This window comes from Indicator indicator, chromosome 14, assembly GCF_027791375.1.
Source record: "Indicator indicator isolate 239-I01 chromosome 14, UM_Iind_1.1, whole genome shotgun sequence".
Lineage (NCBI taxonomy): Eukaryota > Metazoa > Chordata > Aves > Piciformes > Indicatoridae > Indicator > Indicator indicator.
Window position 1 is genome coordinate 5204587 of NC_072023.1, and position 139376 is coordinate 5343962.

The 139376-nt window shown below is 47.2% G+C and overlaps 8 protein-coding genes across 8 annotated transcripts; 3 read left to right on the forward strand and 5 right to left on the reverse strand.

The window, feature by feature from the left end:
* Window positions 1–1976: 1976 nt before the first annotated feature.
* On the reverse strand, window positions 1977–6874 carry LOC128971278 (sushi domain-containing protein 3-like). The gene is made up of 5 exons (XM_054386775.1): window positions 6697–6874; window positions 4475–4663; window positions 4087–4222; window positions 2873–3046; window positions 1977–2211 (listed from the first exon to the last, which is right to left on the reverse strand). Exons 1-5 carry the CDS (start codon window positions 6872–6874, stop codon window positions 1977–1979), a joined length of 912 nt encoding a protein of 303 aa, XP_054242750.1.
* An 8171-nt stretch (window positions 6875–15045) lies between these two features.
* LOC128971279 (solute carrier family 23 member 1-like) lies at window positions 15046–42998 on the forward strand. Its single transcript, XM_054386776.1, has 12 exons — window positions 15046–15099; window positions 18577–18726; window positions 21239–21396; window positions 25632–25791; window positions 27287–27468; window positions 30737–30857; window positions 31146–31302; window positions 31634–31887; window positions 37041–37205; window positions 37943–38051; window positions 39661–39756; window positions 42769–42998. Exons 1-12 carry the CDS (start codon window positions 15046–15048, stop codon window positions 42996–42998), a joined length of 1836 nt encoding a protein of 611 aa, XP_054242751.1.
* Window positions 42999–45560: 2562 nt separating this feature from the next.
* Window positions 45561–57913, reverse strand: STRA8 (stimulated by retinoic acid 8). Its single transcript, XM_054387043.1, has 8 exons — window positions 57722–57913; window positions 56022–56097; window positions 54738–54822; window positions 54178–54330; window positions 50531–50792; window positions 48712–48788; window positions 46737–46848; window positions 45561–45635 (listed from the first exon to the last, which is right to left on the reverse strand). The coding sequence occupies exons 1-8, from the start codon at window positions 57911–57913 to the stop codon at window positions 45561–45563; spliced, it is 1032 nt and encodes a 343-aa protein (XP_054243018.1).
* A 1454-nt stretch (window positions 57914–59367) lies between these two features.
* On the forward strand, window positions 59368–79653 carry WDR91 (WD repeat domain 91). Its single transcript, XM_054386777.1, has 15 exons — window positions 59368–59490; window positions 61306–61485; window positions 63182–63389; window positions 64674–64756; window positions 66729–66853; window positions 68897–68993; window positions 69284–69442; window positions 72408–72601; window positions 73421–73571; window positions 74784–74878; window positions 75163–75331; window positions 76112–76220; window positions 77283–77395; window positions 78284–78481; window positions 79366–79653. The coding sequence occupies exons 1-15, from the start codon at window positions 59368–59370 to the stop codon at window positions 79528–79530; spliced, it is 2169 nt and encodes a 722-aa protein (XP_054242752.1). The 3' UTR covers window positions 79531–79653.
* Window positions 79654–87366: 7713 nt separating this feature from the next.
* Window positions 87367–88567, forward strand: CYREN (cell cycle regulator of NHEJ). The gene is made up of 3 exons (XM_054386778.1): window positions 87367–87541; window positions 87612–87706; window positions 88089–88567. The coding sequence occupies exons 1-3, from the start codon at window positions 87367–87369 to the stop codon at window positions 88308–88310; spliced, it is 492 nt and encodes a 163-aa protein (XP_054242753.1). The 3' UTR covers window positions 88311–88567.
* A 1442-nt stretch (window positions 88568–90009) lies between these two features.
* Window positions 90010–93697, reverse strand: TMEM140 (transmembrane protein 140). Its single transcript, XM_054386781.1, is given in 4 exon segments — window positions 90010–90202; window positions 90238–90647; window positions 90649–90685; window positions 93565–93697. Coding segments are annotated over 4 exon segments (768 nt in total). The 3' UTR covers window positions 90010–90014.
* Window positions 93698–97948: 4251 nt separating this feature from the next.
* On the reverse strand, window positions 97949–112577 carry AGBL3 (AGBL carboxypeptidase 3). The gene is made up of 12 exons (XM_054386783.1): window positions 112553–112577; window positions 111397–111504; window positions 110277–110382; window positions 108442–109221; window positions 106550–106712; window positions 105425–105551; window positions 104815–104912; window positions 104595–104674; window positions 103139–103205; window positions 100526–100594; window positions 99725–99782; window positions 97949–98103 (listed from the first exon to the last, which is right to left on the reverse strand). The coding sequence occupies exons 1-12, from the start codon at window positions 112575–112577 to the stop codon at window positions 97949–97951; spliced, it is 1836 nt and encodes a 611-aa protein (XP_054242758.1).
* A 23435-nt stretch (window positions 112578–136012) lies between these two features.
* On the reverse strand, window positions 136013–137430 carry PDE6H (phosphodiesterase 6H). Its single transcript, XM_054386902.1, has 3 exons — window positions 137288–137430; window positions 136980–137020; window positions 136013–136089 (listed from the first exon to the last, which is right to left on the reverse strand). Exons 1-3 carry the CDS (start codon window positions 137428–137430, stop codon window positions 136013–136015), a joined length of 261 nt encoding a protein of 86 aa, XP_054242877.1.
* Between the last annotated feature and the right edge of the window lie 1946 nt (window positions 137431–139376).

Sequence of the window (139376 nt, forward strand, 5' to 3'; positions counted from 1 at the left end):
GCAGGTGGGGAAGGCAGCACTCCATGTGCTGCTCTGATGAATAAAGTTTGGGTAGTTGGTGGCTCCAGCAGGAACTGAGTGATGTGGAAGGACCACGTGGCAATAGGCTTATGAGAGGTTTCTTCCATACTTTTTTCTCCATCTTCTTTTGGCAAATGCCAGTGGTGCTGCTTCTTGTCTTACTGATGGTGCCTTCCCAGGGTGAAGCTCAGTGTGGCTCTTTACAACCTTAACTTGCCTCCTTGGTATGCTGGTCCAAAGTGAGAAGGGACTGAGGCAAAGACTAAGGGCTTGGTAGAGAAACTCCTGGTAGAGTTGGGCTTCCTGCCCTTAACCCATCTTTCTTGTTAGTTTCAGTCTCTTGCAAGCTTGAGATGACTTTTAAGACCTGGCTGTGCTTTCTCCATGCTGGAGGAACTCGGCTAAATCTGCCAAGGTTTTGGGATCAAATTTTTGTGGTAGAAAGCTTAACTTTGCACACGCACAAAAGAAAAACGGCCAGGAAAATGTTACCCCAAGGAAACTTTTCCATTTTGTAAAGTATTTTTTTTTTTAAATGTCAGTTGTATAAAATGTTTGTTTCAAGTTGACAATTTTCTCTATACGAAGGTTTTCATTGAAAATGTTGACTTTCTGTTGTGACACTTCAAAATCAGTAGCTTTCTGGGCACATTTGGCAGAAGATTTTTATATCTAAACCGTGTCATTTCAGTTTGCAGTGAAAGCCAGTGTCAGGCTCTAATCTTATGGGGATGGGGGGAAAAAAAAAAAATCCCTCTTCTAGTTTTAAAGCCTCACTCAAGATCCAAGCAACAGCAAACTGTGTCCCAAATGTAGGGGTCTTGAACAAAACTGTCCATGGAGAGAGGAGAAATTGTAGTGAGGTTTTATTTATTCCTTAAAACCTGACAAAGTAGAGGAATAGAGTAGGCAATTAATAGAAGTCTTATTCCCATCCTTTTCAGTTTTCTTTGGGTTTGTTTTTTTTCTGATTTCATCTCTTAACAGGACAACCCCTACCTGTGTGAACAAGAAACTGGGCAGTGCAGTTCCCAGAGTAGATCCTGGGCTGAATTCCTGTCATACAATCATGGAATGAATGGTAGGGGTGGGAAGGGACCTCTGGAGATCGAATTCAAGCCCCACTGCTAAAGCAGGATCACCTAGGGCAGGAAGAAATTCTTTACAGTGTGGATGGTGAGACAGTGGAACAGGTTGCCCACAGGGAAGCTGTGGATGCCCCTTCCCTGGGGGTGTTCAAGGCCAGGTTGGACAGGGCCTTGAGCAACCTGGGCTAGTTGCTCCCACCTGGGCAACCTAGTGCAAGGCGTGCTTGCCCATGGCATGGGGTTTGGAACCAGATGATCTTTAAGATCCCTTCCAACCCCAACCATTCAATGATTCAAATGTGCTTGGTCCTTTGTATTAAAAAAATTCATGTCTGCCTCCTAACTCTGGCCATCTTTGCACACTTGTCACTGCATCTTGCAAGTCCAAGGCCTTTGAAACTCAGTCTACATCCAAGTGTGATGTATTGTGAATGCTTCCAAATGTCCAATGACAGAGATTCCTTGTTCCTGGTAACTGGTTGCCATCACCTTCAGTCTTTTTTAGAGAGTCCTGAACAGAAAATCAGACTCTTGCATTTCAAACCTTAAAGTCTGCACATGCTGAGCTTATAGGTTAAGCTGGAACTGCTCAGGGTTGGGTTTATGCATTTCACCAAAATGATAAATTAAGAAGCTTGTAACCCAGGAACTCCTATTTGAAGTGTGCACTTCTGGACATGGAAGGGGAAATAAAAGGATTATATCAAACAAGCTTTCAACAGGAAGTGTCAAATTTTCTCCATTTGAAGACCCAGGTGCAGTAATTGGCTCTTGTGAAGTTCTTCCCTGAGCTCTGCAGGGTTTCAAGGAATTGATGGTGTTAAAAGAATAAAAGGGGAGGGAAATGTTAAATGGCAGTTTAAATTTTCAGACTGGGCTCCCAAACTTGTTGAAGACCTTGTGTTCCTCATAGCTTCTGTAGTAGAGGTGGGGTGGGTGTCTGGGAAAGTCAGCATGGTAGGGCACAGCAGGTAGCAGGATGTTGCGGGGTGGCCGGCAGGACAAGGCGGTGATGGGTGGTGTGCCAGGCTGTAACACCAGCTGGGGCAAGGCCTGGGGGTGCCAGCTCTGCAGGGGCAGCTTTGGCAGGTTTTCAGGGCTCCTGGTAAAAGCAAGAGAGAGAAGTAGTAGGAAGAGAGGGCTGCAGTGCTGATGGGATCCACAGCCCACCCAGGAGATGCTGATGCTCTTTACAACTCCCTGAAAGGAGGCTGTAGTGATGTGAGGGTCAGTCTCTTCTCACTAGTATCAGGTGATAGAGGAAAGGAAAGGGCCTCAAATTGTGCCAGAGGATGTTTAGATTGGATATGAGGAAAAAAAACTTTATGGAAAGAGTGGTGAGGCATTGGAACAGGCTGCCCAGGGAGGTGGTGGAGTCACCATCCCCGGAGGTGTTCAAGAAATGTGTGGACATGGCACTTTGGGATGTGGTTTAATGACCAAAGTGGTGTTAGGTTAATGGTTGGTGATCTGAGAGGGCTTTTCCAGTAGAAACAATACCATTAGTCTGTGATTCTATGAAAGGGGAGCCCTGGTCCTCTGGCTCACCTCTCTCTTGGAAAAGAGCTGGGACAAGGGTTTCATTGGTGTCTGGCACTAGGTAGGAGGCAGGTAAGAGGGTGAGGCAGGGGACTGAATGCCCAGGTGAGGTGGGCTTTTACATCTGGCTGCCCCTGCCTCCAGGAGGTCTGGGTGTGGTTTTTGCCTCTGCCTGAGGAACTGGAGGGGAGGGGTGCAGTGCCAGCACCAGGGCTGAGAGGTACCTTTGGAAAGCCAGGTTATTGCAGCCTGCAAATGCCCCTGGGAACACGGAGCTGGAAAGGGCTGAGAGATGGTAATCACGTCGGTGATAGTGCCTCAGCCTCCCAAAAGCATTCCTGCCCCTCTCAGGGGTGGAGGGGTCACGTACCCATCTGGCTTTCCTCCTGTGCTGCTGCCTGCAAATTGGAGAGAGAGAGAGAGAGAGAGAGGAAAAGGGGTGCTGCTGAGACTGGACCAGTGAGGCACCAGCCAGTGTCATGGAAGAACAGGACATCAGGGTGAAGTCTGAATGATGCCTGCTAAAAACCTGAGTTATTTTCCCTTGGAGTTGTGAGGGGTAGTGTTGTTTTGGTTATTCTTTTTGGTTGGTTGGGTTTCTTTTGGTTATTGTTTTGGTTTGGTTAGTTGGTTGGTGGGTTTTGGGGTGGTTTTTTGTTTGGGTTTTATTTTGGGTGGGGAGGAAGGGTATTTTGTTTGTTTTGGTTGTTGGGGGTTTTTGTTTTGTTTTGTTTTTTTTTCCCCCCACTCCTTGTGCTTGTGGACTTCTCACAGTAAGGAGTTAGGCTCTTGGTTAAATCTACATCCTAGGTAGGCTCCTGCATGGCCCCTGTCACTGCAATCCCTTGTTCAGGGAACCATTACTGCCAAAACCAGAGAGGTCCTGATGGATTGTAGGCTAGGAAAACAGGGAGGTGTTGCTGAAGGGATGCTGCTGGTGACACCTCTGTTTACCCAGCCCTGTTCCCTACCACAGCTTCTCTCTCGGTTCTTCCCAGAGGAGGATGCTTCTCCTTTCTTCATGCTATGCTGTGCACACACTGTTCTCCTGAGCTCCATTATGGAGGAGTTTTAGTAAATCTCCAAGCTAACAGCTCTGCGTGTGCCATGGGTTGCCTTCTAGGAACCTTCTGTGTGATCCCCAGCAGCATCCTCCTGGCCCGGCCCCCTTGCAAAGCCCCAGTATCCTCACTGGGACCAAACACCTTCTCTTTGGAGCAGGGTCTGCCTTCACACCAAGCTGCAGGTGTGTATCAGATGTGTGAACAGAGAGGGTGGTGCAGGGGCAGAAGTGAGCCTCAAGGCGCCTTGTCCCGAGTGGGCACGACCCACGCTGCTGCATGTCTCAGCAGATGGCAGCAGCGGTTCTCCTTAGGCTCCGGCGGCTCCTTACCCGCCTCCCTACGCCCACCCCGCCGTTCCCCATCGCCATACTCACCCCTCGCGGCTCTTTCTCGCCCTGTCCCGCCAGCAGCAGACGGCGAAGGCGACGGAGAGCACCAGGATCACGGCGCCGCTCAGCAGCGAAGCGGCCACGGCTGCGCGGGAGCCGGCGATTGAGGGCTGCGAGGCGGCTGCGGGCAGAGCGGGACCGGTGAGCGGTGATGACCACTCACCGGATCAAGCTCGACCTTTGCTGTCCTCTTTTGGGGTCGCTAGGGCACCCCGCTTGCCCTCTCCGGCTTGGCCACAGTGAGGAAACCCCCATGTGAGGGCTGGTGGCTGAGCCTCCCATCCCAAGTTAGCTATCAGGTGGCGACTGCCTGCATCCCACTGCTACCCTGGAAGTGGGAGCAGGGGCTGCGGCACGCCAGTGGGATCCTTACCCTGGCAGAGGGGCGGGGGGTGGCTCCAGGACGAACCGCTCTCCCTGCGGAGGCAAGAGAGCCTCTCGCTGCCCACCAGCTGGTATCCCTCCTGGCACCAGTACACGAGGACCGAGCCCAAGGAAACGCCCGAGCCTCTGTCCACATAGTAGAATCCGTAGCGTGGTGGGGCGAGAGCCGTGCACGGGGCTGGGGAGAAGGGGAGACGTTAAGTGCAGGTGGTGAGAAAGCCCCCACTGGTGATGCTTTTGAAAAGACTGCCTAGTCCCTGATGTCGCTCCTGCAGGTCCTGCAAGTCTCTGAGTCTTTTTTGGGGGGGAGTAATCCTAAAGAATTGCAGGGAAGTCTAGTAGCTTTATCTGGAAACTAAGTCATCTGATTGCAGACTCTGCAATGTGAGCAGCTACTGAAGAGCAGGAGAGAGTCTGGAAAGGTACAGGATGGGAACAGTGTTCAGAGAGCAACCCAGAGGAGGAGAAGGAAGAGGACAGAGGAGGTTTTTAATACCCCAGTATTCTGGGAGGATATTATTGGCTGGAACTCAAAGCAATAAGGATACTGCTCTGTGCTGTAGAGAGATCCATTTTCCATCCCAGCCTTTAATTTTTTTCTTTAATTTGTTACCCACAACTATTCAGAGGTACTCAGTTATCCTGCTTAGGGTCTACCCTGCACTGCACCCTTTGCATCTTTAGTGCTGTCCTCCTTCCAGCTTGCTAGTACCTGGTAAGGGCCAGTCTGTGTGTGCTTGCAAAAAACACTAGATAAGCTAGGACAAAAAAATGTGGATGACTAGGCTTATGTTGTAGGTATCACAGGTACCAATATCCTGAATTAAAGGAAAATACTTTGATCAATTCTTTAAGCCAAGCTTAAACCCCACAGGCAAAAATGTGCTTTCTTTGTCTTAGGGGGAACTTCTGGGGGAAATTGAGTGCAGAAGCAAAGCTAATCCAAGAGAGAGGTTTGGTTTACCTCTGCTTCTGCTCAGATGACATAGGCTTCTTCCCCAGAGAGGCTGACAAGAAACAAATTGGGCTGAGCAAGATCAGACTTTCTCCAAGTCCCACAGTACTGTGAACAGGTAGTGGAGATTTTGATATGAGTCAATTCAGCAGTGCCAGGACTGGATCTGTGGTACTGTTGTCCAGTGCTGGCTGGCACTTTACCCAACAATCCTTTGCTGTGATTTGGAGATAAGGTGGCCCAGGGGCTCTTTCAAACAGGCATTTTGGAAACAACATAAAGTTCACAAAGGCATGGGAAGGTGAAGAGTTCACTAGTATGGTGTGAGCTGCTCTGTGCAGGCTGCCTTCACTGGCTGAGTGTTGACCCCACACAACCCTGAAGCCCTGTCCTGCTTGCTGACCAACAGCATGTGCTAGGCTCTAGAAAGTTGTTTACAAAAAAAAAAAAAATATATAGCCCTCAGCTTCTGGAGATTACAGAATCACAGAATGTTAGAGGTTGGAAAGGACCTGGAGATCATTGAGTCCACCCCCCCTGCCAAAGCAGGATCACTGAGGGTAGTATGCACAGGAATGCATCCAGGCAGGTTTTGAAAGGCTCCAGAGAAGGAGACTCCACAACCTCTCTGGGCAGCCTGTTCCAGTGCTCTGTCACCCTCACTGTAAAGAAGTTTTTCCTCATGCTGAGGTGAAGCCTTCTATGTTCAAGCTTGTACCCACTGTTCCTTGTCTTATTAATGTGCACCACCAAAAGGAGATTGGCCCCATCCACTTGACACCCACCCCTCAGGTAATTGATCAGATCCCCTCTCAGTCTTCTCCAGACTAAACAGCCCCAGGTCTCTCAGTCTCTCTCCATAGGGGAGCTGCTTAAGTCTCTTAATCATCCTCATGGCTTATGCTTTTACAAAAAATCTCCATCCTCATTTCTTCCAAAGGATCCCAACTTGTCCCTTGGGCACAGGGGGTATGTTCAGTGTCCCCATAGCCTGGACAAGGAGCTGGTCCATCAGGCTATGCAAAGAGGTTAACATGGACAAGAACTTTACTTTCATAGGAGGAGAGTCAAGTGCTACGTTTCCTCCCTTTGCTTCTGGTAAGACATGTCTCCCAGGTCACAGAAGCTGCTGTGACACTGAGGACCATAAAAAGCCCTGTGGCCCCTACGAAGCACCATCATGCCATTAGCAACACCTCCCACACACCCTTCTCCTTGTGTGCCTGCATGGTGGGGCCCCAGGCTCGCTGCAGTACCTGAGATGTTGCTGTGCATGTAGGTCCCGTTGGCAGCGTCTCTGGGCAGCTGCTTCCTGCCGTGTCCTGCCCCAGGCAAGGTGGTCTTGGGCCCAGCAGCCTCACTCCAGGCAAAGCTCAGGCAGCTCCAAGGCAAGAGGCAAAGGACGATGCATTTCCCAAGCCTCTGTCCTGTCATGGTTTGGGGAAACACAGCATTGTTGGGTGTCTGGCTGGCCAGAGTGCCTGCCTTTTCCCTTTGCTTCTGAGCAGCAGTCAGCTGGGCTCTTAGGGCATTAAGCCTTGAGCAGCAAAGCTAGCAGCTGCTCTTCCCCCAGGGCTCTCCTCTGCGTCAGCACAAACCCCAGGTCCCTGCTCCCAGCACTGCCAGCCCTGCTCTGGCCACTTGGCTGAGTGGCTCTGAAGCCCCTCAGAGAAACCAGGCATGGGAAAGGGACTGAGAAGCAGCAGCAAGCACTTAGGATCCATCTTTTCAGCTCCCTCCTGGAAGGACTGACTGTAATCATCTCTTCGGGTGCTGAAACTGCACATCAAGCACCCTCATTCTCCTTCTCTATCTGCCAAAATCCATACTCAAGCTCACTGCTGAGCTGCAGACCCTCCTGTGCTCATCTCTTCCCTCCTGCCAGAGCCTACTGCTGATTCTGTGAGCAGAAGCAGAGTGGGACATGAGCCACAGAAATCAAAAGGTTTTGATAGCAGCAACTCCACCAGTTTTGCTGTTGCAGGAACCACGGAGAAATCTGTTTTGCCTTTGCCTTGGGGTTCCTTCTGCACAGCTTCCCTTTGCCTGTCCCTTCAGGTCCTGATGGTTGATGATGTTTTATAGCTGGAGAGCCTGAGGTAGTGATCAGCTCTTGTTTCCTGGGACACAGGTTGCTTTTACCTTGCTCCTACCCACTTGTTCCCTTGTGTGCAGCCAGGAAGAGGCAAAGTGCCCCACGTTACCTGGGCTCTTGAGAATAAGGTGTTCTGAGCAGGCAATGCCTTTATGCTGAGGCTGTCCCCAGTGGCCAGCACACCAGCAGGGCTTTGTGGTAGTTTTTGGAGCATCCTCTGCTGTGGCTATCTTCTACCCTGCTTGAATCCCCTGGAGCTTCCTTTGCTTTACCTCTCCTGCATCCTTGTCTGCCCTGAGGTAACCTGGGACTTCCTGCAGATATCAGGCTTGAAGCCCAGGATTCGACCGAGCATGACTGCTCAAGTGGGTTGGGGGTTGGGGGGGAGGCAAAATCTTGCTTTGGATGTGTGGGCAGTTCCTGTTTGTAGACCCAAACAGTGATCTTAGTGTGATTTAGCACACAAAGTGCAAATGAAAATGTCAGATGAAAGTGTCCCTGCCCATGGCAGGGGGGTTGGAACTAGATGATCCTTGTGGTCCCTTCCAACCCTGACTGATTCTATGATTCTAAATAAAACTCCTGTTCCTTCCCATCTCAGACATGCAGCCAAGGGGGTCTGCAGCAAGGAGGGGAGCTGCAAGGCCAGGCAGTGGCTGAATTTTGATTATGGTCCCTCCCTGGTACTGGGACCCTTCTTGCTCACATCCAGTGAGCTGAGCAGTGCTCCAGCCCTCCTTGCACTTGCAGAGGTTTCTTGTCACATCTGTGAGCCTATGGACCTCGGAACACCTTAATCCTACCCTGTCCGTCCATCTACCTCTCAGATATTTTGGCTGTGCTGGTACCTCTCTGGGCTTCTCTCCAAGGGATTTACTTGCTTTCTCAGGAAAACCTGTTTCAACCTCGCATGACTCATAATGATCTTGCTCAAAACTGACTTTAGTTTCTTCTTCCTCCCGCTTAATCCTTCTTAAATAGTGAGCTTTCCTTGGCTCTCCTTGGAAAGTGGGCTGAGGAGGGGGTGTCCTCCCCAGCTCAGTGAATGTTGCTGATTTCTTGGTTTGGTTTGGTTGGTCCCTTTAGACTGCAGGGATTTAGCTGTTTGTGCAACAAAGGCAAGCTCTGAAGCAGGCTGGGCTAAGAGCATAGCACTGACAGCAGACCAGCCTCGGGGCATACCCTGGGTGAAAACACAGTCATGGAATCAGAGAATCACAGAATTGTTTTGGTTGGAAAGCTCTCTAAGACCATCAAGTCAAAATCAGCTTAAGACCAGCGTGGCCATTAAACCATGCCCCAGAGTGCCATGTCCACATGTTTCTTGAACACCTCCAGGGAAGGTGACTCTACCACCTCCCTGGGCAGCCTCCTCCAGTGCCTGACCACTCTTTCAGGCAAGAAATCTTTCCTAATACCCAAGCTAAACTTCCCCTGGCACAATCTCAGGCCCTTTCCTCTCATTCTATCACCTGATAGTAGAGAGAAGAGACTACCCCCCACCTCACTCCAGCCTCCTTTCAGGGAGTTGTAGAGAGCAATGTAGAGAACCTCCTCAGCTCCAGGCTAAACCACCCCAGTTCCCTCAGCTGCTCCTCATCAGTTCCCTAGACCCTTCTCCAGTTTTGTGACCCTTCTCTGGACATGCTTCAGCACCTCAGCATCCTTCTTGTAGTGAGGGGCCCAAAAGTGAACACAGCATTTGAGGTGCAGCCTCACCAGTGCTGAGTACAGGGGCAAGACCACTCCTTGGCAGCCAGGAGCTGGGGTGCAGGCAACCCTGTGGGCACTGGGGATGCACCCATCCAGGCAGATGGGACCAACCCTGAACTGGCTTCTCTGCTGAGCCTGAGCTCAGGTTCCATGTACCCTTTTCCTGCCAGGGCTTATGAGCTGGCTCTACCACAGTGGGCAGAGCTGAAGACAGTGCCCTCTGTCCCCCTCCTTGCTGCTGGCTGTGTCCCAGCGCTGGGCCTTCCCGATGGGGCCAGCGGCTCTGAGTCCAGTCACATGTGCTGGGGAATGAGCAGGCTCAGCCAAACCCCAGGGACACAACAGCCACGCTTGAGCATGTGCTCCGAACGCTGAGGAGATGATGTGGATTATGCCAGTGCTAATGCTCTTAAGAGCTATTCCTGGGGTGGGGAGAGATAAAGGGGCTTATTAACGCCAGTCCAATATCCTCCTGGCATGGGATTTCAACACCATTCCCCACTCCCTGCTTTCTGCTGCCTCCTGGCTGGGCAGAGCTGAGGGGCCAGGCACCAGGCTGTGCATGCAGTGGTGACCCTGGGCTCAGGAGAGGAGCATGTCTGTGCCCTGGCTCAGTGAGCCCTTTCCTTGCGGGGAAGGCAAGAAGGAACAGGGACCTCGCAGGGGAGCTAGAGAGGCCAAGGTGCTGCAGCTCTTCCAGCTCCAGAGTCTTGGCCTGGGGCTTCCAACTTCCCAGCAGTCCACCTCTGGGTCATGTCCTTCGAGGGCTGCTCCTCTACAACAGCAGCTTACAAGGCAGGGCTCAGCTGATGGTTTTCAAAGCACACTCAAAGCTCTCCTGCACCTGCACTCAGATCTCCCTGATGGCTCCCTGGGGTATCCACTTAGGCATGAAGCTTTGCTGTGCCATGGTGGCATTTCCCCCTACTTTCTTCTGTGTCCCTTTGAACCTTTTAAATAACCCTTCTGCAAAAGTGCTCCTCTCACACACACCCCTGCATGAGTGTCACCTTGGACTGGACAATTTTCTCCTTCAGCCCTTGCTCTGCAGTTTCAAAGTTGGCACACTGGCTCTCCTGTCTTCTCTCCTACAGCCTCATCAGACCAGGATGCCCCTGGCCTTTGGGATAGTACCACCTTGTCCCATCCCTGTGCTGGTGTGCCTGGCCTTAGAAAGCAGCATGTCCCATGCAGACTGCCAAGCAGAGGTGTGTTGGCATCAACATGACACTTGGGAGGTTTCTCCTTTAATCTTCTGTAGGTGTTTTTTCCATCCTGGTAGGGCCCACACCCTCATAGCATCCTGCAGGTTTTGGCATAGCCCCTGTCAGCCCTGCAGTTTGTCATTGTGCTCTTTTGACACCAAAAATCACCAGCCCTGGAGAAGAACAAGTGCTTGCCTTCCACCTTGTAATGTGAGGATGTCCACAGAAGGGTTCCTGGAGAAGCACAGGTAGATGAACTGCAAGGGTAACCAGAAAAGGCTATGTGGTGCTCTGCCTTGTGGGGTTTTGGTCACAGTGCCTGCACAAGGGCTGGGCACAGTGGGCAGGAGCAGCCTTGCATGAGAAGCCCTCATCCCCTGGGGTTGATGTACTGCCCTGGCAGTGATGGGATCCCAGGGCAGGGCTGTGGTGCAGCTGGATGAACACTGACAGGAGGGAAGAAGGGGGGACTGGGTCAGGGGAAACTCCCTGAGATTGCTGAACAACTACTGCAGGGGTCTTGCCACAACCCAGCCAGGTGCCCGTTGCTGTCTGACTGCAGCCTCTGTGGCTTCCCTAGGACAACTTTTGCTTAGGTGAGGAACTGGCAACCAGAATGTAGCTGTGTGCCTCAGGGCTTTTTGGTTGTCTTCATATGGCAGGTCCTGTGGAGGAGGAAAGGTGACTGAAGTGGGAGGGGGATGGTGAAGCACACAGGTTAATTGTCTAGGACTCTGCACTTTGGTCTTGCTGTGCTGTAGAGATCCTGGTGCAAAAATAGAAAGCAAGGATTCCGGACTGTTTAAGGGAATTTATTTTCTTTTTACTGTTACTGTTTCATTTTTAGTTTGTTTTCCCAACCCCTAAGTCTCTCTCCCTTACTCTCTTTCGCTTCCCTTTCTGGGAAGGGAGAAGGTTAACAAGAGAGCAGCTGTCACTTGTTTAATGGCCAGCCCAGCCTTAATCCCTGACAACTTCAGTGGTGCTTATTTCCCTGTTGTGTTTTAATCAAACATTCTTGCAGGTAAACTTTGTTGCATACCCCAAGTACCTTGCAGTGTTCTGCCTTGGTTGCACCTAAGTGATGAGCTCCTATTTCTCATGAAAAACAGTGTGTGTCCACTTGGGTGGGCCAAGACTAAAAGCCCTGGGCTCACTCAGGTCCACCAGTGAGCACTGTAGAACTTTTCTGCAGAATCTGAGTTTCCACTATGGAACACACTGGTACTAATTGCAAGTCAGTGACCATGGGTGATCCTCTTTGCCTGTAGAAGGTTCTACAGACAGAAGGATGTAGTGGTATTTTTTGACTAAATTACTCATTGCAAGTCATTGTTTGGCTCTCTTGCTAGTCCATCCTTCATATAAACCAACCAGGGCTAGATCTGTGCAAGAACAAACTGTCCTCTGGAAAGATGATGGCAGGTTTCTTTGGTGCAAGGTCTCCATGTCATGTTTCTTCTATACCACACTGCTTTTATCTCATAGCCCTGAGTTACCTCTAAACCCAACATTTTTCCAGCTCCAGTAGCTTTGGGTCAGTGCCACAGGTTTGTGAGAGCACTGTGGATCAAGCTGCCCTCCCGGCAAAGGGCTCCCTGAGTCTGCACCTCCCTGGGTTACATGTGCACAGCCCCACATGGAGGGACTCCTCTCACTCAGCTTTAGACACCTTCATCTGTGACAGTCACTCTTGGTTGTTTCTTAGTTTGGGAGAGAATGAGAGCTTCCTTTATGTATCCCATTTGGGACTTCTCTTTTAAGATGCACTTGAAGTTTTAGAGGTATGTGCTGAATGCAAAGCCACCTCATGTATCAGTGGCTGCATTGCAGATGTCACTGGGAGGACTTTCAGACACCAAACCTGCCTGTAGCCACTGGTAGTGGATGGATCTGACAAAAATTTCAGATTTATCACTCCCTGATTTTGGGGGGAATTGCATGTGTCAGGCATTTGCCACTTCTGTATCAAATAGCTCAGCCTTGGCTGTTGCTGTGCTGGTGTTACCTGATCTGCAATTAGGAGGGGACATCTAAGAAATGCAGGAAGCTCCTTGGAGTCCTTGTCAGGAACACATCAGGTTTGTATCTCAGTGTGCCTGTGTAAGCTGATCCATTATGAAACATGCCCTGGGAAAGACTTTGAGTTACAGGGAGGAATGTAGCATGAGAGAAAATGACCCTGTCAGGAGGGTCAGAGTACAGATGGTCCAAGTTCTCCTCGTGGGTATAGGAGCCTTAGGTTTGAGCCTGGAGAGTTGAACTTGGTCTGCCATGTCTCCAAACTTTGATTACCTGCTTTTAACAGTCAGTTGGCTGCTCCTGCCCCCAGGAGCATAAACCAAGACAGCCTTTAGTGATGTGAGCAGCTGGCCAGGTAGCTTGACTGATAGCAGAAGTCTAAGGGGAATCCATATTACATATTGTTTTGTTTCTCTTTCCTAACACATCATGAATAACTTGAACAGGTGGATACTCACCCTTTTATTCCTAAAAGCCATTCACACAAGCAGTAGGGCTGTCACCAATAACCAGTATGTCAGTGACATTACCCCTTGAGCATGCATCTTTGCCAGCTGAATAATTCCTTGTCCTGAAAAACCTCACCATTCAGTAATTTGTTGCTTAGCTTCTTATCTCTACCCAAATATCCTCATGGACAAGCACAGAAGATGCACACAGACATTTGCATACACACAGGGACTTCCTACTTGCTTTGCTTATTTCCAAGGGCAGGGTATGCCAGGCCAGAGCATTTCACATGGACTCCATAAATTTCTCATTTGACTTGTACATTGTACTATTTCATAACCTTCCTCTAGATTCCAGATTCCAGCATTAACCTTTTGCTGGCCAGAGGCTGGCACTGTTAAATTCTTAATTCCTAACAGGCCTACTCTGATGTCCTGGCTTTTGGCTAGGGAGGACTTATTTCCTCTAAAAGTGGAATTTTTTTGTTTGTTTGCTTTGCAGAGTTTCCCAGAACTGCAAAATTGATTTCTGCCCAGGTTTTTTGTTTGGGTTTTTTTTTTTTTTTTTGAGAAAGAGGATTGTTGTTGTTGTTACTGATGGGGTTTTAATTATTAATATGCTTTTTGTTCTTCTTTTTCTGTTCACTGGTACATCCTTACTGGGCTTGCATCCTCACTGGGATTGCTTAACAGATGCTGCTGATGTATCCAATGATACCATCAATATGAAATGAACCAAACCCATACAGTGTGCTGGATAACAAGAGATGAGTAAATCTCTGCAACAGGGAGGTTTTGTGCTGCTCCCTCTGTGCTGGGAATGGGAATTGGTAAGGTTGAGGATGAGAATGTCCAGGGTAGTCTGGCCAGGAAAAGAATTTTCATTTGCATCTTGCAGGAAAGATGAAATGATGTTGTGCCAAGATCAGTGGGGCTGGAAATGTGTCTCCTGCAGACAAAAACACACTGAGCTGAGGCTTCACAGAGGAGATCTGGGAAAACTGTGAACATCTGATGATTTTGATGCCTTAAGATGTTGCTGTCCAGCAGCTCATGTGTTCACTGGTGGTGTTTAGGATGAAGTTGTCTCATCCTGTAACGTAGTCATAGTCTGAAGAGAAGTTGTGAGAACACCAAAGCTCCACAGGAGAAATAGAGCTCAGAGTTTCAGTTACACTGCTTGCTGTGTGAAAGCCAGGAGATGTTCCCAATGGGCAGTCACTGAGTGTGGGAGACAGCAGTTCCCCTTCACAGGAGCTCTTTGCAGCTGGTCTGGGAAGTTCACTGCCTCGGGAAATCATTAAATTAAATAGATATTTAATCTGGGAAGGGTGAGGTGGCTGCAATTGTTTGATGGAATATTAACACCATTTGCTACTTATTAAGTAGCTTTGGGCCACCCTATGATCACCTGGGATCCTTAGCTGAATGGAGATAATCAAATCACCTCAGGTGGTACTTTTTCAATCTTATGCCTTTTATACCTCTATGTCACGTTTTGATGTCTTGATTGTTGGTTGCTGCCATAAATACTTTCCCAGTAAAATCCTTGTTCTTTTCATGTTGTAATAAGATTAACAGACAGGATGGCAATGTTTGTACCCAAGCCAAAATGCTCAGAACTTTACATGCAGAATAAGTGAAAGCACCTAGAAACTGAATTTTCTTAAGGATCAGCACAAAGACCTTCAATCAGGCCCAACCCACATGGAAAATGCAAGCTGCTGTTGAATCAATAATGAAGCAACAGGTTTCAAGGTTGTGCCAGAACAACAGGAGAATGTCCTGCCTCTCCCTTGCATCCTTACCTATGGAAGAAGTTTTTTTTCTGCCATCAGTTACTGATTCACTCAGTCCAGGAAGGGCTGCTTTCCAGTTTGGTTTGAATGCCGGTCCTCTAATCAGCTGGAGAAAAGGAGTCACTTACATAAGCCAAGGGAAAGGAACTGCTCTGTGATACAGCTCACATGAATAGCTAGGACTGAGTGCTGCTTGACTCCCAAAGTCCAACTTCTGCATCTTCTCAGCCTGTCTTTTTAGGCAGAAGTGGCAATTTGTGAGGCTTTCCTCTTCTCACTGGTCTTTCTTTTTCAAGGCAGTCGGTGAAGCCAAGTGGAAAGCATGACCCTCTCCTCAGATAAAGAGCTCAACGGGCTAGACAACCCCAGCTTCATGGTGAGTCTGCTCATCTCTGAGGGGTAATTCTTGCAGAAACAGCTGTGAGCCCTGCAAAGGGAGGAGGAAGGGAAAGCCAGAGGGCTCAGGCAGGCTGCAAGCATGCTGGTGTGTGGTAAACCTCTGTGTCGGCTCCTTTATCAACAGGAATTGGAGGAATTATTTCCTCAGTGCAGCCTGCTACTGCTGAAGACTCAGCATACCTTCTACCTCTGCTGCCCTTTTAACTTCTTTTCTCTCCATTACTTCTGAAAAGGTAGTGTAGATGAATGGCAAATGTATCTATACTGAAGAGCAAGTCAGCTTGTGGCTCCTTGTGGCTGAGTCCCCAAAGATGAGCATTTTATGTCTTGATTAGTAAAATTACAGTAGAAATCTAGCCTAGTGAAGAATGTGCTGCTTTGTCTTCTGGATCTGTTTCTGCTGGGATGGATTGTCAGAGAGGTGGACAAAAATGTGATTTTGATAGTCAGCAGGGAAGGATAACCTGTAGAGTTACAGCAGGGTAGAGAAAGCTGTAAATGACTTGTCAGTCAGGGTGTGCAGTGCACTGGAGATGCTGTGGGTTATAGAAGCCATAAGGGCAAGGGGTTGGGATGTGGCAGCCCTCTCCTTATCTCACAGCAGCAGCCACCTCCATTAGAAACTGAGCTGCTTATGTTCTGACAGCAGGTGTGAAGGAGTGGGGTCCCTTAGTCATCTTCCTGCCTTGGTTCAACCTCCCTGCCTGGGGACCTCAGGGGAGGCATTTAACCTCTTGGTGTGCAAGTCTCCCATCCCTTGGATAACTCTTGGTGATCTTGCTGTGGGCAATGGAGTTGGGGGTGCTGTGGCAGCTGTGGGCAGAGCCTCAGGGAGGTACTCAAAGTGAGTCAGAGGCTTTCTTTGCTGCTGTTAACTGGGTCTCTGCTTCTATTTGTTCTGCCATAACACAGATCAGGCTTGTGACTTCCTCTGGTTTGAATCACCCCGAAGAAGGTAGATGACAGATGTCTTTTCAAAGCACAGTTTCTGACTGCCTTCTTGAAGTGCTTGTTTAAGATGCTGTTGAGTGTGCTGATGCCGTGCCTGGAGCCTGAGGCACATGGAGGGGCAGTGACCTGCTCCTCTGCGTTCATGAGAACAGCTGGGCTCAGGAACCACTTCATCCCTGCTCCTGCCTTGTCCTCCTGTCAGCATCTCAGCATCACAGAGTGGCTGAGTTTGGAAGGGACCTCTGGTGGTCAGCTTCTCCAACCTCTCTGCTCAAGCAGGGTCAACTAGAGCTGGTCACTTAGGACTCTGTCTAGACAGCTTTTAAAATATCTCTAAGGATGGAGACTCTACAACCTCTCTGGGCTACCTGTGCAGTACTTGGTCACCCTTACAATTAAAGAGTGTTTCCTGGCATTAAGAGAGGATCTCCTGTGTTTCAGTTTGAGCCCATTGCCTCTGGTCCTATCTCATCTTGCTATCTCCATCCTTCTCCTGCTGAGCCCTGCTTGCTCTCTCCCCTCCAGCTTCTGGGAAGAGTCATGTGATGCTCATATGGGGCTGTTCCTGGCACAGGCTGGAATATGCCTCCTGGTTAATGGGAAAAGTTGCAGTGCAAGGAAAGGAGCTTACTGGAGTCTGCCTGGCTTAGGATTCATCTACCCATGGTGTTATTCAGAAGTAGCTGTCCCCAAATAACTCTGTGCATGGGCAGCCTTAAGTACCTTGCTGCACATTTGTTAATCCACAGCTCAGGCTCTCTTGTTCTCAAATGAAAATGTCTCCATGGGGAGCTATTCAGGAACAACTTTAGCTGTTGGAATCCATGCTTGACTTCAGTTTGAATTAACTCTGCCTTCACCTGTCTGTTTTGAAGTATTTCTAATGCTAGCTGCCTGCTTAGGCTGGGCAAATGCCCTCTGTATAAAAGCTATGTTCCACGGCACGGTCTCAGATGGGACTTTGGAGGCACAGGCGTGAGAATGGCAGCCTGGGGGATTCAGGCAGTTGAAGAAATCCTTCAGGATTAATCTGCTGCACCTGCAAAATGTACAACTGAGCACAATGTTAGCTTTACATCCTTTACTTTTTACATGGCCTACCCACCTCCATCAGCATGTAGACCATGAACATTACTGCAGCTACCTTGCTTTGCTGGGCAGTTTGGTGTCTTCAGGTTCCAGCAGGACTTGGAGGATATAAGAACCCCCATGAAGTCTGGTGTTGACAGATTGGTTGAGCTTCTCCTGACAGCAGGTTTCTGTGCCTTCTTGACAGAGCAGGGCATCCCAGCTCAGAAAAGCCCTCTGCTGCCAGCGTGGCAAGGACTTGTTGGCTGGAGAAAGGGTGATGAAAGAAATGGTTTAAGATTAGCATTTGCATTAGCATTTGCATCTGGCTGGAAACACTGTGGCTTCCCAGGCAGCCTCCCTCTGCCACGTGTGTGTGTGTGTGTGTGTCTGTGTGTGCACATGGGGTGTCTCTGTACCCAGGACATGTGTGTGGCACATGTTTGTGCACATGGGTAAGGATGGGTTGGAAGGGGGAGCAGACAGCCTGGGGCGTTTACTTGGCTTAAAAGTTGTGGCAACAGAAGCAAAGCAAAAGGCACCTTTGTATAAATAAACTCTGCAAAGTTGTACAACTCCCTGAGGAGCCCTAGGGCTTTTGGCTGCCTGTGAGAGATCCAAGCCATCCTAGGGAGCTATTTCAGATTCCACCATCTTCTCAGAGGCCCCACATCCCCGGGGTGTTTCCTGGTTTCCAGTGCTGCCTCTGCCCTGGGGCATCCCTCTGGGTGCTGTTCCCCACAGCGGGCAGCCAAGCTAGGGCAGCACCCTGGTAGTCCTGCTTTGAGTCAGCTCCTTTGAAATGAAGGCTGGGGACTTCCTATCCACTGGCATCCCTGTGTTTGCGTTGGTTCCTTCAGAGGAGTGAGGTTTGCTGCTTAATAAAGTCCAGGTGTGCTTAGCAAGGCAGAACATTTGTAAGGGTGAAGGTAAGGAGATAAGGAAGAGAAGGTTTAAGAGAAGAAAATGGAATCTAACCCACATTTCTGCTCTATAATAGTGGTGGTCAGGTTGTTTTAGGATATTTTACCAAAAGCACTGTTTGGGTGGGACAGAGACCAGATGGTAGTGCAGCTTTCCTGGGTTAACCCACTGCATACCCTTTCTTGCTTCTGCTTGCAGCTTCTCCATCCTTAGCTAGACATCAATGACACCAATGTGCTTTGTCCAGATGTCCCTTTGAGGCTGAGACATTGCCTAATGTTCGTTCTGGTCTAGACATACACATGCATATAAAGCATTTCCATAGGTGTTTTGACCTCTGTTTTAATTGCCCCCTCCCTGCCTGCCCTTGCTCTTCTTTTTAATCCTGGCCTTGTTGAAAGCTACATGTGAAGTGCTCCCACAAGACATGGAGCATGGCTGCAAGAGAGGTGGCTGCTGGGCACCTGTGGGGCCAGACTGTGGCTCATGAAGGCTGTCTCCTGTTTGCCAGGGTGAAGATGGGAGCCAGTACTGTTCATCACAGGGCTGTGCTGCCCGAAGCCCAGATGAAGGCAGAGACAAAGGCCATGGCAGCAGCAAACTTGCCTACACTGTCACAGACATGCCCCCCTGGTACCTGTGCATCCTGCTGGGCATTCAGGTGTGCTGGGGAAATGCTGGAGGCTGGGGGTGCATGGGTGTTCAGCTGCTTAATGGGTGTGAAACATCATTTGGGGAGTGCTTTACCTTCACTGGTGTGGGGGTCATTAAGGCTCTGTGTCTGGTGTGGCACTGGTGGTATTGGGTCATTTAACACCTCTGGGCATGGGCACTTATCACAGTCTCACAGGATATCAGAGGTTGGAAGGGACCTCAAGAGATCATCAGGTCCAGCCCCCCTGCCAGAGCAGGATCACTTAGGGCAGTCTGCACAGGAATGCATCCAGGTGGGTTTGGAAAGTCTCCAGAGAAGGAGACTCCACAACCCCCCTGGGCAGCCTGCTCCAGGGCTCTGTCACCCTCACTGTAAGGAAGTTTCTCCTCATATTGAGGTGAAATCTTCTATGTTCTAGTTTGAACCCATTGTTTCTTGTCTTATCACTGTGAACCACCCAAAAGAGCCTGGCCCCCTCCACTTGACACCCACCCCTCAGGTATTTACAGACATTGATCAGATGTCTATGTTAAATGCCAGGCCAATGGGATTATTTAGACCCTCTCATTATTTTTCTTTTTACATCCAATAGTAATTTATTTATGTTCTACCACGTTCTGCTCAAGATCTGTGGGAAATTTTCTAGGCACAGCCTAAAACTATCACAACTGGGCATGACTGGAACTGTGGGGCTGGCTTCTCAGTCACTTTGAGTCCTTCCCACCTGAGCACCAGCTGTTATTCTTGTGCCCACAGCTACACTGTGCCCCTTGAAGTCTAAATGGAAAGGCAGAGTCCCAGAGCTGGGGCCAGAGAGTTGATAAGAACAGGCTGGGTAACTTGGCTGCTTAAGCTAAATGTCTAAGGACTTAGAATCATAGAATTGTTAGGGTTGGAAGGGACCTCAAGGATCATCTAGTTCTGCCTTCTATGCCAGTAAAAGCTAAGCAGAAGTGACCATGCTGCTTCGACTGGTGCCCATGCCCAGGTGTCTTAAATGACACAAACCCTACAAGGAGAGGCTGAGGGAGCTGGGACTGTTTAGCCTGGAGAAGAGGAGGCTCAGGGGAGACCTCATTGCTCTCTACGACTACCTGAGGGGAGGTTGTAGCCAGGTGGGGGGTGGACTCTTCTCCCAGGCAACCAGCAGCAGAATGAGGGGACACAGTCTCAAGTTGTGCCAGGGGAGGTACAGGCTGGATGTTAGGAGGAAGTTCTTCACAGAGAGGGTGATTGCCCATTGGGATGGGCTGCCCAGGAGGTGGTGGAGTCACCATCCCTGGAGATGTTCAAGAAAAGCCTGGATGAGGCACTTAGTGCCATGGTCTGGTTGACTGGATAAGGCTGGGTGATGGGTTGGACTGGGCGATCTTGGAGGTCTCTTCCAACCTGGTTGGTTCTATGATTCTATGATTTGATACCACCAGAGCCACACCAGGTACAGAGCCTTAGGGAAGAGAATCCTCCGAGTGATGCAGGTGTAAGGGACTGTGCTTGAAGCTCGATGGGCATTTTGAACTTTGTCTCCTTAAACAGCCATCTTAGGTGTAGAGTGTGTTAAGACAAGGTTTTCTGAACACATCTGCATCATAATTTTAATAAAACATGCCTTTAATGAGCACAGTGAATTTCTGAGTGCCACCAGTTCCACCACTGCTCTCAGGTGAGGACTGGGAAGTGGTACCAACAGAAAGAATCTTGCCTGGCTCATTGCTCACCACAATGAAGTTTAATACTGGAAGCAAAAAAAAAAAAGAAAAAAGGTTTGAAAACATTAATTTCACAATTAGTAACTCACTGCCAGTCATTCTAGTGACTCTTCAGAAAAATGTGATCATAGAATTGTGAGGGTTTGAGGGGACCTCAAGGATCATCCAGTTCCAACCCCCCTGCCATGGGCAGGGACACCTCACACTAGATCAGGTTCCTCAGAGCCACATCCAGCCTGGCCTTAAAAACCTCCAGGGATGAGGCTTCCACCACCTCCCTGGGCAACCTGTTCCAGTGTCTCACCACCCTCATGGTGAAGAACTTCTTCCTAACATCCAATCTGAATCTACCCATTTCTAGTTTTGTTCCATTCCCCCTAGTCCTATCATTACCTGACACCCTGAAAAGTCCCTCCCCAGCTTTCTTGTAGATGCTCACTTTATGCAGTTTTTAGGGTTATCCATAAATACACTCCTGGAAGAGTAGTCCCAGAAGCTTTGTCTGCAAGTGCTGGGGATAGATTTGTGGCTGACAGTGAGCTGGGAAGCCCAGAGCTCTAGAAAAGGTCTTTGGGCATAGAAAGCAGAATTTTGTGGGGGTGCATTGCAGTTCTTTGTAGGTGCTTTGGAACAGCCCCTAAGAGAGCATTAAAGCTGCCAAAAAAAAAAAAAAAAGACCAAAAAAAAGAGAATGGGTAATACAAGTATCATGCAAACACAGATCTGTGAGTTACTTTTAGATTTCCCTCAACAACATGGGAATAACTCTCTGTGCCCTCCTTCACCAAGTCTTTCTCTGTGGCTCCTAGCATTTCCTGACAGCCATGGGAGGTCTCGTCGCCGTCCCACTGATCCTCTCCAAAGAGATCTGCCTCCAGCACGACCTCCTCACCCAGAGCCATCTGATCAGCACCATGTTCTTTGTCTCAGGGATTTGCACCCTGCTGCAAGTCCTCTTTGGAGTCAGGTAGGCCAAACATGGGAAATGGGACCTGTGACCCAACAGTTTTTAAGATGCAATTGCTATGTGCTGGGTCTCCACTCTGCTGTAGAGTTTATCTGTCAGTCAGGGTCAGGGACAAGGGGCAGTGGATACAAACTACAGCACAGGAGGTTCCACCTCAACATGAGGAGGAACTTCTTCACTGTGAGGGTCACAGAGCACTGGAACAGGCTGCCCAGAGAGGTTGTGGAGTCTCCTTCTCTGGAGACTCTCAAGACCCCTCTGTATGTGTTCCTGTGTGACCTGTGCTGGATTCTGTGGTCCTGCTCTGGCAGAGGGGGTTAGACTGGATGATCTCTGGAGGTGCCTTCCAACCCCTAACATCCTTTGATCTTGTGAGGGTCATTTGCTGCCCTTGGTCAATCAGGACACAGGCCAAAGCATCCTGAAAATTGCTGTCCGTGAGGGCTTCCAGGGCTGTTCTGACTTTTGCATCTCCTTGTACCTGATGCACCTTTGTCTGGGCTTGTAAGGAATCTGTCCTACCAAACAATAAAGCATTGAAAGATGCAGTAAGCAATATCTGATTGCTCCTTATCCCAGGGATCCTCCTGCTGAGGCAGGACCCTTCTGATCAAGGGTCCACAGAGCCCGTGGGATAGTCTGGGGCAGAGGATAACTGGGAGAAATTGGAGCCTATCTGCCACACTTTAGGGACTCAGAGATGAACTCTGCAGTGGTACCACTTCCCATGCTCAAGTATTCATGGCACAGTCTGAACGTAAGCAGTTTGCTGCTGAGCTGTTGGTGGTGATTATGGAGCTGCAATTCACTACCCAGAAAATGAAGTACTTAATAAGAGGCAGGACTGCAAGCACTCTCCCTTGCAACAAACACCTTGTATCTTTGGTGTCTCTGTAAAATTTCTTTTGTTTCTTTTGTCTGGGCTGCCTCTCTCTTTCCACAGGCTGTTTTAACTTCCAGTGTGGTGTGAACCTGTGTTTCTTGCTTCAAAGGCAAAAATCACAGATTCTTTGGCTTCCAAATCTAAGAGAGTTGGTTAAATCTCTTCTACCATCAAATTGCTGCTCAGTTGCCAGCTCCACAAAATGTTTTTGCTCCATCTTGTTTGTCTTTTTTTTGCCCAGTGCAACTTTTACATCTCTGCCCTTCTGAAGAAGTGAGTGTAGGCAAACCTCTGCCCAGAGGAGCTCCCTTTCTCCTGCACTGCTGTAGGATGAGTGTAGGAGGGGGTCACCCTGGCCATGAAAAAGAGAGAGTCTGGTTCCTCTCACTTTGGTTGAATTCAGGTCAGGGTAACCACACATGTGGCTGCTGGTGTGAATCAGACCCATAGAATTGTTCCAGTTGGAAAAGACCTCTAAGATCATTGAGTCCAACCATCAGCCTAAGACCACTATGGCCATTAAACCATGTCCTGAAGTTCCAGGCTGGAGTCTTCCCAGGCACCTCTAAATGCTTCTGTGAATACTTAAGAGCTGCGACGTTTCCTGCTCACTGTTAGATGAGGATGAAGGAGTAGCAGGGAGCCTCTTCTGTGGTTGAGTAGCTAAAGATGGAGCTCAAATTAAGTTAGGTGAGGAGTTGTTCCTGTAGGCTAAGCTTCAATGACTTTTGCTGTGCTGGAGAAACAATTGCCTTGTTGCTGGCCATAAATATAATGCATGAAGACATTCCTGCTGGAGAGGTGAAATTCACCCTGTGGTGTGACCAGAGGCAAACCAAGCCTGAGGAAATAGCTGAAAGCAGATTTCATTTTGGTTTTTGTTTCCTTTTACTGTTTTCTGAAACCCTGTAGTAGTTGATAACTGTAAGGCACCAACAAGACAGCCAGGAGAGTGGTAAATACAAGTTGGAGGGGCTGCTTGTTTCCTGGGGAGCACTCAGCAGAGTTCCCAGTGTCTGTGTGTTTAAGAAAGACTAATACAGAGGAGAAGTATGGAGATGATCTGTCAGTGTGGCAAGGAGAAGGGAGACTGTTTATCTTATACAGGTTGACCTCACTAGCCTGGCAAAAAGAGAGAAAAATGGGGAGGGCTAGATGACCTCATTGCTGTCTACAACTACCTGAAGGGAGGTAGTAGCCAGGAGGGGGTTGGTCTCTTCTCCCAGGCAACCAGCACCAGAACAAGAGGACACAGTCTCAAGCTGTGCCAGGGGAGGTTTAGGCTGGAGGTGAGGAGAAAGTTCTTCACAGAGAGAGTGGTTGGTCTTTGGGATGTGCTGCCCAGGGAGGTGGTGGAGTCACCATCCCTAGAGGTGTTCAAGAGGGGATTGGACGTGGCACTTGGTGCCATGGTTTAGATAGTCATGAGGTGTAGGGTGACAGGTTGGACTCGATGATCTTTGAGGTCTCTTCCAGCCTTCTTGATTCTATGATTCTATGATCTTTGGAGGTCCTTTCCGGCCCCTAACATGCTGTGATTCTGTGATCATGCAGAGAGGAACCATTTCAGACAAACACCAGTGTTGGTGCATCAATGAATGGGTGGGAACTGGCCATGGAGACAGAGAGGTTTTCAACAGGAGCAAATGTGGTTTGGGAGCAGCCTTCCAGAAGCAGTAGCCAAGGGGAAAGCCTGACTCTGCAATCTGCAGCGTGGTTGTGTTACACAGCAGGAAAAAGCAGTGACAGGTCCCAGATGGCCACTGGACAGGCTATCCAAGAGGCTTCTGAGCAGAGACACAGATCACTTGCCCCCCACCCCTCAGCAGATGCCTGGGCATGTGTAGAGCATAGAATTTCCTTCTCTAAACATGCAGCATTCCCTGGAAAGAGCTCCTCATGCCCCATATGTATCACCTAGCAGTCCAGTTTGCTCTGAGCCCACCCATGCCAGTACTGGCTGTGAAATAACTTGAGGGCCAACACAGCAGGAGCTATGAATCTATTGTTGATTCAGCACTGGTGGCACTGGGCCCTCTCTTTTCCTTTTTACTTGGGTTGTTTTGTCTTAGCCAGCAAAATCCTTTGAAGGCTGCAACATGTTTGGCTGAATACTGTAAATAAGAGACTCCGTGAGTGACTGCCATACAGATACAGCTTTAGTGGCAAAGCACCAAGAGTGCTTCAGTTGTGCATGGCCTGAGTCACTGCAGTGGTCTAAAGATCAGGTATAGGTGGTCCTGTTCTAGCTGTGCTGTCTCTTATTTTCTAGTGCTTTCCAGAGAATGGTGGAAATGCCTTTAAATGTTCTAGGAAAATCTGTGCCCTGTCAAAGCACTCCCCTGGCTTGCTGCCCTGCTTCTTTTCTCACCAGGCACCATGAGAGCTCCTGGTGAAAGGAGAAGTTGCTTTCTGAAAAGTGGAAGCCAAGGCTCCTTGGAGGTTTCCCTCAGTTTATTCAGAGCTCTAGTGCCAGCCTGCACCCTGCAAAGGCAGCTTTGGGCCAGTCAAGCACATCAGAGGAGCAACCAAAACAACTTGCACTGCAATTGGCGCTTAATGCCTATGGTGGCTCCTGTGTCTCCATTTTCCCTTGTGTGGAAGAAGAGACTGGTGTAGCTCACAGGAGCACCTGCTCTGCTCTGTATGAGGCCAGTGCTGAGCACCTTGCTAGCCTGAGGCTGGTAACTCTCCAGAGTGAGAGCCAGAAGTCATGGCAGCATGAGGGGAGGGATGAGGTCTCGTTCAGCCCTGCCTATGCAGGTCTCCTCTCCAATGTAGGTGGAAACAGGGCAGAGCCATTAACTTACAAACCCCCCTTTACTACAAGCCAAGTCACATTTTCCACTGCCCTCAGTCTGAAGATGGTTGTCCTTGGAGAGTAACCAGGGTATGTCTTTGTGTTCATGAGCAAGTCCTGAGGCAGGTGGAGGGGAGAGAAGAAGCAGCTGGACGTGGCAAGATTTTGGCATAGCTCCATGCCAAGCTTTTCTTCTTTCTTCCTCAGTCTTCTCTGCTCCTCCAGCTTTTTCCTTTGGTTGTTGTTTTATGCTGTGCACCTTAGGAGTTACACTTTCTCCTTGATGTGGGGTAGCAGAGTTTGACTCCAGCACAGCTATGCCCCTCTATTGCCAGTGCTGGAATCTGAGCTCTCCCCACCTGGGACGTTGCTTTTGAGTGCAATGGGCTTGTGGTTAGTGATGAAGACCTGCCAGAACATTTCAAAAGATACTGCCAGAGGCCATGGGTAGACTAATCTGAAAATTTATTTGACTTCCCTTTCTTTCACCCCTGCAGAACTGGGTTTTTTTCTGGCAGTCTCACTCATCTTTTGCCTCTCCTCTCCTTCCAGGCTGCCTATTATTCAAGGAGGGACTTTTGCATTCCTTACCCCCACCCTTGCCATGCTGTCTCTCCCCCAGTGGAAGTGCCCTGCTTGGACACAGAATGCCACCCTGGTGAATGCTTCTTCTCCAGAGTTCCTCGAGGTGTGGCAGACGCGGATGCGAGAGGTACCTTACGTTTGCAGTGTCAGCTGTTCTGTATCTGTATTTGCTCTTAGCAAAGCACCTGACCATGGCAAGGCCATTACTGCTGGACAACCCTCCACCCCCAATGGACCTTGGCCCTCACCCTGCTGCAGCTTCCTGTGCATATCACCACCTCAGGGTAATGAGACACTGGAACAGGTTGCCCAGGGAGATTACGAATGTCCCCTCCCTGGAGGTGGTCAAAGGCAGACTGGACAAGGTCTTGAGCAACCTGTGCTAGTGGGGGGTGTCCATGATCATGGTGAGGGGCTTGGAACTAGACGATCTTTAAGGTCCTTTCCAACCTAAACCATTCCACGATTCTATGATCTGGTGCTTGGCTGCTGCTGAACAGGGGACATGCAAGTCTCAGGTGATTTATGGTGCCTGCAAATCTCCTCTGGTCCAACCAGACCCCTTCTCCATGAAGCATGGCTAGTCTTGAGGAGGAAAGGGAGGGAAGGTGTTTCCAGGGAAAGTTCCCTCTCTAAGCACAGGAAACCCAGTAAAAAGAAATGCAAGGACAGAATTTAATGTAATTATTAGGGAAAAGTGCATTCTTAGATAGTGAGGAGAGAAGGAAAGGTCATGGATCTCACTGCCTTGTCCCACATCTACTGCCTTGTCAGAGTAGTTAGCTAAATTTGCCTCTGACAGCCCATATGTTGGGGTGCTTTGCAAAGTGCTCAGGAAGGAATTGCTGTGCAGCACAGACTGCCCTCCCTACTGACACATATACATCTGTCACCAGGGCACTGCTGCCTTCTCCCTTTGGGCTGGGTGCTTCACGCCGGCCCCTGTGTTTCTCTTCCCTTTGGAGATGAAGGATGGATTGTCCTGAGCTCCACAGAGCACCCAGTTTGTGTTTATCACCAAATCTGTGAAGGCAGAGAGCAGCCCCACCCCTGAGTCCTCTCCCTGGAGCAGCTACCAGCATTTCGTCACTGCCTAGCAGTGATTGTCAAACCCAGACATGTCAGAGTGACAAACGTGTCCCCAGAGGGAAAGTGATACTCAGAAATAAACAGAGGCTGTAATGGCTCATCTGCTCTACCAGTGTGCTGAAGTGCCCCAAGCTCTCCCCAGGCAGGAGAGGAGTGGAGACTATGGCCCTGCTCCCATTCTGGGGGCAGGAACTTTGTCTCCTGCATTTTGCAGGAGTGGGAAGAGAGAGTGCAGGGAAGCTGATGGATGCTTGGGTGGCCCAAGAGGACAAGGAGGAGGGGGTGTCTAGAACACAATTAGTCCTAGTGAGGACTAAATCCATCAGCCAGGGAGGGAGTTGATGTGTTGGTACTTTGGTGGTCCTTCTCCACACAATACTCAGCCAGGCATTACTGTAGTCAGCAGGAGACCCCTGTGCTGGTCTGCCACTGAGGTCTGGGCTTGGCTCTCACACCAGTTTTGCACTGACTTATGAAGAAACAGCTCAACAGCTGGAACTCCTTTCAGCCTCCATCTCCTTCCATTTTTCCAGGTACAAGGAGCTATCATTGTAGCTTCCTGCTTTCAAATCTTCGTTGGATTTTCTGGCCTGATTGGATTTCTGATGAGGTTCATTGGCCCCCTAACAATTGCCCCCACCATCACTTTGGTTGCCCTGCCTCTCTTTGAATCAGCTGGGGAGGAAGCTGGGTATCACTGGGGCATCGCATTCATGTAAGTCTCACTTCCCTGGGGGAAAGCTAAATGGGCACAAACTGCCCATCTCTAACAGGAGACCACTTCTTGTTGCAGTCTGTAGCAGGACTCCCCTGCCTTTGAGGTTATTTGGAGTACTGTGTACAGCTGTGGAGCCCTCCACACAGAAAGGGCATGGACCTGCTGGAGGCCAGAGGAGGGCCACAAAGATGATCAGAGGGCTGGAACACCTCTTCTATGAGGACAGGCTGAGAGTTGGGGCTGTTCAGCCTGGAGAAGAGAAGGCTCTGAGGAGACCTTACAGCTGCTTTTCAATATCCGAAGGGACCCTACAGGAAGGCTGGGGAAGGACTGTTTAGAAGGGCTTGGAGTGGTAGGACAAGGAGCAATGGTTTGAAACTGGAGCCTTGGTCACCTTTTCTGTCCTATCTTCTACCCAGGCTAATCCCACTTCTTTCTTTCATGATTCAGATGCCTTAGCCCCAGTCTGATCATTGTGCTCTGAACTGCCTGAGTTTGTGTCCCCTTTGCTGCCTCCTTCCTGCCCTATGGGTGCCATTAGAGAAAGGGAGAAAGGGATGATGAAGGAGGAGGAAGACATGAGTCCAACCTGCTGTCTGGCCCCATCATATCCTAGAGCCCCCCTGATGTGAAATACCTGCTGTTACCTGAAGAAAATGGTCTAGTGCATGCTCACTTGCTCCCTGCTGATGGTGCATACAGAGGGCATCACTGGGCAAAGCCTGGACCTACTCAGGAAGCTCAGAACCCTTATGGGCTGCAAATGCTAAACCCTGAGATGTTTCTGCTGACTGCTTGGAACCTGGGGTGAATGAGTAGTGCTGTGGACTGCTCATAGCTGAGCAGGTTCTTGTGAAAAAGAGCAATATCCCTCACCCCAAAGAGGAAGTTCTACTAAATCTCAAATTTCTGCCCCAGGTCATAAGCAGACCCTGTTGCTGCTTAGGGCAAAATGACCTTCTCAATCCAGGCTCTACACTCTGTCTATTCCCTGAACATCACTCTTTGAAATAGGTTTAGGATATATTTTTCCCCAAACGTTTGGCTTGAGGCAGATGTTTTCCATGGAAACTTTCATCCTGAATGGGTAAAATCAGGCAGAATTATAGGCAGCTGAAAATAGCATTTGTTAATGGAATGTGTCAGGCAGCTTGAATAATAAGCAGTGACACCCACTCGAGGTAGGCAAGGGCTCTACAGTGATTCATGAGGCTGCTGAGCACCTTTCTTAAGGCAAATGCACAAAATGTGCACTGACAGAGGCCTGTCTGAGCTCTGCAGCTTTAGAAAGCACAAACGGAAACCAGTTCCTCCTCAGGCTTGACTTTCTACCTCCAGTTTTTCAGTACTTTGAATCCTGGGAAGGAATAATAAACTGCACCAGTACAGGTTAGGAGGTACTAGAGAGCAGCCCTGTGGAGAAGGACCTGGGAGTCCTGGTGGGTACCAAGTTATCCATGGGCCAGCAATGTGCCCTTGTGGCCAAGAGAGCCAATGGGATCCTGGAGTGCATTAAGAGAAGTGTGTCCAGCAGATTGAGGGAAGTTCTCCTCCCCCTCTACTCTGCCCTGGTGAGGCCACACCTGGACTATTGCATCCAGTTTTGGGCTCCCCAGATCAAGAGGGACAGGGATCTACTCAAGAGAGTCCAACAGAGAGCTACCAGGATGATTGAGGGTCTGAAGCACTGCCCTGTGAGGAGAGGCTGAGAGCCCTGGGGCTTTGTAGTCTGGAGAAGGGAAGACTGAGAGGGGATTTAATAAATGTCTATAAATATCTGAGGGCTGGGGTTCAAGAGGGAGGGGACAGGCTCTGCCTAGTTGTGCCCTGTGATAGGACAAGGGGTAATGGATATAAACTACAGCACAGGAGGTTCCACCTCAACATGAGAAGGAACTTCTTCACTGCGAGGGTCACAGAGCACTGGAACAGGCTGCCCAGAGGGCTTGTGGAGTCTCCTTCTCTGGAGACTTTCCAGACCCATCTGAATGTGTTCCTGTGTGACCTGTGCTGGATTCTATGGTCCTGCTCTGGCAGGGGGTTGGACTGGATGATCTCTGGAGGTGCCTTCCAACCACTAACATCCTGTGATCCTGTGAATCGTGATTGATGGATAAGCTTTGGCTGTCTGTTGTGGTGTGTCTGTAGAGAGAGGTGAGGTTAACGTTTGCTCTGCACTGCTGGTGTTCTGCCTGCCTGTGAGTGCTGCAGCTATTGCTCATCACCATTTCACAGGCTGTGTTCCATGTGCTGTCAGTGCACTTCAGCTTGGTGCAACTGATTTCTCACCAAATCCTACCCAGATCAGTTCACTCCAGGTATACAATTTAGACTTGTGATAAAAAAAAAAAAATGAGGAGCCCTTCAGAAGCCTGGTTAACATATCAGAAAAATGTCCAAGGTCTTCTACCAGCTCAGCCATCAAGATGGGGTGCCCAGCCTCTGCCCCCTCACCACATGGCATCCTCCAGCTTCCTATGGTTTCCCTTTCTGGGGGGCAGGCAAGGCTAGCTATAAGCACAGCCAGCTGTGCTGCCATTCACAGGAGATGTGTCCTACACAAGGGGTGAAAGAAGGAGCTGCATCTCTTGTTTTCTCCCACCAGAATGAGCCCAGAATTCTGACAGGGGCTCATGTGAGAGCCCCTGCTATGCAGCCCTTGCAGACCATGCTCTCCCCTTCTTGGCTGGCTGGGGTGGCTCTGTGGGTGCTACCTGCAGCTCCACAGTCCCACTGCATTTCTTTTTTTCTTTCAAAACACAGACTCACAGAGTCAAATCAAATCCTCTTTCCTTCCTCCACGCAGCATAGGAGCTTTTTGCCACTTGCAGAGCAGCATAGATAAGCCTGAAACCAGGAAAGCAATAAATCCTACATTTCCACTGTATCTGAATTACACAAATGTTCAGGGACAGTTTCCTACAGAAACTCTCAGGTTTCTCTTTTACTCAAGTGTCATTTTTCAAGCTCTGGCAACTGTGCCATACTCAGTGGCACAGCATCTGGGGGTTCAGTTTTGAAACAAAAAAAGGGGGGCGGGGGGAGGAAATTTACAAATGCAACAGAGCTGTAGGTAGAGTGTGGTGGAAAGCTTGTTCCACCTCAGGCTTGTCAGAGTGGGAAGCCACCCTCGGGTCCTGAAATTTGGTGCTGAAACTGGTACTGATCAATGAGGGACTGCTGGGGTCTTGTGTCCTTGGGTAGCAGGTCTTCAGTTAATACAGGCAGCTCAGCACACACTTGGTCTGATTTTCCCTCCTCCTAGGACTATTGCCTTCATAGTTCTGTTCTCTCAGTACCTGAAAGATGTCCCTGTGCCACTGCCATCTTACCAGAGAGGCAAGAAGTGTCACTTCTCTGCTGTCTACCTCTTCCAGATCTTTCCGGTATGTTGGGGTTCCTGGAGACCCATGCAGATGGATTGGCTTCTCCCACCCCTGGGCCACTCAAGTCCAGTAGAGTTAGTGCTTCCCATCCCATCTGTGCAGTGAGGAGGCAGGGGGCAAGGTCCCCATGGCCCTGCATGTGTGGAGGGAAGGAGGGAGAGCCACCAAGACCCCCTGCCAACCCTCTGCCTCCACCCCATGTGCAGGGGAAAGATCCTTGTGCCCTGCAATTGTGACAGAGGTGACAAGGTCGTGTCCTAACTGGGCTCCACTGCGTGTGATGGGCAGGTGCTGCTGGGGCTCTCCCTGAGCTGGCTTCTCTGCTACCTGCTGACGGTGACCGACGTCCTCCCCGGGGACCCTGCAGCCTACGGCCACCTGGCCAGGACGGACACCCGTGGCAATGTTTTGTCCCAGGCTCCTTGGTTTCGACTGCCCTACCCAGGTACCGCTGCCCCTCTTTCCCCACCCCCCGCGCTGCTCCCTCCTCGGCTTGTACCTCCTCTCGTGGCTGTCAGGGGAACTGAAAAGCCAAGAGGCAGGCAGACACCCACACTTAGAATCATAGAATAGAATCATAGAATCAAGAAGGTTGGAAGAGACCTCAAAGATCATCGAGTCCAACCTGTAACCCTAAACCTCATGACTATCTAAACCATGGCACCAAGTGCCACGTCCAATCCCCTCTTGAACTTGCACCCTTGCTGTTCTTCTCCCCGAAGCAGGTTGCGGGACAAACTTGTCCCACCAACCTCAGCCGAGCTCTTTCCTTGCAGGCCAATGGGGAGTACCCACCGTCAGCCCAGCGGGGATATTTGGCATCCTAGCTGGGGTGATTTCCTCCATGCTGGAGTCTGTGGGCGATTACTACGCCTGTGCTCGCCTGTCCGGGGCGCCGCCGCCGCCGAAGCATGCCGTGAGCCGCGGCATCGGCGTGGAGGGCATCGGCTGCCTCCTCGCCGGCGCCTGGGGGACAGGGAATGGCACCACCTCCTTCAGCGAGAATGTGGGGGCCCTGGGCATCACCAAGGTGAGCTGTGCTGAGGGGTGGGGAGGGGAGGGGAGAAGGATGCGAGAAGGAGGGGAGAGGAGTGGAGGAGGAGAGGAGCGGAGAAGGAGGGGAGAGTGGAAGAGAGGAGTGGAGAAGGAGAGGAGAGTGGAGGAGAGGAGAAGGAGGAGAGAAGAGAGGAGGAGGAGAGGAGTGGAGAAGGAGGGGAGAGGAGAGGAGAAGGAGGCGAGGGGAGAGAAGAAGAGAAGGAGGGGAGGGGAGAAGAGAGGAGAAGGAGGGGAAAAGGAGAGGAGAGAGGAGAGGAGGAGAGAAGGAGGGGGGAGGGAGAGGAGAGGAGAGGAAAATACTTCACAGGTCTTCAAATTCCACAATTTTTATAACCCAAGGATGGCCGTCATATGCAAGGTAGACTTTTTTTTTTAGGATTATAAAATGTGATGGGTGAAGTTTTATGTTTTTACCTCCCTGTGAAGGTTTGTGAATCCCTTGAGTATCATACTCAATTAGAGAAAGAATCACAGGAATGCCAGGTTGGAAGGGACCCCCAGGATCATCTGGTCTGACCTGTCTAGGTGATAGTGTAGTCGAAATGAGATGGCCCCAGCAACCTGTCAGGCTGAGTCTTAAAAATTACCAATGCAGAGGAATCCAGCACTTCCCTTGGGAGAGGATTCCAATGTCTAACTGTTCTCATGGTGAAAAATTTTCTTCTGGATTCCAATGGGAATCTCTCCAGGGGTAACTTGTACCCATATTACCCTTTGTCTTTTCCATTGAACTCCTTGAGAAAGAAATTCCCAGGGGTGAGCTTGACAATCAGATCATAGATTTTCACTAAGCTGTACAGCCAGAGGATGGTTACAACCAGCAGCCAACTGGAAAACATGTTTCAGTCGTTGTCAAATACCCTGTCAACACAGCTGTGAGTCACTGAATAGATGCAGAATTTGACTTATGGCTCCCACTCTAGAATATTGCTTATTTCACTGGATTTTACAAACCTCACCCACAACTACCATTTTTTTTTTCACAGACTGAGCATTACTGTTTAGGTGAGGTGGCAGCAAGGACTGTCTGGATGTGTGCATGCAGTCCAGTTTAGCTTGTCACCAGATGTACCTTGTCACTATGAAATCATAGAATCATAGAATATGTTGGGTCCAAAGGTCTTCTAGTCCAACCTCTCTGCAGTCAGCAAGGACACCCTCTACTAGATCAGGTTGTTCAGAGGCTCATAGAGCGTGGCCTTGAATATCTCCAGGGATGGGGCCCAAACGACCTCCCTGGGCAACCTGTTCCAGTGTTACACCACTCTCATGCTAAAAAACTTGTTTGTAACATCCAATCTAAAACTACTCTTCTCTGATTTCAAACCATTGCTCCTTGTTCTGTCACTGCAAGCCTTTGTAAACAGTCCCTCTGCAGCCTTCTTGTAGTCCCTTCAGGTGCTACAAGGTCACTATTAGGTCTCCCTGAAGCCTTCTCTTCTCCAGGCTGAACAACCCCAGCTCCCTCATCCTGTCCTCACAAGAGAGGTGTTCCAGCCCCCTAATGATTTTTGTGGTCCTCCTCTGGACCTGCTCCATGAGGTCCATGTTCTTCCTCTGTTGAAGGCTCCAGAGCTGGGTGTAGTACTCCAGGTGAGGTCTCATCAGAGCAGAGCAAAGTAGCAGAATCACCTCTGAGCCCATTCTTTCCTGATAAGCTGTATGTGTTGTGTGTATGGGAGGTAGTGTGGTGCAGAAGTGCCCAGACTCATAAATAATCAGATTATAGCTTGTGTTCTCCCTGTGATAAGTGATTCAGGTGGACATGCCATCCTTGCTGATTCAGGAGAGGTGATCCCTTGGATCCTACTTCTGCTTACCTTGTTCACAGAATGCTAAGTTGAAAGGGACTCCAAGGATCATCTGGTCCAACCTTTGCTCTCTTAAGTGTACACTTAAGAGAGTGTGAACTCTCCCCCCTTCTCCCCCCTTCTCCCCCCTTCTCCCCCCTTCTCCCCCCTTCTCCCCCCTTCTCCCCCCTTCTCCCCCCTTCTCCCCCCTTCTCCCCCCTTCTCCCCCCTTCTCCCCCCTTCTCCCCCCTTCTCCCCCCTTCTCCCCCCTTCTCCCCCCTCTCTCCCCTCCACATTTTCCCATAACAAATGGAAATGCAAAGGGCTTGTTTCCTCTGCTTAAACAGAGGTGTCCGGCACATCTTTGGAAACCTCAGACATCTACAGGGGCTGTCAAATAAGGCAAAAGAGAAGCTGCCAAGATGCAACATCTTAAATGGCAGCAGGCACCTATGTTTAAGCTGTTTGATCAAGCCCAGTATGCTGATACTGAGGTTTCCTCTCCAAGAGAAGAGGATTTTAAGGAGAGGTGAAGAGCTTAGACTCACCATATTCAGAGCAGGACGCTATGCAGTTACTTTGACCTTAAAAAGGAAGAGAATTGATTTTCTTGTCTTCCTGACATAATTGAAACAAACTCAAAACTAGAGGCTTTAGCAGGACATGCTCTTAGTTGTCCTATCAGTGGATTAATTGGTTTGCCTTTAGGGCCACTCCATGTACTGGGTAATTTGACATTTTGGGCAAATGAAGAATCTGAAGCTTTATTCTAATCCTGGAACAAGTAGATCTGGTGGCTTTTATTAAATTACACCTGTGATGGTAATGGTGTCCCAAGGTTTTAAGCCAAGGACTGTAAAAAGCCCACCTGAAGGCAAGGCATGATTTTATTTTTCATTTATTTCACAATCAAGCAAGACATAAAATATTTGACAGGGACATGTTTAAGAAACACCTAAGACAAGACCCTACCAGTTACTATGAATGTTTTTTAGTTGAAAGCCTTCACTAAAAAAGCCTTTCCTGTAAATATGGCATTCTTCAGGTAGTTAAAGGGAGGGATTAAAATATTTGACTGACTTATAAAATGTTTCCAAAGGATTACAGAGCTGCCTTGCCTAAGACACAAACATTATAAATCTTAGCATGATTCTTTAAGCTGGCCAAGTTTTGGTGTGGCAAGGCATAGCTTTAACAAAAGTCTCATAAATTAGTCTTTTGTTTTCTTCTTAGTTTCCACAGTCTGTAAATGTCTCTTTCATCCCTTTGTTTGGCAGATACTTTGTCTTGTCTTTATTTTTTTCTTTCCTATTCATACTCTCTCAACAGATCTGAATGAAAGACTTGGCTTGGTGCTGCATCCTATCTTTGTTGTAGTGTTCAACCAAGGAAAAGTCACCCTAGCTCTTCCTAGGGAAAATGAGAGGAGAATGGTTTTACTGGAACTAGATGGGTGATGAAAGATAGAGGCAGACCCAAGAGGCTTCCTTGATTCTTATTAGCCATTTGTTGACCATGAAAAGGATGTACCAGAGCTCAGATCTTGGGACTGCAGCAGCCAGCCAGCTCTGCCCTCCCAAATTTTGGTCTTCAGGGAATGGTGTGGGACACCTAGTTCACAGGTTCACAGATTGAGTTGGAAGGGACCCTCAAAGGTCACCTTGTGCAAGCCCTCTGCGGTGAGCAGGGACACCTCCAACCAGATCAGGCTGTCCAGGGCCACATGGAGCCTGATGCTGAATGCCTTCAGAGATGGAGCCTCAACCACATCCTTGGGCAACCTGTTCCTTTGCTGGTGTGACAGATTAAAAGAGAGCACAACTAATCCACTGGTCACTTCTAGCTCTTCTATTAGACTATATTTACCCAATTAATGAACAGCAGAACACCACAGCAGCAGGCTTTATGTTAGTTATCAGACCAATGAGATTATTTGGACTTTATCATTATTTTTCTATTGCATCCAACAGTAATTTATTTACATTCTGTAGGAAGATAGCAAACCTACTGCTACAATTGTAACATTCTACCACTTTCTACTCAAGATCTGTGGAAAATTTCCTAGGCAGCAGCCTAAAACTGTCACACCCCCCAACCATAACAAAGACCCTGCAGCCCTCTGTTCTGTACAACTGCCTATTTATGAAGCAGGAATCTGTTTCATGAAAGCATTTCAGTTGAAAGCCATTTTTAGATGGCAATCCAAACCCTGGTGGAAGGACTGTCCAGTGAATTGACTGGGTGGTTACAGTGCCAGCATGTGTGTCTGCCAAGACATTTCTAGGCTGGAACGAGAGCAAAGCTGTCTGTGGGGATTACTGTGCTCTTAATTTATTATTAATAAGCTTTTTGTTTAACAGCAAACTGTTTATGTCCTGACAACAGCAGGTAAGAGGATAGCATCAAGTAGATCATAGGATCTTAGGGACTGGAAGGGAACTTTGAAGATCATCCAGTCCAATCCCCCTGCCAGAGCAGGACCATAGAATCCAGCACAGGTCACACAGGAACACATCCAGATGGGTCTTGAGAGTCTCCAGAGAAGGAGACTCCACAACCTCTCTGGGCAGCCTGTTCCAGTGCTCTGTGACCCTCACAGTGAAGAAGTTCCTCCTCATGTTGAGGTGGAACCTCCTGTGTTGTCATTTATATCCATTGCCCCTTGTCCTATCCCAGGGTGCAACTGAGCAGAGCCTGTCCCCTCCCTCTTGAACCCCAGCCCTCAGATATTTATAGACATTTAATAAATCCCTTCTCAGTCTTCCCTTCTCCAGACTACAAAGCCCCAGGGCTCTCAGCCTCTCCTCACAGGGCAGTGCTCCAGTCCCTCAATCATCCTGGTAGCTCTCCATTGCACTCTCTCCAACAGATCCCTGTCCCTCTTGAACTGGGGAGCCCAAAACTGGATGCAATATTCCAGGTGTGGTCTCACCAGGGCAGAGTAGAGGGGGAGAAGAACCTCCCTGGATCTGCTGGACACACTTCTCTTAATGCACCCCAGGACTAGATGGCTGTGGATCCATGCTTGCTCTCCTTTCATGACAAATGTTTACCAGTGTGCACGTGCTGATGTTTCACAGAATCACAGAACTGTCAGGGTTGGAAGGGACCTCAAAGATCAACCAGTTCCAACCCCCTCTGCTGCAAGCAGGGACACCTCACCCCAGCCCAGGTTTCCCATGCAGGATGACCATCCCAGCTCACCAGCAGCTGAACCTGCTACTGAATGTGCTGCCATTGAGTGCTTTGGCCAGAGGTGCAAGCCCTGCCTGGCAGGTTGGTGTCAGAGCCTGCGTGCATGGTGCATAACTGCCTCCTCCTCTTCCTCTTGCCCCAGGTAGGGAGTCGAGTGGTGATCGTTACCGGTGCCTGCACCATGCTCTTGAGTGGCATCTTCGGGAAGGTCGGGGCCATGCTTGCCAGCATCCCCACCCCTGTGATTGGAGGAATGTTCTTTGTGATGTTTGGAGTGATCACAGCAGTGGGAGTCTCCAATTTGCAGGTAACAGCTGTCCCAGCACTATTTCATTCCTAGGGAAGGGACGTTGGTTTCGAGTCAGGTTCTAACCAGGCTGGATCAGACGGAACTGTGCTGCAGTGGAGTTGGCTCAGCCTGGAGAAGGCTTCAGGGAGACCTTATTGCAGCCTTCCAGGACCTGAAGGGGGGCCTACAGGAAAGCTGGAGAGGGACTATTTACAAAGGCATGTAGCAATAGGACAAGGGGCAATGGTTTAGACTAGAGAAAGATAGAGTAGATTGGACATCAGGAAGAATTTCTTTGTTATAAGGGTGGTGGAACACTGGAATAGGTTGCCAAGGGAGATGGTGGAGGCCCCATTCCTGGAGACATTCCAGGTCAGGACTGGTGGCGTTCTGAGCAACCTGATGTAGTCAGGCACATCCCTGCTTTCTGCAGGGGTGTTGGGCTAGATGACCCCTACTGGTCCGCTCCAGCCCAGTACATTCTATGATAATTCTATGAAAACGCAAACACTTGTGTTGGCAGATCCTTGGGTGAAGATGAGGGGATGCACCCAGAGGGGCTAAATCACTCCCAGGTCAGGGCAGGGTTTGCTGGCACCGAGGGCAACAGGATCACTGACACTCCAGCAGCACCAGTGCTGCTGCCTGGGTCCACTCCTGCATGAGGTGTTTCCATCCAAGGGTGCTTTGTGAGCACAGCAGCAATCCACAGGCTTTGGTAACTCCAGCCATGGTTGTACCATTTCTCTGTGCAGTACACAGATATGAACTCCTCCAGAAACATCTTCATCTTTGGATTTTCTGTGTTTGCTGGCCTCGCCATTCCCAACTGGGCAAAGCAAAATAGTGCACTGCTGCAAACAGGTAAGAAGTGGCAACCAAGCATTTTCTGCAGCATAAAGCTGAGACAAAGGCTGATCCAGAGAAATCCTTTAGAATGCAGTTCTTCCTGATAACCTCCCTGAAAGTTCTGCTTCGACTGTTGCCTCTTTCTTTCTGGAAGGGCTGTTCTTGCCCTGTGCTCTGACACATAGCTCTGCTGCAGAAATCTCTGCTCTTGAACAGTGACTGCACCTTGCCAGATTCTTGTTGGGCTGAGGGTGGCAGAGCACTTCCCTGGGACACATTCCTAGGATCACAGGATGTTAGGGATTGGAAGGGACCTCTGAAGATCATCGAGTCCAACCCCCCTGCCAGAGCAGGACCACAGAATCCAGCACAGGTCACACAGGAACACATCCAGATGGGTCTGGAAAGTCTCCAGAAAAAGACTCCACAACTCCTCTGGGCAGCCTGTTCCAGTGCTCTGTGACCCTCACAGTGAAGAATTTCCTCCTCATGTTGAGGTGAAACCTCCTGTGTTGTAGTTTATATCCATTGCCCCTTGTCATACCCCAGGGTGCAACTGAGCAGAGCCTGTCCCCTCCCTCTTGACCCCCAGCCCTCAGATATGTATAGACATTTATTAAATCCCCTCTCAGTCTTCTCCTCTCCAGACTACAAAGCCCCAGGGCTCTCAAGCCTCTCCTCACAGGGCAGTGCCCTGGTCCCTCAGTCATCCTTGTAGCCCTCTGTTGGACTTTATCAAGTAGATCCCTGTCCCTCTTGAACTGGGGAGCCCAAAACTGGATGCAATAGTCCAGGTGTGGTCTCACCAGGGCAGAGTAGAGGAGGAGGAGAACCTCCCTGGATCTGATGGACACACTCCTGGATGGGGCAAGAGACTACTCCAGGGCTGAATCTTCATCAAGAGCTCAGTGAATGAGGCTTCTTTATGTGTTCATAAAACTGTGCATCCAAACTGCAAGAGCAGACTCCTCTACTAAATCCCATCGAGTTCACTCTATTAACATTTCCAGTCCTCCAACAATTACCCCTTCACTGTGCCTAATGTGTTCATCTTAAAAGCCATAATGCCCTCTTTGAGGGTGTATATGGCATGCTGGGTGAGCTGTTGAAGGAGCTGGGCCCACAGATGGTCTCTCAGATGCTCAGTGCCACTGGGCTTTACCCAGGTCTATTAGCCCTCACAGAAAACCATCACACCTTGATTAAGTGATGCTGGTGAAATCTCATGCTAACTATACCTGCATTTCATTGGGAACTAAAGTTTGTGCATTTGTAAGGAATTGCTTGATGTTAAAGTATGGAGGTGCAGAAGGAGTCTGAAGCAGAAAGCCTTTTTCTGGGACAGCCCTGGGGCTTGCACCGTTAATAGGCTCTTAATGTATTTATGAGTCATCTCCTGCCCACCAGCAGCTGGGGCAGTGAATAATTATGCAGAATCAAGCTGTAGGTCTGAAACTGGCAGTGAGATCAATCTGTCTTGTGCTGCCAAATCTTAAGCTCTGCTTTGGGATTTGCACATCTTGTCTAAAGCAGTGTGCAGCTTGCAGCCTTTTGGCACTGGGCATGCTGCTGCTCCAACACCCATCTCCCTGCACCATTAACCAAAGCTTTGTTTGTCTCCTAGGAATCATCCAGCTGGACCAGGTGATCCAGGTGCTTCTCACCACTGGCATGTTTGTGGGAGGACTCCTGGGGTTTTTCCTTGATAACACAATTCCAGGTAGGATTTGCTGAAATGAGCTAAGTTAATAGTTTGTGCCTGCCCAAGGGTTTGTTTCCTGCTATTTCTTGTCTTCGTGACTACTTCTTTATGGGTAGGAGTTGGGCCAGCAACCATGAAACACCATGTGACTGATTTTTCTCCCTGAGAGGGTTGAGGAACAGGAAACATCACTGAAATGGTCTCTGGTTGGAAAGAAGCAGCAGCAGCTTATCAAAAAGTACCTCATTGCTAAAGAAAAATCCAGTCTGACAATAAGATTTGTTTGAGAAAAACATCTTGTAGGGAAAATGGTAGCCTAAGGCCACGCTGCTGTTGGAAAGGAGAGAGAAAAGCAACAGCAGGATGTGGAAGGAGCCAACACAGGCCTCCTGTCTGACCTTCCTTAGGTGAACCTCCCTTGGCAGGGGGCTGGACTCAGTGATCTCCAGAGGTCCCTTCTAATCCCTACCATCTGTGAGTCTGTGATTCTGTGAGAGCTGCTAAAACTGAGGCTGTACTGGTGCCACACCAATGGGAAGCAGCAGGGAAGGATGACCAAGGATAAACTACAGCACCTGCAGCTGGTGCTCACAGGCAGCCAAGAGCCTCTGCTTTTCCTTGAGCCTGGGGAGGGAGGGGAGGACACTCTCCTGGGAACTACAGGCCTGTCAGCCTGACCCCTGGGAACTACAGGCCTGTCAGCCTGACCTCAGTGCCAGGGAAAATCATGGAGCAGATTGTCTTGGAGGCAATCACTGCATACCTGAAGGATAGCCAAGGAATCAGGCCCAGCCAGCATGAATTTAGGAAGGGCAGGTCCTGCCTCACCAACCTGATCTCCTTCTATGATCAGGTGATTGCCTGGTGGACGTGGGAAAGGCTGTGGATGTAGTCTGCCTGGACTTCAGCAAGGCCTTTGACACTGTCCCCCACAGCAAACTCCTGGCCAAGCTGGCAGCCTGTGGCTTGGACAGCAGCACTGTGCTGGGTTAGGAACTGGCTGGAGGGCCGAGCCCAGAGAGTGGTGGTGAATGGTGCCACATCCAGCTGGCAGCCTGTCACTAGTGGTGTCCCCCAGGGATCAGTGCTGGGCCCCATCCTGTTCAATATCTTTATTGATGATCTGGATGAGGGGATTGAGTCCATCATCAGTAAATTTGCAGATGACACCAAGCTGGGAGCAGGTGTTGATCTGTTAGAAGGTAGAAGGGCTCTGCAGAGGGACCTTGACAGGCTGGACAGATGGGCAGAGTCCAACAGGATGGCATTCAACAAATCCAAGTGCTGGGTGCTGCACTTTGGCCACAACAACCCCATGCAGAGCTACAGGCTGGGGTCAGAGTGGCTGGAGAGCAGCCAGGTGGAAAGGGACCTGGGGGTACTGGTTGACAGCAGCTGAACATGAGCCAGCAGTGTGCCCAGGTGGCCAAGAGAGCCAATGGCATCCTGGCCTGCATCAGGCATAGTGTGGCCAGCAGGAGCAGGGAGGTCATTGTACCCCTGTACACAGCACTGGTTAGGCCACACCGTGAGTACTGTGTCCAGTTCTGGGCCCCTCAGTTTAGGAAAGATGTTGAATTGCTGGAGCATGTCCAGAGAAGGGCAACGAGGCTGGGGAGAGGCCTTGAGCACAAGCCCTATGAGGAGAGGCTGAGGGAGCTGGGACTGTTTAGCCTGGAGAAGAGGAGGCTCAGGGGAGACCTCATTGCTGTCTACAACTACCTGAAGGGAGGCTGTAGCCAGGAGGAGGTTGGTCTCTTCTCCCAGGCAATCAGCACCAGAACAAGAGGACACAGTCTCAAGCTGTGCCAGGGGAGGTTTAGGCTGGAGGTGAGGAGAAAGTTCTTCACAGAGAGAGTGGTTGGCCATTGGGATGTGCTGCCCAGGGAGGTGGTGGAGTCACCATCCCTGGAGGTGTTCAAGAGGGGATTGGACGTGGCACTTGGTGCCATGGTTTAGATAGGCATGAGGTGTAGGGTGACAGGTTGGACTCGATCCTTGAGGTCTCTTCCAACCTTCTTGATTCTATCTTCTATCTTCTATCTTTTCTGCTGCTTAAAAAAGAGCAAGAAGGACACTGTTAACCAGATGCATTTAGCATCTCAAGCTTCTTGGAATGCCAGTCTCATTTTTAGCTCCTTCTTTTTCTTCTGGCCCTTAATCTTTAGCTCCTCTGGGCAGAATTTATAGGTGTACTGAATCCCTTTCCCAAGAGGGACTCAGCTGCTGCAACACTGACAGGCACTTAGCAATTCCCTGGTGAGGGTAAATGCCTGTGACTGTACAGCACTTGCTAGGTAAATATTATTTCCCCACTCTGCAGTATCTGGGCAGCTGACATCCAGCCTTGCTTCCCGAGCGCTGGATAGAATCATAGAATTGCTTCACTTGGAAAAGACCTCCAAGATTGAATCCAGCCACAGACCTAACACCACCATGGCCATTAAACCATGTCCCAAAGTGCCATGTCCACAACTTTCTTGAACACCTCCAGGGATGGTGACTCCACCACCTCCTTGCGCAACCTGTTCCAGTGCCTGACCGCTCTTGCAGTGATGATATTTTCCCTAATACCCAATCTAAACCTGCCCTGGCACCATTTCAGACCATTTGCTCTTGTTCTATCACTTGATACTAGGGAGAAGAGACCACCCCCACTTCAGGGAGTTGTGGAGAGCAATGAGGTCTCCCCTCAGCCTCCTCTTCTCCAGACTCAATAATCCCAGTTTTGAGCAGTTCTTGGATGCTCCATGGCTTGTGAAAACCTATCTTGGCATGCTTGATTCCTGTGGAAAACAGTGGAGAAGCCTGCTTCTCTGCAAGCTATTGCAGGAAGATGAATATTGTCTAGAAGCTCTTTAGTGACTTATCCTGAAGAGCTTTAGAGCTAGAAGGGTTTAAGTGCAAGGGATCTGTACATTGTGCAGGAGCTGCTGGGATTTGAGAAGTGTGTGTGAGGCACACAAGGCAGCCCTGTGTTCAGAACAGCCACTGTTCCAAACACACCAACCTCATTTTTTGCTGTTGCAGGAACACAAGAGGAGAGGGGGCTCCTGGCATGGAAGAACAACCACAAGGGAGAGGCAGACAACTCCCAGCTCCTTTCCAAGGTCTATGATCTTCCATTTGGAATAGGCACCAAGCACTGTGCTGTCTCTTGGTTTCAGTATCTCCCTGCTTGCCCCAAAAGGCTACCTGTCAGCAGTGTTAAAGCAAGCTCAGAAAGAGAGTCTGAGCTAGGTGCCAATACATGGATATAAGTGCTTGGCCTGCAGGAGAACTCATCTCAGGAACAGAGGACTGAAAACTCTGTCTGCAGTCCCCATCACCTGGACATGAGGTGACAGTTGTTAGAGGCTGGAGCAGGAGAATGGTAATGCCTTTCTCTTCCCAGCTCTGCTCCCTGCACCAGTGGTGAACTTGAGGGAGTCAACTTCCCCCTCTGCTCCTGCCTGCCCACTCTTGTGAAGAACATCATTCCCTCTGTGGAGAACACCAAAGCCCAAGAAATGCATGGCAGAGATACTGGCTTTCCTTCCTTGCACTGAGCCTTGGGGACTCCAAGAAGCAGCTCTTTAGCTGAAGCAGAGCTTTTCCTGGCTGCTCAAGGAGCCACAGGAGAAGGCCCACCTGATGTGAGCTCTGTGCCATCTCAGGCATGGCTTGGGCCTTGGCTAATTCCCACCACCTTAAAGATGGCAATGCTCACCTCTCAGCTTGTGGTTTATCTCTCGTCCTGAAAAAGGAGAAAAGAGCAGGCACACCTAAGTCATGATTCATCTAATTCCATGTTCCTACAATTTGAACTCAGTTAAATGAATGCTGCTGGGAGAGAGGCATCTAAGGTAAAAGGCATGGATTTTTCTTCTGAACATGCCTCTCCTAGAGACCTTTCTTAGGTTCTTGATCTAACAGACAAAAGTGGCTTCATTAAAATCAATCCCACCTGGGTTGCTGGAAGCAGTCTCAGGGGAGCCAGTTTCCCCAGGGCACCAAACTCCACCAAGATGAAGGAATCATCACCAAAGAGGGAAGGAATCATCATAATCATCATGAAAGATGAAGGACAAAACTCTTCTGCTTGCTGTCTGATGCATCCCTGCTATTGCAGACCTGTTTGGTCTGGTGTGGTGATTGTCTGGTGGCAACCACTTCTCTGGGAAATGGTTTGCAGATTCTTGCCCCTTTTCATTATCAGCAGGAACAGCCTTAACCTATATGGCCAAACCTAATGTGACTGCAGGTGGTGCTGGTGGTGTGTAGTAACATTGTTGTTGCTGTAGCATGACCTTGTGTTTCCTGTGATGAAACATTCCTTGAGATGATACTGAGATGTTTGGGGGAGGAAGTAAATAAAATATACAGTGTAATGGTATTTCTCAGGGTCATTGCCATGCTGAGGGGCAGGTGGTATTCAAAGAATCACAGAGTAATTCAGTTGGAAGGAACCTCTGAAGGGCATCTGGGCTGCCCCTACTCAGAGCTGGTCCTGTTAGACCAAGTTGCAGAGGACTTACAGATTCAGACTGGTTTGGGTTGGAAGGGATCTTAAACATCATCTAGTTCCAATCCCTCTGCCATGGGCAGGGACACCTCCCACTAGACCAGATTGCTCAAGACCTCACCCAACCTGCCCTTGAAAACCTCCAGGGAGGGGGCATCCATGACCACCCTGAGCAACCTGTTCCAGTGTCTCACCACCCTCACTGTAAAGAATTTCATCCAAATCTCCAGTCTTAAATCTGCCCATCTCAAGCTTCAATCCATTCCCCTTCATCCTATAACTGCAAACCCTTGTAAGAAGTCCCTCCCCTCAACTTGCAGGGACAGAAGGTGCTCTGGAGGAATTTCCTCCCCCTGTACTTCAGTCCTAGGCTCTACCTGTGGTGTGTAAATACAGCTGTGTCTATCATGCTTTTATGCACCAAGGCAGTGCTGGGCCACAGCCTGGCCCTCTTGGATTCAGCCTAAAAGCCTGGCTGCTGAGGACCAGCAGCTTTATTTTAGGTTTAAAAATGACAGCCTTTCTGTTTGTGATAGCTCTGTGTATGACTTCAGCATAACCACTATCAGAACACAATTTGTCCAAGTCTGCAGAGAGCCCTTAATGATAGCTTCAAACTGGGAAGGATTTTATTCATCTTTACAGCATTTTAAATGCCAAGACACCACCTGAGCAGCACTATTCAGCACAGGATGAGATGTGGCAGAAGAGCAGAGGGATGAACACTCAGCTTTACACGCTTCACAGAAGTAAATAATCCAAAGTGTATTACTGTGCCTGCACTTCTCTGGGTGATTTGGCAGTGGGTGGCCACTGCTGCTGTCCTCAAAGAGATGGTAAAGCTTAATCTCACTCTCTGTGAGAAAATTCCTCTTTTCTTATCAGGCCAAGATGACAAATTGCACCAGAGAAGTGACCAGTGCCAGAGTGCAGGGCACTTAGTGATTTTCACAGGTTGCCATTTGAGACGTGTGTCTTACAGGGCTGTCACTGATGTGACCTCTCTGCAGCTCTCCCACACGTCTCAGTTTGATTCTTAAAGTGAGGTTAAACATGAGAGAGCAAGAGAGAAAAGCATTTAAGATTTTTAAAAGATCTAAATCCTGGAACTTTTCAACTTCCCAAGGTATAACTTACTCAACTGATACATGAAGGAACACTGAGGAGGGAATGGGAAGCCAACAGTAACAAACCACTTTAACACAGCATCTGCACCCTCTGCTCAGAGTGGTGCTTCACTGGAAGAGGTGCAAGCCCTTCCTCATGCCTGCTGTAACCCAGCAATGCTTGGCAAAACATCAGCAAGCAGAGAGACTGGTCAGAAATCTTCATCATCGAAGGTCTCGGTGCATCTCAGCATCACAGTCACATAATCAAACTGGAGATCTTCTTCCTGAAAGAGCCACCAAAGTTAAGCAGGATTAAAAATCACAGCAGCTGACTGTGTTTCAAATGTACAGTGGGTTGGTCAAGTGCTGATGTCATCAGCCACTGAGCCATGAGTCCTCCTTCCTCTCTGAATCAGAACCAGCACCTGCCAAGTGTCTGAGGTGCCTGATGAAGAACCTCTCAACCATTCAATCTGTTTCTTTCTCAGGTCACAGGGCTCCACCCTGTGTCTATTTACATAATTTAGACAGCTGTTACTGACTGAAGTAGGGAGTGAGTCACAGAATAGGCTCTGAAGATGTGAGAGCTTCCTTGACCCCTTAACTTCTACTGACTTCAGGCTTTCCTGCTCTTTTAGCAGCCAAAGGTCTCCTCTCCCTAGCCTGCAGAGAATAAGTGACCCACTGATTTTCACCTAGGTATGGTAAAACCTTTGGACCTCAATCTAAATTAATTATTTACTGCCCCTGCTGCTAAACATAGAATCACAGAACAGCTTAGGCTGGAAGAGACTTCAGAGATCATCTAATCCAACCTCCCTGCCATGGGCAGGGACCTCTCAACTAGCCCAGGTTACTCAAGGCCCCATCCAACCTGGCCTTGAAGAACTCCTATGATGTGACCTTAAGATAATAGCTCTTCAAAAATTACAAGATTGCTTAACTAATCCCATGCTCAGCAATATGGAGGCATGCTCCTGTTCTTATTTCTGGATCACTCTCCTTTTAAGAGCTCTCTCTTTCCTTGCCCAAATGGCCTCCTCCTTTCTCCTCTGTAAGTCTTTCTCAAGCATTTTTTATGCTGGTAGGGCACAGCCTCGAGAGCCAAGGCAGCAGCTGAAGGGGAACTGCACTCAGTGGATCTGTGACTGCAAAATGGTGAACACAGACAAACCAACAACAGTAGTTTGTCCCTGGACAGTTAACCAGAAACAGCATCATGTAGCACGGGGATGTAATGAGCAATAATTAAACCTGGCACCTCATCAGCTCTGCAGATGAAAGGAAAGGAGACCACAGGCTGCCCTTTGTGTTTCAGCTGGGTGCACACCACGTGCCTTGCCTTGCTACCACACACTGCTCCTTCTATAAGGAGCAAAGCTTACCTGGCAAAACTGTGTATTGGGAAAGAAGAGGCTCTTTAGGAAGTCAGTGATCTGCAGATTGAGTCTGTGGTGATCCACTGGATTTTCAGAAGTGCAGTCTGCATGTGCTGCACTGAAAATGGAACCAGACACTTGATGACATTTCCTGTTCCCTCATTTCTCCTCTTACCTCCCTTTTGTCTTCCACACCTTACTTATAAATTCAAAAAAAGAGATTTGAATAGTTTTCAAGATGATTTGGTAAAACCAACAGCCAAGAAAGGCAGGTGGACACATTGATGAGATATTGTCCAACAAATGCAAGGAAAATATGTAAGAAGAGAGAAGAGCAATACAGGAAACCAGTTTCCCAACAAAGGGGAAAATACACTGAGAGCAACAATGGTAATTTGGTAGTGTGCTTGGTAGGGTTGTTCAGAGGAACAGCTCTGAGTTCTTTTGTAAAGTTTTGGAGTGAATGGAGTACCCTGAGGTTGTGAAGTGACATGTTAGGTATCACTGGCAGATTGTACTCAGGTAACAGCAAAAGATACAGTAGACACTTTGGATCTCAGCTCTGTATCCTACAAATCTCAGATTTTACAAGATCTCAGCTCTGTGCTCTCCCTGTGTCTCACCAATCTCAGATTTTACAAGATCTCAGCTCTGTGCTCTCCCTGTGTCTCACCAATCTCAGACTTTACAACATCTCAGCTCTGTGCTCTCCCTGTGCCTCACCAATCTCAGATTTTAAATGATCTCAGCTCTGTGTTCTTATATTTTACAAAGTTCTGCCATCACCATACTATCCAGACCTGCAAGGCACAGAGTGGTAAGGAAGGCAGAGAACAGGATAAATGTTGACTGCTGAAATACTAATGTAATTTGGGACCTAAATCAGATTGTGAAGATGATGGCAATGCATTGCAATATTAAGGAGTACTGAAATCTTATTTTAAAAGCAATCAGCAGTTGTGGCCTATTAAATAGATATTTATTAAGCTTTATTGTGTATTCAAGTATGTTGTTGTCAGCAGCCAAAACAACCTTATTTCCATTCATTCTCTTCTGGAAGTGCAAGAAAGAATGGTAGTGAAAGACAGAGATTTACACTAAAAGAACTCTAAACATGGAAAAATCAGTAGAAAATGGGATTTTAAAAAGCAGATGAAAAACATTATTAGCAGAGAGAAACAATCCTCAGTAAAGTAAGTAGCAAGAATGCATAAAAGATGAGTCATAATCTGATTTTCCTCTTGAGGAAAGCAACCCTTTTCTTTCATTGGTCTGCTGGGGAAAAAGAGAAAATCAAAGGCAGTGGCAGCTTTGTATCTGACAAGTTCTCTTTTAGGTAACTCAGCTGACCTGCAGTGGAAAGATATGTTATTATTTAATAGATTTTGTGTTTCTTTGATGTTAACTCTTCAGGTCCACCACACCTCAGCTGGATTACCTCCTTGTGATTGAATTAAGGGACTTGAAAAAGGTAAGGGAGACAATGATAAAAAAAATGATCATTTTCTTTGTCTCAGGCAATGAGAGTGCAGTTTATGATTTAGCTGACTTGTCCTGGTCCTCATAGAGGTGGTAAGTGAGAGAGGGAGAGAGAGAAAAGGGAAATGTTACAAATACTGGAATTTGAAAAGGTGGAAAGCTGTGCAGAGTGGTGAAGGAAAACAGAAGGCCCCCAGTTACCCTGAAGTGATGGGGGATTTTGATCACAATGAAGTGATTCACTTCATAAGTGATTCTCACTGATTCTGCCATAAATGCCTATTAATCATCTCACTTGTGCACCTTAAGAGACACTACCACTGTGAGCACAGTCGCTGGAGGTTGCTACTCTAACCATGCAGGAAAAATTAGGCTCCAAAAAAACCCCACCAAAACCCAAGAAGCTAGGCTATTGCCTTACTTCACAGAAAACTTGCAGTAGAGTCTTCACAGTGGGTACTGACTTACTCTGTGTAGTAAAAGCAGTGAATTTGTAATTTACCTCTGGCTAGATACTCCCTGAGTCTTGCTTCTGTCAAGGAAAGCAGCAACAACATCAAATGCATCTTCAAACTTTACCTATCAGTGAAAACACTTCAGATGTCAACGTATCCAGGAGTCCTACCTACAGTATGGGTTTTAACAATGAAGCCTCTAAAAGCATGCTATCATTTCTTCCCATTTAATAGGGGTGTTTACAGCTAGAGTAAACCAGGAGGGTTCTGTGGAGACAGGAATTAATAAGGATTAGCTTATTTCATGACTAGGAACATGAGGTTATAGTCCATTCTCTTAGGCTTGTGCTTCAGCCTCTAGGAATTAGATTTAAGATTATACCTTAAAAAAAAAAAAAAAGCAATAAAAAGCATTAATTGTATAAGCACTTTAGAGACTTGACTGTGGGAACCTGTTAGACCAGGATGCAGAGCACTCAGAGATTCAGATCCATAGAATGGTTTGGGTTGGAAGGGACCTTAAAGATCATCCAGTTTCAGCTCTCCTGCCATGGGCAGGGACACCTTCCACTAGACCAAGTTGCTCAAGGCCTCATCCAGCCTGGCCTTGAACACCTCCAGGGAGGGAGCATCCACAGCCTCCCTGGGCAACCTGTTCCAGTGTCTCACTGTAAAGAATTTCTTCCTAGTATCCAGTCTAAATCTGCCCTCCTCAAGCTTCAATCCACTCCCCCTCATCCTATCACTACACGTCCTTGTAAAAAGTCCCTCCCCAGCATCCTTGTAGACCCTCTCAGGTACTTGAAGGCCACTAAAAGGTCTCCCTGGGGCTTTCTTTTTTCCAGGCTGTCCCCATAGGGAGGTTTTCTAGCCCTCTGATCATCTTCATGGCCTCCTCTAGACCCACTCCAGCAGTTCCATGTCCCTCTTATGCTGCTAATGGTTGCTGCTTACAGCTGGAGATCTCAGCCAGTCTCTCCAATCTGAAACCAGTGGCTTACAAGGGAGTTTGGATGCTCCCTAAGACAGATAAGCTCATTAGCTCACTCAGCCATATTGTAATCACACATTTTCTGTGCCAGAAAGAACTGTACATGCAACATTCCCATGACATTTCCTAAGGAGTTCAGCAGTAGGAGTTGTGTCCTGTGATTCAAAAAGATCTTATCAATGCAGCTTACTTATATGCCAAAGGTGGACATCTCTCTCTCCCTCCCTCCCTCAAAGCTAATAAAATTATGCACAGGTCTTTGAGCAGTTAGCAGCAGCAGCTTAGGTAATCAGTGCTGTAAGAACAGTTTACAAGAGGTTGGCTGTTATTTCATCTCTTTTGTAACAAATGCCCTGGTTTGCTCAGTCAGTGATTTCCTGGCTCTGCAGAGGTGTGTGGCACAGGCCTCTGTACCACTGGAACTGCTCTACAAATACTTTCTCTTTGCTACCAAGTGCTTTGAGGAGAAAACCCCACTCAACTCAAACCACAGCAGGCCTTGGGCACTCCTGGATATAGATCATCTGTGCTCCTCAGAGAGTCTGCAGACCACAATAGCTGTATGTTTCTTGCTCCCTCCCCCTGGAGCAAGTTAGAGCAAATGTAACTGTTAATTAGGACAGAAAATCCATAGGTCAGTGGAGACTAAGCAGGATTACTACAGCTGCACACTTAGAGCTGCCTGTGAGTCTTACCAGAGAATCTGGTGCAGACCTTCACCCAAAGGCTGTTTATTGTCTCCACTTATGCATTCAAGTGGTCTTGGGAAAGCTTAATTACAGCTACTCTATGTTTCCAATTAGAAGTTGCAGAGCCAATTAGCTTCTGGAGGCTTGGAGATTCAGAGGCAGCCATGTGTGTTACTGGGCACTTACTTCCTCTGGTGTGGACCCACTGGCTTCCTCACTGTCACCTCTGCTGTCCCTCATCCAACCTGCAGTGCACACAGGCTCCTGGCAAGCAGGCTTAGGATCCATGAGGCTGTAATACTGCAAGATGCTGTCTCTCCTTTCTTCAGAAAGCTCTTGCCAGAAGTGGGAAATAGCTGTGGAGACCTCAGGAAGAGGCAGCTCCTCAGTGCAAACAATTTCATGCTCTATCAGCAGGTCCACTGTGTGCTTATAAAAATGCAGGTATCTGCAAGGAAAGGAAAGGGAGGATCTCTTAAGAGCAGGCTATGAGGCAGCCATCTACTGCAAACCAGCAGGAGACTGGGGAGTAGCTCTGCTCCATAACTACTTCACTCACTCCCCCCACTCTTAGACTTCACACAATTACTGAAGGTTGCCCAGCTCTGAAGATCTTAGCAACTCTATTCTGCCAGGATTTCATCTGCAAAAGGCAGGCTCCAGCCACAGGCTCAGCAGGGCTGCCTCACAACAGAAGCTCCAAGTGCTGCAGGCTGTACTCGTTGCACAGGCAAACCTCATTCTGGCATTTAACAAATGTTGAGTTACTTGCCTCTGTATCCTGAGGCTTTTACACTCCAAGTCACTTTTTATACTTTCACTGGCATTGCACTAGACTTAGAAGCTTTGGCTGAGGTCATATCCTGACATAGTAGGTACTCTACATAGATAGAGACTCTAGCCCAGACCTGGATGCTCTGCCTTAAGTAAGCATGGGAGCTCAATTTTCTCCATTTTACATGTGAGGAAACACAGCCCTAAGATGACTTCTAAGCAGTCTGTAGTGAAACTTCTAATGCAGCACAGTTGCCTCCTCCCTGGGGGTGTCCAAGGCCAGGCTGGATGAGGCCTTGAGCAGCTGAGTCCAGTCAAGAGGCTTCTGAGCCCATGGTGGGGAGGTTGGAGTAGATCTCTAAGGTCCCTTCCAACCCAAGCCATTCTATGACTCTGAAAAGAAGTGTCACAACTTCAACCTGGTTGACTAAGTCTCAGAATAAGCCCACTGTGTGGCACAGGGAAGCAGGGACAGTACTGCCTGCTTTGGAAAGCAGCACTGAGGTTATTTTACCTGAATTAAATGCTTAGAGCTTCTCGAATGAACATCAGATTAAAGGAGCACAAACCAAGAGTTCTAGACACAGCAATCATTGTTACTGCATCTGGGCTTGAAATGATTCCTTGGAAAACATCCCAAATGAGCACATTTCCTGATGAACTGAAGAGTACTGCATAAGAAAGTTAACTCAAAAGAATTCAGTCATGTTCTTTTTTTGTAAGATTGCACATTTTTTTCCAGCAAACCAATACTGAAAATCTTAAGATAACTCTGCATGCAAGCACAAACATGTCAAAACTCCAGTTCCCATATGCTGCAATCTTTGCCAGTGTTGCTGGAGACAAAATACTGGAAGGGTAATAAGCAGTCTCATGGATGGCACTGTGCTCACTAAAGGTTTTGGCTGTCCAGCTCCAGAGGATCTGGAGCTTCTCAAACAGAAGATTATGAATTACCATTGGACTGCTTTGTTAGAGATACCAAGCTTGAACCATGACTCAACAATTTCCTTCCCAAATGGAAGGACAGAATCACTTTTTACATTGGACAGAGTACTGTGTAGTCCTACCAGCTGCTGGTCATGGGACAAACACCCAGTCTGTTGAAGCCCAAAGCATTTCCAGTCCTGCCCAAATAATGTGATTAGACCAAAAGGCTGTTCTCTTGTCTCCTGAAGAGTCCCTATTGTTCTATGTCTGCCACAACAGATGATCTTTTGAGAAGAATTAGCTGTGAACCAACTGCAATCTTCTGTAAGGCTGTAAGGTAAGTGCCAGAGTCCACACACTGCAGACCCTGGCCTGCTTTGTCACTGAAGAAAGGGAAAGTCAGGTGTTTATGGCTCTGTTGTGCAGTCCTTGATGAAGCAGAGCTTATCTCCCCCAGAAAACCCTGACTCAGCAGATCTCAAGGTCTTGTAAACAAAAGCATACTGCAGCCACCTCTGAAGCAGAAAGACTAGCAGGAGGCTGGTGCCATCTGCTGGCACAGCTGCAGGCTCATGCTGGTAAGAAACTCAGTAAGCCAGAGGAAATTTATAAATAAGCACCAGTTCGAAGCAAAAGAGAAGGAACTATGGAAGTGCTGGGTCCTGCTGTGTTGAGTCACAACAGCCCCATGCAGTGCTACAGGCTAGGGGTACAGTGGCTGGAAAGCTGCTGAGCAGAAAAGGATCTGGGGGTGCTGGTTGACAGCTGGCTGAAGTTGAGCCAGCAGTGTGCTCAGGTGGCCAAGAAGGCCAACAGCACCCTGGCTTGGATCAGCAATAGTGTGGCCAGTAGGAGTAGGGAAGTGATCCTGCCCCTGCACTCAGTACTGGTGAGGCCACACCTCAAATACTGTGTTCTGTTTGGGCCCCTCACTACAAGAACGACATTGAGGTGCTGGAGCATGTCCAGAGAAGGGCAATAAAACTGATGAAGGGTCTAGAAAACAGGTCTTGTGGGGAGCAGCTAAGGGAGCTGGAATTGTTTAGTCTGGAGAAGAGGAGGCTGAGGGGAGACCTCATTGCTCTCTACAACTACCTGAAAGGAGGCTGGAGCCAGGTGGGGGTTGGTCTCTTCTTCCAAATAACTTGCAATAGGGTAGCATGAAATGGACTGAAACTGTGCCAGGAAAGGTTTAGGTTGGATATTAGGAAAAAAAATCTTTATGTAAAGAGTGGTCAGGCATTGAAACAGGCTGCCCAGGGAGGTGGTGGAGTCACCATCCCTGGAGGTGTTCAAAAAGCATATAGACATGGCACTTTGGGACTTGGATTTAATGGGCATGGTGATGTGTTGATGCCTGGACTTGATAATCTTGGAGGTCTTTTCCAGCCTTAATGATTCCATTATTCTAAGTTCTTGGCTATGGTGGTGGTGGTGTGGAACACGATGCCAGCTGCAGCTGTGAGTTTCTCCTGGGACTGCATATTCATAACTCTGCAATGATTTAGGGTGACATTGTCTCTACTTGATGGTACAGGAGAGATTAGGCATTCATCTGTGTCTCACATCTTTATAATGAAATGATGATTTAAACTCTTGGACAAGCATCCATGACCTCTAAGTAACTCCTACTGCTGTCTGACAGCGAGGGAAGGAATGTGATGAACAATGTAATCTGAAGATGTCAATAACTTTGAGAAAAAAAACAGTAATTTTGCCACTAAAGTGGAGCAGGATAGATTTAGGTTGGCCCTAAGGAGGAAGTTCATTACAATGAGAATGGTGAAATACAGGAACAGGTTGCCCAGGGATGTGGTTGAGGCCCCATCCCTGGAGACATTCAAGATCTGACTTGATGTGGCCTTGGGCAGCCTGATCTAGTTGGAGTTGTCCTTGCTCATTGCAGTGGGGTTGGACAAAGGGACCTTTGAGGGTCCCTTCCAACCCAATACAATCTGTGAATCTTTAAGGACTTGGGAGCTGCTCAGCCTCATCAGGAGCAATGACAAAGTCACTGGCACAAGTCTTCTGCAAGAGAGATGGAGGCTGCAGCAGGGCTGGCTGAAGGGCAGTGACTGAATGCATGGTGTTAATGCAGACAAGTTGAGTGCAATGTGGGGCGGACCTACCGCTCAAATTCTGTCAGATCTGGGGATGCTGTGTCTGCACACTGCATAAATTCTGGCTTCCCATCCTCTTCCATTGTTGGTTTTTCACATTCTGGGATCATGTCCTGGACTGCAGAGTCACTCTCACTCACAGCTTCTGAGGCTGATGCAGCACTGGAAAGAACACACAGGGGAAAAAAAAGCCACATGAACTACCTCGTAACTGGATTAGTAAGGCCCTTTTCATGGTCTCTCCAGAGTCCAGGACTATTCTTCACAAGCCAGCTTTCTCCTCCTCCTTCTGCTTTGCAGGCAAAATGAGAAGTCCTTGGTGGAAATTTGCTACATAGAAAGGAAAGGAAATAAAGGCACTGATGACTGGAAATGAGACCAACAGCATGCTTGGAGTGCTCCTGCACTGTACAAGATTACAGGGGTCCAGGTGAAATCCCTTCCATCTTTGCCTCCCATTGCAAGGCCTCTGCTTGGTAGTTCAGTAACCATGACAAAGAAGTTCAGAGATTCTGGGATAGAAGCAAGTGAAAAGTTATCATCTTCCCTTGATTACTACAAGCCCTTACCTGTGATTGCTGAAGTGCCTCTTGACATATTCCTCCCTGACTTCCTCCAAGCTGGATGGGTTCCCATCCTCCAGACTGAAGGACTCTGTTGTCAGCAGAAAGGTTACTGTCACATCAGTGGCACTTTTGGCTTCCCTCTCACACTCAGCCCCAATCAAACAGAATCATTTCAACAACTTGTTCTTCATGAACCACAGCTTTTTCATTAGGTAATGAAAAGGAAGAAATGAGAAGAAGAAACTGATTACTCTCCTATAATGTAACAAGCATTACTGGGAGTTTATGATCCTTGAGGAACTTGGAATCAATGCATTCTTCCTAATGCTGGTCTGAGAGAAGTGGCAGTGAAAACAACCAGAAAATCAAAGTCCAGGTAAGCAGCAGCCAATGCAGTATTTTGCAATTGCCATGTAATGGGCAGATTTCATGTAGAAACCCTTAACATTCCCACAATCAACTCGTGACTCACAAGCAGTGTGAAGTGTACACACATGCAAGCAAACGTAAGGGGAAGTTCTCCTCCAAACTAGTCCTCAACCAACCTCACCACCTATGATCCCTTCAGTTTTGCTCTACCCCATCAACTCCCAGTCCTACTTGCCTCCACTGGAGGCAGTGGCCAACATCTGTCAACAGAAAGCATTCTGGCAAGGCTGTGAAGCCCCACAGCGGGAGCTGACAGCACATCCCTAGACCAGTGTGCCACGTGGTGGCTCCCATAGTCGTGGGGAAGTGAATGAAGACAACTTGCCAAGCTAAAAAGAAAACAAAACTGCAGCATCCCTCTTACCCATTTTTATCCATCTCCTATACTAGGAAATAAATCCTCAACAGCTCCTCTGTCCCTCTGCTTTGCCTCACATGAGAGCCAGCTGAAGTTTAAGCTCTGGTTGTGCTTTTGATGGCTGTGACTTGCACTGTGCCTTGTTGCTGTGTCCAGGAGGAGCATACATGGTCCTGCAGCCTCTCAGTGGGAGCCCAAGCACGCAATTTGGAGACCCACACCAGCCTGCTGGGGATGAACAGCAGCAGGGTGACAAAGGCGCTCTCCCTGAACTGCCTGTTGCCATGGGACAGCAGGAGTTACTGATTTCCTTCCTTCACCAAGGCTGGGGAGGGCTTATTTCTGAGATGCAGTTCTTAGGGGGTTGACAAGGCTTTTTACCATCCCTTGCTTACTGCTACAACTAAAGTCAGAGCTGGCTCTAATGCTTCACCTATCTGTTTGGCAAATAAACAAAAAACCAAGCCAAGGCAGTCTAAGTCAAATGCTTCCATAGTTACCTTTCATCTTCAGCAATGAACCCAAGGTTTGCTCCAGCTTCTGGATAGCTTTCTTAGCCTTACACAAAACCTGATACTAAACAGAAGAAGAAATCAGAACTGATTGCTCTCTGCTGTGATTGGATTCATGTTTTAACACGCCTGGGTTATTTTCTTCACTTGTCCTTCAGTCTCTGTGAAAACAACTGTGTTTAGTTCACCAGCTACCCTTATCCATATGAAAAAGGGGAAGAACTAATACTAGAGGAGACTAAAATACAGAAGAGAAGTATTTGGGTCTATCCTGTGCAATACATACACATAACATGCAGTCACATAAGACATTTCCTACTTAATTCTGATCTTCTTTCATCAGCAGACTTGTTTGGATTGTTCTCTTCTTGGAGCATGTTCAGAAATATCATGTGGGCAAGATTATTTGGATGTCTACCAACTACAGGCATAAGACTTTAGTAATCACTTCCCATGAGAACTTTGCTAGGAGAAGCCTTTGCCATGTTCTGCTCTCAGCTATTCTGATGTAAACTGAAATGACCTCATGCTGCACATACTTTATAGCAAGCACAACTGAGAACATAGAGACAGTACATCCAAATACACACAGCTCAAAAATGGTTCAAGATTTATGCTATTGATGAGACCATCCATGAACACCTCAAGCAGGAGCTTTCAGGCTGGACATTTTGACCAAAGGTTGAAATCTTGGCTTACAAGTAAACTTCTGTACTTAGGCTCCTGAAGATAGTGAAGTTCCATGGCCTCCAAAAATCACATAAGGGACATATGATCCTATTGAAAAAGCAATGGTAAGAACTTGTATGTGAAGGAAGTTCCACGAGACCAGACAAATTAAGCATCTGTTCAGTCTTAGCTTCTGAGAACCATGGTGATTTCAGCTTAACTTGCATCTTGTTCAGAACATGGCAAATGGAACTTTTACTTCAATCTGCATGAGAACTGAGTGGCTCAGCAGGCACAACACCCAGATAGCAGCACTTTGCATGTTCAGAGCCTCAAAGCCCTTTACAAGGACAATTCCTGTCCTGAACTGGGGAAAAAAAAAAGTAACCAATATAACTGAATGGACTCCAGGTGTTTATTCCTCTGCTTTAACTATGGTAATATCCCCCCCTTTCATTTGGGTCAATTTAATCTTAATTAAAAGTTTTGTTTTGATTAAATAGTTTCTTAAGTTTAGTAGAGGCAAATAAACACTACTGGTGCTTGTTTTTCTCCCTGACATATTTTTCCAGAGTGTCTTGAAGACAAAGTGCACCTCATCAAGTTGAATGAGTTACTCCCTCCTCCAGGGCATCTTCTGTCCCTAAAATCACTATTCTGACTTAGAGCAAAATGCTGTGAAATCAAGCTAATTTTATCATGGGGTACCTTGGTTTGTTTTCAAAACACTAGAAAAAGAGTTGCAAAGATAGAAAAAAACCTGCTGTATAGAAAGAAAAAAAAAAACCAAACAAACCAAGAGCAGAGCAAATAAGGCACATGGTAAACCCATGACTACCAAGTGAGCAATTTGCTTACACTGAGCCAGCAGCTTTAAAGTAAAAGTGATCCAGGAGAGCTGCACCCAGTGAAATGACACCCACCATTGGCACCCAGAAAGACACACAGTGGTCATCCTAAACAACCTGCTTAAACATACCCATGGATAACAGTGATGCATAGAGAAATAGGCTTCACACCTTTGAGGCTGAGCTGTTTGACTGGGACAGAACAGCTTCCCGGAGGCTGATGAAGAGCCTTGTGAGCACAGCTCGTTGGTGTGGCTGTGACGAGTGCTGCTTTGCCACGCAGAGCTCTGCTTCTTGCCGCTGTGTTAGGGGACTGGGTCGTGCTCTGGCATGTTTCTTCCTACGGTTTCCAGCTGCCTTCATCAAAAGCTGTAATCATACAATTGTAGAAGTGTTTTGGTTACAAAAAACCAGGAAGATCATGGAGTCCAACCACAGACCTAACACCACCATGGGCATTAACAATGTCCAAAGTGCCATGTCCACATGTTTCTTGAACATCTCCATGGACAGTGACTCCACCATTTCCCTAGGCAGCCTGTTCCAATGCCTGACCTCACTACTCTTGCAAGGAAAAAATCTTCCTTACTATCCAGCCTAAGCCTGCCCTGGCACAATTGCAGACAATTGCCTCTTATCTCCTCTCCTGGTACTAGAGAAGAAGAGACTGACCTCCACCTCACTACAACCATGCAACACAATGTTTATTTATACTCGAATAAATATGGAAGTGAAGAAATCTTACAGCCTGCATAGCAGACAAACAAAAAAGGAAAGCTCAGGGTGACTGCCAAGAGCACTCCAGATTACTTTTCTGTAGAAAATCATGGGGTTTAACATTTTCTTTTTGTGTAGGGGATGCCATCTGTAAATACTAAAACCTAGTCTAGCACAAAGAATAAACTGTACAACATGAAACACAGCTGAGACAAGCCCCCCCACCTCCTGTACCCTTCCCTGCAATGATCTGATGCTCCATCTCCATGGCATATCCAGAGCTTGGCTTCACAAAGCACTTCGACACCTTCCACCCACCTTACTAAAAGACAGACTCCTTCACAACACAGGAATTTTTTTCCAAATTAACTTGCGACATCGGAGCAGGCAACAATACCAGACATACACATGAGAGAGAGGGCCAGATCCACACCCAGCCGGGCCTGCTGCTGCCACCCTGCCAGAGCGCAAGATGCCCTCCTGGGGAAACCCTTCCCAGCAACCGGACCGGTGTCCCCTGCCCTTTACCGATCGCAAGCACGCCCTAGAGATAAGAACGCCTGCCCCTGCTGTTTCTTCGGCAGCCGGGAAGGGAAGCAGCGGCCCAGGGAAGCCGTTAGAGGCGCAACGAAGACGCTCCCAAATATGGATCAACCAATCCCACACCGCACTGCATTGGGTTTGGTCGGGTCGGGTCTGGTCCGGTCCGATCCGGCCCGAGAGGTCCCTTCCCGCCCCACCCCTGCCGGCCTTCTCCTATGGCTGCCGCGTGCCTGCCCGCCGGCGCCCAGCAACACGAGCCGCACGTGGAGGGGAGCCAATCAGAAGACAATTGGCGCCTGGCGGCCGCCAATAATTAAACAGAAAAAACGCGGGCAGTAGGCACCAGTAGACAAGGAAGACAGGCAGGCACGCACCGAAGGTGCGCATGTGTCACGGAGGGGACTACCAGTCCCGGTGTGCCTTGAGTTAGACAGAGAGGGCAAGGCACGCTGGGAGCTGTAGTTCGTGTGGCTCGGGGCCGGGCCACTTCGCTTGGGTCTGGACTGCCCCCGCGCCGCTCTTGGGCGGGCGGAGCCACTGGCGCCGCGGGGGCTTCCATGGCGGCGGCAGCGGAGCGGACGGACGAGCTGGTGCGGGAGTATCTTCTCTTCCGCGGCTTCACCGCCGCCCTGAAGCAGCTGGATGCGGAGATCAAGGCGGACCGAGAGAAAGGCTTCCGGGTGAGCGGCGACCGCGTCCCCCTTCCTGGCGGGGCGCTAGGCGCGGGTGCCCCCTGAGGAATACGCGGTCCCCGGGCAGGCCGCGGGCGCCCCTCCGCGCACTGCTCCCGGAGCGGGCCGAGCGGCAGCGGGGCAGCTCTGGGCGCCCCTCGCTTCCCCGCGGAAGCAGCTGTCCTCGGGGGCGGCCACCCCTCTCGCCCCCAAGCTGGGTTGGGCGCCGGGGCCCGGCTGGCCGCGCAGGCGAGACCGGGCAGCATCTCGGGGATGAGGGCCGCCGCCTGGCCCTGCCGCCGTTGATGTACGCGCAGCCTCCTGTCGGGGGTGCCAGGTTGAGCCGATTAAAAGCTTTCGTGCTTAGCTCCGAAGCGGTGTTAGCACTGGGCAGCGGCGGTGGGCGACAGGAGCCGTCCCCTGCTTTGGTTGCCCAGTCAAGGGCCGCGGTTGCCAGCCGGCCGCGCTGCCGGTCCGTGCAGCCCGTCAAAAGCGCTGCCTATGGACCCTGCATCCGACGTGTGAACCACCGGAGGATTCCTGTCGTGCCGAGAGGAGTGGAGAACGCGGGTGTAGAAGAGGGCAGCGGCAGGACAGCCCTTTGTCTGGATGCTTTCTCGTTCATGAGAACATTTTCTCGCGGCTTTACACCTCCGCTCCTTTGTGTTTTAAGCACCAGCTAGGTGCGTGGAAATTTGGCAGAGTTTGCTAGCCTTGAAAATAATAGTTTCAGGCCTTTGTGCGAGCTTCGTGTTTGAGCAGCAATCCTGGGCGCTGAATGTAGTGTTTTGAGCGGGCAGATCTTTCTTTAAGCAGCTTTGTCATTCATAAACATGTTGCTTTTATTTTTCAAACATCAGCAATTAATGTGTAGAGGATGGCAAACAGTTGACTTAATTGGAATTACATTGTCCAAGAGGAAGCTGCTGGGGTCACAGACTTCAGTTTCCTTTAGGAAGCCGCAGAGATAGAGGATGGGTGATGTCTTAAGATGTTAACTGATGATGGGAGAGCAAATCACATTTAAACAACGTTGTTAGTTGCATTTTGTATAGGGTGCAGTTCGTGGTTTTTTTTTTTTTCTCTGTTGCCTGTTGTTGCCATCAGAATTTACTGAAAGAATTGTTTTTTCCATGCCATCATTCTGCATTATTCAGATTGCAGAAATAATTGTCTCCGAAACAAACCTCAACTGCAAACTTTTCTGCCTACCTTGTTGGCAGGTAAAGTTATTAAAGAGAAAGGCACTTAAAAGATTGCAGTGACACAGATTTTTCTTCCTCTTTCTGCTGACTAAACCCATTTTTTTTTCCCTTTTAGTCTAAAAATACTACGATTTCCTGATGCTGCACTTGAGTTGTCAACATTTAAGCAGATTATTCCTGTTTCTCATTATCAACTGACTTCTTTTAAAAATGAAAGGTTTTGCTGTCTTGCAAAAAAAAAAAAACACAAAAAAAACCCCAAAACACAAAAAAAACCCAAAACCCCAAAAAAACGAACTCCACTGCTTTTAGCAAAATGTGAACTTGTAGGCAAAAAATCTCTTTGGCTATGTTCTTTCATGTTTTGCTTTGGTTGTTTTCATTTTGGTTTTGTTTTTTTTTGGTTTTTTTTTTTTTAATTATTTGAAAAGCACTGCAGAGCAGAAAAATGCTAATATAAAATGCAAAGTGTTTCCAAGGTTAAGAAAACAGCTAACGGATGAGTGCTGGATCGTGGTGGTATTTGCACTTCTCAGCAATTAAGTTTGCATTATTTGTACTTCTCAACTTAAAGCTTCTCAACATTAAGTTACAGAACGTCTCCTGTTTTGCCCCCTAGGTGGATAAGATAGTGGACCAGCTGCAACAGTTTGTTCAGAGCTATGATCTGGTAGCCCTGAGGGATTACTGGAGCTACCTGGACCGACGTCTTTTCAGCCGTTTGGAAGATGTGTACCGGCCGACAGTGAACAAGCTCAAAACCAGCTTGTTCCGGTACTACCTCGTCCATACTGTTCAGGTAGTGCTTCATTTGTTTAGCCTTCTGTTGTTAAAAGATCCTACTCTCTGAAACAGGGCCATGAGAGCCACTGGCAGGCTTGGTGGGTAAGAGAAAAAGCAATTCCTGTGTCATGAGTGCAGTAAGGAGTTTGATGCAGACTCACATGGCAAGCAGGATGGGGAAGCTCAGGGGAGAGAGAGATGTGGTGAGCTGGGAGCAAGGCATGCAAACCTGAAGGCAGGTCCCCCTCTGACAGGAAGCTTGAGAAGGGTAGATTTAAACCAGATTTAAAGAAAATTTTCTATTTAGATTTAATGAAGAAATTTAATAAGGATTTAATAAATCTAATGAAGATTTAATAAAGAAATTTGTTACAGTAGGAGTGAGGAGACACTGAAACAGGCTGCCCAGAGAGGTTGTGGATGGGCCCCTCCCTGGAAGTGTTCAAGGCCAGGTTGGATAAGACCTTGAGCAGCCTGGTCTAGTGGAAAGTGTCCCTGCCCATGGTGAGGGGCCTGGAACTAGATGATCTTTAAAGTCCCTTCCAACCCAAATCATTCTGCAATTCAGTCCTGCTCAGTTAGCTTCGGTGCTAGGTGAGATCACAAGGGTTGTAAGCACCTCCTTGTGGAGCATTGTCATGAGAACAGAGAAGGATAAGAAAAGCACTCAACCCAGCCTTCATAAATTGAAGAAGCAGAAAAAAGCCCCAAGCACCTGCATGTAGGAGTAGTAAACTGCTCTGATGCAGAGTGAGAAATGACTGTGGGTAGCAGTGCAGGGAAGGGCCTTACTGCAGTGCTGGGGATCAGTGGGCAGGATTGTCTGTATTCCTTCCACTCTGACCTGCTGGCAAGACTCAGCCTTGGTCCAGGCATCAGTTATTGAAGCACGAAGGGACCTGGAGGGTCCAGAAGAAGAAAAAAAAAAAAGGATGACTTGGAGTTGAATTTCGGTTTATAAGAGAGGGGAGAAGTGGACTTCAAAGCTGTTCAGGAGTGTATTGTGGAGAGGAAATGACTGAATGGTGTTTGTTTGCTTTGAAGTAATATGGAGTAAAGATTATCTTACTGAAATCCTAGGAAAATCGATGGAATGTATTGCAAACAGAATATACAAACACCTGTCAGGAATTCATGTTTGATTTTTTTACCATTTAGAAGCAGTGTTTCCTCCTTGATTCTGTTCCCTGACTGGAAATCTTCAATGATGGGTGTTGGTGGAAGAGTTAAAAAAATCTAATACATATTTCTGGAAATGGGTTGGGTTGGTTTTGGTTTTTTTTTTCATGTTTTGTTTTACCCTGTGCTTACCCTGAAGTCTGAATGGCCTATCTTAATAATGTATTAGATGGAAACCTTTTCAGGCTGTATCTGCTGTAGACTCAAGTAATTTGAAGTATACTTGGGTCCTGTGTACAGATACTCACGTGGTCTAGCTGGAAATTGGTGTGAGTGGTTAAGTTCACTTTGCCTCAGCCTTCAAACAAGACTGTGGTGACTAGAAAGGAGGTCAGATAAGTGTATTTGTGACCTTCTTCTAGGATGTTTGAGATTCCTTTTTTTCCCCTTGAAGATTCTGTTAACTCTAACCACTTGCTCTGTTGGGTGGAAAGTAGTTGTTTGTGTGTCCATAACAGAGAGGAAACAGTCCTAGACCTCATTTGGTAGCATTAATGGGAGGCATGAGCCCTGCTCTTCTTGCTGTCTTTCAGACTGGCCGCAATGACAAGGCACAAGAGTTTTTCCTCAAGCAGGCCTCCGAGCTCCAGAACCAGGTGGAGTGGAAGGATTGGTTTGTCCTGCCCTTCCTCCCTGCCCCAGACTCCAACCCCACCTTTGCCACCTATTTCTCACGCCAGTGGGCAGACACATTTATGGTGTCTCTGCACAACTTCCTGAGCGTCTTATTCCAGTGCATGCATATCCTTTTCTTGGCAAGTAAAAATTACATCTCCCTTGCCCTGGTGTTGTGCTCATTGTTAACAGTGGTGCCAAGAATATAGTAGTGTAGAACTTGCTGCTTTCAGGTGATTGTTTAGAGCCAAGGCTTAATAGGAAGCTGGTGCTTGCCAGAGGATGATGGAATAGTTACTGTTCAATTATCTGATGATATGTTACATTCCCTGGGCACAAACAGTTGTGTTTGTTGATAATGCTGAACTCCTCCACCTCGTCCAGTCCTGCTGTCCCCATCATAAGAAGGACACAGAGCTGTTGGAGCGAGTCCAGAGCAGGGCCACAAAGATGATCCAAGGGCTGGACCGTCTCTGCTATGAGGATAGCCTGAGGGAGCTGGGGTTGTGCAGCCTGAAGAGAAGACTCTGGGGTGATGTTATAGCTGCCTTCCAGTACCTGAAGGGATCCTACTGGAGGGCTGCAGAGGGACTTTTCATAAGGGTGTCTAGCGACAGGACGAGGGGGAATGGTTTTAAGCTTAGGGAGAGTAGGGTTAGACTGCATCACCATAAGAAGTTTTTCAGTATGAAGGTGGTGAAACTGCCCAGAGAGGTTGTGGATGCCTCCTCCCTGGAGCGTTCAAGGCCAGGGAGCAGCCAAGTCAGTTGAGACGTGTCCCTGCCTGTGCCAGTGAAGTTGGAGTAGATGATCTCTTAAGGTCCCTTCCAACCTAAGCCATTCTATGCTAGTGACCAGAAATCTTGTGCATGTCTTGTTCTGAAGTGTTTTTTCTCTTTGCTTGGCATAGTACAAAACAGGCATTCAACCTTGGGTCACAGTCCATAACAGACTCTTCTCTGGGTACACAGGTTCCCAGCATTGCTCACTGTAACAGGGCCATTCAGCACTAGCAGAAGTAGCAGCTTTTGTCCCACACTGTAGAGTTCTGACCTTGTTTGTTTGCTGCTGGGCAGCTTTACACTGCAGCTGGACTACAGCTGACCTTGAACTGTTTCCTTGGTGTGCACTAATGTAGTAACATCTCTTGTCCTTTTGACAAGAGTGCTAAAAGGAAGAACCTAAAGATCCTTGCATAGCCTACATGAAATAGTTTGTGCAATAGTGAAGTGCAAAGTTGGCTTAGGTAGCTAAGTTGTTAGTAGTCTTCAGGTCTCACACATACCTCTTGCTGGTAGCATGGACAAGCCTTGCTGTTTCACAGGCAAATGGCCACTATGGAGTGCTGGCTGTTAGGATTAATCCAGGTGCACACAAATTCTTGCTTTGGTTTTCTTTAATGTTCCTCACCAGTTCCAGTCATCTTGAACTTTGAAGCTGAGTGTCTCAGGAGCAGCCTCATACAAGAAGAAAATGAATCGTTGCGGCATAAGGTCAGACCTGAATTCACTCCTTACTTGCTGACTGGATGAGGCTGTAAGCTTTTGGTTTGTAAAATTGGTTCCATCCATTCAAGAAAGTTGTGGCTGTTCAGTTCAGTGCAGTAATTCCAAGGCCAAATTCTACCAGAAGTCCTTTGTTACTGTGGTTTGTCTTTTCAAATGCCTCCAGTAAACTTAGGGTTGTGATTGTATTGTAAAATGTCTGTTGAGGGTATTACAGTTCCCACTGCTGGAGGTGACTGTCCTGCTCATTGTGCTGTCTGCCAGGGGGCTGCACACTGTGCAAACTGTTCCTGCTACCCTGGGAAGTCAAGGCAAGGTCAAACTAGCATGGCTGACTTTGCGTGGAAACTTGTGAGTAGTTGTCAGTCACTTCCAGATTTTAGCTGATGGAACAATGGAAATGGGCAATAGCTGCTGGCAAAGAGGCAGAAACCTTTACTTGTGAAATAGCCACTTCACCATGGTTGAAGTGCATTTAAAGCTGTTTAGATCTTCTAATGGAAATGTGAATGTCTGTTTCCTAGCTGTAAACCATAAGAAAAGCTAAACAGTTTTGACAAAACATCACCCATCTCCATGTCTTGTTTTTGACAGTATCATCAGCAGATGCTGAGAGAGAGGGGGGTAAGAATATATAACATGGTCAGTCCTTTCCCAGTATAAGTTCCTATCGGAGTGATTTAGGAAATCAACAGCTTAAGAACTTCCTAAACTACAGATCACATGTGGATGATAATGTACAAGTGGGAAGCCTTATTCATGTAAGCAAGTGTAAGCAGCACTTGAGTTTCACTTCCTCAAACATACCAAATAGAAGCCATCTATATACTTCAGCAAAATAAGTTTTTGGGTTTTATCTTCTGCATTATGAAACATGTTGTTTGTTGTGCTTCCTGTTTCAGCTGCTTTAATAGCTGATCAATGCTGTTCATTTGTCCGAAAAATGTTGAAGTAAAATAGAATAATTTCAGAAGAAAAGTGAGATTTGTTGCTGTGTGCTGTATGGAGTTGGTGGATCAGGCAGACTTTGACAAGAAGGTTATGCAAAGGTGGTTGGTGAGAGAGGCAGCAGGTTAAATTGTGTTTTCAAATAGAGCTCTTTCTGGGGCAAATAGGAGAGGTAAAACTAGACTTCCCTTTTTGGAGAACTGCTCAGGTCAGAAAAGGAAGCAGCTCCATATAGAATACATATTTAATAAAACAATGGTTTAAATAAATATTGAATTTGATGACAGTTGAAATTCAGTAGTAGTTGTGATTTCACTGTTGAACCAGTGCAAGTACAGGAATAGCAAGCTGGATTTCTCAAGCTCCTTTTTCTTCTTGTGAGAGAAAAGCTTGAGGAACTCTCCATGTGAAGAGTCACAGGCACAAACCACATCCATCACAGAAAGCTGTACCCTGAGGTTCCTCTCTGCTAAGAGGGAGAAAGAAAAATGTCTTGTTTTCTACAATGTGGAGATAAATATCACTGTCATGCTTGGGAGGGAGCTGAGCAGGGTGTGTAGCTGGATTTCAGGGTGACCTGATGCCATTGCCCTCATTGTACCCTGCCAGCTTCACCAAACCCTTGGCTGTGGGAGGAAGATTACCTTTTAGGCTCAGTGCCCATATATCACTACTGCCAGTCACATGCATTGCCCTGACCTTAAACTGCCTGGATGGAGAGGCTGCTGAGCTCTGCTCTGACCAGCTTTCCTTTCCCAGCATCATTAATGTCCCTACAGCAACAGTCCAAGGAGAGGAGTGAAGGGTTTTAAGTAGGCTCCAGTTTCCTGTCTGTCTAAAGCACTGATTGTTTTGACTGCTCGGGACTAATGTGCTCAGCCACTCCAAGGAGCTTTCTTCCCTCCCCACCCTGCTTGGACTGTTGAAATAAAGAAGTAAACAACTTCAGCAAGGGGGCAGGAGGTGCATCTCAGTGACCTTCTGTTTACTTGGCCCTCTTCTCTTGTTGTAGCTGTTTGCTTTGCAGGCCGAATCCTCCCGCATGAAGAAAGAGGAACTGGAGATGGAACAAGCAGTCATGCATCACAAGTTGCCAGCTTATGTGGCCAACATGGATCGACTAGGGGACTCTGAGCTGTAAGTGCCTGCAGAGAAGGAACTGGGGCCAGGATCTAGTGCTTTTTTTTTGCCTTTTTTTTTTTTTTTTTTAGGGTCAGGAGGTTCCTGAGGGTTATTTCCTTGTTCCCTGCCTTGGGAATCAATGCAGCATGACATCCAGGCAGAAATTCTGTTGACCTGAGTGGGTTTAATGGAAGAATTAGTGATGGGCATCTCTCCTGCCATTCAGGAAAGAGATTCTTGCCAATCAATGAGAGTCTAAGAATGTATGGAAGTGATTCTTCTTTGCTCTCAGCATTACACCAAGGTGTTCTGGGCAGGCAGGGCACTGGTAGCAGTGCAATACTCTGCAGAATTGATCAAATGAAGTGGATTGTCTCAGCTTCAGTTTGCTTTAGTAGCTGCAGTACAGTAGGTAAGTGCCCTGTGTTGTTTTGTAGACACTGTTGTGTGACCCAAAGAGGCCATTGTTAAAGCAGAGATGCTTTCTTGCTTTTACAGTATCAAAGGAAAATGAATTTTTATCTCCTGTGAGGCTCAGTTAGGCACAGAATTCCCCATAAACTTGCTGCAGTTAAAATGTGCTTTTATGGCTATGTCTCTTGTATGCCTGTCTGTGGAAATCGGGCATCATACACAGTGATACAGCTTGTTTAATTGTTATTTAAACTCTTCTTTTTCCCCCAGTACACAGTCATGCAAAGCAAGTCTGTGTGTTTGAACTCATTGTGGTATTGAGAGTTAGTATTTTTTATTTTAATTTTAGCTTGTTTTGTTTAAAAGAACCTGCAAGGAGATGTAGCTTAGCTGCAAGGTAACACTGCTGAGGCTTTGACTTTCTCATGTGCTTCTTTCACTTCTGTTGAGACAGGAGTAGGATTATGAAATTATCCTGCTGACAGTGGCAAATAGCAGTTGTCACACAGACCACATACAAAGTCTTGGGTTTAGTCTAAAAGTTGTCTGATTAAATAGCTCACCAGACACTTAAGTTTCTCCTAACAACTGCTCTGCACAGGATGGGCTACAGAATTTAATTTGAGACTTGGTTTTGCTTTAACCATTCTGTGTGGAAAGCCCTGATGCTCATCTGCACACACTGGGGAGAGTGACATGAAGGATTGGGATAACATGTTCCCATACTCATTTTTGTCCATTTGTATTGGAAGGACTTGCCTTGGAAGTGGCATTTCTTGTACATGCAACTTGTCTCTTTCTCTGAGAGCCAGTTCTGCCTGCTTTTTCTGTGTCTCTGCTCAACCCAAGGCCCAGCTTTGTTAGAGCAGGGGATAGACACAGTAAATATTATTGTATTCACTCTCCCCTTGGTGCTGCTTTTCCCTCAGAGGAAGCTGTAGCAGAGTGAGACCAGACAGTTATGTTTTGGGAAGCAGCAGCTGCTCTTGGCACTGTGGGCTGAGAAAGGAGGTATATGTAGTCATAGGAGTGGACCTAAGCTTATTTTCCTTTGGGTCCAGTTTGTGGTATATGGAGGGCCTGTGCTTTAAAACTGCTGAATGTCAAAGAGTGTTCCCTGAAACACTGAATACTAAATGCCTCTCAAAGTAGGTTTGTTTTATGCTTTGAATTGGGAGTCCCATCTGAATGGGTTCTTTGGAAATCTGGATTCCCCTGCCTTTCCCTTAGGGTCTTTCTAAACTGAGTGGAAGGAATTTTAGGTGGCCCCACTAGGCAATTCTGCAACAGTTGAGCCCACTGAGACAGTGGCATTTCTGACAAGTGAGCTTTGGTTACAGTAATTATATATACAGCAATTAGAATGATGTGTTCCAGGCACTAAAAGGGTGTTTTAAAGGAGTTTTTTCATGCATTGTGGCCCATCAGCTTGGGAAGGACTATCTGCCCTCCAGAGGTTCAAACAGCTGGCACTTTCTTAGGTGGTCTTTGATGAGGTTGTCTGGCTACACATTCATATTCTGTTTGGTGTTTTTTTTTTGCTTGCTTTGTTTTCTTAATCAGTGATATGACCTGCAGCCAGAGGAGTGCTGCACATTCTCTTCAGTCCCGGGGAGGCTTTCTGTCTTCTTTTCTCTTACAAAGTAAAAAGGGCCCTGCCAGACCAGCCCATCCAAGTGGGGCTTCTCCAACTCAGACTGGCAGTATGCTGCTAGGGAAGAAAGAACCAACAAACCACCAGGTAACTCTTAACTCTGTTCCTTGAAAGGTGCTCAGTATCCCAGGAGTTAGCTTGCAGCACATCACTGCTCCAAGTTTTTGCTTCCACCTGAAAAAAAACAAAACAAAAAACCCCAAAAAACCAAAATCCCTTTCCCTCCTTGCCAAGTGTCTGCTGGGCCAGAATGCAGCACGAGGACAGCTTCTGTTGTCTGGTGCTTGCAGCTGCTTGGTTTCTTTTCTTCCTCTTTTGCACTTGGTTCTGCAGCCTAGCACAGTGTAACTTAGCCAAACCATTCCTCTGCCTTCCAGAGTGCCAAAGGAAAAGAAGGAGCAGTGAGCTGTAAGGATGGGAAGAGCCATTACAGTGGGCTAGGAGCAGGCGAGTCCAGCTTCCTGCAGCAGCGGCAGAAGCGCTTGCAAGAGCATGGGAAGGAAAGGAAGGAGCTGCTGTCGAAAGGGACCTCCCAGGTACCAGGCAACACTGCAAGGCTGGCAAGCTGAGGGCTGCTGGTTTTGTAGTTAGTTGTGCAAGTGCCCTGTGAAGATTCTGAATTGCTGCTCAGATCTAACTGTATCAAAGGTTAATCTCTGTAGTTAATCAGCTCCTTCCATACTTGGTGTATTTCTGTGTCCCTGGAAGGGAGTCAGTATTGGCATTTCAGATGGGAGAAGAGTTATCCTTTGTCATGGTGGTCTTGTCACCAGCCTGGTCCTGGGGGGAGGGTATGTTTCATTCACAGAATTGTTCTGGTTGGAAAAGATTGAGTCCAGCCATCACCTGAACACCACCATGGCCATTAAATCATGTCTCAAAGTGCCTTGTCCACATGATTCCTGGACACCTCCAGGGATGGTGACTCCACCATCTCCCTGGGCAACCTATTCCAATGCCTGACTGCTCTTTAGGTTAGATATTAGGAAACAATTCCTTCTAAACCTCCCTTGGCACAATTTCAGGCCATTTCCTCTCATCCCATCACCTAGAGAGAAGGAACTGACCCCCACCTCACTGCAACCTCCTTTTAGGTTGCCATGAGGTCTCCCCTCAGCCTCCTTAATGATTATGTTCAAATACTTTGTTACAATCCCCATTCCTTAGTGGTCGTGGGCACCCATCCTGCCCAAGCAAATTTTTTCCTATGGGTTCTTGTGCTGGTATGTGCTGGCTCCATGTGGGACAGATAAAAATCAGTAGAAAGTTTTCCTGGAGAGGGCTGGAAATATCCTTCTAGCAATGTTTGCTTCTTGAAGTTTTTGGGGGGTTTTTTGGTTGTGTGGGGTTTTTTTTGTTTTTTTTTTTTTTTGCACTGTATGTTTCAGCTTTGCCAGGGGCTGTGCCCTGCTTGCTAATCTAATGAAATAATAAAACTCCTGAATTTTACCTGTTTGTTAAGCAGACTGCTTCTGTTCACCTGTGTGTTGTCTGACTTTCAGCAGCCATGTGGTCAGAGGAGACAGAACACAGGAGAAATGATGACAGCGTCTCAGCTGTGTTTATTTTGGCTGTGTGAGACACTGCCCTGGGGGAGAGACAGTGCTGAGGCACTTACCTGTTGGCCAGTATGTGTGGGAACACTGCCTTGGAGAGTTGTTACTCCACCACTGAGCATTCAGGGCTATGAGAGAACTTCTTCTTTGTGGCTTATCTAAAACATTGTGTTTAAATATCGGTCAGGAAATCGCAAAGCCCAGTTTCCTAATAAGTAGCCTTTGACTCTCCTGTGGTGTTTCAGGCTAAGGCAGTGTTTTCCTGGCCTGGGGGAAACTGATCACAGAATCACAGAGTGTTAGGGGCTGGAAGGGACCTTGAAAGATCATCCAGTCCAACCCCCCTGCCAGAACAGGATCACCTAGAGTAGGACACACAAGAACTCTTCCAGGTGGGTATTGAATGTCTGCAGAAAAGGAGACCACAACCTCTCTTGGTAGCCTAATTCCAAGGCCTCACAGTGAAAGTTTTTCAGTATGGTAATATGCAACCTCCTCTGCTCCAGCTTGCACCCATTGCCCCTTGTCCTATCATTGGGAATCTGAGAAGAGCCTGGCTCTCTCCTCCTGACACTGCCCTTCACATCTTTCATCGACATTCATGAGGTCACCCCTCAGTCTCCTCCAAGCTAAAGAGCCCCAGCTCCCTCAGCCTTTCCTCGGAAGGGAGAGGTTTCCACTTCATCATCTTTGTGGCTCTGTATCGGAGCCTTCCAGGCAATTTCCCCGAGCTCTTTCTTGTACTGAGGGGCCCAGAAGTGGACTTAATATTCCAGAGAAGGCTTCACCAGAGCAGAGTAGAGGGGGAGGAGAACTTCTCTGGATGTAGTAGCCACACCCCTTCTAATACACCCCAGGATGTCATTGGCCTTGCTGGTGACCAGGGCACACTGCTGGCTTGTGGTCGTCCTGTTGTCCACCAGGACTCCAAGGTCCTTTGCCCCAGAGCTGCTGATGCTATTCAGCTTTCTATTCTCAACATGTGAGCAGAAAGGAAACTGAAAGGTGACACTTTCCTTCACGAGTGCTATTTATTGGCTGTTGCCTCCCCACACGAACACAGAGAGAGGCATTCTTGACTTTATTTCCTAATCTTTCCCGTTTTTATGATTTCAGCCTGTGTGAGTGTGCAGTGACCCATTGCTCAAGATGTGACTCTACTATAAGTCAAGGATCTCTTAGGGAGCAGGGAGTCAAAGCCATCAATGCTAGGACCATTTTGGGGCATCTCATCTCCAGAGGATGGTTGAGCAAAGGAATGCTTGCAGGTGTTTTACTGACTTGTGTACTGCATCTGTTTCTTGTTCAGCTTCTGGTGGCAAGGGAAGACTAAGCTGCTTTCAAGCACTTGTGTGCTGCAGTGCAGATCTTGTCTCATTCAGATACCTTCAGCTGTTAAAACTCCCATTTGTTCTGTCTGCCCTCTCAAATCAGGTTTTGAGCTTTTTTGACTGGTGTCAAGCCTACTGTTGCCATCAGTCCCTTGGCTGCAGTGGTTGTCCCACTGCACACAGGTTAAAGCCTTGGCAGACAAGGACAATCTACGTTGGGGCTCATCATCCAACAAGAATTTTGTGCAGGTTTACTGAATTGCATATTATGCAGACTTAGTTTCTATTGCTGAATGCAAGAATCTTGATTTGCTTCTGAATTTATGCTATAATGGCATCAAAATGAGCCTCTGATAGCAGCTGAGGCAAACAGATGTTGTGGTTCCTTTAATTCTCACAGCAAAGTGTATGGAGGGGGCACGTGGAAGGGGATATAAGAGGCTCTGCAACACTCTATGCTTGTGCTTAGAAAGGTCCCTGGCAGAGGGAGTGTTGAGCTGACAATGCTTCTGTTTCCACCCAGCTTCTTGGTCTTTCCTCCCAGCAGGCTGGGGTGGTTAAAGAGCTTGATCTGGAGCTTGTATTTCACATAGGATTTCTTCCTTCAGGGCCAGAATGCTGAGAAGAAAACTGATGCTAGCACAGCTGAGACAGAGCTGTGCTCAGAGCTGCCCACTGAGCAAACAGAGACTACAACCAGAACAGCTGCCAACAGCACTGACGCCATGGGGGTCCGTCAGGAGCAGCCTTTCATTGTCCTGAGCCAAGAGGACTATGGGGAGCACCATTCATCCATCATGTACTGCAGGTAAAGGACTGCCAGAAGAGTTGGTGTGACTGAAAACAGCCTGCAGCTTGTTCAGTAAGAATGGGCAGAGATTCTTGTGAGTGGGAGGTGGCAGCCAGAGAGAAACTCCCTGGGACAGCAGGATGGTATCCCTTCAGGGCATTGTGCTTTGCACATGGAGCTCAGTGAGCTTCATTGTGCCAGTAGTTGTGGACTGAAGAGAAAGTGGTGCAAGGAAGTTCTGATTCCTGCAGAAGGAATTAGCATGTGGCCAGGGGAGGAAGGATGCTTAGGATATCTAATGTCCAGTTTTGGGCTCCCCAGTTCAAGAGAGACAGAGACCTGCTGGAGAGAAGCCAGCAGAGAGCCACGAGGATGATTAGTGGACTTGAACATCTCCCCTGTGAAGAGAGACTGAGAGCCCTGGGGCTGTTCAGTCTTGAGAAGACTGAGGGGAGATCTCATCATTGCCTATAAATATCTGAGGGGTGGGTGTCAAGTGGAGAGGGCCAGGCTTTTTTTGGGGGTGTGCACTAATGAAACAAGAAACACCAGGTACAGGTTTGAACATTGAAGATTTCACCTCAACATGAGGAGAAACTTCTTTACAGTGAGGGTGCTGGAGCACTGGAACAAGCTGCCTAGAGAGGTTGTGGAGTCTCCTTCTCTGGAGACTTTCAAAACCCACCTGGATGCATTCCTGTTTGGACTACCCTGCTTTGGCAGGGGGATTGGACTGGATGATCTCTTCCAACCTCTAATGTACTGTGATACTGTGATCTACTTGCATCCCAGAACTCTGTGGAGAAAAGTATCCAATTGGTTTCCTTCTGCACTTAGGGTTGATTGTTCTGGACGGAGGGTGGCCAGTTTGGATGTGGATGGGGTCATCAAAGTCTGGTCTTTTAACCCCATAATGCAAACTAAGGCCTCATCCATTTCCAAATCTCCATTGCTGTCTCTGGAATGGGCGACCAAGCGTGATAGGCTGGTGAGTAGTCTGCCTGTGGAGGCTTCAGAGTCACAGCAGATGGTCTGGGGCTGTACTGCTGCCTGTGGCACATTGTCTTCTAGACAGCTACATTGCAGATAAGATCAGGGCAACAGTTTCTACTTTAGTGGGACATGGGCAGCTGAAGCCTCTAGGGTCCAAGGAAAACTAAGAGTGGCAAAGTGTGCTGTACATGGTATTGAGCAAGAAATTCACCAGTGGTTGCCCTGAAACACAAGTCCCCATGCTGTAGTGTGGGCAAGGCTGGAGGACAGAGGTAGCTCCTTTTAAGAGAAGTGCTCCTCTTCAGGCAGAGCAGGCAGCCACTTGTGAAGGCAGGCAGAGGCACAAGAGCCCATGGGAACCCTGCAGCAGGGAGCTGTGGAGCTTTACTTGCACTCTGAGCCGGAGGGAGGAAAAAGAGAGCAGGGATGTGGTGTTGGCGTTCTAGTTACGCAGGTGTGAAAAGGGCTCCATGACCACTTTTACACTGGTACTTCATGAGCTGGGGGTAGGTGTGTGCTTAAGGGGCTCGAGGCTTGGTTAAATACAACAGTTTAAATGTTTCCTGTAGCGCTTTTCTCTAGCTCTGTTAGTAGAGAGGAGCCTTAAATTACACACAGTTGTTCCGAGGTTTCTTCTGCTTTGTGGAGCTCGTTTCCTGCTTGCTGATAGATTCTTCTTTCTGAACCATATGGGGATTCAGCAGTAAATCAGGTGCTGAAGTGAGAAGAATCTGGCTTGCTTTTTTGGTTTTCTTTAAGAATATGTCCCTCCATGGTTTTACTCTTGATTGTGGCATCACTGCTAAAGCGTGTGTGAGCCCTTGTGAATGATTTCATTTCCCCCCTGGAGGAGAGGAGGTGGTGTCTGCTTGGTTTTGTCTTAGATTGTTAAATCTGTGTTCCTCTTTCCTTGCTCCCCTAGATAGTGAAACTCTACATATGTTTTGCATCCTATAATATTGAGCCATACTCTAGACAGTTGCTTTTACTCCACCTTGGTGCCCACCAGATCTTTTTCTCAGTGGAAAGCAGTGCTTTTACCCTGACATCCCTAGCTCTGGGGCAGTCCTACTCAGTGTCACATGCACAGAAGGACAGGCTTTACCCTAGTGGAGTGATGTTTAATAAAATGGTGTTAGTGGTTGTTGGAGAGCATTGTTGTATTCCTCACTCACACTGCTTCCATTTTCTCCTTGCTGGTTTCAAGCTCTTGCTTGGCAGTGGGGTCGGGACGGTTCGTCTCTATGACACAGAAGCAAAGAAGAATCTCTGTGAAATCAGCATTGATGAAGACATGCCCAGGTAACTGTGGAATCTTGATTTTTATATGTAGATACTGGGTTTGTGAAAAGGTAGGTCAAGTCTCAATGTTCCTGCTGTTTTCCTGCAGCGGCAGGACCATCTAGCCTTCATCCAAGAGGCCAGTCCTTGTCTGAGCAGTGTAAAACTGCTGAGTTCAATGAGACCTTTAAAATCCTGCTCTCCTTTCCAGTGCACCCTGTCTTGCAGGGTCTTAATGGGATTGCTCATAGCTGAGTGTTGTGCTTGAGGCAGCTGCTGGAGAGAGACTGTTTGCTGTGTTTCAGGATCCTCTCGCTTGCCTGCAGCCCAAGTGGTGCCTCCTTTGTCTGTTCTGCAGCAGCCCAGAGCCCCATCTCCCACATGGACTTTTCAGCAGTAGGCTCTGGTGGCAAAAGCATGAACCAAGTTCCTGGGAAACTGCTACTGTGGGACACTAAAACAATGAAGCAGCAGGTACTTGCTGGGTTTATTTCCTTCTTTCTGAGAATGAGTATCTTCTGTTTCAGTGGGAGTTGGGCTCCTTGATCTCTGGAGGTCCCTTCCAACCCTAACACCCTGTGATCTTGTGAAGGTGTGGGAGCCCTCTTCCTAAGATATGCTGAATTTCTTTTCCATCCCCTTCTTGTTCCTCCTTTCACTTGTATCCCATGAGGGTAAAAAGGAACAGTTAAGTAGCTGCTGGGTTTGGGTGGGTGGGGTATTTCTGGTTGAGGTTTTTTTATAAGTGCATGGCCTTGTTTCTGTCCTGCCTGTGCAGTTTGTGACTGGGAATGTCCTAAGTGGACTGAAGGATGTTTTGTTGAGGCTTTCTCCAGCTGAACTGTAGTCAAGAATTTGCTTTATCCTCCCTGGTGAAGTGCTTCTTTCAGAGCTTTCATCTCATGTCATCTTCTCCATTGCTTCAGATTAGAGAGGTCAGATTCTGTCAGGGAATCCTCATCCCATCCCTCACCTTTGCCCTTAAGAATTGCTGTCCCTGTCATGGAGGAGAAAGCAACATACTCAAGCTAATGCCCTGTCAGGAGGTGTTTTTGCAGCCAAGAAAGCTGTGGCTTGGCTGAGGTGAATTGTTGATTTAGCGTCACAGTAGCAGCCAGCTTTCGAGTTTGTAGCCATGAGAGCTGCTGCTACTGGAGGAATTCTTGCTGCTGGGTGATGTCTTTCCTCCCCTCCCTGGAGATCAGCTCCTCAGCACCCCCAGCTCTCAGCATTAACGCAGAGTTTCCTTTCCAGCTGCAGTTCTCCCTGGAGCCTGAGCCCATTGCTGTTAACTGCACAGCTTTCAACCACAACGGCAACCTGCTGGTCACGGGGGCTGCAGATGGCATTGTTCGTCTCTTCGGTAGGGTGGGAAAGCACCTGGGGGACTGTTGCCAGCCAGCTGAATGTGAGCCTGCAGCGTGCCAGGGTTGCCAAGAAGTCCAGTAGCATCCTGGCATGTATCAGAAATGGTGTGGCCAGCAGGACATGGGAAGTGATTGCCCTCCTGTACGTGGCAGTAGCCAGGCTGCAGCTTGAATACTGGGTTGAATTTTGGACCACTCACTGCAGTACAGACATTGAGTTACTCGAGTGTGTCCAGAGAAGGGCAAGGAAGCTGGCAGTGGGGCTAGAGAACAAGTCCTGTGAGGAATGGCTGAGGGAGCTGGGCCTGTTTAGTCAGGAGAGAAGGAGTCTGAGGGGAGTCCTTATACCTTAAAGCAAGTTGCAGTGATAGGACAAGGGGAAATGGCTTCCAATTGCACTAGGGGAAGCTTGAGGGGGGTATTTAGGAAGGGTTCCTTCACTGAATGTGCTCCCAAGCACTGGAAGAGGCTGCCCAGGGAGGTGGTTGAGTCACCAACCCTGGACATACTTAGAAGAGGTGTAGTGTGGTAGACAGGGACAGGTTGTAGTGGTGGACTTGGTGGTGTTAATGGTTGTACCTGATGACTTCAAGGTCTTTACCAAGCTAAATGATGTTGTCCTCTTCAGGCTGTCCTTGTGAGGGAGGCAGTTTAGACCTCCCTATTTTGTGAATGAGGGATCTCCCTCTGGCCTGGACAGGGAGGTGGAGGCTGCAGTCAGATGGTCTGAGAAGACAGCTGCCAGCAGTTGTTTGGACGGACTGGGTAGCAAGAGGAGGAGAAGAAGAAAGGTGGCTGTGGGGCCTGGTTGCAGAGTGCCTGCAATTGGCAGAGAGCATGTAAGCAGCCCTGTAAAGCTGAAGGAAGAGGTGACTTACTGAGAGGCAGTGATTTTTGTGGCCAGTGTAAAAGCCCCACATACTGGAGAGTAAGCAGAGGGTGCTGAGATTGGGTTGGGCTTGTCCAGGCTGGTTTAGAGGGCTGGGATGGAGACCTTCTGAAGACAAAGGGCCTTCAGCTCTGTGTGAGTACCTGTTCAGTGCTGGTTCTCTCCTCAGATATGCAGCAGCACGAGTGTGCCATGAGCTGGAAGGCTCATGATGGGGAAGTCTACTCCGTTGAGTTCAGCTATGATGAGAACACAGTCTACAGCATAGGTGGGGATGGCAAGGTAAGCTCTGGCTGACCTTGTGTTGCTGAAAATCTGCTTTGAAGGTGGGTGTGGCCCTGGTTTAGACAGCCTGTTCTAACAAAACTCACTCCCATGGATGGGAGTGATCTCCAGACAAGAGAGATAAGAAACCAAAAGCCCTGTGGGATTGAGATAAGGAGAGTTTATTGAAAAACAACACAATGTACAACACCTTGTGAATGAGCAAAACAAGCCAAGAGAGCAGAAGACAATCAGCAAACAAACCAGCAAGTGGAAAAGGGCAGCATCCAAGCAAAGTGAAAGAGACAAACACCCCAAACCAGAAACTGGAAGAAAGCCCCCCCTGAGCTGAACTCCACCCCTCAACATCCTTTGCTGCAGCCCTCCCTCCTGTTACGAAGCTGGCATGACCAGCATGGTATCAAATAATCATCAGCAGATTGCACAGGCTGTCCTAACTGGTCCCTCCCAACCTAAACCAGGACAGGTGTTTGTGTTATTTTAGCCTTGCTTCATCATTTTCAGCCAGAACAAGGCCATGTTATCTATACAAGGCTTCCTCAGTTCTCTTGCAGGCCAGCTTTGGGGGTCTCCATTTAACACAAAAACCTGCTGATTGTAAATGACCTGGGCCCTGAAGCCACTCAATCAGCTTGCAGTAAGCCAGGTGGCTTTCCCACAGGTGGGGAGAGCAGTAAAAATACCAAGATCCTGCCTGTGATGTGGAAAGACACATAGGCAGCAGTGCTCGTGGAAGGTTGGCACTCTTGGAGGCTTTGCAGCCTGTGTTTTGAAAACACAGGCACTCAGAGGAGTCAGATTGCCATCTTCTGTTTGTGAGGAGTCACTTCACCTTCCTCCCAGTCCTATTAACCCGGGGGTTTTGTCATGTTCTTGTCCTTCCAGTTTATTCAGTGGAACATTCACAAAAGTGGCTTGAAGGTGTCCGAGTACGACCTCCCCAGCGAAGCCACAGGTCCTTTTGTTCTGTCTGGGTACAGTGGCTACAAGCAAGTCCAGTTCCCAAGAGGAAGGCTTTTTGCTTTTGACTCTGAGGGCAACTATATGGTGACATGTTCTTCTACTGGGGGAGTCATTTTTAAGGTAAGTCTGAAGTACTCTTAATGCTTCCATACAGGCTCTTGTGACAAGACTGCAGTAGCAGCCGCTGGAAATTGTGAAGCAGCAGCTGCCCTCTGAGGAAGCTGATGCTCAGTTTCATGCAGTGTGCATTTTAGCAGTGCCTGCTGCTTAGCAAGTGTTTGAACCCTCTGTTAGCAGTTGGCCCTCTTGCATGTAGCTGGAGTATGCATGCTGCTACCTCTCAAAGCTTACCTGCAGCTTAGTGTCCAGCACGAAGTTCAAGGTTAATGTTTTTTTAATGTATCGATGCATGTCAGTGCAGTGCAAAACGTGTGGCTGGTGCCTGGTGCTTGTCTTTAACCTGCCTTGGGTGCTTGCTGATGCTGTGTCAGCCTCAGCCTGATTCTCTCTTCCTATTGTATGCTGCAATGAAGGAGAAGGCTGAACAGTTCCAAGTATGCAAATGGCTGTGCCACAGTAACAAGAGGTTGCTGGTGGCATATCCCTCACTTGCCTCCTCTTGGGTCAATACCCATCACTGGAAAGCACTGCCAGGCAGATTAGATGGAATTTTTACTTTGCAGCTGGGGCATTCAGGAGCAGCCACACTAACAGGAGCTATAGCTTAGGCTTATTTGCTGGTCATCAGCCCATACTCTTAACCTGCCTTGTTCAGTTGCTGCAGCTCAGCTGAGGGCAGCAGACTGCAAATTTGCTTCTCCATGTGTGCAGAAGCAAAGTTGTGAAGATCTCAACATTCTGCTTCATTATGTATGCTGATAGGGATATGGAGGGTGTGGCAGGCTTTGGCCTGGGTGCACTGCACCCAGGTGCTTCTAGCAGTGGGTGCTCTGCCTCTGCTCCAGAAACTTGCCCCCTTGAAATGTTAACTTTCTCTCTTGTAGTTAAACGGTGAGGACAAGGTGCTGGAGAGCTGCCTTGCCCTGGGAGGACACCGAGCTCCTGTTGTTACAGTGGACTGGAGTACAGCCATGGACTGTGGGACCTGCCTCACTGCCTCCATGGATGGGAAGATTAAATTAACAACTTTACTGGCTCAAAAGTCTTAACATGGACAGTGCTGAGGGGAAAAAGCAAGAGCCCACAGCCCTTCTTCTCACTGCAGCTTTTTGGATTTGCTAAATACACTTGCCAAACTACTGTGCCATTAATGGGATGCCAGTATGGGAGCAGAGCAGTGGCAGCACTGGAAAGTAAGTTCCCACTGACCCATTGTGGCAGCTGGCCTCCCTCCACCAGGGAGCCTTGGGGAGCACGTGGAGAGAAGGCTGCTGGGATCGTGTCAGGGCTTCTGCTCAGGGCACCTGAGGCTGGAGCAAGCATGCATGAGGCACCACAGTGCATGGTGATCAGATGGATCAGGCTGGAAAGGCAGTGCAAAACTAGAGTATTCTTTGGGTAGAGCCTTTCCCTGCCTCTTTCCCTGCCTCTTTCCCTGCCTCTTTCCCTGCCTCTTTCCCTGCCTCTTTCCCTGCCTCTTTCCCTGCCTCTTTCCCTGCCTCTTTCCCTGCCTCTTTCCCTGCCTCTTTCCCTTGGGGAAAAGGTGTTTGGAGTCTTTCCGATAAAAATAAAACATTTCCTTGCACTTGAGGGCTGTGCTCTGTTCAGTTCTTGCTGAAAAATGTGAAAGGTGGCTGGGGAAGTGATGTGCCAATAAGTCTGCTGCATGGAGACTTGTGCTTCCACCAGCTGCTTCTGGCAGCTTTCTTCTTTTCCTGTGTTTTTTTTTCTTTTTTGTCTTTTCCCCCCATTCTTTTTTTTCTTTCTTTTACCTTTGCTTTCTCTTTTATTTTACTTAGTCTTTCTCTTTGTCTTTTTCACTTTCTTTTTCCTTTGTAGTCTCTTTTGTTCTCTTTTTTCTTTTCCTGTCTCTTACACTTTTTTCTTTTACTTTCTCTTTTGCTTTCTCTTTTTCCTTTTATGTTGTCTTTCTCTTTCTTCTTAATTTTACTTGGGCTTTTTTTCTTCTCTTCTTCCTTTTCTTTTCCCTTTTTTTTTTTACTTTTTTAACTTTTTTTTGCCTTTATCTTTCTTTTTTCTTTGTCTTTTTCAATATACTTTTCTTTTGCCTTCTTATTCTGAGCCTTTCCCTTTTGAGACTTTTCCTTTTTCCTTGTGGGGAAAAGGTGTTTGGGGTCTTTTCCATAAAAGTAAAACATTTCCATGCACTTGACTCCTGAGCTCTGTTCAGTTCTTGCTGCAAAATGTGGAGGGTGCCAAGAAAGGCTCCTGCATGGACAAAAATGTGCCTTGTCTTTCCACCAGCTGCTTCTGGCACTGGGATCAGTCCAAGCCATCCAGACCTCCATCCATCCATCCTGTTTCTGTGAACATACTACATTCCCTTGTGCCTGGTTTCAGTTAAAACCAGAATTCCCTCTGGTTCATTTCTGGGTCAGTCTCTTCTAAGTGACTGTGCTTGCTGAAGCTAAGCACATGTTTTTGTTCACAGTGCCTGATTCCACAGGAAAAGGCTCAATGCTTAGTGCTAGGAGCAAGGAGTGGCATGCAGCCCGAGGTCTAGAGCAGGAGAGATGTTTGTGCCTTGGAAGCACAGCACTACTCAGGCTGCAAATGGCCTCCTCTGGTCCACCTCATCCGTCCTCCCTCCGCTCACAGCAGGGTCGGCCACAGCAAGTCACACAGAGCCATGCCCAAGCTCAGCATCTCCCAAGCATGCAGACTCCATAACCTCTCAGTGGCACAGACAGCCACCAGCAGGTTGAGCTGGAGGGCCTCCAGCTCCACCCCAGATTCTGAGGGGCTCCAGCCCATGGGATCAGAAGGTCGACTGAGGCACAGACCTTGGGCACCTGCCTGAGCTCTCATGGTGTGGCTGTCTCCAGCTCTGTCTCACCTGTGCTGCTGCACCTTGCTCCTCCAGAGCCTAATGGCCTGCACCCTGCTTGTTCTTCACCTCGTGGAAACTCAGCTGGGATTCATCTTTGTCCCTGTGTACACTGTCAGCTCTGCAGAAGCTCTCTCCAGAAGTGCCTCCAACCTGCAAAGCAACAGTTGGTCTCCCTCACATACTCCTGTAAGCAGCACATCTGGAACGTGCTGGAAGGGCCAGAAGTTACTGAGAACATCCAGCACTCCCTCCAGCACCACACATCACTTGGAGGGCCTAAAGAAAAGACTTCCTTCCCTCCTGGGAGAGCTGCAGGCAGCCTGCACTTGCAAGGCCTTTTGCAGCTGTTGAACACCAGGGGCTGATGGGCAGAAGCCCCTTGCAAGGTCGAATGCAAGGCTTGGCTGTGCCCTCCCAACCCTGTCATCACAGCTGGTAGCACAGTGAACCCAGGGTCACATAACCCCCCCCCCCCATGAAGTTTCAGTTCCCTGCTCTGGTTGGCTACAAAACAGGCTTGGGCCCCTGCCAACAGAGAGGCCTTCTCCATACCAGAGCTTTCCACCTCTCTAGTTCCTCCCGCAGGGCCTGGATCTCCTCCTGCTGCTGCTTGTTGCGCATCTTCTGGACTTTCCATGAAGATTCTGCTATCTGCCTCATTCGGAGAGCGTGGTCAAGCTCCCCCTGCTGCTGGAAGAGCCTTTGCTAAAGAAATGGAGTTCCATGAGCATGGAGAAATCAGTAAGAAGCTGACAAGAGGAAAAAGGCTTTTACTCAAGGGAGTATATCATTGAATGGGTCTTCAAAGTGGCCAGCTGATCAAGGGAGGTGGACTCTCCCCTTCTACTCAACTCTACTGGGGCTCCACCTCATGTACTGCATCCAGCTCTGAGGTCCCCAGCACAAGGAAGGCATGAACTAGTAAGAGTGGGTCCAGGGGAGGGCCACAAAAATAGTCAGACAGCCAGAGCAACTCTCCCACAAAGAGTTGGAGCTATCCAAGCTCAGGTAAAGCAGGCTCTTGGGAGATGCCATCACAGCCATTCCACAGAGAAAGAGGGAGAGAGGGACATTACTGAGGGCACAAGTGACAGGACGGGGCAAAGCTTTTAAAATCAAGAGGGTAAATTTGACAAAAGGAGGAAATACATTGAAATGGGGATGGTGTGACACTGGAGCAGGTTGCCTACAGAAGTTGAGAGAGGCACCATACCTAGAAGTTTCCAAAGTCAGGCAAAACTAAACACAGTCCAGCTCTTTCCACTCAGCAGCACGAAAAACTCTGCCTTCAGTTTTGGGCTTCTATTTACAATACAGACATTGAGTTACTGGAGTGTGTCCAGAGAAGGGCAAGGAAGCTGACAGGGGGTCTAGAGAGCAAGGCCTGTGAAAAGTGCCTGCGGGAGCTGGGCTTATTTAGTCAGGAGAAAACGGGGCTGAAGGGAGACCTCATTGCTGTCTAGATGGTATTTCAGCCCTGGGGCTACAGAAGCCCTGACTTCTGCATTACTTTTGCATGTAGAGGTACAGGTTTCTGAGTGGAATCCTTATCTTTCTCATGCTGGCTCTCAAAACAACTTCATCTTTTGTCCTGGCCCCTCTCTTACATCTACACTGATTTCCTGTAGTGCTTCCACAACCCTACCCCCCTACCAAAAGTGTTTAAAAAAAAAAGGGGGTCAAACCACAACACAAGCACACCACACAAGGGGGGGAAAAAAAAAAATTTGGAAAAAAGGAAAAAAAAAAAAAAAGGAAAAAATTTGGGGGGGGTAAAAAAAAAATTTATTTTTGTAATTATTTTTTATTTTTTTGTTTTTTTTTGTTTTTTTTTATTTTTTTTTTTAGTTTGTGTTTGTTTTTTAATAGGTTAATTTATTTAAAAAGAAGTTGGTAAAATAGAATGATGTTTTTGTTTTGTATTAATAAATATAGAATGAATGGGGTAGAATGATATATAAATAGGGATTTATTTTATATTATATGGGGTTTATGGAATGTTTAGGGTTTATAGTGGTTTTTATTAATTAAGAAGGAAATAGTTAATTTATAGATAGAGTTAAATTTATTATGCAATAATATAGTATACAAAATATAAATAAATGAAATAAGATAAGGTAAAAATATAGAATCACTAAGGCCGTGCTAGCACAGCCCTCTACTCTTACTTCCACAAATGATGCAAACATGCAGGCAGCAAAGGCAGCTGTGCCCTCCCAGCCCTGTCATCACAGCTGGCAGCACAGTGAACCCAGGGTCACATAAACTCCCCTCCATGAAGTTTCAGTTTTCTCCTCTGGCTGGCTACAAAACCGGCCTGGGTCCCTGCCAACAGATAGGCTTTCTCCATACCTGAGCTTTCCACCTCTCCAGTTCCTCCCGCAGGGCCTGGATCTCCTCCTCCAAGGCCATCTGCTGCTTCATCCACGCTCGTTTCTGCCTCTGCAGGGGCAGATCTGGACTTGAAGCGAGGATTCGGCCAGCTGTCTCATGCAGAGAGCCTGGACAAGCTGCCTCCGCAGTTGGCTGACACTTGGCTAAAGAAATGCAGTTCCATGACATGGAAAAATCAGTAACAAGCTGACAGGATGAAAGAGGCTTTTACTCGAGGAATATATCATTAGATGGGTCTTCAAAGTGGCCAGCTGATCACCGGAGGTTACACTCACCTTCGATGCCACTCTCTGTTGTGGGAGGACAAGGGGCAACAGTTTTAATCTGTTTTAAAACTCTATTTATGGCTTTCTGCTTCAGTCTCTGCAACAGAACTCTCTGTCTGCCCCTTTAAAAACTGGCCCCATTCTAAAAGAGTTCAAAGTCAGGCAGGAAGTGACTGTGAGCCACCTTTTAAGGGAGCCCATTGGTATCACGACAGGAATGAAAAGAGGTGTGAAACACAGTCCAGGTCCTGAGAGAACAGAGAGAGACAGACAGTGTCTGTCAGTGGGGAAAGGGATCCTCAGCACCACTACCCTGCATTTCAGCCCTGCTGCTCCAGAAGTGTCATTTCTGCGTTACCTTGGTAAAGATCACTACATCATCCCGACAGGAGGAGCTCTCCTTGTTCTCTCTTTCAGCAGCTCCCTCCAGGCTATATACAGAAAGGAAGGAAACACATTGGGTAAAAATACTCACACACTTTCACACACTCTCTACTGGAAGAGCAAGAGCTGTTCACAGGCCATTCGACCTGTATTCATAGCCAGTGGGTAAAGGGGAACCTTTACATTTATTCAGACCTGGGCCTCTGTGGTGGTTTTAAGCCTGACCCTGAAGGACTTCAGAAATTTCCATTGTTAACCTGACCACCTGAGAGTTTAGTGCTCTTCTAAGTGGCTATCAAGTGTCTGACAAAGCTTGTGGTTGCACACCCAAAGCCTGGCACCAGCGAAGAAAATTCCTCAACACGTCCATTGAGCCAAAAGGCATTTCCTCAGCTGTGCCCATGTTAGGGCTCCTCCAGCCAGGGAGAGTGGAGGATTTGGCAAGGGCACTGCCCACCCCTGACGACTGCTGCACATCCAGCCCATGGACATGGAGTCTCTTCCACTCACCTCTGCTGCTGGGCCAGCTCGCCCCGGACCTCCTCCTCCTCCTCCTGGGTGCTCAGCACGGCGCAGGGTGTGGAAGGGCTGGTGTTGCGCTGCCGCTTCCACACCCTGCCGAGGGGGGCCTTGAGGCTGCTTTTGCCTCTTGGAAGTCCTCCTACAAATGAGGCAAGGAAAGCAACCCTGCTGTGAGTGCTTATTTTGCTCTGCTTTTCCTTATCTGCTTCCTCTAAAGGAGCTTTCAAAGGTAACCATTCAGCGTGTCAGGAATTACCTTTGCCACGCTGCTCCGTCCTCGGCTGCTGGCCTGCTCCCCCTGGACGCTGCACTGTGGCAGTGACACAGTCTCCCTTTCCTGAATCCTCCTGCATGATTTAATGGCACATGTGAGAACTGGCACAGACTCCTTCTCGAGCCATTTCCACACACAAAGCCTTTCAATATGGAAAGATGGAGAGAGACTTTTTACTGAGGCCTGTAGCGTGAGGACAAAGCGGAATGGCTTTAAACTAAAAGGGGAGAGAATGGACACTAGGAAGAAGCTTTTTGCACTGAGGATGGTTCAACATTGGACCTGGTTGCCCAGAGAAGTGCTGAGAGCACCCCCAGTGTAAAATAGTTCAAAGTCAGGGTGGATGTGACTGTGAGCCACCTCTTAAGGGAGCCCATTGGCATCACCACAGGAATGAAAAGAGGTGTGAAACACAGTCCAGGTCCTGGTTCAGTCACATCCACTCAGCAGCACTTCAAGCTGTGCTCAGGAAGAGAGCAACTATGTGCACAGCAAGAGGCTTAATTATGGCTCCCTGTCTGTATCAGGTTCTCTAACAGAATCACCTGTCTGCCTCTGTGACAACTGGCTTCAGCTGAAGCACATTTGTTCATTTGAAGTTCCTCTTTCTCCAGGGCAGAAAGCAAAGCAAGTGAGAACAGGGAGGGACAGACAGTGTCTCTCAGTGGGGAAAGGGATCCTCAGCACCACTGCATCCCCACCCTGCATTTCAGCCCTGCTGCTCCAGAAGTGTGACTTCTGCATTACCTCAGTAAATGGAAACACAGGATCCTCCCAGGAGGAGCTCTCATCTTCTATTTTTTGTTTCAGCTGCAGCTTTTCCTCCAGGCTATATACAGAGAGGAAGGAAATACATTTGGTAAAATTACTCACACACTTACACACACTCTTCTGGAAGAACAGCAGCTGTTCATGTGCCATTGTACCTGTATCCATAGCTGGTAAAGGGGAACACAGCCAACCCACACTCTCAGCCACCCCTTACTGCTCTACTAGAGTATCTGAGACTGAAATACTGGTGGCATGTTCATGCTACAGGTGCCTATTCTTGTCTATGGAGTAACTTATCCCTGCTGGCTACACTCTCATCTGATAAACTCCCTTTTCCTTTCAGTGGACAGCAAGACACAAAAGGCTTCTGGCAGACTATGGAGGCTGAGGGTTTTGCTGAAGGCTCTGTTTTCTCCTGATCAGTCCTGCATGAGAGGAGTCTCAGACATGGAAGGGATGGGTTTTTTAGCAACTATGGGAAGGCTGTGCCATGTCTTTCTGCTAATCTGTGCCCCGCTCAAGCGTGGCAAGACAAAAGGAGCCATTTCTGCTTGGACAAAGGGCTGCTGAGCTCCAGAGAAGCCTCACTACAGGAACCAGGCTGGCAGGGTGCAGCAGCAGAGAGCATCATCTGCCTCCTGTTTCAGCTTGAGCAGGCCCTCGTAGGGCTGGTGTTGTGCAAGTGGCCCTGCTCCTGGGGTGTTTGTGCCATGCTAGGCTCTGCCAGGTCTTCCAGCTAGGGCGGGTGGAGGCTTTTCTACGGGCACTGCCTGCCCTTATTACTTCTTCACGTCCAGCCCATTGATGTGCAGTCTCTTCCACTCACCTCTGCAGCTGGGCCAGCTCGCCCCGGGCCTCCTCCTCCTCCTCTTCCTCCTCCTCCTCCTTCCTCAGTGCGGCACAGGGTGTGGAAGAGCTGGTGTTGCGCAGCCGCTTCCACACCCTGCCGAGGAGGCCCATGGCTGGCTGCAGCGTGCGGCGGGGAAGAAGTTTCTGATACTCCGGGGTTAGCAGCCGCAAGACTAACCCCGGAGGGGAAAGGGAAGGGGAAGGGAAAAAAAGAATTTTATCTGGGAAAAGAATCCGCCTCCACCTCCCTGAGTCTCTCACCACCCTCTCCTAGCAACGCAGCCTGACGCTTACATTGCCCTGGACGTCACAGGAGAGCATGACGGAGTGGGACGGAGCCCGTCGGGGGGACGGAGCCCGTCGGGGGGGCGTGGTGGGGCGTGCCCCTCACGCCCCCAGCCAGCCAGGCGCTGCCGGTCTCGCCACGGCGCTGACTTGCAGCGAGCCCCAGCGCTTCAAGCGGGCGGCATAAAGCACGACAGCGGCGGCAGCAAAGCTTCGCCCTTCCTCAGCTCCGCACTGGTGCTGTGTGGCCGGCGGGAGCTGTACAGGCACGGCAGGCCCCAGCGCGCTGATGCCGGCCAGGCGAGCGCTGGGCTTCCCGAGGCCGGCGCTGCTGCACGGGCAGTGGCTGCAGGTGTCCGGCGCCGGCTCCTTCCGGCCTGGATGGGGGAGGCCGGGGAGCAGCGGGCGACGGCGACGCCCCGCAAGGCCGGGCAGTGGCGGCAGCAGAAGGCAGCAGGGCCCAGGTAGTGTCGGTGGGGTGGGGGCAGTGGCGATGGTGGCGAGCGGGCGAGGCTGGACACTGCCCGCGCTGAGGGTCCATCCTTGCGGTGCGCAGGGCGGCGACGGCGGTTGTCTACTGCATGAACGAGGCGGAGCTGGTGGGCGTAGCCTTGTCTGTCCTGGCCGAGGTGAGCTGGGGACTCCCGGGGTCGGGGACCCAGCCCTGGCCGTACCTGAGCGTGGCCGGTCGGGCAGGAGGTCTCCGGGGCGCGGGCAGAGCGCTGCCGCCCCAGCTCCGTGGCAGCCTCTCTCCCGAGGCGCTGCTGAGCGCCTCCCGGGTTTTCCGGTCCCGTCCTCTGCTTCCCGGCGGCTGCCGGGGCCCGCGCCCCTGCCTTTCTCTTCCGGTCGCCCTGCTGGGCGCTACGGGACAAAATCGGCCTCCAGCGTGCACCTGGTCAGGGACGAGGAGGGTCCCACGGGGATGGTGGGCTGTCCCCCCGCTTCAAAGCTCGAGGTGCTCCCGGAGTGAAGTCGCACACAGACAAATCTGGTTGTTTTCTCACCGGTCAGAATCTACAGCGCGAGGAAGGTGATGAGAAGGGCCCGTCCGGGAGTGAAGAGGAGCAGGAGTGCCAGCCAACGCCAAGCGAGGCTCCTGGGAGCACTGGGGAAGGCAGCAACCGCAGTCCAGTTGCCCTGTGCCCTCCTGCCGCTGGTGCTGACACAGAGAGGACAGTGGAGGACGCTGAAGGTGATGTTCTGAAATACGTCAGGGAGATCTTCTTCAGTTAACACAACCTTCTGTGCAGCTACCCAGGAGCAAACCGGGAAAAGTAGGGAGGGTGTCCCCTCCCACGGCACGGGGCGTGGTGGGGGGCCTGGAATGGGCTCTGTATCTGCCGTGTCAGTGGCCCGAGGAGCTGATAGGAGGCCCACGAAGGCCATAGGGGAAAAGGAAGGGGTACTCTCTTCAGAGGGTGTGCTGTGTTCAGTGGGATTAGGCTCCAGATTAGGTTATGTTCACTTCTGTTTGGCATCTGAGAGCATGAAGAGATTAAAAAGAACATCTGACTTTCTATGAGTGTCCCTGTGGTGGGTCAGTGTTGGCACTGGAGGGGAGCAGGGAGTTGCTGGCCCTGGAAGGCCTTTGCTGGCTCTGCAGTGTCAAATAGTCATGGTCCAGCCTTAGGACTCCCTTGTCCTTGCAGTCCTCTGTGACAGCTGCAGCAGGGCCTGGCAGGCTGTCCCCACTGGGACTGATGCTGAATTTTCCTCCAGGCTTGGCCAGGTGTCCCATAGCTGAGGAAGACAGGTGGGGGCAGACTGGAAGGGGCAGGGACCATTCTGAGGTGATTGACCCCATGACTGTGGTGTGGAGGTCCAGGAAAGGAAGAGAATGGTCTGAAGCAGGGGGGAAGAACAATCCACATGAGGCTGGGCAGGTTCCAGAGCCTTTATTGAAGTGAAGAATCAGTGAAACAAGCTTCACCACCCACATCCCTACAAGCACCACAGCAGGTGAGAAAACAAACCCGTGTGTCCCTGAAGGGCATGGGGGAAAAGTAGGTGCTTCTGTGCAAGGTTACGGACATGGCATGGAGTGGTCCTATGCACTGCTATGGCAGAGAGACCCCTTCCATTGCTCTGGCTGTGACAGCCCAGGCAGGGCACTGCTGTCTGGCCTTTGGCAACCCCTGCCCTGCTCCCTAAGCACACCCTTGTCTGTTGGTCTGAACTGCAAGCAAACTGCTGTTTTACAGCCTGCCTGAGCGCCAGGCTCAGCTCTGTAATACCTGTTGCTCTGGGCCCAAATCCTTTGCTTTCTTGTGGAGACACTCCTTAAGGCTGCTTGGTGTTCAGCAAGTGTTAGGCTGATTCTCCAGGTGCTCTGCTGCTGCTGGCATTGGATGTGAGCCACTTCATCCTAATGAACTGGAGATATTCCAGCAGGTGAAGTGCAGATGCTGCTGCTGAAGGGTACTTCCACCAGTGCAGGTCTGGGGCTGCCACTGTTGTGCTGGAGTGCAAAGCCACAGCTCCTCAAGTCACAATCGCCTCAAAAGCATCCCTCATTAGTCCAGGAGGCAGAGGAGCGGCCGAGTTTCCTTGGGCAGCTCTAAGGAAGGAAGCCTGTTTGCTTCTCTACCTGCCTATACTTAAGCTGGATATGTCCAGAGGGCTGTGTCTATTGTGCTGGTTCTGATCTGTCCCTTTCACTGCTCTTGGGGTGAGGGCCAGAAACACTGCTAGTGTGATGCTGTGCCCCAGGCCGAGGGGTGTGCTACACACCGCTGTTCCCAGGAGCCTTATGAGCTGTGCTGTGGGTGGTGGCATCTGCTGCCTGTTTGCTGCAGGAGTGCTGCACGCAGCCACGTGCCACAGCGTGGCTGGATGTGGGCCTTTGGACCAAAGATGACATTCCTGCCAATGACTAAAGCTGTAGTGGGGTTGCTGTTTTAAATAAGGTTATCCCTAGCTTTTGCATCTTCTTCCCTGTTAAATATCAATGAGCAGAGCCTCCTCAGTATAAGGGCTTTGACATGGGTGTGTGTGCTTGGCCCAGCCAAGGTAGACAGTGACCGTGAGAATCTGGAGCAGTAGCAGCGCCTGAGTCCCAAGCAGTGCCAGGAAGCCCCCAGTTAAATCACAGAGGTGAATCCACCATGAAGTTTGTAAAAAAAAAAAAAAAAAAAAAAAAAACCAAAAACACCAAAAACCACCCCCAGGCCTCTGGACAGAATTACCATCTTGATGATGAGTAGGAGGTGGATCATCTTCCAGCCCTCTCTCTCAGTGCACTTCATGTATGCAACAAAAACGAAGTAGAAGATGCTGAAGACCAGGCAGGCATACACACAAATCCTGGCCAGCATCATTCCTCAAAGGCTGATGCCCACCATCTGCAGATGTTTGTACTTCAAGCACTGCAGCTCCCTGACTGTCTCGTTCCACAGGCAGAAGTTGTATAAGCCAATGCGTTTCTCGGGGAGGTTGATCAGGTTTCCAGCTTCCCACAACAGGGCATAGAGCATCAGGGCCAAGGTGCCAACAGCCTTGAGGAGGATCAGCACAGACAGCAGGTGCCCAGCGCACCTGCGGTGCAGCAGACCCATTCTGGTGCCTAGGTGCTCTTGATACCATTGTAAAGCCTGGCGTGGGGATGCCTGCTGCAAAACACAAGGACACAGGCAGCACTGGGCTGTTGCATGCTCTGGCAACCTTTCCAAGGTTCAGCACGTGTGCCACTGAGGTCTTGGGACCTCTCTTGCAAGGAGAGCAGGAGTGTCTCCATTTTGCCTCTGACTGTGTTGTGTGTTTCTGGGTCAAGGGGAGCGTGTTTCTGGCCAGAGTAAAGGTGGCTTAATGATGTCCTGTGTGTGAAGCAGCACTGGGAGGACAGTATGGCTCCCTCAGCCCCACACATGCCCTTTGCATCGTGATCTCATGCTGGACAAGAGAGGCATTTGTCTGCAGACTGCAGTGATGGGTGGGGAGCAAAACTGCTGTCTGGTAAGGAGGGGGTTAAGAGCTATTCTGGCAAAATGCTTTCAGTCCTGGTCAGACAAGGTCATCTTTGGACTACTGGGTAAAATGTGAGCATGACAGGGTTTGAAAAGCAGGGTCCCCCTGCTCCTCAGCCCCCTCCCACCTCTCTCACCTCCTCCCCTCCCATAATTTTGGGACACCTGCTGCCACTCATTTCCAGCACCCGTATGCCCCTGAGGTCCTTGCATGGCTGTACATTTCTGGGCATAGCAGGGCTATACCTGCAGCCCTGCTCCCCACTGAGTCCCAGTTGCCTGAGAACCAGTGCCCCATATGGACAGGCAGTTGCTCAGCAAGCAGAGGCACCCCAGGCCCACCTGCAGCCACTTGTTCTCTTCTGAGGCCTGGGGTTGTTAGGGAGACAGACCTGTGACTGCCATCCTCCTTGCTCCTCTCTTAAGACTGCCTGGCAAACCCAGGATGTAGACTGTTCTCAGTGCCCTCTTGCAGGCTTCTGCTCCACGTTGAAAACTAGGAAAGTAGCATCAGGAAAGGCTATCACTGGCTGCAGAGTTATGTGGCACCACAGCACAGGCCACCTGGGTCTGAAGAGAGGCATGAACACATGGCAAGGAGCTCAGAGACCCTAGCTTCAAGCTCAGCCTCTGCAGATAACCCCTTTCCTGCCTTTGCCAAGCATTATCTCCAGTCAATCATTTACCACCCTCAGGAAGTTCACAATGTCAGTCTTGCTGTCTTCTCTCCACTGCTCATTGCCCAGTAGGCTAATGTCCTGATGTCCTGGATGTCACAGGCCATCGCCCCACAGGCACTTGTGGCTTTGGTACAGCCCCTCAGCCTTCAGAATGGCACAAGAAACCCCCCTCAATCTGTACCCAGTGCCTGTCTGCAGTGCTGGTGACTAGAGACACTTCCCTGTCCCTGGATACTTGGGAGTGGGGCACCTATGTTTAATATGCCTAGGGATAAAGCTTCTCTGTCCCAAAGGTCTCCTCCAAGAGGAGGAAAAGGGGCTAGGAGGAAAAGGGGCTAGGAGGAACACACACAGAGCATTGAAAGAGGTCACAGCATCCAGACACTGAGACACTGACCTGCCCCCTTCACCTGGTCAATACTTCACTTCTTGTAGCTTCCCTTGGAGGTCTTCTTCACAACAGGCTTCTGGAGAGACTGGAACTTCACGTGGAAGATGCCCATTGTTCTGCATCTACAATGAAGACACAAAGGCCCAGGACAATATCTGTGTTCAGGCCCAGAGCGTGCTGCAGAACGAGACCTTGCACTCGTGCAGTTTTAGTTTGTCTTGTCCTTGGTACTGCCTCTTGGTTTGGTTGTCTCTACATGTTCTCTTTCTCACCAGGCCTTGTGCTCTTCCTTTCCTTGTCCTGGAAGGGCTTATGCCTGCCCATTGTTTTCCCTGCCACCCTGCCCCACAGCCTTCAGAGGAAGAACAAGCAGTGCTTGGATGGGGTTCTTGGTAAGCTGACTATCTCTGCAGGGATTTACATCAGAACTGAGAGTTGGGATGAGCACAGGCCAGCCAGCTCCTGGCCCTGTCCACCCACCAACCCTTGCCTGTTTCTTTAGACTGTTTTCCTGTGGAAGGAAGGCTTGTAGAAACATGTGCTTTAGGTTCAGTAACCTCACCTCCACGAGGTACAGAAGTAATAAAAAATTGTCCTAGCTGCACAGGGCTTATAGAGAGGGGGCAGAGAACAAATTTCCTAGCAAGCTCATGGAAATAGATGGCAAGGGTGGAGGAGAGCCAGCTCAGAGAGCCTATTCTGCTGTGTGATCTCTACATGTATGAGGGCCTAGGGAAATCCCATGGTACTCTGCCCTCTCCTCTGCTTTGAGGCTCAGGTCTAGCAGGACCTATCTTCTTTCCTCAGTGATGCCCCTCTGCATCTGCCATACTGCAGGCAGATTTGCCTCAGCCTCCTGTCACCTTCCCAGCCTAGCTCAGTGAGTAAATCCCTGTTCTCGAGTGTCACAGGGGCAGAAACATGCCTGTTGCCTGTGCCCTGTGTGAGGCAGAGAGCACAGGTGGCCCTGGAGGCAACTTAGGGTTTGGCAATGAAAGCTGCAGCCTGGCTCCCTGCCGCCAGCAGAGCCGCAGACATGGCATCCAAGAGCTCTGCAGCAGCCCTAAGGCCAGACTGGAGAAGCAGAGGATAAACAGGAAAGAGCTATCACCCAGTGTCCAGCTCTGACTTCTCCCAGACATCTGCAAGCCCTCTGCCTCTCTGGAGGTGACTGTGCCTTTGGATGGCAGAGGCTGTGCCTTTGCCTCCTAGGTGCTAGAAGCCAAGCACAGCACAGCGAGCCCCAGCCTCGCTTCACTCCCCTTGTGTCTGGGAAGCCTGGCTAGAAGCACTGGGCTTCACCATGACAGAGCTGTGTGTCCTGGTCTCTCGAGCAGAGAGCCTCCATGTGCATGGCTTAGGAGCCCTGAGTGCGAGATGGGGCTTTTAGGGACCCTCTGTGCTGCTGGGACTGCATGGCACTTCCTTCTGCTGGCTTGTAGGCAGGTGAGCACCTTCCCGGCCTGGAACCGTGCCTCCCCCGCAGCGACCAGCTGCTGCCTGAGTGCCTGGGTAAAGGCAGAGGGACTGGGAGGCCACGGCATGCCCGTCCGGCACAGGATCTGGCTTCCGTGCGGGGACGGACATCCGCGGAACTCCCGGACCTCACTGCAGTGAGCAGGTTGAATGCAAAGCGGTGACAGAATGGACGTTTCCTCTTGCCCTGAAGAGCCCTCCAGAAGGCTTGGCTCTACTGCATCCCCCTTCCCTGGCTGCCGCGGGGACTAATGCCGTGCAGGACCGGTGGGAAAGGAAGGCAGCTTGGACTTGGCACTTTGCTTTCAAGCTCCTCGCTCCGGCCATGGAGCCCTCTTTCCCCTGCCGGCAGGATCGGCGGCGAGCAAACCCGAGGGGAAGCAAGCCTGCAGACAGGCTAACGACTGCTGGCAAGCAGAGACCAGCCAGCGGCACACGGAGCAGGCTGTGGAGGAGGGGCTGCTACACAGCGAAAGTATGTCGCAGCTGGGATGGGACCTGCTCCCTCCCTGACATTTGCACCCTGCAGCACCGCTTCCTCTGGCGGCTCCCCACAATGCCTGAAAGCATGAAAAAGGTGGGGGACCCAGTGGGGGATAATTACGGGCTGCCCATCTGGCTAGGTGCGACTGAAACACGCCGGAGAGGGCTGAGATGCCTCCCTGCTGAGCTGAGTGGCTGCCGCCAGGTTCCGTGCGAGCTGGGCTCTGCCACCTCCCCCCTGCTTGCTTTCTGTTTCGGTTTTGAGGGCCATGGGAGCCTGGTTCACTGCGCCTCCCCGCTAAACGCGTCATCTAGATAGGAGCAAGCAAACAAGCCGAGCCCAGGCAGAGTGACCGAGGCAGCTTTGCACTTTCTTCTCCTGGCTGTGCCAGCTGATCTGAATAACGGGGTGGGTTAAGCTCACTCAGAAAACGGGGCTGCTACAGTGGCTTGGGTGTCCATGGGGGCTGAGAAAGGTTTGTTTTGTATGGACACTTCTGTGGAGGTGACTGACAGCCCCCGTGGTGACTCCACATTGTCAGCATTCACTGACCACTTTTCCTTTCCTGCACTTTGAACGCTGCTCCCCTCTTTCTGCTTCCCAGACCCAGCTGCTTCTGTGCTCCCCCTCAGCTGCAGACATGGTGCTTAGGCAATAAGAAACCTCTGAAGCCATGAGTGATCTGAGGGGCAAAGCTCCTGCTTTAGTCCTTATGGCCAGATGAGAACCATTGGTCCTGTTCTATAAGCAGCCTTGAAGGTGGACCTCTTAAAGAGGTGTGTGCTGGGGGTGATATGTGTGGGACCTACCTAGTGAATTCACATTTAGGCATGGTCTGGAAACCTCCATGTGGTGGTGAGCCTGGAATATTGGCACCTGCATCCAAGAGCACAAGGGAGGTGTTTCTCAAGGAGTCTTGTGTTTTCCTCCCTGCAGGGTCTTGGTATGTGCTGCATGTAATAGCTCCTGGGATGCCAAGGCTGCAAGAGGGAGAGGTACAGTCAACCTCTGACTTAAGACTTGTCCTTGGTGCCACTGACCACCTTACTCTGGAGGCCTCTTTCCACATCTTTGACTACCTCTTTGGCAGGTAGTTCCCCTGCTTTCTTCCAGGGGTTTAGGCAGGGAAGACTGTGTCTGGAGGTTGGGCAGGGTGCAATATGCCCTGCTGTTCTTCTTCCTAGGGACATTTTACAGGTGTCCTCTGGCTGCCCCTTTGGCTTCAAATGCTCAAAGTCTGTCTGATGATGGAGCAGCAGGGGAGGATAGGTGTGGGGTAAGCATGGGAATGATCATCAACGTGTCTCATGGAGAAAGAATGGGAAGGGAGAGGAAGTTAGAGAGCAGGGCTTCTACATAGGTGTGCCTGGAGGTAGGAGAGATTGGATAGAGTGTTTGGGCTGGTAAGGCCTGGAGTCTGTGGGTGGAAAAGGAGAGCACTTCTGAGAAGCCAGTTTCCACTAAATTCATGTGCAGGCCTTTCTTCCTGGAATTGTTTCCTGAAACATTGTAATTTCTTGTGAGTGTTAAGGGGATGTTCACATGGCTTTACTGTGGAATGAACTGCTCTTGGTTTCTTGTGGTGCAGTTAAAGCACACCCAGCAAGGTTATCTACAGTTCTACTAACAGTAGCAATCACAGGTCAAGCATGAGATGAGATGGGGCATTCCAAAGTGTTTTGCTTATTTTAGCCTTCTGTTTTAAAAGCAAGCTTCTACATTTCCTTCCCAGAAGCTGGTAATGACCTTGGTCCTCGTACCTGAAAGAATCTCCACAGCAGAACTCTGTTACTCATAAACCTTCTCAGCTACAGCTAGTACTGGCCCATTGTACCAGACTTGAGGGATTCCTGTGGGAGTCCTCAGACTAGTGAGAAGAGAGTTCACTTCATATTCTACATTGCTTAAAAAATCACTATTTAGAACAAAACCACAAAATGACCTTTTCCCCCCTTCATCTGTAATCTGCTGACAACTAAAAATAAACCAATCTCAGTGAAACAAAACCAGCTCTATGCTTTTCGTTCTCTGGCTTTCATGAGGAAGTCTCTGGCAACCTAAAAGCCAGAGTCCAAGGCACTGCAAAACTCAACAGCTTTGTATTGTCTGGACATATGCTGTTTAGTTTGAAGAAGAGACTAGGGGGAGACCTCATCTCTCTGTGTAGAAAGGTTGGTGCTGGTCTCTTCTCACAGGTAATTAGCAATAGAACAAGAGGGAATGGCCTCAAGCTGCCACTGGGTATGTTTAGACTGGACATTGGGAAATTTTTGTTTCACAGAGAGAGCAGTCAGACATTGGAATAGGCTGCCCAGGGAGGTGGTTGAGTCACCAACCTTAGATGTGTTTAAAGGTCATTTAGATGTGGTGCTTGGGGATATAGTTTAGAGGTGAACTTTGTGGAGCAGGGTTAATGGTTGGACTTGATGATCCCAAGGGTCTTTGCCAACCTGAATGATTCTGTGACTCAGGATTCCACAAGACAGAACCCTAATCCCACATCCCATCAGATGTGATGCTTTCAGCACTCATTCCCTGGGACTGGTGCCCAGCTGGCTACAGCCTTTAGCTTAGAAGGTGCCTGTGGCATCTGGCACGCACCTGACAGGTGCCCTTCTTCACCATACTTGCATCCAGTTCTAGCCCTGACAAGAGAGCTGAGCCACTTGTCTCTCTGGGAGGCCTTGTGACGACAAGTTGTGCCTATGTGTCTAATTTGTCTTGCTTGGAATATGGTGTGATTTTTCCTTGTTTCTTACACAGTGCACGAGAGAGGGGCTGTATGGGGTGTTTCCTTCCAGGGACACTTTGGAAGTATTGTAAGTATTTGGCTACTCCTTTCTTCTCACAGATACAAATAATCTAGGTTTTATTTTGTATTGGTAATTCTAGTTCAGCCCCTCTCAAACGCTCAAAACTTTGATAGCCCTGCTTTTGCAGCAATAGGTTTCGATGTATGGATTGAAATGGAGCATGCTGAGAGATGAGGCAGAGATGAGGCAGAGAGAAGAAGCTCACTGACTTGCTTACTGGGAAACCCTACGAGGAAATTTAAAGGAGACAAAACTCAGTACTTGTCCTGTGCGGAATATTTTTAATCTCTTCTCTTACATGTCTGTACATTAAGAAAATATAAACTATGCAGGTAGATGACTGTAGTGAATGAAACAGTACCCAGCTATGTAAGAACACATGGATGGTCACACTGGGGTAGGCCGAGGGGCCATCTATCACAGCACCACACCTGCAAGGTGGCTGTTACCAGGGGAGAGCAGTAACAGAACAAACATATCTAACAATCCCAGTATATTTTGTTGAGGACAAATGATACTTTATACTCAGGAGAGACTCACTGCTAAATTGGTTTACAATTTGGGATACTCATATACTGAGAGAAGTGTTATGTGTACACTAGCTAATGTGTGCAAACCATTTGTAAAGAAAAGAAAGAAGAAGAAAAGAGAGAAAGAAACAAAGGAAAAGAAAGAAAAGAAAAAGCAAAGAGAAGCAGAAAGGAAAAAAAGAAAAAAGAAATGAAAAAGAAAGGAGAAAAAGAAAAGAGAAAAAGGAAATAGAAAAGAGAAAAGGAAAAGAGAAAAAGAAAAAGAAAAGAGGAAAAGAAAAGAAAGAAAAGAAAATGGAAAAGAAAAAAAAGAAAAGAAGACAAAGTAAAGAGTAAGAAGAATTTTACTTTTGGTAGGTATCTATCTATTCTCTCACTGGTAGACTCACAATCCATAACCAAAACCTTGGGAATCCTTCAGGCAAATCAGATACATGACCCTTTCATGTGCCTTCAGTAGCTGAAGAACTGGGGTTCCAAAATACACCCTGGTATTTTGCAGCATGTTGTCTGGTTTTTGCTTTAGGTAGCAATGTCAGAGTGTCTTGTGCCTTGCAGATTTACTCTTCCCAAAACTTACAGCTTGGCTTGCTGTCCTGGTTTTCTTGGACCTTGTACTTTTTGAGGGGAGCCTCTCTTTCATGTTCCTTTCTTCCTTTTTTGAATTGCTCTTTGGACTATGATCATGACCTGAGTGAAAAAGGAGGAGAAAACAAATCCACATCAAATACTACTTACTTACCTAGTAAGTACTTAGTAAGTACTTACTAAGTAAGTAAGTTACTAAAAACGTAGATGACTACTGATTTCCTTTATAGGAAACTGGTCTTATGGCAGAAGCATTTCCTTTACTGAAGGAGAGTCAGAGCATGATTCAAAATCTAGTACTAAACTGTGGAAACTTCAGCCAGAGGCACAGGACCTGATTTTACTGCTCCTGTGGTATGATGTTCTATTGACCTCCCTGGAAGGCCTAATTCCAACACTTCTCAGAACCAGACCAGACACCCCTTTCTGGCATGCTGACATATAGGAAAAGCAAGGAGCCAGTGGCTGGAGACTCTCCAACCAGTAAGTGCAGAAGGAAAGTGCAGAGTCAGAGGCATTCATTATCCTTCACCATTAAGCTGAGATTTTTCATGTTCTTTACCCTGGACTGTTCACAAAGAGTTGAATGAGCTTCTGGACCTGAGGTATCTCAGCTGGGAAGCTCCAAGCTGTCATTTCTGGTATCTGCTACAGCTTATCAGCTGCTGCTGAACATGGGAGTTTTCCAGTACTGCTACCGTTCTGTGCATCAGCTGGTGTGACAGGCTGGGCCTTGGCAGTACCCACAGGTGAAGACCACATCTCCTCAAGTGGCTACTGCTGCAGCCCAGGCCCCTGGCCTCTCTCTCAGCATGACCTGACCCAGAAGATGCATTTTAGCAGTTGGCAAGGAAGAGGTTAGCTGCAGCTGGCTTTAGTGTGCACTGCAAATACCTCCCCCGCAGGCCATGGTGAGGCAGGAATCTACTGGGTAAGGTCCATGATCATTGGGTAGATGAACTGGGTCTGACAGCATATGGGGAGGCATGTGCCTTGGACACATGAATGACATTTTGAAGCTCCTTTTATTCTAAGTGAAGAGGTGCTATATACAGTTAATCCTGAATTTCATTTGTAATATTTAACCCACCTGGCCAACATAAAGGGGGAGAGCAAAACAGAGAAACCTCCCAGTGCTATTTAGCTGGGGTTAAAAAATACATTAGGAACACAGGATCCCCTCAGTCAATGAATCCAGTCCTCTCCTGTCATAGGCACATCCTTCTGACAAACCCCTTCACAAACCAAGTATTAGCTTTCCAGCTACCATGCCAGGTTTTTTTCTTTTTCCTGTGTTTCTTTTGGTGATTTTGGTTGTTTCATTTTGGTTTTGTTGTTGTTTGTTTGCAGTTATGTTCTCCAGGACAAATCAAAGTAGTCACGAGGCAGAATAGCACTGGGTGCATGCTTGAGAAAAACAAGACAGAAATTCAGAGCCAAGCAATAAGTCATTACTAAATCATAGCACTACAGCATGTCACTGTTGGATTTTCTGCACCCAAAGTGTGAAAAACACATGAATAAAGGTTGTCCTGGGAATTCATTCCAGTATCCTTAATGTGCAATAAAGACAGTTTAAGTTACAGAAAATTGAGCTCTTCCAAATGCTGAGACTGAGTGAAATGACAACCAAAGAACTCTGCACTTAGCCTCTCTTTGAGATTATTAAAAACTCAAAAGGCTTATTTGGATTGTAAGAATTAAACAAAAGGACAATCTTCACCTTTTTTCACTGGGTCAAGTGCTTGAAGTACCTCATGGTCAGCTTCAATGTCCTGAGCCTGTGAAACAGAACAGAAACACCAAATATTGTTAAGTTCAAAAAGACTGACTAACAAAAAGCTATTTTATGGCTTGTTCAAGGAGTGTACACCAGGTTAACAGAGGGGAATCTTGGTAAGCATTCAATAACTAGTGGGAAAAGAGTTAAATTGTAAAGGCTGGGCTTTTATTTTTTTTCCCCCAAGCAGAAGGCAAACTAGGCATTCAGTATTTGGCCTGATTTTCAGAAGTTAAATTTCTTTCCATGAAAGTAGGAACATACCATTAGACTGTATTATTTTCATCTATGATTTGTACGTGTTGCTCCATTAGGACAAGGCTCACATTGTCCATGTAGTTATGTAGGATGCCAAACAGCAATAATGAAGGAGTGACATTAAAACCCCCCAAAATTTAGATCTTATACCAACTATGCTGACAATGAACATTTAGCAAACTTCATTCCATGGTAGTTGCTGGGCAAGCTGATGCTGAGTCCCACATCACACATTCTGAATGGCAGGAAGGGGCATGATACAGCTTTACAAATGTTGTCAGCACAAGGATTTCAGAGCTGGGGCTTCGTAATGATCACTTCATTCATTGATGAAATAGACAGTACAGAGCAATGAGTATTCTAGGTCAGCATTTGGTGACAAAACTACTTGTCTGAAGTTAAAGTGGTTGAATTAAGTTGTCATGTTATCAGTCTTTGGTCAGAAAAAGAGCACAACATGTTTCTATGGGGATGAAAAATACTCACAGTTTTGCTTTCGTGACCTTTGTCCCTAGCAATGCTGTGAAAATGTTCTCCTGGTGTTTGGGGTTTTTTCTGCACAGAAAATAGTCAAGTCACAATTTTGATTCATGGTGGAATATTAAGCTACAAAGAAAAAAAAAATCCACCACAAACCAGTTGTAAATAAACATGATAATCACAATGCCAGAAGGGACACATGTAAGAGGCTGCTCAAGATGCTGTTGTGTTCAGGAAGTATTTATGAACCTGGGTGAAAACATATCATATTGACAAGGAACCTCATTTCCTACTCAGTATGGCTAGTTTATTTTTAGTCTGGGAACCTGGACAACCATGCTTTCTCAGTAGGATTAATTGCCAATGCTCTGTGTTTCCAATGCTGGGACTTCCAAAAAACCACCCTCCTCTTGCAAAAGATTAGCATAAAATGCAAAAAAACCAAAAAGCTACCTATTGAACCAATGAGAGCATTAATAAAGCAGCCAGCAGTAGAATGTTTATGTACATAAAAGGGATATTACCCATTGAAACATTCATGTGACTTCTTTCTGAATGACTGCCCACAGAGTGCAGAGGAGGGCAAGGAAGCTGTGAAGGGCCTGGAGAATAAATCTGATGAAGAGTGACTGAAGGAGCTGGGGCTGTTTAGTTTGAAAAAGAGGAGGCTGAGGGGAGACCTCATTGCTCTCTACAACTACCTGAAAGGACCTTGTGGAGAGGCTGGTGCTGGTCTCTTCTCCCAGGGAATTTGTGATAGAACAAGAGGGAATGGCCTCCAGCTGTGACTGGGTAGGTTTAGGCTGGAGATTAGGAAACATTTTTTCCCAGCAAGAGTGGTCAGACATTGGAATGTGCTGCCCAGGGAGGTGGTTGAGTCACCATCCCTGGAGGTGTTTAAGGGTCGTTTGGATGTAGTGCTTGGGGATATAATTTGGACTTGATGGTCCTGAGGGTCTTTTCCAACCTGAATGTTTCTATGATTCTGTCTGTTTCATCAAAGAATGAAGCATTGAAAAGTAGGAAAAAGTGGTCAGATTATGTATCATGAATATATTATTTGATACATTTTGATCTTTCTGTCAAGGAATATGCCTTAGAGCTGGAGATTATACCAGCTTCTCTTTGGTCTCCAAAACACCTCACTCCCTCAGCTGGACCCTTTTCACTTCAAGTTTCATTGAACAAGATTATTGCCAAGGCCACTAAAACATTTTCAGTTGTGTTTCCCAGTCCAGCAGAGTGTTGTGAAGAGAAGATAGAGAAGCAAGTCACAGGACAGGGAAACAGACAATAATCATTACCAAGCCCCAGCTCTGAAATCCTTGTGCTGGCAGTGTTTGTAAAGCTGCATCATGCCCCTTCCTGCCATTCAGAGTGTGTGATTTGGTACTCAGCATCAGCCTGCCTAGCAACTGGCAAGGTTGGGGCACTTTGGGACATAGTTTAATGGCCACACTGGTCTTAGCAACTGCAGAGGAACCAAGTGGAGCAATGTGGACTTTGCACAAAGATGTGTTCTCCATAAAACGCTTCCAGACATAAATGGGATAAATGCCTCCAGGGAGGGGGGCAGAACATAAAGAGATCCAAGACAGCTTCCCTCACCACAGGCGTGCTCAGCAGAGCTCCTGTGACTGAATCAATGTTTCAAAGTACCATACCTGCAACTAGATCTTCAACTCCAAATCATGGAAGTTATCAGCTGGCCCAGTCATCTGAAATGCTTATCTGCATGTTTTGCAAAGGGTTACAGGGGTCACTTCAGTTTTATACCCTCTTAGTACCTACTCCTGATACTTGTTTGCCCTTTTACTGTTGTTTGTTTACTGAATTTATGTCACAAACAGGAAGTAACAATTTACAGAAACCATTATTGTTGCCTAAATGTCATCCACGAGTTTACTAAAAGCAACACACCCACAACAGTTTGTTTTGCTTATCTCCAGGAAACATCTTGAGCAGCATTATGGAAATCACAGGCACCAAAGAAATAAACATCAAGGAAACAAGGACAATCCCCAGGTTTTAACCTGTTCTTTTCTGCAAAACAAGTAAATATAGGCTTCAGGAAACTAAAAAGTCTCATTGCTCTCCAGTGAAGGTATTTTGTTCAATCTGGAGCTATATTTGTCTATAAGCCTAGAATCAGGCATTGGGGTAGTCTGATGCAGACAGGACCAGTGAGATGATTTGCTTGCACGCCTGAGAGGAGAACACAACTCCTGAATATGGTGAATTGTGTGTCTCCAAAGCGTGGCTGACACCAGTGTACGTGGCCACCAGACTTCTCCTGCTTAACGCTGGTGCCCTCCTCCTCACGCTGACCTTCTTACTCAGCTGTACTGCAGAACCTGACAGGTAGAAAGCCACCTTCTTTTGGAACAAAACCACCACCTTCTGGTCAACCTGGGTTGAGCTATAGGGAAAATTAATACTGTTGTTCTGTGCTGTTCATGTGAACTGTATGTCTATAGCCTATTCCATTGTTGATAACTATTCTGACTGTCTTATTCCTAAGGTTCTTCAAAACAGAGCCTGTTAAATTCTAGCAACTTATCTTGGTGGCATTCAGGACAGAAGTGTTCACAGGCAAAAAAAAAAAAAGTCATAGCATACCTTAGTGTCTAGTTTTAGCTGGTCTGCATCAGGATCAGAGGAATCTGAGCTGTCAGAAGTTTGGCTGCTGTAAAAGATAAGCTTTGTTTTATTTAATTTTCAGATTTGGTGACTGCAAACAGAATTTTGCAGCATTCATCCCAATAATTAGCAGCTGTCTTCTGTAGTAATCCTAGCTGTAGAGATGTGAATGTGTTTGTGGAGATGTGAATGTGTTTGTGGAGATGTGAATGTGTTTTCCACGTGCCTGCCTTCCAGACCCACATTTTAATTTTACAGACCTACAGCTAATCTGCAAAAAGTGGGCAACATATCTTAGAGAAAGCTTAGTTACTGAAAGAGACATGGTCTATCCAGATGGCACCTCCTGTTTCTACCTGGGTTTCTTTTAGTTTTGTTTCACACACCTTCCCTCCTCCCCAGTCCTCTCACACAACATCATCCTCTTTGTTCCTAACAAGCCTTCTCCTAGTTCTCTGATGATGCATTAGAATCTTGTGTCTCTTTCTTTTCTTGCAGTTCAGCAAGTACTCTAGGCACTTCAGGTCTGATGAGATAAAGCCAACCTATTAATGATCCCCTCCCCCAAATGATGTGTATGAAAGTTTTATTCCCCAATAAATGATCATAAAGCCACAGCTGTTCATAACACAGAAATGACCACATCTCACAAATCACCTGCACAACTGACCTTGCAGTCCCTGCCTGCACTGGCACAGGAGAAGCTGATCTGTTTAATAGATCTCATTTGGTCAGCATTCAGATTCTTGCACTGCTACAAATTACTTTGTACTTAACCCCTTTGGCTAGATGGAATCAGATTAGCATCTTCCATGATTAATGAAATCAGTTTTACCCAAACCCAAGACAATATACCTTACATTGTGGCTATCTTGCTCTGTAAAATGTGAGGCTGAAAAACAAGAGGAAATGGCTTCAAGTTGTGCCAAGGGAGGAGTTAGGTTGGACATGAGGAGCAATTTCTACAGAGGGGCTGTCAAGCCCTGGACCAGGCTGCCCATGGCAGTGGTGGAGTCTCTCTTCCTGGAGGGACTGAAAAGCTGTGTAGATGCAGTTCTGAGGGACATGGTTTAGTGGTGACCTGGCAGTGCTGGATTAATAGTTGGACTTAATGATCTTAACAGTCTTTTCCAACCTAAATGATTCAATGATTCTATGATTTAAGTGATGCAACAGATCAGGGTCTGTACCAATACAGTTTCATTTCTCCTAAGGAAGGCCACCTGGGGTAGATACAGAGCTCTGCTTCCAATGAATTGGCTATTACAGTTTGGCTACAATAAGATTTGCATGCAGTCTTTTAAGGAGTGTTAAATTAAGGAGTGTGACTATTAATAAAGTAACTTCAGTAACACCTCTAACATCTACTCTGGCACTCTTTATGAGGTGCAGAGAACATAGTAAATTGTGGCATATCTGCATAGTCCTAAGTTACCTGGAATCCCAGGTTAACACATCAGAATTCAGGACCTTGGAGTTCACCCTGGCTTGCTGTTTCACTACTTTCTTGTGTTCCTTCAGGCACAGATAATAATAAGAAACATTACAGATGTAGTTTACTGCTTAACAAAGCCATTAATAAATTCAGTATTGCTATGGAGAATTAGGTTTTGTCACAGTAAGATGAACTAAGGCCTAAGGGAGACTTTCCTTACCTCCTTGTTATGAACACAGTAATTGAAGAGAGCATCACAAAAATGCTGTCCTATTGACTCCAAGTCTTTCATATCAAAATGAGTCATTTGTCTGCAGCCTGTAGCATCAATGGGAGCAACACAGAAATTAAAATGTCAGTCATCTTGCTGACTGCTGGGTATCTGTGATATCTCAGGATGGTGCCTGGCAGCAAACTCACATATCTTTCACTGACGAATGTTAGACAGGTCTATGACTGCTGAAGTTTTATACAGATGATATTACAGATCATTGGTCTGCCTACATGACCAAATGTGTCCACTCAGAGAAGGTTAACTACAGTGCACAGCTGACTGATTCCCTAAGACAAGATTTCCTAAAAAAATACAACTAGCTTTAGTTACTGCTTTTAATCAGCATTCCACTCACGTTGTTGTTTCATGGTATGTATGCAATAATGCTGAACAGTAGCTAGTTGTGATTTTTTTTTCCAACTCTTCTCTTAAATCATCATTCATTTCTACCTAATAAGACAGAACACCACCAGCAGCTGAAGCTAGCCTTTTCCACGAAATAACACAAGTTATTGTTTGATAATTTCTACTAAATAGCCACAGGGAATTGTCTCACCCAACTTAGAGCCACAGATAGAGGCTTCCAAAGTGTAGCTGTTGTTGATGCCCATCTTCCACATCACCACTCGACCTGTGCCTTCTCTGCCCTTTCGCACTCTGAATCGGCAGTCTGGGAACGAGAACTTTAAAAGGCAGGTAGAGACATCAGCTTTAGAAGCAAAGAGGAAGATGCAATAAATTCTTTTTTAACCATGCAAGTTTGTTTTTTTTTTTTAAAAAACCTTATCTACCAGGTAAATAATTGTCAGTTTTCACACTGCTTGAATGCTGCTCAACATAGCTCACAGCATCCTGACACAATGGAGACGTAGGTGAACTAAAAGCCCTTGGATTAAAAGTTTGGTTTGCTTTCAGGATTTCTGAATCATCTGCACATGTCCTATATAGACAGCTGCCCAGCTGTGTTACCAACATGCTTTTATATACCAACATGCATCTTACTAAAAGGTTGGAATAACTCTTGTCTCATAAGTTAAAAGACCAACAGTTCAATGCAACTGATACGGAGCTCACAACTACTTCATTATTGATAGCTGAGGACAACAGCATTAGCTGCGATTATGCAAGGGCATGCAGTAGGTTAGTTTGTGCACTGTTTTATATCTGAGCTTTTGCAAACTTTCTTGTTCAAAATAAGCTTACTGGAGTCAGATTTTACTGGAAATGAAGTATTTTTAAAGCCACCATTTCCCAGTACACTTTAATTTTTTTCTTAGTTGAAATATCTTAGGCAAACATGATGATTTTTGGCACAATTTTGAACAGAAGTTTTCAAGTTCATCCTGGAGAAGTATTTTTCTTCTTTAGTTTCTTCTTTCCTTCCTTGCTTGCTTTTAATTCTACAATATATTTTAAAGCTGCATTGAATATTAGGAGTACACAATATTTAATGTTAGCTTTTGACCTTGTAAAACTTTACACTCCAGTTCATCTTGGTACGTTTTGGAGTGCTGGGATTCCGAGGCATTAAAATTTCTTATTCCTACCATTTCTAACATTAGCCAACTGCAGATTATTTTACTGGATGAAGTGCTATCTTTTAGTAAACATAACACCTTAACAAAAAACCTAGGAATCCAAATCAGTTTTTAGGTAAGTTTCTTGCCAGACATTTGCTTACCATATCCGGGCAGCTCTTGCTCAGCAAGAGTGGGAAGCCACGTGGATGCATGTGTGGTGCTTTGGAATGCTGCTTTGACTCACAACCATACATAAAGACATTCTGTTTCTTGTTGTGACCATGGATGTCACAATACAGGAAAACATCCCGTTCCTCCATCACTCTGTAATATGGGACAAGATAGAATACTTTATTAAAAGTGTGGGGTTTTTTTCCTCCACCTCAGAAACTAGTTTGAACTAATATGTTACACTGAAGCTCATATGTTACCTAAAATGCAAGAAATCAACACAAGTTTCATATTCTGAGCTTTAAGTTAAACTTTTAGTGTGCTAGATCAGAAACAAACTGGTCAGTTCCCTCCGGAAAAATACACTTGTCACTGCACAGAAATGAGTGCATGCATCAGCAGCCTTTGTCCATGTGTTCCAACTTTCAGTTGGAACATGCAGCTCTGTAGATGTGCACACGAGGACCTTGTACAGCTGAAACCTGATGTTCTTATCTGCTGCTCTTCTACTGTTGTACATGTGTTGGATAATACATGTTGTACAATGATGAGACTGAAGTCTTAGCAGTGAATCACTTTTCTTCATCAAACCGGAGACATCAATTTTTATGATGTGCCAAGACTCTGCAATCTATTATTGCTTAACTAACTCTTAAAAGAAAATTTGCAGCTAGACAGACTGGGGTTTAGCAATCCGCACCCTCAATGCCCAATTCATGTCAAAGCAGAGCTCTACAGGGAAGATGGCGCCACAGTGTGTCACCTGGGACTTTATGCTGGGCAGGAGTTGGAAATCCACAGCAGAACTAAGAAGGAAGAAGTACTAAACAGACCTGTCTCTGCTGACAGCAGCTGAATGTGAGGCTGAAGGTCAGTAGCACTTAGGCAAACAAAATTGATACCAATTACAGGGCACTGACAAGTGCAGATTGTCTCTCATCTAGAGAGACAGGAGGGGTGCTCATCCTCTGTAAGCTAGGGATCTATATGGCAAAACATTCCTTTGAAAGAACAGAAATCTTACTTAAACCAGGCTGGAACCAGATGAAAAAACATTAAATGTACTAACTCTGTCACTGGCTTTCTGCACAAGAGTCTTCTTTGTTTTAATTTGTAACAGATGTTTACCATCTGAAGGTTTTATTTTATAGCCAGAGTCTCTGTGACTGCAAGTTTGTGTAAGAAACCAAACATATTTGCAGCAAAACATAGAACAAACTTGGCAATCTTTGCTGTCAAACGGACACCTGGCATCTATTCTGAACCTAACTTCATTCTGGGATGTGGTTGTATGCCAGAAAAGAAGAAAATGAAAGAAATAAGGAATTTGATAAGCAGATTTTGGCAGTGTATACTGAGGAAAAATATGCTGAAAATATTTTGGTAAAAGTTCTTTTTACTTTGGAGATGTAACTTACTACCAGGAATGGAGAAAGTACATTAAAGGGAAACTTGCACAATACTAAAGAAGAAAACAGCAGCACAGGAGGTTCCACCTTAACACAAGGGGGATCTTCTTTAAAGGGTCACAGACCACTGGAACAGGCTGCCCAGAGGGGTTGTGGAGTCTCCTTCTCTGGAGACTTTCAAGGCCTGTCTGGATGCATTCCTGTGTGACCTGAGCTAGATTCTATGGTCCTGCTCTGGCAGGGGGGGTTGGACTTGATGACCTCTTTGGATCCCTTTCAACCCCTGACATCCTGTGAGCCTGTGAACCTGTGAACCTGCTCTGAAAACCAACCAGACACGAAACAGTCAGAAGGGCTTGGGGGCAAAGATGTCAACAATACCAAAACCAAGAAAGGACACAGAGAAGCCACACTAGCCAAAAGACAGTGGAAAGGAACATCATCTATCCTGCACGGAATGCAAACGAGGTTACCTTTTGATCATGCTTCGGGTGTACCAGACAGAAGGATAAGATTTCTTCCTTTTCGACCTGTACTTGCGGTTCAAGTCCTGACCTGTTAAAGAGCAGCGGTGATTCCCCACAATCACACCATCTGGATTCAACATGGGCACCACTTTGAAGACAAAAGTGTCCCGCAGGAGCTGAGCTTTGCCCGAATCACCAAGAATGTAATCCAGAAAGCCCTTCATTATCCAGGAGCTGTTAGTTTCTCCCGGATGCACCCTCGCAGTTAGTATCACAGCCTTCCTCTCAGCGCCCTTGCCGCCCTTAGAGGGGTTGGTGACAGTTAGAACGTACACTATGTTTCCTGCTAGTGAATGGCACAAGATATCAATCTTGCAGAATCTGGACTTCCCCTCATCTGTAGAGATGGCCACCAGGTACTCCTGCAGCTTGGAGTAGGTGTAAGGATAGCAGTGGGCAAAGTAGCAGGTGTCTTGGTCGTGAGGGAACTGGAACGTCCACGTGAGGGAGAAATATTGTCGTCTGCCTTGGCCTGCATTGTTTTTGTAATACTTGATTTCATTTCCAGTCCTTCGCCAGCCAACCCTGTGTTCCTTAGCATCAGCTTCTGAGTACATCAGTGGCCTCAAGCCTCGTTTGTAGAGGCTGTTGGGCCTGGTGAAGTTGACGATGGTGAAGCGATACGGCGTCCCCGCCTGCGTGTTGCTCACTTGGAAGTAGAACCACTGCGTGTAGCTGCCTGTGGCGCGGTCCGTGCGCAGGGTCAGCTGGTACTCAAATTCATTGCTGCTAGGCAGAAGGAAGGCAAACAGCTGTGATGCTGGTTAGCACTGTAGGATGATGCAGTGCCCAACGATCCTAGAGGTTGGAAAAGGCCTCGAACGTTATCAAGTCCAACTGTGAACCTAACACTGCCTTGTCCACCACTATACCACATCCATCAGTGCCAAATCTACACGTTTTTTGAGCACTTCCAGGGATGGCAACTCCACCACTTCCCAGGGCAGCCTGTTCCAATATCTGACTGCTCTTTACTGATCAGTAAAGAAATTTTTTCTAATATCCAACCTAAACATCTCCTGGTGCAACTTGAGGCCATTTCCTCTCGACCTGCTCTTTGTTACCTCAAAGAAGAGCCTGACCCCCTACTTGCTACAACCTCCTTTCAGGTTGTAGCATCTGGTTGTATCTCTGTGGAGAGAGATAGAACCTTCCTTCAGGAAGTTGTAGAGGGAGATAAGGTCTCCTCTGAGCCTCCTCTTCTCCAGACTAAACAACTCTGGTTCAGCCGCTCCTCATAAGCTTTGTGCTCTAGACCCTTCAGCAGATGCGTTGGGCTGCTTTGGATACACTTCAGCACCTCAGTGTCTTTCTTGCAGTGAGGGCTACATGCAGACTGCCATGAAAAAGCAGCTCACAGTGAATTAGGTGCAAATCCAATTTACAATGTCAGAAATCAAAGACTATGCAGCTGCTAAGAAAAGAGGCCTAATTGCACCAAGCATACCGATAATGCAACTGCTGTCTTCATTAGGGCTTTTAATGATAACTAGGACTTCTAAAAATATTCTCCAAACTATGTTTTAAAAGGAGGTGCTTAAGGTGTTGAATTTGTGTAGGTGATTATCACCTATAGAAAACATTCAGTGCTACGGAATAGCTGTCAGATCATTTCATGTGAACGTTACTTGAAACTACTTTTGAAGCTTATTCAACTAGCATAAACCAAATTACAAACCCATGGTATGACATCCTGCTCAGAAACTGAGAGCAGGCTGCTGATAGTAACACCTCTGAAAATAATTCCATGTTGATAAAGGAAGAAAAGAGTAGAAACTTACACTTTGACCACCTTCTGCAAATTCCCACTCTCAAACCGTGCTTCGAAGATCAGGGTGGTGTCCCCTTCCTGATGGAGGATCTGCTGCAGGGGGCAGAGACCTCTCACTTTGGAATACATAAAGCAGAGGTTTTTATTAGCTATAGAACAGATTTCTTTCATTTCAGTCTCAGTCATTTTAGGGCATACCTGTATCCTTCTGAACATTGCTTCTGGAAACAGCTGCATGGATTTGAATTTTAAAGCATTTCTTAGGTAAGCATAAAGAAATTATATCAAGATTTAGTCTTCCATTCTCACCTAACCTTAAGGATTTCACTTGGCCTGAGATCTGACTCTGACTTGGAGGTCACTGTGTCTCTCTGCATGAGCAATTCATACTCTGCACTTAGACAAAGCAACTGAGTTTGGTGCAAAGACTCTAGGACTCACCTCCCCCAGATCTGTTCACCAGTTAAATGGGCAATTTCTCTGCTCAGAAATCATATCTAGCTGAGAGAATTGTTGCCATCAGTTGGTTCTTAAATCTCTGTATTCAATTATTCTAGTCTAGAAGTAAAAAAGATGACACCCAGGCCCAGCAGCAACCACTTTAATATTGCAAGTGATGTTTTCACATCACTTCCAGCATACAGTCTGAGCCTGTAGCCCCTTTTCCTCTGTTCTGCTATCTTGTTCACTGTTCCTCAGAAGAGACACTCACAAAGGCATAACTGACCTTTTAATTACAATCTTCATTACTATAGTTCACTAAAACCTAGAACTTCTAGGTGAGAACATCAGTGAGAATTTACTTTTCTGGCTGAGAAGTTGTTTTGATTCCAGAAAGCTTTTGCCACCAAGGTGTGGAAAACCAGGGTAATCAAAATCTCCTGTCATCCCCAAACTGCACCCACAAAATAGAGAGGATACAGCTCTTCTGCTGAAAGCCATGAGGGAGCTCTGTAACTATGTAACTAATTTCTTCCCTATCTATAGGAAAAGAATTTATTTCCAAATGCTTTAAAATAACAATAGAAAAGTATATTGATTTTATCAGGCTTTGAGTTAGGTTCCCAAAGGGGATCAAAGCAGATGCTTCATTGATCTACAGGTGACAAGATTTTTCACTGTGTTCCCACCTTCTTCTTCTAGGTAAATCACAGTGCCTTTGTCAGGAGTTTGGTATGGTGGCATCATCTCCAAACCTGTTGGAGTGTAAAATGGCTCAGGGGTAGTAGGTATCCAATCTGAAAAAGAGGAGACACACAGAAGGACTACAAGCAGGAGGAATTAAGAATCTTTACCACATGAAGCATACACTGACAAGCAGTTCATCCTCTTTATACCAGTTACACAAAACCACAGAAGTTCCCTTTTGAACCCCTTTTTTTGGATCTGTGAGCAATCTTCACTAAAGCTCTAAATAAAAATACCTATCAAACTGTGCAGGGACTGACTTTTGCTGTGCAAGCTTATTTCTGTTCCCTGTACAGCTTGCTTACCATCTGTGAGAATGACAATGGTGACGATTAGACAGCACTGGTACCATTAGCAAAACAGATGCTCCAACTACAGAGGGAAGTAATTGATTCTCCCCCTCTACTCTGCTCTTGTGAGACCCCATCTGGAGTACTGTGTGCAGTTCTGGTGCCCCCAACACAAGAAGGACATAAAATTGTTTGAGCAACTCCATAGGAGATGATCAGAGGGCTGTAGCACTCCTCCTAGGGGGACAGGCTGGGACAGTTGGGGCTGTTCAGCCTGGAGAAGAGAAGGCTCCAGGGAGACCTTATAGTGGCCTTCCAGTACCTGAAGGGGGCCTACAGGAAAGCTGTGGAGGGACTTATACAAGGACTTGTAGTGATAGGACAAGGAGGAATGGCTTTAAACTGAAAGAGGGGAGATTTAGACTGGACATTAGAAAGAAGTTCTTTACAATAAGGATGGTGAGACACTGGGACAGGTTGCTCAGGAAGGTTGTGAATTTCCTCTCCTTCGAGGTGTTCAATGCCAGGTTGGAGTAGGTGTTTTCCAACCCAAACAATTCTATGATTATATATTATTTTTCTGTATCAATCATATTTTGACTAATAATGATTTGTCTCTTAATATTTCATTCATCGTAACAATAAATTCTTGGCTTTATTTGTATGACCCTGCCCATGGCAGCAGGGGTGGAACTAGATGATCTTTGAAGGTCCCTTCCAACCCAAGCCATTCTAGGATTCTGTGATATATAAGGTGTGCTTCCTCTTTGCCCATACACAAGATTTGAAGCATAACACAGTAACTTACCAATGTGCTCAATTCTGTCCCTCATAACTTCATACTGGTGTGGCCAATACACCAGGGAAAATTGACTGGCAGATGATAAATCATCCAGATTCTGAGGCTCCTGAGGACGGGGTACCACTGCCTCTGAGTCAGATGATGGCAGAATTTGTTTTGCCCTTGGAAAAAGATAAGCACAAATAGAATCTATAAGAAAGAACCCTCACATCAGTCCCTCTTGCTCTTCCAAGTGGAAACGGGCTACAGAGATTATCTATGTGAAAAGACCATAACTAAGCATAGCACAGTAAAATTACACACCACTGAAACGTAAATTTATTGCTCCATCCTATAAATCATGCTGAATTTAAAAGTAGCCTTGAATGAACAGTTAACTCACTAAACCACAAAGCACATCAAGTAGTCACCTGTGGCAGGGAGGGAATAGTTTAATTGGGTTCCTATAGGAAATGTTGGCATCTTTTATTATTACTGCTTTTATTACTAGTCTGTTACGTCATGGAGTCTACGATCTCCATGTCTTGAGTCAAAATAGAGAAGGGGTGGGGTTGGGTTACTTGCTTGTCACAGAGGAATTCTTCAAAGTTTTGAGAAGCCACTTGAATGAAAACATAACAGGCAAAGAAGAGGTTTTGGAAAAAAAAGAATCTATTAAGTGGATTGGGACTGCTGGTGCTGAGCACTGACTATAAAATACTGCTCAGAATGAACTGCTTGGTTTTGTAGTAGCTATGTGGAGTCCTTCTCAAAGCATTCCCTGTCCTTTCTACTGTTTACACCAGGCCACAGGATAGGAGTTTGGTTTCATGGGGAATTTGTTTTACCTGATTTCGGTCTGAACCAGATATTGGCACCTGCAAGACTCCAGTGCTAAGGATGAGCTCTTGCGACAGGGGTTTGGGTAGCGTGAGGCACAGCACACTCCCAAAACATAACCAAGGGTCAGTCCTACCCTGCGGTGCATTCCGGGTGCCCGCAGAAGTGGTTTCTTACCGGGGCTGCTCACGGATTTTCTTATGGGAATAAACACAACTGCTTCTAATGAACTCCTGATGATTTCCCCCGATCTGGGACCACCTCCGACGAGGAGCTGGCACCATCGGGACTTACTGGGCTGCCTTCCTCCTAGACGGCGGAGCTCTCCCCGTCCCGGCCTGCGAAGCCAAGGCATTCCGGTGAGCCGGCGGCAGCGCCGTGATCCCAGCCTCCTCCCAGGGGCAGCTGCCCCCACCAGCAGCGAACGCCCGCCGGATCCGTCAGGGAAGCCCCAGCCGCAACCGGCCCGGCGCCCCGCGCCGCTCTCGCGAGAGCTGGCACCGAGCGGTGGCGCCCCCTGCTGTTGGGACCTGGCGCGGGGGGGGAGCGGCCTACGGGCCCAGTCAGCCCTGTCTCAGCCCCGCAGCGTCACAGGGTTGGCCCGTGGGGGGAAGAGTGGTGCAGTCAGAGTCAATCATAGAATGCATCGTGTTCGAAGGGACCGTCAAAGGTCATGTCCAACCCCCCTGCAGTGAGCAGGAACATCTCCATCTAGATCAGGCTGCCCAAGGCAACAGCAAGTCTGACCTTGAATGTCTCCAGGGATGGGGCCTCCACCACATATCCGGGCAATCTGTTCCAGTATTTCACCACTCTTCTTGTAAAGAACTTCCTCCTAACGTCCAGTCAAAATCCACCCTGCTCCAATATAAAAACATTGCCCCTTGTCCTATCACTACAAGCCCTTCTAACCAGTCCCTTCCCAGCTTTCCCGTAGGTCTCCTTCAGACATGGAAATGTAGCTCTAAGGTGTGTCCAGAGCCTTCTTTTCTCCAGGCTGAACATCTCTGACACTGTGTCAGTGTGAGCTGAAATTCCCCCCCCCACCGACAATAACCAGGCTAGCTCAGTCTGGAAGTGAGTGCAAGCTGTATTTACAAGCAAAATCTACAATCTGTGATGAAATGCAATGAATATGTACAAATATACACAATTCACAACATTTACAAATATATACAATCAACAGAAAAGCACAACCAAGATCCCTTTGCTTCCCCCCAAAGGGGACCTTTCCCAAAGGGCCTCTCTCCAAGGGGCCTCCCCCCCATACCCCCGTGGCAGCGTGCAGTGTTAGCTAAAGCAGAAAAGTTGTTAACTTAGCTTGCCAAGGTCAGTGTGTTATCTGCAGCCAGAAGAGAAGAAGAAACAGCAGCCAGACACCCCAGCAAGCTGCCCCGACGACAGAATGCAGAGTGCCCCACTTTGTTTTGAGTAATAGTTCTTAAACATTTCTATCTATCCAATGGAAGTGTTTAGAACAATCATTATTTTGCTTTCTTACACCCAATAGTGACTTGTTTACACTCCTTCACTTTCTCTGCTTGAACTTTGCAAAGAAAAATTAAAAAGACAGTTTCAAACCATCACACACTCCCGGTGTGTCTTCACAGGAGAGGTGCTCCAGCGCTCTGATCATCTTTGTGGCCCACTTCTAGACACACTCCAGCAGGTTCATGTCTCTCTTGTGTTTGGGGTTGTGACAAGTGGAGTGATAATTCATGCCAATTAGGTGATTTTGATTAAAATAAAATTTAAAGAAACCATGAAGTGAGACAGGGAACCAGACACCGGAAACCGTGGTATATGCTTGTGTAACTTGTGTAAAGTGTTCTTTATTATATTGTTTGCCTTTGCCATTAATTGTGTATATTTTGTTTGCTTTAATGCATTTATGGAGAAGCCTGGATAGGAGAGTGAAATATCAGCATAGCTAAGGGAAGCTAACAGTCTGTGTGAAAAACAGCCTACAGCAAAGTATATCTATAACAGTAACAAGTTGCTCAAGGAAGAGTCGGTTGCTGGCAAGAAAACATGGGAACAGGACCTGGGAGTAACACATGCCAATAGAGACATTATAATGGCAATCAGAAGGACCTTGGATGTAACCAACCAGGGTGAGACGTGCTGCTGACCATCTGAAGGATTACATCACTAAACTACCACCTGGAGGACCACTAACTACGCCTGTGCAATATGCGTATAACTAATTTGATTAAACACACCTTTTTGTATGAATATGTATTAGGAATAGAATACTTAAAGAGGAATTAGATCATGTAGTGCGTGTGTGTTGGTTGAGTGCGTACTCCACAGCTCACCCAGCGCTGTTTGCTTGCCTTTTATTGCCTTTTATTGCCTTAGATTGCCCTTTTCAAAATAAACCATTTTAAATTCAAAGTTTGTTTGGCTTTGGCATTTATAACAGGGGTCCCAGAGCTGGACACAGTACTCCAGATGAGGTCTCACCAGAGCAGAGTGGCAGAATCACCTCTTGATCTGCTGGCCATGCTGCTTGTGATGTGGCCCACCCCTTCTGGGCTGCATGTGCACATTGTAGGTTCACGTCCAGCTTCTTGTCCATCAGTAATCCCAAGCCCTTTCTTTTCTGCAGGGCTGCTCTCTATCCCATCATCCTCCAGCACATATTGATAACAAGGATTGTCCCAATCCAGGTGCAGGACCTTGCACTTTGCATTATTGAACCTCATGGATGGGATGGCTGGAGCCGAGGGCCTGCTGATGCTTCTGCTGGCTTGGCCTGTGCAGGGAGAACAGGGATTTTTCCTTCTGTTACCTGTAAACCTCGGACCTTTAAGTCAGGGAGCACAAGCAGCATAAAATACGGCTGTGAAATAAATGCAATGTTGACAAACCCTGTGCATTTACATCAACAACCACCTCCCTTCCCAGCCTGTTTACTGGTGACCATGTGTTTATCAGCTATATTGTTTTGTGCTTTTCCACAGTTTTGTGTTTCTGACAGTAGCAGCCTGATTTAAAATGTTTTCTTTAAGCTTTACTTTACAAACTCTTCCTCTGTCTCAGCCTTGATTTGTTCTGGAATAAATAAACGATGGCAGGATTCCAGGATGAGTGCACTAAAGCCTTGCTTGCTCTTAGAGAAGTTGTTCTTCATTAATTATTTGTTTCTTTTTAAAACATCTCTGCTATCTTCCCTCAAAAGAATTTTATTTGCAGTTACAAAATGGAGTGATATTTTGTGATCTTTGTGTAAACTTTATGGAAAAGGTTTTTCTTGAATGTTATTTTTTTCTACAGTGACACCATTCTCCCACAGAGTGTTCAGTTTGCTGCTTCTTGTCCTAAAAATAATTTCTCTCCAGTAGAACAGGTAAGAGAAAAGGGGAAAACAGAATTAACTTTTAAAGGTGCTGCTGTTGTCAACGTGGAATGGCCACAAGGTGGTAGCAGCCTGTAAGGAAGGGCTAGGAGATGGCTCTGAGTTTTGCAGCTTGATCCAGGCAGCCAAATACTTACCCGTGTGCCTCATGCCATGCAGGGGAGCATTTGCAGTGTTCCAACAGTTATTTTAGATCCGTTTTCTTGAGTTATTTCAGATCCGTTTTCTTGAGTTATTTCACTCTCAGATAATTTTGGGTGAGGTAGAACAATGTGGGGGGTAGCACTATAGCTGGGAGGGGACTTTTTACAAGGGCTTGTAGTGATAGGATGAGAAGGAATGAATTGAAACTTGAGGAGGGCAGATTGAGACTGGATATTAGAAATAAATTCTTTCCAGTAAGAGTGGTGAAGCACTGGAATGGGTTGTGCAGGGAGGTCATGGATGCCCCCACTTGGAGGTGTCCAAAACCAGGTTGGATGAAGCTTTGAGCAACCTGGTCTAGTGGAAGGTGTTCCTACCCATGGCAGGGGGTTGGAACTAGATGATTTTCAAGGTCCCTTCCAACCGGAACCATTCTATGAATCTATGAATCTCTCTCCTTGGCCCTGAAGGCTGACAGCATGTGACTTGACCAAGGATGCCAAGTGCAAATCCATTTTAAAATTGACAGTGTAAGCTAATATCTGGGCTTCTTTGCTGCTGTGGGGCCTTGGCTGGCTTGTGCAGTCTTTCTACTTTGGGCTCTCCTAAAGGCATCTGAAATGGCACAGCCCCAGGCTGCAGAGTGATGACCTGCTATATACTTCTACCAGCTCAGAGCAGTTCAGAATAATGTAATGGGTTAACTTTACACTGCCTGGCTCTGTGAGAGATCACTGTCATCCATTCTCTCCAGGCTGACATAAAGTTTTGTGTTGATAAAAAGGACAGTGAAAATCTATCATGTGCACTGTCTGATGTGATAGAAATGCAGTCATGTGCCCACACGTGATTGAGATTAAATTTGTGCTGCTGAGTGATCTGGCAGTGTGCAAACCCTTATTCATGTGCATTAGCACATGAAACCACAGCTTTGGTCAAATAAAATAAATAAAATAAAATGCTTTTACTTCTGCTGCTTCTGCCGTGAGAGAAAAGGAGAGAAAGGGGAGCTTCTGTCACATTACTGGGACAAACAACTGCAGGGATCATTTTGGACTGGGTTGCAATTACCAGAAAAGGTGTGGGAGGTTGTTCTGTAAACTGTTTCACTGTGAATTCTGGCAGAATTTCATCTTTTCTTGATGCACAGAAATCATGGGAAGCATGTGAAGCCTGGCAGCACTAACTTGTTCTACCTTCTATTTGCTCTACATCACATCTGAGTGAAGTTTAACATAAAGACAACCTTCAATTTGCAACATTTGAAATTAGCTTTGAGAAGAGGAGACTGAGAGGTGACCTTATTAATGTTTATAAATACGTAAGGGGTGAGCATCAAGAGGACAGAGCCAGGCTCTTCTAAGAGATGCCCAATGACAGGACAAGGGACAATGGGTGCAAGCTGGAGCAGAGGAGGTTCCACATGAACATAAGGAAAAACCTTTTCACTATGAGGGTGACAAAATACTGGAATGGGCTGCCCAGAGTGGTTGTGGAATCTCCTTCTCTAGAAGCATTCAAAACCTGCCTGGACATGTTCCTGGGTGACCTACTCTAGGTGCTCCTGCCCTGGCAGAAGGGTTGGACTGGATGATCTTTCGAGGTCCCTTCCAACCACTAATGTTCTGTGATTGCTATAAAGACAACATTCAGTTAGCAACATTACAAGCTTAATTTACCTCTTCAATGAAAAGAAGCTCTGCATTTCTTGTTGCATTTCTCCTTAAAAATGCTAGTGGTGCTGTGAATAGCAATAGTTTCATTTGGGCATGATGCCTAGATGTGAATGCTCAGACACTTCACAGAATGGAGTTTAATTTTTCAAGGAAAGAAAAAGAAAAAAAGAAAAAAAGGAAAAAGAAAGGGGGGAAAAAAGGTACCAGCACTACTATGGGCTTGACATTCATTGTCATTCATTTACTGAGAGCCATAAACCAGAGTCTGAACTGCTGGTTTCTCCGTGGAGTCCTTCTTTACTCTTGTGCAAGTTTTTCTCCCCAGTGCTAATGATCTAAACACCTTTACATTGCTTGTTAAGACTCTGTTCCTCAGAAGGGACTCAAGGAGCAAAAAAAAAAAAAAGCCATTTAATGTTGCACAACATGAAGTAATGGTTTGTATTAGGCCCCTTTCACCCAGTGCTGCAAACATGCACACATGCTTTAAATTGCTTTCCGTTTCTGTAGGACTATTCTTAGCAGTATGGTGAAATGTGTTTATGTTAAACATGTGACAGAGGAGCTTCAAAGTAAATCATGTCCTGAACTGACCCAGTGCCTTTCATTGTTGTTTTCCTTTGGCTGTAATATAGCTTATGGAGTGATGAAATGCAGCACTAAAGTCTATTTTGTTTCTCTCTGAGACAATCACCTATATATTTTTCTATTTCTGACTTAGTTTTCCTGTTTGCCTTTGACTCCACAATTCTTAAAGGTGCATTCTCCCTTTTCCAGGAAGCAAACTGCTCAAGAATAAATATATTCCAGCTACTTTTAGCTAAATAACATAATCTACTCTCTGGATGCTTATACAACCAGCTCAGTTGTGTGATTTGGTGTCTATGAATTTTTATAGGTATTTGAGAAGGTTTTAGTCAAGCAAGCTCCTTTAAATAGCAAGCTCCTCTAATTCCAGTTATTTTCACTTTGTTCTTTTCTGTTCTTTCCAGATATTTTCTTCTCTCAGGCCATGTCATGAGCATCACATCTCTAGCTGCCAATACTGATTCTTGCTTGGGTTTCTTTGTTGTTGGTGGCCTTCCTCCCCCCCCCCGCCCCTTTTCCTGGCACTAACTTTAATAAGCCTCCTGGGCTTTCTTTGAAGATTTCATCTGCAACTGCAAATAAAGTCCAGTGTATTCTGATGCTTCTCTTTGGATTAGAAAGCCAAGTGACCTTGTTTTAAAGACTGAACAGAATGCTCTTGAAGATACATGGAAATGGATACTCAACACACACCTGCACTCAAACCTGGAGTACAGAGAAAGTAAACAAACTGAAATTTGGTTTTCTATCTTCATTAACTAATTACTCTGAGCCTGCTGTAATATTCGAGTTCCTTCCTGTGTTTACTGAGATAAAAAGGAGTTCTGTAAACTTTTTCATTTGAGGGGTTATGTTTCATTCCCAAACACTCTGGTTCTTGTATATATTAAAAAAAGTTCTGCCACATACTTGGGGAATATTTCTAATATTTTTCTTTGTTGCCTCACTCTCTTCTAAAGCCTTTGCTGAAGCTCTCAAGGCCTGTTGAAACAACCTGAGAACACCCAAAAGGAAAACTGAAATGTCGTGGTAGAAACTTGGTCTCACAGTGCCAGAAAGTTTGCAAGCAACAATACATGCCCTGTTCTGAGGCAACCCTGTTTTAACAAAAGTGCTTCCAAAATCATGTTGCTGTGTTCCAGCACACCCCCTTGAGACAAATGAGCGATTCTGGAAATAGCTGAGAAAAAAAAGAAAAGTCAGGGAAAATGGGTGGTGATCTTACTGCTCCTGCACATATTCTCCAGGGACAGGGAGTATCTTTTCATTATATGGTTGTACAGTGCTTAGCACAGCAAAGCTTTGAGCCCTGCTGAGGGGTTTTGGGTGTTTTGGGAATGCCAGTCAAAACTCTGTTATTTAACCAACAGTTATTGTACTGCTTTGAGAATTTGGTTTGTTCCCACAGGTTTTATTTTTATCCAAGTTCTCCACATTGGTGTGACTGTTGCTGTCACTGTTGTGTCAGGATTGGTCCTCTCTGCATTCTGGACTATTCTATTTTGGGGTTCTGGGTATGGCATGCACCTCTGATCACATACAAACATCTGCATCTAAACTAGACACCTTCATTTTTTCCCTCCATTGTCTGTGGAGGACTAACAAATGTATAGAATCATAGAATAGAATCATAGAATCAAGAAGGCTGGAAGAGACCTCAAAGATCATCGAGTCCAACCTCTCACCCTAAACCTCATGACTATCTAAACCATGGCACCAAGTGCCATGTCCAGTCCCCTCTTGAACACCTCCAGGGATGGTGACTCCACCACCTCCCTGGGCAGCCCATTCCAATGTAGCTGAGACTAGCATGGGATCCATCTCATGCTGAAGCAGATGCCTGTGTTTGGTTAGATGAGTATGTCCTTCATCTCCAGTGGGTTTATTGACTAGAGATCCCCCTTGGCAACTATGCTATAGATGTGTAAAGTCAGGAGAGGTGAGTCCCATCCTTAGAGACCTCTACCATGCTGCCAGTATAACTAAGCATAGAAAGCTGATGCCAAGATGTTCCCTAACCTAATGCCAGTTGGAGGGCTGGGTGCTGCAGGGACTGTGTCCCTGGCCCAGTGAAGGGGCCCCCGTAGGTTTTCCCTATTTTGTGAATCTACCATAACTAGGCCCACACAGTTGGCCACTTCTGGGGCACAGCTTGAACTCCAAATAATAGTCTTTCTCCCTTTCCCCCTTCATCACACCTTACCTCTCTGCTCTGTCCCTTTGATTAATCTCTGTGACTGTTTCCAGCACTGTGCTTGCACCAACAATGGCTTGGACCTAGTTTGCCCTTTTTTTTTTTTAACTGGTTTCACTGTCTTTCCACTAGCCATTTTTCACTAATATTTTTCTAACTATAGGGACATCAGCAGCAAGAGAAATTAGCTTCTCAACTTTTGAAATAGCTTAGGGCATAAGCCAAGCTACACCGGTTTGGCCCCGCGGTTCGTGTACCCACTGTTGTGTTTCTGACAGCTGCCAACAGTGAACACTGGGGAAGGATGCAGAATAAGCCCACAGTTGTGCTTCCAGCCTGCAGAGATTTAGCTCAAAAGTCTTCTGTCTAAAGATTAGGACGTTATCTTTGAATCTCAGTACATGAGCTTTCACAAGCTAGGTAGTGAATAGTCTGCTGTTGGCATTTCTAGTCCCTCCTCTTCCCTCCTTGCTCTAAACTGAGTGTTGCTGGCTGTATGACTCTTTTGTAAACATGAGTTTTAATTACAGGAACCACTTCAATTACTTTTCTTGATTTTTAAAACTTAAATAATATATTTTTTCCCCTTAGCTATAAACTCTGTAGAGATTGGCTGTAGTTGGAGAGCAGAGAATCAGTTAATGAAAGCTGTGCCGTCTGAGGTGATAAGGGCCTTGCAGGAGACCAGTGATAGCAGGACTGATGCATCCCAGTGCCAGTATGGAGTCAGTGAGTTTGTGACTTGCACTAAAGACTTGTACTTGCCTCTGATTTAATACCCAGTCATCTAGGACATGGATCCACTGGGATAACCAGACGCTGAAGCTCCTTGTGTCTGGTGAAAGGTGCATCTAGCCAGGAGTCTTCTTTAGTTCAGAGAGTACGCTCCTAAAATGCAGAGTGAGCATAAGAAACAATGACATCAGTGCTGGGAGGAACAGTGACCAACTTTCAAAACTGAAACAGAACAGGGAAGACTGTGAGAAAAGCTGGTGAGAAAGATGCTGCAGGGAGGGACAAGTTGAGAGATCTGTTTAATGAAGGGGAAGGTAGGCAGACAGTATGTGCTAACCGATGTCAAGCTCTGATCCTACAGCACTGCATCAGCAAACAAGAGCATTTAGAGCAGAGCTATCCTTCTAAGGAGCAGGAACTTGAATTTACATTTCACAGTGCTAGTGATAGCCCAAAGCCAAATACCTCTGCAGCTAACCTAGCGGTTTGCAGTCTGCATTCCTGCTAACTCAGGCTGGGAATGATACCAAGCAGTCCTATAGTGGAATGGCAAATAGGTTCTTTTGCTATGGCTTCTTGTACCAGCTACATTTCTACTCTTAACTTGTGCAGGTTTATGCTGCCTCACAGGAGCACAGAAAACATTTTGCTATTTGCTTGTTTATTTCTTTATGGAAACATGCTGTCTAGAGATGATGTGGTCTGTGTAAAATACTCAGCATCCTTCTGGTGATTTCTGGACTAGCATATAGGTGGCATGTCTGTAGTTCATAGCTCAGGTGTTCTGGGGCTAGCTCCAGTTAAGGCTGGAATATCTGAGCAGCACTGTGCTGAGGTAGCAGTCTAGATGTAGGGAACAGTACAGCAGTTTAACCAATGACTTCATTTCTCTGCAGGGAAAATGATCTGACCAGGCTGTTGTGCTGAGATGCTAGGCTGTTTCCTAATGCAGAGCTATTTCCCTGGGTATTAACTCTGTGACCTTTGCACCAGGCTGTGCTGTACAATGCAGGTATGCTCTGTTGCCTGTTTCTGCACCAAACAGATACATAATATAACAGATAATGTGACAAACATTTACCCAGATAAGGCTAATTTTGTCTTTCTCTTGTAAAATAGCTGTACCCCCAAACAGCACAGTATGGAGCAGGTCTGATGGTGCTTAATGAGTCAAGAAGATCCAGGGCTGGCTGACTAAATCAGCAAAGCAGATCCATAATGCAGAAAACAAGCAGTTCAATAATGTTGCTACTTTTAAGATGAAAGCAAAGCCACCTGACTCAGTGGAATAACAGCAGCTCAGATAAAGTAGCCCTAGAAAGGTGGTGAAACCACTGCAGTAGCTTTAAGCTATCTGGCATGGATGCTGCTGAGCAAAGAGGTGCAGCAGCAAGAATTCTGCATGGGCTGCAAAATGCTGCTGAGAAACTACATAAAATCACCATAGTTTCATACTTCAGCTAGTGGAAGCTGATACAATCCAGATAGTGGTATGCATGAAGCAGGTTCTTGCTCTTTAGGTAGGGTCATAAACTTTTTTAGACATCCTTCAACCTTGGATGAAGTCTTTCATCTTTTTCCAATATGTTTATTTATTTGTTTGTTTGTTTGTTTATTTGTTTTCTAAGGGAGTGTGAGTTCCTGCCCATCAAATTAAAGCATAATGACAAGCATCTTGCTCTTCTTGGTTGTTTTTCTTGGACCCTTTAGAAATAGTTCATGGAGTCCCTGGGGACTGTAGACCACAGGCTGAAAATCACTTAATAATTCTCTTTGCTGGTGCCTTGCAGATTCCTGGGACACAGCATGCCTTTCAGCAGAGAAAATAAAAGAGGGTGATGAAGCCACAAATGCATTCTTAGCTTATCTGAGAAAGTAGGCATGTTTTTTAGGTCAGGATATTGGGGTAAGCATGGCAAAAAGAGCCTGGTGAAAAAATAAAAATGGCTGAGTGACATTTAGTGTGTGATAATGAATTTTTTTCTAAACTTCTTTTTCGCACTCAAAACTTTTCTGTGGGAGGTGAGGTGAGAGCTAAGTGAATTTGTATGGCAGAAATGACTGGTTGGACTTACTCTGTTGTGGCTAATTTTCATTTATTTATTTATTTGTTGTTTATGTTGACTTGGTGTTAGGAACAGTCTATGGCTGTTTCTTTTTCAATTGTATTTTTAACTTTTGGCAAAGTCCCACAGTCTTGCAGATGCTTATTTTTATAGATTTCAGAAAAACAGAATAAATAAACCCAAGCTATTTTTTGTACTTCTGTCCTTGTGTCATTAAGAGTCATAACCACGACTTTCTCTGATCCAAATGGAACTCCACAGCTGTTTTCCAACAGTTGTGGAGAGCTTGGATAATACTCAATAGTGCTAAAGGTACCATATATTTTCCCCAAAGTCTCCTGTCTTTGCTTCCAGTAAAAGAAAGTTCTTATTTATGGGACAGTTGCCAAAAGATGAAACTCATAAGAATGCTTCCCCCCCCCCCACCCCAAGTAAATCTGCATCAGAAGCTGGCATTTTCTAGAGCTGAAATCACTGCTTCCATGTAGGGGGAATTTATCCTGAGAGGCACATGCATCATTGTGGATGAGTATCCTGGACCCCTCTGTCCTACTCCTGGCCCCAGGTACTATGGTATTACTCTCCTCCTAGCATGGTGAGGTGGGTCAGGGAGGCAGCAGGGCTCTCTATGCTCTACATTCAGATGTCAGGTATTACTCATCCCATGGCTCCTCTTCCATCACTTCTGAAAACTCTCTAACTGTTTCTGTGGATGAAGAACTTCCCTGTGTTTCAGTGCCAGCAATGGGAAGCTCTGTTAGAGGATGTAGCCTACTGCCCTGTGCCAGCTGTGGCTTTGCAAGCCAGTTGTGCTGTTGGGCAGTTCTGGGCAGTGCAGTTTGGAAAGCAAAAGCTACTCCAGCTGTCTCTGCCCCACTTTCAGCTAAACCCATAGGGCAACAAGAAAGTGGAAAAAGGCTGGAAGATGACAAGAGGCAACAAGATGGGACAGGGATGCTGTGTCAGGAGGGTCTGCACAGCCTCACTCAAAATGATTTTGCATCATGGCACAAGAAGCATGGGCTGGTCGGGTAGAGATCTTAGGCTTCTGTTTTTATAGCCTCTTAAAGAATGCCATTGTCATAAAAAGAGATTTCTGGTATTACTGAATCTAGAAAGTCCAACAGAAATTTTAGTGAGAAAACATACCAAAATTGCCTTTGTATTCTGTATTTTAACTCCTGCTCTTACAATACACCACAGACATTATTGTCTAACCCTGTATGCCCTGTGAGGACATCTCTGTGTCTCTGTGTTAAGGAAATTCTGGAGTTTGACATGACCAAGAGCTGAGCACCCAGCACTAAGTGCAGAGGAGGAGCAGGGCACAGTGACCCTTGGATGAACAGCAAGCAGAACCAGTACAAGCATGTGGGGAGCCCCAGAAGAGCAGGACATATTTAATAGCCACCATCATCATCCTCCAAAAGGAGCTTCCAGGAAGCAGTTGTGTACAGGAGGTGGGAGAGAGAATTGGAGAGGGCACCCAGACACATACCTGTAGCCCCACAGCCTCCAGCACTGGAACAAAAGCAATGCCAGGCTAGTCCCAGTCTGTGCTTACTGGTACTCCATCCTGTCACACAGACTTGGTTTGAAGACCTATAGGGTACAGATCATGTGGAAAGTTGTTTCTGAGGTTTGTTATTTCCTCTGTCAGAAATGAGCAATATGGTTCTTATCTGAATGTATCAAACACCACTTTCCAGCCACCAGATCTGATTCTGCTTCTGCTGTTTGGAAGAAAGACTCATCTCCTATCAGCAATGCATTCCCATTAAGACATTGCTGGCTCTGATCAAGTGACCTTTTCCCCATCTCTTCAGTAAACAAAACAGAGGTTATGGATCCCTGATGGAAAGTAATGAAGCCATTCTGGGTTACTCAGCACTGCTCAGCAGCTGAGCTGCAGCAATGAGCTGTGCTTGCCCTCTGAGCTCTACACAAGCAGAAAGGATACGTGCAGGCACAAGCCACCATGAACTGCATTTTGTTTGACAATTGGAGCAGCCAAAAAGGTCACCATCTCTAACACAGTCAGCAGGCAGTGACTTGTAAAGCTGTGCCAACCCCTTTGCTTTGGATGTGTGTCCGAGCCCTGAGCTGATCTACCCCCTGTGCACCCTCATCATCAAAGGGGCCGTGGAAACAGATTTCTTTTCTCACTTTTAAGTTGCATCAAAGTGAAGCCACACGAAGGGCAGTGAATGGTTTCTGCACTGGGGTGTAGCCCCTATCCACAAATCCAGCTTGAAAGTGAACCAGAAGATTTGTGTTATTGGGGTCACTTGGGACCTTTATTTGGGGCTCAGAGAGAAAGTCTAGGTGGTCCCTAGGGAATGGCTTTTCTCGGTCCTTCAAAAGAGGTGATTTAAAATTTGCTCTGTAATTGAATTATCATCACTAGCGGCAATTTCCTCCTGCAATTTAGTTCATATTAAATTTATCTCTATCGTTATTTTGTCTACATGAGCTTGGGAACCTTGTTTTTAATTGAGCAATGTAAATAGATCAAGAGATAAGGTTCTTCTGGGAGTAGGCACCTGAAGGCTCCAAACTCCTTGTGTTGAATCACCAGCCAGGGTAGTGAGGGTAAGGAAGGATTCCTTCTTGCAGAGTTTATCGGGAGCATCTTGGGATCATGCTAGCTAATTACTCTGGTTAAATACTGATTGAAGTTTTGGGCAATGCAGCTTTTATATACACAAGAAAGCTACAGGTTCAAAGGACTTAAAAGCATAGCATTTTTTTCAGACAGGTGGTTGAACCAGTTTGCAGCAGGTTGGTTTACTTTTTTTGTTTGTTTGTTTGTTTTTGGTGAAGCCTGACCTGATCTAAAGCCTGTGGAAGTCAGTGGAAAAAGCTCCAAAGAGACTGCTGGCTTGAAGTCAAGGAATTAAGTTGTATGCCTTAGTGCCATAGGATATTATTGCACTAAAGAGCTTATTAAGATTAAAAATGGGATTAGGCGTTACCATGAATGAATGCAAATAGGTTACATGGCTGTGATAAAGCTGCAAATCTCTAATCTGCCTTGCAGGGAAATGGTGCCAGACTGGAGGCAAGAAAAAGAAAAGAAAAGAAAAGAAAAGAAAAAAAAAAAAGACATTTCATAGCATTACACACAATGAGGTGCATCATGTATCTTCCAAAGTGGAGAAATATGGCACTAAAGGTAGGACATGGAAATAAAATCTCACTCTTTTCTTTCCCAAGAAGCAGTTCTTGCTGGTCAGTGAAATGAAAATGCCTCATGTACTTTCACACTCTTTCATTTGAGCCTTAGATTTTTGCTGGGTTTTTACATTTATTTTTCCAAATTAGTTTTTCTGGTTGCAGTTGCTCTCTGATGGTGCAATGGTCCTGCAGCAGCAGCAGGAGGTCACTTGGGCTGTCTGGTGCTTGCTGAAGGTGAAGGGCAGGTAGATCCATCTTTTGCAGAGGATCTGCTGGATGCCAATGGGGATGTGAGTCTGAGCCAGTGGTCCCTACCCTTCTTCCTTTTTTGTGGTTTCCACAGAGAATTAATAACTCCTAACAGGTAACAGGGAGCAGGAGTGAAAGCTTCACTCAGATGGGTTTTTTCCCCCATCAAATAAATGTGTTTCTATTGCTTCATGGTTGGTTTGTGTCTTGTTATCAGAAGCTTACAGATGGCTGCTAAGCAGAGCTTTCTGTCAATTTAACTTTGATCTTGTAATGACTGAGCGTAAATTCCATATAACCCCCAAACTTACTTTCTATACATCATACATCACTCCTGCATCACTTGAGAGAAAGCAGTGATGGTGATGACCCAGAACAACTGCCCTGCTTCCTACAGGAACTAAGCCTGATCCATACCAGATGTTCTCTGCAGGGGATTCTTAGATGCTTTTTTACAGTCAGTCACAAATGTCCTAAGTAACAGAGCCTTCCCACTTCTCATGGGACAAGAGGCCAGCTTTTCCCAAGGAAGCCATTTGTTAGGACCTCTTGATAACAACTACTTAAAGTTGTTACGTTCAGATGGATTTGTCTTGTTTCCTCCTAGCTAAAGTTTGTCCTCCTTTGTTATCTATACCCTACAGCTAGCTACCTCCAGATGGGAATCAACTCCACCTGGCTATTTCAGGAAGCTGCACATGCTGGAGCTCATTCCCTGCTACCCGTTGAATTCTTACTCCTCCTTTCTTCATTTTTCTATCTGTATGTTTCTTTCCTCTCCCTCCCCCTTCTACATTAACTTGAAATTCTTAACAGCTTATCCCCCTTCTACATTAACTTGAAATTCTTAACAGCTTATCAGCCTCTGTCCTCAAAACACCTAGAACTGAATGCAGCTTTCTGGATGGGGATGCAACAGCATTAAGTTCCCCTCAGGTTTCTCGTAATATAGCTCCTTGTGGTACTATTTCTGTACCATAGGCAGCTGTACAGGCAGCATTAGTTCAAAATTGCTTCATTTTATGATTGTATTTAATTTCAAATTCATTGCTGACCTGCTTTCCTCTTGCTCTTGCCTGGGACTAATGCTTACTAGATCTTCTCCTAGCTTAAGATTTGAAAAGTCTGGTATGTCCACCTACAAGTTCCTCATCCCAGCTGTCTATATGTGTCCTGGATAGTTACTAACATTTTTAAGACTGCTGCATCTCCACTGCCCCCCTGTTAGTGCAGTTCAGTATCCACAGGCTGGAGCAGCACACTGGCTTGGAGATGAGAACTATTACTGATTAGTTCCCAGTGATGTACTTACACCGTGCCTAGCATGGGAAGATCTTGATCCCAGCAAGGGTTTCTGGTAACACTGCAGTTGCTAAAGCCAGATCCAACACTACTTGTTGCTTCTCATGTGGGTGGCCTGCTGTTATTTTTCTTCTTGTATTTTCAGAGCTGCAGCCAGCTCCTCTGGTGCAAACAGATGCAAGCTTGCTATGCCTGTGCCAGCAGCTGCCTGGATGAGAAGGTGGCTGGCTGGTGTACATGTGGGAGCTGACTGGTATCCAGCTAGACTGTCAGATGAGCAAATGAGCTCACCTTCTCCTTCTGCCTAGAGAAACCAGTGTGGGTTTTTGATAAAGCAAGGTGAGTTTGTGTCTCAGGTGACTCATGGGGCAGAAACCTCTGTATAGCTGAGGAACTGTCCCTGTCTCCCATCTGTTTATAAACTGCTATGCTCCTCTTCACCCTCTGTGTTCTAGCAGCCTGCATTGGATGTTAACAGTCCTGAGATTTCCATCTTTTAGTCCTTCTGGTGTTCTGACTAGAGGTGAAGGGAAACCAAACAGAGGTTTTTGAGCTGTCCTAACAATATACAGACTCTCCTGCTAATGTTATATCTCTGCTTAGGTACCCTGTCCCCCATGATTACATGGCCAACATGGTGGTAGTCTGGAGCACCTTTTGCTCCCCCATTTTGATATGTTTCTTTCCAAGCTCTCTTGGATGGTTGTGCTGCTTTAGCCACTGTCTCTCACACAGAACAAGGCCTCTTGTAAGGGACCAAGTTCAGCTTGCTCAGTGGCTACCCCTCATAGATAGTTTGTGCCTTGTGTGGATGGTTTTCTTCAATACTGTAAGAGGCTTGGAGCTCCTGCAAGTGCTCCTTGGCCATCTGCCATACCCTGTCTGGCACAGTCCACAGGGCAGAGCCTGGTGTAGTGCTTTGGCAGGCAGCTTACAGGCTTCACTACATTGCTACTCCATGATCTCCATGTTCTTGAAGGAATCTTTCCTTCCTATGAACTTTTCCCATGCTGACCACTTTCCTGACCTAGGGTATCAAAAGTCTTCTTCACTCCCAGTACCCCCCCTGATTAAAGTCATACTCTTCACAAGGTATTGTAGTTCATCTGCCTATGTTGTATCCTCAGTCAGCCCAGCCATTGGAACAGCTTGGTGTATGCTGCATATGTGCTGGTGGTTGCTATGCTCTACCACTTCATTTACAGCCTCAGGAATGTGAGAGGCCCTCAGAAAAATGCCAGAGATAAGAAAGTGTTTGAAAAATGCCTGAAGGCACTGAGCCTTCATAGTGAAGGTAGGTTTCACCCAGCAGGAGCAGTGAGGGCTAAAAAAATCTCAGCACAGTTGTTCTAAACTTCTAAAAGAGCAACCATAAAAAATGAGAGCACTTGTTAAAGATAAGCTAAAAGCTGCAACTGGTAGAACTGCTAGAAGTCCTTATGTGCTCCCAGCTTCAAGCCATCCCACTCCCTACAGGTGGATCACAGGTCATGTGGGGAAGCCTGGAAGCCATAAGTGCTCCCTGCCTAGGGCAATCAGGACAACATCTGGATGTGCAGGTGCCCAACATCAGGGTATTAAACTGAGCCCAGCTTTAATGATCCTGGCAATACAACGGGGACTGGGAGTAAGATTACAAAATAAAGCAGTCCAGTATGAGGAAATTCCAGAGCTAAGCACATGTCTAAGTTTGTGAAACTATCTTTAATTTTAATTGCATGATACTTCTGTTCTTTTCATACAGTCATTAAGGCTGGAAAAGACTTCTGAGATCCTCAAGTTCAGCTGTGAAACCAACATCACCATGTCCACTAAACCACATCCCAAAGTGCCACATCTACATGTCTGGTGAACACTTCCAGGAATGGTGACTGCACCACTTCTCTGGGTAACCTGTTTCAATGCCTGATCACTCTTTCAGTAAAGAAATTGTTCCTAATATCCAATCTAAACCTCCCCTGGCACAATTTGAGGCCAGTTCCTTTCATTTCATTGCTAGTTACTTGGGAGAAGAGCACCAACCTCCCTACAGCCTCCTTTCAGGTAGTTTTAGAGAGCAATAAGCTCTCCCCTCAGCCTTCTCTTCTCCAGACTGAACAACCCCCATAACTGAATAAAAACTTATTTCACCATGAAATGCCTTGCTGCCCAGTGGTGTGCTAACAATCCTGCTGTAAACCTGAACCACTTACAGAATCACAGAATCACAAAGGTTGGAAAAGACCTCAAGGATCATCAAAGTCCAACGTGTCACCCAAGACCTCATGACTACTAAGCCATGCCACCAAGTGCCGTGTCCAATTCCCTCTTGAGCACCTCCAGGGATGGTGACTCCACCACCTCCCTGGGCAGCACATTCCAATGTCTAACAACTCTCTCTGTGAAGAACTTTCTCCTCACCTCGAGCCTAAACTTCCCCTGGCACAGCTTGAGACTGTGTCCTCTTGTTCTGGTGCTGGTTGCATGGGAGAAGAGACCAACCCCCTCCTGGCTACAACCTCCCTTCAGGTAGTTGTAGACAGCAATGAGGTCACCCCTGAGCCTCCTCTTCTCCAGGCTCTTTTTTATTTTGCTGATTGTGTTACTCCCTGCTGGCTGGAATAAGCTACCCACCCCGAGTGATGCTCAGCAAATCGTTCTTGTGAGGCATTACATAAATACTCTCAAAATACATACTCATTGCTTCTCAGATCCCCAGAGCTGAGGCCCTGGATCTTACTGTCTGAGTGAGATCAGACTCAGAGAGAGTGAGACTCGTTAATGAGTACTCATAGCTGCAACCACAACCAGGGATAGCTGCATTTTAAACACCAAGACATAATGTCAAGCACTCTGAACAATCAGGTGCTGGAGATGTACACCTGATGCATACCCTTGACATTATTTTTTTCTAACTCTCCAAATCCCTTTGATAAAATAGAAACATGCCCCACAAACCCCAGTGGTACTGTCAGAGTGCATTTGTTGCTCCATACCATAGTGATCAATACCACAGGACAATGCAGGAGTGGCTTGATACTGAGTGAGGCACTGATTTGCAGGCTGTTGGAGGATGGGAATAGTGCATCTTGTGACCTGAAGAATCATAGAATGGCTTGAATTGAAAGGGACCTTAAGGATCATCTAGTTCCAACACCCCTGCCATAGTCAGGGACATCTTCCACTAGACCAGCTTGCTTAAAGGCTCATACAGCCTAGTCTTAAACACTTCTAGGGATGAGGCAAACCACAACTTCTCTGGGAAACTTGTTCGACCAACTTGTACTGAAGAGGTTTTTTTTAATTATTTTTAAAAAAATATTTTCTAAATTGAGATTCCTCAGGTGATTTAGATATTTTAGGAGAGGAAAAGCAAACCAAATGTTTCTCACTTTCCCCAAGGCTCATTCTTCTTTTCTGGTGGAGATTTAGGTTTATTTAACTTTCTCACTAGAGACAGAAGGTGAGGTCAGTGAGGGTGGGACTCAGGTTTGAGAGCACTTTTAGTGTGATACAGAATTTTCCAGGTATCAGCTAAACCTGTCTTTAAAGTTGGTGCTATTAAATAGCAGTAAACATATGAAAGGATATTTCTCTGGCTTTCAAAGTGCTGTTGGGAAGGGATTTATAAAAAGCCACCCAAACCAATTCCTGGCTGACTCATATTTGCATCACACAGGATAGAGACCATTTAAAGACCAACAGACTTTCAATCAGACCACTCAGTGATGAGTTGCAGGAAAAAAGCTCCAAAGGTGGCATAAAAGAAAACACTTTCTAAGGCTGAAACCTGGCAGCATACACCAGGAAGGAATTGACTCTGACAAACTTGAAACCCCTATGAACAAAGTTCAGCCAACAAGAAGGAAAAGGAGGTTCATAGAACACCAGGTTGGAAGGGACCTCAAGGATCATTTACTCCAACCTTTCAGTTAAATGGGTTTAAATGAGATGAGTGTTTGCAGCTCTATCTTGCAGTCATAACAATGAGAAGCAACTAAGTGGCATTCACTTCTCAGTCATTTCTTGCTGTAGGCTAGGAAAGTGCTGACACTCAGTTGCAGAAAGAGTCCCAGCAGAAATAACTGGCCAAAAGATTTTAGCCCTAAGGAAATCATGTGCACTATGCCCAGGACAATACATCAGCCATCACTCTGGGAAAAAAAACTGCTTCTCAGATGATATCACAGTTTGTCTTTAGTGCCTGCTGTTTGGAGATAAGTAGCTGGGTTTCTCTCATGAGAAGTGGTGAGTGTCTGAATTTCAGAGCTTTCCTCAGGAGAGGACTTTAGAATTAAAAGCTAAATCGTGTGCCTTTGTCTTGATGTATTTTGCAAGCAAGTCAGATTTTTAAGCAGTCAGGGTTTTTAAAACGTTTTTTATTCATTTTTATTACTTTTGTTTTTATAGTAAAAGAACAAAGAAGAACATGTTACAATGTATATAGACCGAAGTCTTCCAACAAGCTACTTTAACATATTTGCTTTCTTACACCATAGCCATCTCTCAGTGTCTGAAAAATGGAAGCTTCATCTCATTAAGAAAAAAAACAAAACCTTGGAAGCTCAGACAAAACAGCTGTGAGGATGTTCTCAGACCCCTAATTCCTCTCAAAATTCCTTACAAGTAAAGGAACAAATATAATCCCTATTAATGAATAGAAATTGTTTTAAAAATAACTAACAAAACTGTGTTGTCTCAAAACATCTTCTGATACAGCTCATCAGCTAGGCATGAGAGCTGGGGTGTGTGTGCATCCCTATTGGATTCCTCTAGGAAGGAGAATGGAGTAGTTCTCTGATGGAAGGTGGGGTTATGGCAATCAGAGCAGGACCCTCCCATCTGCTGAAACGTTTCAATCCCCGGACTCCGGAGAACTTTGCTTTTATCCTAATTATTTCCTATCTGAGGATTTCACTATCTTTGGACTGCAAAGGATGAATTCAAAGGTTCTCCTTTTGTTGTTCTCCTGCTTACAAAAAGGGAAAACTCAATGATAACAGAGGTAGTCAGCTTGCATGATCCAGAACTGGATCCAGTGGGCCTTTTCCTAGATAGAAGAGGACAAACTAAGCAGGTGCAATAAGGATCACATGTTACAGGATGGTGTAATGTAAGGGAAAGCAGGAGAGCATTGACATAGGAGCAGTCATATTTAGCCACAGGAAGAGAGAGCTAGCACATGAGTTTGAAAAAAAAATTTAAATCAGTCCCCTATAGTAAAAACTAAATAAACCATCATTTACATAAACGGTACTTAGGGGGAAAAAGAAGAAAAGCCTTAAAGTGTGAGAAAGGCAGGAGAATCGGGGGTAAGTGAAAAGAACAGAGTGCCTCTGCCCAAGGAAATAGCTGTGGGCTGCAATTAGCTAAATGGTAGATGACTCCTGTGCTGAGACTCTGTGGTGGTTCTGAACAGCTCATGGGTTCACTGCTGGTTCCAATGGCAGGAGTGCTGAATGCTAAAAGCTGTACTCTGGACTTCCAACAGGAATTTCCTTCAGCTCCTGGTGCTGAAGGGATATTTTTAAATGAAAGCTGCTAGCTTTTATTTCTGGAACAACAGTAGCAGATAACTACAGCACAGCCCTGGATTTATAGCAATGCTTTGTGCATGGGGATCGATCTTTTCGGCTGGATCTGCTCTCCTCTCCACAACCACTCCTTGCTCTCATGAACATGTTCAGCACAGGAAAGATAAGCTAGGAGGAGGCATTTCTTACACAATGAGACTCATCAAGCTGAAGACAATGGTTACAAATGCCACCTCCTCTTATGAATGTTATGTAGCTACAATAAAGGTTGCTCACTGACTCTAAATGAGCAAACAAACAAAAGCCCTTCCTTAATGCCAGGGCAGAAGGGAATCTCAGTGCCTTCCCTGAGCATTTAAGTGGTTGTGAGTGCCTCACCAGCACTCAGGCTGACAGGGACCAGGAGACACAAATCAATAGAGTTAAGTGGGTTCGTTGTGCTTGCCTACATACACACATTCTAACCTCCCCCTGCCTCCCCACCTGCTTTGCTCTTCTCTCTCTCTGGGGAACCACCATTTCCCTGTTTGTCCAGACAAGCTCCAGAGCTTGAAGTTGCCACAGTGTGAAGAAAAAAGCCTTTCTGATGATGTGTGTGTGTGAAGGGAGACATGCCTCATACTAAATAAAGGGAAGAGGGAGCAAGTAATGCAATACCATCTTCTGATAGATGGGGTGGGACTACTGGCACTGCCTGGTGACAGATTGTAATGATTCTCTGTCTTCTTAACGGGTAGCAGTCATGTCCTGGGGAGAAAAATGCCTCATGTAAGCATGTATGGGCATGGGGACAGTGCAAAATGTCACACAGGGGTGTCCCATCAAAAGAAAGCAAACATCATGTCATTTAGAGTGCTGCTTCTTTGGGATTGCAGCCACAAAGGAATGAATAGTAGGTTAATTCACTTAACTACTGATCTCAGACACACATCCTCATTTAAGATTATTACAACAGCCAGAGTCTCATGGCTCATAGCTTGTGGGCAGCAGAACAGAGACAACATTTGCAAGTCCCTTTCCTCACTTGCTGATGAGGTAAGTCTTAGCAGCAGATTCCTTATGGTGAACCCCTGGGGAAAAATCTCCTAAAGAAAAATTGCCTAGTGTTTGAACTGGTGACTCTAATGCTGTTCTCTGCAGATACACCCTCAGCAAATAATTGGTGGCCTGGATAACATGGAGACATCAAAATCCCCTAAAGAAAGCTGTCAGGGAGGCAAGAAAGAAAACTGAATGGACTTGATGTAATTAGGTCTGGATATACATGCACTCCCATGCACAAAATATCTGAGCTAACCATGGCAAAGTTAACCAGGGGAAAAAAATTCAAATACAGCCTTCCTGTATCTCCACAAACAGTGAAAATCTGCAACAGTGGGAGAAGTCAGAATATAGTGCAGGGAGGTATTAAGACATTTTTCAGCAGTTTCATCACATGGAGCATGAGGTCTGTTCAGGGTCCCATAAAACTTCTTTGCCAAATTAATCTGCAAAGGACTTTCTCACCACTAGCTCTTACAAAACCACTTTGCCCATGAGCATGTGAATAGGATGCAAGGGCCAAAAATAAGTGTCAAGGGTGATGAAGACCATGCTGGGGTCTGTGGAGCCACCAAGTGACACCAAAAGAGATGCTGTTGCTTTAGATGATCCCAAATTGGGCCAGCTCGTGCAGTTCCAGATGGCTGAAAGCTTCCCATGGGCAGATCACTGTGATATCTGCAAAAGAGAAAGCATGAGAAAGGCATTCTGGTCACTGCACTTGGATTTCTTTTGTATTAAGGGAAAGGCTGATTCACTGAGGAAGCGTTAAGAAGAATGAGACTCCAGCTGAAGATTAAATGAGCAAATCTGATACTACCTACTAGACTGAACCAGATCAGTGTGTTTTTTTGCTTGTGCCATCTTTCTCAATGTGCAGACTCAACCCAGTCCTTCTGTAGTCTCTTCAGTGGCTGTGTGGTGTAAAAATTCCTTCCAATTATGTGGTTTCTCCTGTCCTTATAAATTACCTGTAGCCAAAGTGTGATCTCCTTGAAGATATGTGCAGTCTCAAAGCAGGTGCTGAGTAATTTGGTTTACACAATTCAGGATCTGTAACTCTTTAGGTGCAGTAACTCTAAGTGCAGTTTTTATTGATGGCTAAGAAGCTCAGACTAGCTAGAGCTCATGCAGTGCGTTTTTCTCAATCCCTGATGGATGCATAATATTCTTAAAATTAGGATTCTGGTGATAACACAAATACTTAACCAGCTGGGATTTAGTTCCTGTGATTTTTGGTATTAATAGTGTAGCATTTGGCATTTCTTTGAGAACCTCATTCTGCTGAAATTCTTAGCCAGGGTATTAGCAGAAAACAAACAAGCACTTTTGCAGCCAAATGGAAGTGTTCAGAAACTGAAGCATGCCTAAACAGCCTTTCTTGTAGTGTATGCAAGCATAAGCAGGAATGTGACAGCTTGTGAAGGCAGTAGGAGCCTTCTCTGGTGACCCTGAGAGCTGCAGAGAGGCCAGGGAGACAGAGGAGCCACCCAGAGAACACGCTCCCATGCTGAAGTGCTGCACTTGTATTGAAGCAGGGCATGGCAATGCCATCCTGCAGTGCTTACCTGTACCCAGTCCCTCCATGCCGGGGATGTCATCTCCAAACCTAAGGAAAAAAGAGGAGGTCAGTGGTGAGCTTGGGCCAGCAGCACCTACGAAAGGGGAGCTGCCCTGCACCCTGGGAGCTAGGAAAGGAGAACCATGAGTGAAAAGCAGAGGAAGAGAAGCAGCTTGAGGCAGGGGAGCTGCGAGCACCAGGGCACAGGGGGAAGCCTCCCAGCTCCTTGCCCAAGGGAAGATGGTGCAGCAGGGTGCTTAGCAGTGGGGAGCCACCCGACTAGTTTGGTTGCTTGTCATTCCGAAATGCATTTACCCTTTTACTCCTTTTTTAGGGGGCTTGCTCTTGAACTGCCTTGTCTGTCTCTGCTTGAACTTGGGAGGCCCCTTGCGTGGTGTGGTGGGCCCAGTTGCAGCAGGTTCTCCAGCACTGAGGTTGGCAGGTGGGTTCTCACTCATCGCTGGGCTGCTGTGTGTGGCAGGCACACGCCTCTCTCAGATCCCTCTGCCTGCAAGACAACAGCAAGGACTGACAAATCACTCTAGTATCATTTCTAGGTATCAGTAGTCAGGTGGCAGAAAATATAATTTTGACAGGATGTTAAACATATACTAAGGTGGTAAGGCATACAAAGCAAGCTGGATAGCACTGCCTTTCATCTGGCATGCTCAAATTAAGATGCCAAACAAAGGACACTTGAGCTAAGAACACAGAACAGCATTTAACCAAATAGTCCAATGACTTGCAGAGTCATGGAGATTTACACCTTTCATCTCAGACATAGCTGGACTCTTGGAGACAGATTGTTGCAGCAGCTTGCCCCACAGTTTGGGTAAAATGGGAAGGTTAATGCCAATGTTGTTCGTTTTCTAGTAAGCCTTGGAACAGCAGTGCTGATATTTGTGTTTAGTGGTTCAGTACATGACTACTAGGAGCCACAAAAACACATTTATGGCTTAGGAAAATATCCCATCCTTGGGAATCATCATGATATACTTCACGTGTTCTTATATTTTGCCTAAGCATTACCTTTTGGATACTGGTGGAGGTGGGTTGCTGAGCTAGATGTGCTCTTAGTCTGGTTGGAGCTGCAGTTATGGCCTCATGTTTGCCAGTATCATGGGAAATAGCACAAGATCTCTGAAAGATTGTGATGAAGGCTAAGGCAAAGCATTAGCAACTGACTTTTAGACAGAAATTAACTTCTCAGGATTTAGCAGAGTAAAGCCTCTAACTTTTCCTGGGATGTGCACATTTTGGCATTTCTGAGCATTATTTCACTTTCATCCTCTGCACCGCACTGCACATGAGCCAAGCTCCACTTCACAGGCAGGGGCTAAATAGTTGTCCAGGAGCAATACTTCTGTGGGAGATCTCTCTTCTGCTTCAGAGAGCAGAACTGCTGCTCTCAGAGCCCTTTACTTTCTTCCCAGAGAGGACAGCAATAACTCTTACCAGTGCTTAAGGGGGAGCTTCCAGCTCTTCATCAAATTTTGTGCTAATTAGTATATGCTAGAATGGTCTGATCAAGTGCATTTATGGGCAAAAGGAAATGCCATTTTTTAACTGCCCTCCTTCAAGTCACACTCTGCCCCATGACCATTACATAACTCCTGTCTCCAGGTGTTCATCCAGCCTGGTGTGCAGCCAGGCTGATGTAAATGCTGATGGATTTAGCTTCAGGATTTGGTACTAAAGTCTAATCCCATTATGTCACCATAGTGCTCTTGCCTAATCCCCAGCATCACCTGCAGTGACACTCTGGACTTCTAATCTCAGAGCTATAAATGTTATCAAAGATGTTGGTCTGGGTTTTTTTTTTTGTTGTTGTTTTTCCTTAGTCTGAAGATAGTCCATGTCTTTTGACTGTCCTGAAATACACAGAGTGATGGAAAGCTTAAGATGAGATGTACCATCCAAGCAATCCTCCTGTGACATTTCCACACCAGTTCAAGGTGAAGAGCCGTGGCAGGCTGTGAATATTTCACCCATGGCATCTTTCCATCTGTGCTGGCAGTAGGATGGATCCTAATGGTAGCACCTAAAGGCACGCTAGTTCTTCTGTCACTTGTGGTCAGGCTCTGTCTCAGCTGTAATACCCCAAGCAGGAGACTGGACAGGTTCCAGCAGCCCCAAATGGAGCAGCAGATGGTTGTGTCTGCAGCTGAAGCACGCACAGATGCTGTTCCCCCGCCTGTAACACAACGCTTCCTAAGCACACACTGTGCCCACAGACACAGGGATCAGCTCAAACTGTAGAAGTTACATATTTGGCTGCCATCTCTGCAGCACCTGAACAGTTGCCCAGTATTTACAGCTTTATCCTCACAGCATGCTGGCAGGGCAGGCAAACACTGTCACCTTCACCTTTTACAGAATGGGAATGGAGGTGCAGTGATTAGTG

Bases quoted from the DNA above. Each gene is read 5' to 3' on its own strand.
- LOC128971278 (XM_054386775.1), bottom strand. From the start codon at position 6,874: ATGACAGGACAGAGGCTTGGGAAATGCATCGTCCTTTGCCTCTTGCCT. The intron at 4,223-4,474 runs GTAAGGATCCCA...CTCTGCCCGCAG, and splicing joins CCCCCCGCCCCTCTGCCAGG to CCGCCTCGCAGCCCTCAATC. The intron at 2,212-2,872 runs GTACCTCTCAGC...TGCTTTTACCAG, and splicing joins AATAACCTGGCTTTCCAAAG to GAGCCCTGAAAACCTGCCAA.
- LOC128971279 (XM_054386776.1), top strand. From the start codon at position 15,046: ATGACCCTCTCCTCAGATAAAGAGCTCAACGGGCTAGACAACCCCAGC. The intron at 25,792-27,286 runs GTACCTTACGTT...CCATTTTTCCAG, and splicing joins GGCAGACGCGGATGCGAGAG to GTACAAGGAGCTATCATTGT. The intron at 27,469-30,736 runs GTAAGTCTCACT...CCCTCCTCCTAG, and splicing joins CACTGGGGCATCGCATTCAT to GACTATTGCCTTCATAGTTC.
- STRA8 (XM_054387043.1), bottom strand. From the start codon at position 57,913: ATGAAGGCAGCTGGAAACCGTAGGAAGAAACATGCCAGAGCACGACCC. The intron at 50,793-54,177 runs GTAGGTCCGCCC...CTTTCCTTGCAG, and splicing joins GATCTGACAGAATTTGAGCG to ATACCTGCATTTTTATAAGC. The intron at 48,789-50,530 runs GTAAGTGCCCAG...TTTCACTGATAG, and splicing joins GTGGGTCCACACCAGAGGAA to GTAAAGTTTGAAGATGCATT.
- WDR91 (XM_054386777.1), top strand. From the start codon at position 59,368: ATGGCGGCGGCAGCGGAGCGGACGGACGAGCTGGTGCGGGAGTATCTT. The intron at 76,221-77,282 runs GTAGGGTGGGAA...TTCTCTCCTCAG, and splicing joins TGGCATTGTTCGTCTCTTCG to ATATGCAGCAGCACGAGTGT. The intron at 77,396-78,283 runs GTAAGCTCTGGC...TTGTCCTTCCAG, and splicing joins GCATAGGTGGGGATGGCAAG to TTTATTCAGTGGAACATTCA.
- CYREN (XM_054386778.1), top strand. From the start codon at position 87,367: ATGCCGGCCAGGCGAGCGCTGGGCTTCCCGAGGCCGGCGCTGCTGCAC. The intron at 87,542-87,611 runs GTAGTGTCGGTG...GCCCGCGCTGAG, and splicing joins CAGAAGGCAGCAGGGCCCAG to GGTCCATCCTTGCGGTGCGC. The intron at 87,707-88,088 runs GTGAGCTGGGGA...CTCACCGGTCAG, and splicing joins CCTTGTCTGTCCTGGCCGAG to AATCTACAGCGCGAGGAAGG.
- AGBL3 (XM_054386783.1), bottom strand. From the start codon at position 112,577: ATGAGGGACAGAATTGAGCACATTG. The intron at 110,383-111,396 runs GTGGGAACACAG...TGTATTCCAAAG, and splicing joins GATTTACCTAGAAGAAGAAG to TGAGAGGTCTCTGCCCCCTG. The intron at 100,595-103,138 runs GTATGCTATGAC...TTTTCTGTGCAG, and splicing joins AGCTAAAACTAGACACTAAG to AAAAAACCCCAAACACCAGG.
- PDE6H (XM_054386902.1), bottom strand. From the start codon at position 137,430: ATGAGTGAGAACCCACCTGCCAACCTCAGTGCTGGAGAACCTGCTGCA. The intron at 137,021-137,287 runs GTAAATGCATTT...TTTTTTCCTTAG, and splicing joins CCTAAAAAAGGAGTAAAAGG to GTTTGGAGATGACATCCCCG. The intron at 136,090-136,979 runs GTAAGCACTGCA...TCTCTTTTGCAG, and splicing joins CATGGAGGGACTGGGTACAG to ATATCACAGTGATCTGCCCA.